Source organism: Phragmites australis, chromosome 1 (genome assembly GCF_958298935.1).
Source record: "Phragmites australis chromosome 1, lpPhrAust1.1, whole genome shotgun sequence".
NCBI classification, from domain to species: Eukaryota; Viridiplantae; Streptophyta; class Magnoliopsida; order Poales; family Poaceae; genus Phragmites; species Phragmites australis.
The window spans coordinates 45,060,060-45,179,110 of NC_084921.1; the positions used below are offsets into that span (position 1 = coordinate 45,060,060).

General features: G+C 45.1%; 5 protein-coding genes and 1 pseudogene across 9 annotated transcripts; 4 read left to right on the forward strand and 2 right to left on the reverse strand.

Moving 5' to 3' along the window:
• LOC133885263 (septin and tuftelin-interacting protein 1 homolog 1-like) overlaps window positions 1-2,562 on the forward strand; it is a 4,964-nt pseudogene extending 2,402 nt beyond the window's left edge.
• A 16,116-nt stretch (window positions 2,563-18,678) lies between these two features.
• On the forward strand, window positions 18,679-25,323 carry LOC133921954 (vacuole membrane protein KMS1-like). The gene is made up of 8 exons (XM_062367079.1): window positions 18,679-19,055; window positions 20,444-20,655; window positions 20,898-20,976; window positions 22,020-22,322; window positions 23,008-23,165; window positions 23,469-23,585; window positions 24,462-24,647; window positions 24,798-25,323. The coding sequence occupies exons 1-8, from the start codon at window positions 18,977-18,979 to the stop codon at window positions 24,966-24,968; spliced, it is 1,305 nt and encodes a 434-aa protein (XP_062223063.1). The 5' UTR covers window positions 18,679-18,976; the 3' UTR covers window positions 24,969-25,323.
• Window positions 25,324-34,678: 9,355 nt separating this feature from the next.
• LOC133921981 (insulin-degrading enzyme-like 1, peroxisomal) lies at window positions 34,679-59,859 on the forward strand. Of its 2 annotated transcripts, XM_062367120.1 has the most exons (26): window positions 34,679-35,064; window positions 35,178-35,253; window positions 48,062-48,129; window positions 48,878-48,969; window positions 49,096-49,169; window positions 49,403-49,446; window positions 49,765-49,816; window positions 50,235-50,354; window positions 50,422-50,534; window positions 50,683-50,845; window positions 50,977-51,069; window positions 51,178-51,263; window positions 51,614-51,700; window positions 51,939-52,042; window positions 55,089-55,191; window positions 55,326-55,421; window positions 55,526-55,715; window positions 55,842-55,903; window positions 56,061-56,165; window positions 56,979-57,180; window positions 57,279-57,487; window positions 58,113-58,237; window positions 58,407-58,458; window positions 58,539-58,625; window positions 59,118-59,240; window positions 59,427-59,859. In XM_062367120.1, exons 1-26 carry the CDS (start codon window positions 34,942-34,944, stop codon window positions 59,679-59,681), a joined length of 2,904 nt encoding a protein of 967 aa, XP_062223104.1. In that variant the 5' UTR covers window positions 34,679-34,941; the 3' UTR covers window positions 59,682-59,859. The 2 variants fall into 2 exon arrangements, with proteins under 2 accessions (XP_062223104.1, XP_062223110.1); XM_062367126.1 differs by lacking the exon at window positions 48,062-48,129 and having other exon boundaries at window positions 35,000-35,064.
• A 157-nt stretch (window positions 59,860-60,016) lies between these two features.
• Window positions 60,017-69,670, forward strand: LOC133921997 (L-type lectin-domain containing receptor kinase IX.1-like). Of its 2 annotated transcripts, none has more exons than XM_062367143.1 (2): window positions 60,017-60,462; window positions 67,314-69,670. In XM_062367143.1, exon 2 carries the CDS (start codon window positions 67,426-67,428, stop codon window positions 69,487-69,489), a length of 2,064 nt encoding a protein of 687 aa, XP_062223127.1. In that variant the 5' UTR covers window positions 60,017-60,462; window positions 67,314-67,425; the 3' UTR covers window positions 69,490-69,670. The 2 variants fall into 2 exon arrangements, with proteins under 2 accessions (XP_062223127.1, XP_062223120.1); XM_062367136.1 differs by lacking the exon at window positions 60,017-60,462 and adding an exon at window positions 63,997-66,502.
• A 353-nt stretch (window positions 69,671-70,023) lies between these two features.
• LOC133921960 (helicase-like transcription factor CHR28) lies at window positions 70,024-81,112 on the reverse strand. 3 transcript variants are annotated; one of them, XM_062367107.1, is made up of 14 exons: window positions 80,809-80,946; window positions 78,358-79,511; window positions 78,147-78,216; window positions 77,901-78,044; window positions 77,568-77,777; window positions 76,524-77,473; window positions 75,512-75,583; window positions 75,354-75,431; window positions 74,390-75,275; window positions 73,377-73,507; window positions 72,722-72,943; window positions 71,419-71,976; window positions 71,123-71,332; window positions 70,024-70,537 (listed from the first exon to the last, which is right to left on the reverse strand). In XM_062367107.1, exons 3-14 carry the CDS (start codon window positions 78,193-78,195, stop codon window positions 70,433-70,435), a joined length of 3,615 nt encoding a protein of 1,204 aa, XP_062223091.1. In that variant the 5' UTR covers window positions 78,196-78,216; window positions 78,358-79,511; window positions 80,809-80,946; the 3' UTR covers window positions 70,024-70,432. The 3 variants fall into 3 exon arrangements, with proteins under 3 accessions (XP_062223091.1, XP_062223083.1, XP_062223077.1); XM_062367099.1 differs by lacking the exon at window positions 78,358-79,511 and having other exon boundaries at window positions 80,809-81,112; XM_062367093.1 differs by lacking the exon at window positions 78,358-79,511 and having other exon boundaries at window positions 77,901-78,047; window positions 80,809-81,112.
• A 14,829-nt stretch (window positions 81,113-95,941) lies between these two features.
• On the reverse strand, window positions 95,942-97,407 carry LOC133889902 (uncharacterized). The gene has a single exon (XM_062330336.1). It carries the CDS (start codon window positions 97,118-97,120, stop codon window positions 96,296-96,298), a length of 825 nt encoding a protein of 274 aa, XP_062186320.1. The 5' UTR covers window positions 97,121-97,407; the 3' UTR covers window positions 95,942-96,295.
• Between the last annotated feature and the right edge of the window lie 21,644 nt (window positions 97,408-119,051).

A 119,051-nucleotide genomic window follows, 5' to 3' on the forward strand; every position in this document is an offset into this window, starting at 1 on the left:
GAAGCTTCATATTTAGTCGAGGCAAGATATCTAGAAATTCATCTCCATTCTCCAGTATGATAAAACTTTACAGTCACATAAAAGAAACAAGATGATGAGTTTGCAAGATGGCAAAATGATGCTATTGTTCCTTCAGCAGCAAGAGTTGGAGCAACAGAATACTGACTGACGAATTCTCCCATACACTGCTCGTATTGTATTGAGCTACAGACACAGTTGACCCCAAAAGTACTCCAACAGTACCACAAGCCACAATTTTAGCAATTGGCTTTGCAACACGCACACAATCACGGTTCTTATTTTCTTCTCGACTATGCCCAATAGAAACACATCTTGCGTGAGGTGTTCCCGAAGACCAGCAACAGCAAGCCCCTACAGACCCAGGAGCAAGACAGATCGGCAGCCAACGGAGCCAGAAAGACCACAATGACTACTACATTGGCCGATAATCAAATTAAAGTAATGATCCGTAGGGCTAAATAAGAAATCTGACAAGACTGGCATTCGAGAGAATGGTTCACTGGCAAGACATACGGACACATCTTGCCAATCTGGGATTTGACTGTGGACGTACACCCACATTTAAGACCTCTAATGTAGGTCTAATAAAAGATCCGACTGTAAAAAATAAAAAAATCCAATAAAAATTACAGAAAGACAACATACATTATGAAGGGGCCAGCAGCAGTTGAGATGTTCACCTATACAACTTACCCGACGTGTCGGACTGTTGGAGGCTGCGGGTCGTCGGGCGTGCGGAGGCGGCAGGCGCGTCGGGTGGCAGCTGGATAGGGTTTGGGATGGGCTGTGCTGTGCTGCACTGTGCAAAATTTGGTTTTGGATCGGGCCGCGCCGACGCGGAACGGCGGGACGCGGGACGGGGCCAAATTGAAATTTGGCCGATTTTTTTTTCCCGGTTGGGTTTTTCACCGCGGTCCTCGGTAAACATGGTAAACCGGGTTACCGCCGATAAGGACTGGCAGCGGCAGCGGTGCTCAAGAACGATAGCGCTAGGAAAGCTCCGATCTTGACAAAGAATGAGTTGCTGGCCATGCGCGCAGAGCAGGAGCAGGAGCAGGAACAGGGGGCAGCCCACTGCACGGTTCTCCAGGAGTTGATCAACATGCAATGCGAGGAAGACAGTCGAGCGTGCTGACGAACTTAGAGGGGCTCAACGATGAGCAGGAGATGGAGGCGAACTATGTGCCGATGCTGGAGCTGCAGTACAACGTCCAGCTGCTTGCTGATGAGGCGAAGGCCGACATTACGAGGTTGGACGGGCAAGTATTGTGGGAGAAGGAGAAGGTGGCTAGCTTGGTGCAGGAGAAGGAAAAATTGTCGAAGCAGGATGCATCGCGAAAATGCTAGCTGCAGGTGCTGGAGACGATTGCAGGCGCATTAGAGCAGGTCCGGGTGGATGATGCAGCCGGCGTGCTCAATCTGGATGGATTGCTTCAGACATTCCAGGACTTGACGCTGTGCTTCATGGAGGAGTTCAAGATGTGCGGCATTGCATGGATTGCTTGCCGATTCGCGCATCTGCTGCTAATCCGGGCCTTCCAAGGGTGGCAACCACTTCAGGATCCATCGTTTGGACTGGAGGTCATGTCATCATGGAAGGATTTGCTGGAGGAAGACCAGCCATATGACTTCTCGCATGGTGCTGCATCAATGGTGCCACATGGACAACTTGTTAGCGCGGTCATCCTACCGGCTGGAGGAAGACCAACCAATTCATGGGAGGCCAAGGATCCGGAACCAATGCTCAGCGTTCTTAAATCATGCGAACCGTTGCTGTCTCCTATTGTCCCTCGATCGATACTGTCCTTAAATCGAGCATGTGGTCATACCAAAGCTCTTAGCTGCAGTGGATTCTTGGAACCCACGCATGGAGAAGCTGCCTCTCCATGTATGGGTACACCCATGGTTGCAGATGCTAGAGCAAAGTAGCATAGAGACCTTGTGCCGTTCCATTCGGTACAAGCTGAGTGGTGCCCTCCAGGTTTGGCAAGTACACGATTCCATCAGCTTACGCTCTGTTGTCTCCATAGAAAATGTGTTCGATTCGGCAATTTCCGAAACTGAAGATGACACCGCAAGAGTTTCGTATCAACCAAGCAGACCAGAAACTCGTTCAGTTCAATCGGGTGATGATTTGGGCTTCTAAAATCTCGGTGCACCATATGGTCCATATGTTGGAAGTTCATTTCTTCAGCAAGTGGCATCAGGTCCTTTATCATTGGTTGTGTTCACCAAATCCTGATTTCAACGAGATCATTAACTGGTATAAGGGTTGTAAGGGCCTTTTTCCACCAGAGTTGCTTGCCAATGAGCGCATAGGACTGTATCCAGGCATTCGCAATGGACAAGGGTTTGTTGTTTATGCCTAGAGTTGGCAAGTTCTACAGTGCATGCCAGTGTATGAATTCGGCACTGCAAATATTTTACATAGACTCTGTGAAACGAGTGGACTATGCACAACTTCAAAAGGAAACTGAGAGATGGACTGCAATATCTCTTAAGCAACTGATTAAAATGAATCTGATGGGGAGGACACGCTAGATCACGTAATTTAGAGTTTCATAATATTTTTCCTTTTTTTGCCCTGTTGTCTTCAGAGAACATATTAATAAGATGTATACACCAACTGGCAGCGTGGCTTTGTGGCCGAACATTTGTTTTGTCAGGTCACATGAGATGTGGTAGTTGACACTACGGTGCTGGTGATATAATCCTCCCCCCAGAACCTTAGGCGATATGACATTTTCATATATAAATAAATATTTTCACGCCAACATGAAATCAATCTACCACATCATATTATTATTTATTACCACCAAGGCACTAACCTTTTCTAAAAAGACTGCAACAATTGTATTTTTAGAGCATCACTATCACTAATTTGTGTGTTTTATGGCTAAAGCTCCTACTTGGATAGGCAATTTTTGTTACTTGAATTATATTTAACAAGCCTTGAATGTTATGCTCGACAAAAAAGGATTATAATAATTTGTTACTCACGCACCTTGACACCTGGATGACATGTGGGCCTTCCAAACTAGATGCATGGCACAACCATATTTGCGCTCTACTAGAATAATTGGTATCACACCCCTTCTGTATCTGTATTGACCATAATGCTCGGTCATGTTGTAGAACTAGTTCCTGTTCTTAAAAAAAAATGAAATTGTTCAAGTGGGGCTTGTAAGTGGCAAAGAGTACACAATGATCCAGGCAATTCAGAAAATAAGGTATTGACAATGTTCAAATATCGAAGGTGTTTCAGCTCACCAACAGATTCAAGCAATTTGCTGCTGTTGTAAACTGACAAATATAGTACACACATCTTCAAATTCCACTGTATCTGAGAGATGAAATACATCACTTGAATCATCCATTAGTGTGCCAATATATCGATAACAGTGCGTGAATAATGTAGCTTGTGGATACTTTGCTCATGTTGTTTCATACTCTCAACATCAACATATGGATGTTGAATAGTGCATGGTATCTATGTCACCTTATCATCATCTAATCTGAAGCAGTCTTCTCTAGAGAGTGACTTCGCCAAATCACGAGGGAGATCCAGCATAACATTACCGTGCATGAGAATATCTTCCAATAATCAGTTGAAAAATATATCTAAATCTGCCTTTTCCATTATTACAAAAATTGTTGAAAAAATAATTCAGAGACTATCTAATCTATAACATATATTATGGAGCCCAGATTTCGAAAGCTCTCAAGATCTAGGTACTGTAGCTACTGTAGTCATAGGCCCCACATATGTGTATGTATAGATATACAGATACACATACATATATATACATATATATACGTATATATATATGTATATTTACACATATAATATAATTTTATTTTCGGGAAATTCCAAAAAATATCCAAAGGAATATTAGTTATATTGATAAATCGACTGAAATAATCTAAAATACAAAGAAAAATATATGAAACAAATTTTGTTAGTTTTGTATTACTGTTGTCTACATGCTAAAATTATATGCATGCATAAAAGTAATATTGTTTTCCTCATAATTAAATGAATGTGTTGAATATTGATAAATTCATAAATAAATATTGAGATATCCTAAATTGGTGAATCTAATTTTTTTAATATTCCTTTATCATATTATATGAAAAAAATAGACGTGATGTAGACGCGCCAATCAAACTAGTTAAAGTAACACTTTCCGGTATCTCCCGTTATCTTATCGTGGTTGCATATGGCCTTTGGGAAATAAGATACAATACATAAAGCACATCCGCAAATGTGGACCTAATAACTCCACAGCAAAGCTCTCATGGGTTCGCATAAGTCGCTAATCCTTAGCGCATATTTTCCATGCAGCGATATATTTTTTCTTGCTCGACTTAAAACCCAAAACTTTTGTTGCCAAAGGAAATTGTCTAAGCCTTTTAGCAATCTCTGCAGCCTCTTCTAACTTTACGCGGAACCACCGATCTTCGACTTTTGTTACAGAGAAGGCATGATGTTTGACATAGCAAGTGACACAATCCAAGTACCAAGCAATCAATAAATAATCATAATGATATATAGAGTACGAGGAAGAAGCAATTTTTGTGCTTTTTGCGCTGATTTTTTTAATAATATTATTTTCTTAAAAAATTGCAAATAATAGATAAATTCATAAAATTACAATCTGTCGGCACACAGAGCACCGACAAGAAACCTATCGGTACTCCAAATGCCGAAAGCTGACAGCCGACGTGGCACTGGGCACGAGGGCCTGTCAGCACACGGAATACGGATAAAAGGCATGTCGACATTCCACGTACCGACAGGCCCACGGGTAAACACCGATAAGGATGTCGTGGTAGCTGACAGCCGATAGACCTATCGGCACGCCGTTTGCTGACAGGCCTAACAACACACCGTTTGTCGACAGGCTCACAGACCCTGTTTTACTTGATTTTTTTAATAATTTAAAAAATATCATGTAATTATTATCAAGACACAGCCAAAGCTTAGTATATATCATATAAAAGAAGTCAAACTCCATCAAAAATATCAACTACGGCTACATGTAAGGACTCGATTTTCATCCTAATTCACAAAATAGCGAGTAGCAATGCAGGTGTCCGGGTTACTCCCCTGAATAATCTCTAGCAGTTAAGGTACATTGTTGTACGAGTCATTATATGTGTCAAATCTCTTCTTTAACACCTTCTGTTTCGCTCTTCATACTATGTTGTATGAAATCTCATACCAAAATCTATTGTCGATAGCATTCGTAACTCTAAACGGGGACATATTAATCTTCTTCATAATCTATGGGTACATCTCCTTTGCAACATAATCAACGGTCATGTTCCTGTACGCGCGTTGAGGTCGCCTCAAGTTGCAAGTATGCAACTCAACAATTGACGCTACCCATACAGTGTCACACATCGGCAAGAATCTATGGAATCGCCATGTGCAACCTTCACCTAAACATTTCACGTCGTATGTCTGAGGATTAGAAATTACCACCTTGAACTCCCTCTGCTCTGAGAAATATCATCTTTTCACTGCATGCTGCAAATAGACCTTGTAATGAAACACTAGGCCTTTAGTCACCATGATGGAATCATACTCCCATGCTGACTCGTGTCCATCGTTCATCGTTAACTTCTCCAATGTAAAATTTGATCATTCCTCCGTGATTCTTGCACCCGAGTCCATAAATATGCGGAACTCGTCATTATCTGCCTCCATCTAGTCCACAAGTGCCTCGTCCCACTCCCCGTGATTAGCACGCATCGCGACCTGATTATCTTCCCTGTCGTTACATTGTTCTCTTGCTGTCTGTATCTCGACCGGTGCACTAGTCCGCAGGGGTTCCTCCGCAACCACTCTCTCCTACACCTCCTCATGGAAAACATTTTCACCTACAACTTCTACGGTGTTAGACCCAGATTCTGTCAAATCAACATCGCTCACTTCTACAAGCATGTAGTGGGAAAACCGCCATCTCAACCCCAGTGACACAAATTGCTGCCATTGCTTCGAACATGTAAGCTCCCACTGCCAGCCAGTTTCTTGACATCTAGGAATCAGAACTTTCACCATCAAACCGCTAATGTACCGGACTAAGTTGCAGCAGATTATACAACCAATCTAACACTTAGGCCCGCCGTAACTCTCTCGAACTATTCAATTTTATATCCACATACTGTAAATTACTCAAATCCACCCTACGGTCATAATACATGACATATCCAGTGCCGAAAAAACCCTAAATCTCACTGCAGTAGATATCCCTGATTCAATATACAATATCAATATTCCGTTAGCTTTAACTCTAATTACCTTACCCATTATACTAAAATAACTATAAAATGCTAAAAAAAATATTATGTCCAGATACCTAAATATTCCAACAGACAAATCCAAATTTAAACATACTGTGTATTCCTATATACTCTCTATATTCTATATCTATAATTTTCACCAGCATCTAGTACCTACTGCAAACATTCTCCTATAGTTTATAAATTTATCTAAATATTGTAATCCTAGATTTCTACTAAATCGAAATGAAGTACTACTACATAATACATTCTAAGTAATTTCAACATTTTGAACATACTCCATTATAACTATTCTACTTTACATATTCTACATTTCTTCTACTGTAAGTCTATGTCTTTATTACTATATTTGTGTCTAGATTTCTATAATCCTAAATTTTGTATATACATTTCCTAATCTTACCGAACATAGAAATTAATAATATATCGATAAACATTGATGTCGTATTTAGAATCAATGCTACATAAAATTACCAAATCTAACTAAAACTATAAATTAATAATAAGCCACACCTAATCAATAATATGCCTTAAAAATGTTTTATCAAACACTACCAAATTTCTCCCAACTCTTTAAATAAATATACCTAATTTACATTGTATCGAATCTTACCTATCTTAAATATATCAAATATTTCTACTCTAAATATACCAAAATTTCCTAAATTATAGGCATACATTATTTCCTATTGTACATGCACCGCAAAATTCTAAATATTCTACTCTATATATATATATATATATATATATATATATATATATATATATATATATAGAAATATATATTCTACGAACAAATTCTAGTCTAAATATTCTTAACAATCAACTCTAAACATTCTATCTATATTGCAAAAATTTTACTCAAACTTTTCTATCTATACCGCGAAAATCCTACACTAAAATTTCTAACTACTTTAAATATCATACTCTAGATTTTCTATCTATTATTGTACACAACTATATCTCTAATCTAATTTTAATCTAAACGAATTTGTCTCTACCCTACCTATTTTTTTCTATTCTACCTACTACTATTCCTATTCTAATCTAAATAAAAAGGAAAAAAAGAAAAATGTACCCGCGAATATAGTCGTACGGTGCCACCGGTTCCTACCTCCGCGCGCCACTGCTCCTTCTCCCTCCGCCACAATGTAGCTCACCGTCGCGTCACCGTTGTCATTGCTACATCACCACGCGCTGTCACTATTGCCACCGAGCCGCCACTGTGCTCCGCCACCTCATCACCTAGCCACGCGCCCGCGTGTGTGTGGAAGACGGAGCGCCGAGAGGGAAATCGGCAACAACCTAATTGTTATAGGCTTGTCAGCATTCCGCGTGCCGACAGACTTGAGCTGGCACCTGTCGATACGTGGAATGCCGATAGGCCACTATGCTGCACGAAAAGCCTACGTAGCACCTTCTTTAGCTGGACCCACCACCTGTCGACTTACCGCGTGCTGATAGGTCCTTGGACCTAGTGCCATGTAGGATGTCGGCATTCGGAGTATCGACAGGTTACTTACCGGTACTTCGCGTACCGACAGGTACCTATTCTTATAATTTTATGAATTTGACTATTATTTTTACAATTTTTTAATAAAATAATTATTAAAAAATTCTTTTGCGCTTGTGTGGATTTGGTGAGCACAAGGGCACATTGAAAGTGCATCTAGCCCCTATGTGTGGTTTTAGTAATTAATGACAATACATATGGACTAACAATGTTGTTGAGATTGTTAGTAGGTTGTTCAATAGGTGAAGCCTAGGTGAAGAGACATGCATGAACTCTAGGTGAATGGGAAGATTGAAAGTACATCGAGATGAACGAGCTCAAGGTGATGCTCTGATGTGATGCATGGAGGAGAAATATGCATCTAAATAAAGGAGCTCTTGGTGATGCTCATAAGAAGAAGAAGCTCAATAAGATTAGCAATAAGCTTGAAGGCTAAGTTACTTGTGGAGATCAAGTAACTAAATATATGACTTGTCAATAGAGTTTTATAGACTAACCCGTGTGCTATGTGTTTAAGAATGAGTGGGGTTAGGTTCTATATGAAGATTGTCAATATGCATGAAGGCTAATAAGTTACTTGTGGAGATCAAGTAACTTAAGGTATAAATGTTGTCATTTAGGTTTTATGGACTAACCCATGTGCTTTGTGCTTGAGAGTGAGTTGGGGTTAGGATCTATAAGAAGGCATAAGTTGAATTGAAATCACATATGTCAAGAGTGAAGAACAAAAGTGGACTCCATATATGAAAAAGTGAATTCCTTGAAGATGTCGAATACAAAGTGGTTTTCTATGGCAAAACGGTGAAGGGCAAGCAAGACTCGGCTGCGATGGACCATCCGTGGTGAAGGGCAAGCAAATGGCTTGGCGTCGAAGGACCAAGGCGGTGGTGAAGAGCGAGTGAAGGCTTTGCGCCAATGGACCGTGCGAGGCTATGAGAAGCTATGGATGATTCACATCAATCATATGAAGAATCAAGAAGAGATGGAGTGAAGAATATATGAAAGTTGGCAACCCTCAAGGTTTGAAAGAAAAAGAAGCGGTACTTGAAAGTTTTCAAAAATGCTCAAATTGGTTCAAATGTGTTTTATCTTTGAAATTGAGTCTAGGTATGCCGCACTATTAAGAGGGATGCAACGTGAGCTAATTGTCGTGTCTCAGTGCTCAAGAGTTCCCAACCAAACCCAAAGTGAGAGTTTGTTGTTAAGAGTCCGGAGCGGAAAGTGGGGAAGTGTCCAAAATGGGTTTTGGAGTGTTCCTAATTTGATCCTATGTGTTTTAGGTCATGAATTCAGTTAGGATGTGTAGCCCTCTGAATAAGCTTTCCATAGAGTCCAAAATCGTCGAAATCGGACTCCAGGATCAAAAGTTATCGCCGTTTTTCGGAGGTCTGCTGTGCTGTGGCCGGAGACTCCGGTGTAGGTCGGATACTCCGGTACCTGGAAAGGCCGGAGACTCCGGTGTAGTCCGGATACTCCGGTGAAGTCCGGATACTCCGGTACCTAGAGTGGCCGGAGACTCTGGGAAGTCTCCGGGGCTGTTTTCTGGGTTAAGTGTCGACCGGAGACTCCGGTGTAGGCCGGATACTCCGGTAAAAGTCCAGAAAAGAGCTTAACGGCTAGTTCTGACACATTCTGTGACCGTTCTGACGCCGTATTTGGATTTAGGGCTGGATACTCCGGTGTTCACCGGATACTCCGGCCAGTTCTGTCAAAAACAGTAACGGCTAGTTGTTTGGAGTGGGCTATTTATACCCCACTCACCCCATCCTTGGGGCTGCTGGAAGGGTACGAAAAGAACACATTTCTAGAGCCAAAAGAACCTCTCCCACTCCATTTTAGTGTGTGATTTGAGAAGAAAAGTGAGTTGGGTTGAGAGATTGGAAGATTGAGTGCAAGTGAGCTAAATCCATTCTTGAGCACTTGAGTTCTTGACAAGAAGTTCGATTGCGTTTGTTACTCTTGGAGGTGAAGCCTCCTAGCCGACTAGGTGTTGCCCGGTGAGCTCCCGCGCATGTGGTGAGCCGCGGGAAAGTTTGTGAAGGTCGATCTCGCCTCCGAAAGGGAAGAGATAAAGCTAGTGGATCGAGGAAAGCGGTTGAAAGAGACCCGGCTCGTTGGAGCTTCCTCAACGGAGACGTAGGATTCACGGTGGTGAATTCGAACTTCGGGAAACAAATCTTTGTGTCTCCTCTCTTGTTTCCTTTTATTTATGTTCTTGCTCAAATCTTTGTGCATATTGTTCGATCTACTTGTTTGTGTGTATTTGAGTGTAGGTTCTACTTGAATCTACTTGTAATCATCTCCGGGAACACACGACATCACTTGGTTTGAGCTAGAACTCTCCACTCCTTAATTTTATTCAGTTTCGGGCTCTGTTCTGTACAGAAACCGGAGAATCCGGACTTTACCGGAGACTCCGGGGTGAACAGTAATTCCAGGTATATGAACAGTATTTTCAGCCTTTTTCAATTTAAGTTTTATTGCATATCTCTTGCTATAATTGAGTAATTTTTGTCACCTTAGGATTGTAATTTTCACACTTATTTAGAGTGATTGTGCACTAGTTGAGCCTAACATATTTAGATTTTTCTCTTGTGAAAAACTCGTTAGTTTATATTCCGGTGCAAGTTTAGGCCAACGGTAGAAATGGTTGAATTTTTGTAAAAATGCCTATTCACCTCCCCTCTAGGCGACATCATTGTCCTTTCACACATGCCCTCTCCCCGGGTGAGCCACATCATTATTTTTTTAGACGGGAATGAAATTCCATTAGTTAGGTAGAGAGATCATCGAGTCCACCAGGAAGATAGAATGCTCTTGTTATGCACATTAAGGGACATGCCTCAGAAATATTTCTTTTTGGTGTCAAATGATGTATATTTGAGAGGGATGCCTGATAAATCCAGTTTTGGTGTCAAAATAGGAGAAGCAAAGCTATGGTAACCTCAATGCTCAAGCATAAAAGGCACAAGACTAAACCTTGGATTTCGTAGAGATGTACTGGGCTAGCGGGCTGCACATTTGGTAATGACAAATACATATAACAGATAGTGTGGGGAAATACCTAGCCTGTAGATATTACTAAAATGTCGTCATCAGAAGCTCATCTAGAGTCTTTGGGCTCCGGATCCAAAGCAGAAAGCCTGGCTTCCTAAGGCTAGAGGGGCTACTGTCCCCCAAGACAGGAGAAGAAGCTATCCTCCGGGAGAGGTTAGATGTTGTCTCTAAGGACCCCGACATCTCCGGTCTCCCTGACCTCCCAGAGCCTTAGTCTCCTGGAGTCACAGCCTCCCATAGGCCCCGGTCGCCTGAAACCGCGGATAAAGGCCAAGCGGATCGCGGACCACCTCCTTCGGCCCGATCGTCAGCTCCACCTCAAGCAAACATCGTGGGACTTTGAATGGCCTTGCCTCTGGAGCCTCACCACGGTTAAAGACCAAGCAGGTCGCGGTCCGCCTCCCTTGGTCCGATCGTCAGCTCTACCTCTGGCAACTGCCGCGAGACTCTGGATGGCCTTACCTCCCGAGCCTCGCCGCGGCTAAAGGCCAAGCGGGTCGTGGACCGCTTCCCTCGGCCCTCTCATCGGCTTCGCCTTTGGCAATCGCCGCGGGACTCCATGTGGCCTTACCTCTAGAGCCTTGTCGTGGCTAAAGGACTAGAAGGTCGTGGACCGCCTTTCTTGGCCCGATCGTCGGCTCCACCTCCGGCAACCGCCGTAGGACTTCGGATGGCCTTGCCTTCGGAGCCTGGCCGCGGTTAAAAGCCGAGGGGGTCACGAACCACCTTCCTCGGCCCTCTCGATAGCTTCATCCCCAACAATCATCATCGGGCTCTAGATGGATTGCCTTGAATCAGAAATCTAGAATAAATTTAGAGTGAAGTTTGTACTGTCTTCGGATAGAAGAGAGGGCTCGCTGCTCCGGCTGCCAAACAACCGCAATGTGCAAAAAGGACAGGGAAGGTACCGCATTTGGGGATCAAAGGCACATAAAACACATGTCTAGCCACCTATTCAAAGGATCACCCACATTTTGATTTGAGAAAAGACATCAAACAATTTTATGGATTTATTTTCAGTACTAATAACTTGCACATCCAAAGAATGTTTACAAAGGAGGCATGGACAAACAAAAAAATAAATTATAAGAGAGCAACCTAGGGGGGAAAGAGTACAAGGTGACGATCAAGGATGCTACAAACCCTATCAGCGGTGCATATTGCGGCTGATACACTTCATATGTGGCCTACCATTATGAAAGCTAATACAGTAGTCGATCCCTGAGTTACTAGAGGATGAGGAAGAGGACGGAACAAGCTCCGTCGTGGCTCTCTTCCCCTTCTCCTCGACATTTTCCTTCTTCGCCTTGGCCGCCCTCTTCTCCGCCTCCACCTTCTCCTCCGCATCAATCTCCCTCTCCAGAGAATCACAGTTGACCTCCTCTTTGTCATCGAAGATGGCGATTGTCTCGCTTGGAGCAACCGCTTGGACCGGAAACCGAGACAGCAATGAGCGATAGCCCCCTCTGCGAGGAGGGGAGTACCATGGTCGTTGGCTATAACTCGGCAAGCACCAGCGCCAACGCTAAGGGCGACCTCGCTGTCGAGAACATCGATATTTCCAACGATGAGGAGGATCCATACTCTAAAAACCAAGGAGAAGTGCTCTCCTACACAAGCAGGGAAGGATCAACTGAGTGAACCCCAGTTTTTATAGCTAGGCCGAATGGTTGCACACCCCTAAGGAAGGAAACAAAATCACCTTGGGTGTCGTTTTGCGGCAGTTCCAATTACTCCCTCGGGGGGCCCGTGGCCACACCCCGGCTGATCCCCGTCCACGTGGCATCATCCTGTGGTGGCACCCGGATTTTTTGCACACACATCCCATTGCATTTATGAGCCAGACCCCTTTTGGCACATGTAAGGGTCGGGGGCACCATACCCTAAGCAAAAACTACGCATGACCCTGTCAGACACACCATCATTAGCTGAAAGGCTCGTGGCCATGCCCTGGCTAATCCATGCACATATGGCGGCATCTTACGGTGGCACCTTGTGTAGGACCCGCGTTGCCGGGATCTCCTGTGCCTCCTGTATCAGTCCCTGGATTACGTAGCTGATACGCACAGTACAACAGTTGTAGTATCACAGTCAAACTTCGTACAATACATTAACGTACAGTGTACTTTAAGTTACAACCCATATTGTCTTTTACAAACATGGCCTAGCGGCCTTCATGAAAAGCACAGCGGAAAAGGATCCAAACCACAAGCAGCGAGGGTGCGAACACGACACTTAGACTACTCTTCGTCTCCGGCTTCGCCCCCGGCAAAGTCGGCATTATCTTCTTCATCTGAATGACAACAAGAGTGAGTACAAAAGGTACTCAGCAAGCCCTATACTACTTTCAAGGGTTTGATAGATGCATAATGAAGTATTTCAAGGATAAGGCTTTACGGAATAGTTTTAGCGTAAAGCAATTTATGCAGGTATTCAGTTGTATCATCAATGATTAACTTTAAAACCGTTTTAATAGTTCAAAACCAGTAACAAGTTTTATCTGGGAGTTTTCGGTCCTGGGAGGGGCTATACCTCACTCCGCAGTCCCTTTTATCACAACTGGTGTACCTCTAGTACCACACAGCTTCTGGCGGATCGAGCCAGGAACATTAACATACGGACATCTAGTCCACCCACTCACTCATCAAGACACACGCACCCTGAGTCTAGTCAACGCGATTACTGCTTTCGCATGTCCATAACCGTGGACACGGCTATTCGAATAGTTTTACACTCTGCAGAGGTTGTACAACTTTACCCACGCGATATGCTCAGCCTCCCACTGTTGCATGCAGGGGAGCGAATCATACCGAGACTCTCCATAACACCTTTCCTGCCGGGCTTTTCCACGAGACACGCCCAAGTACCAGAGCTGCATGCTTCCGAAGGCCAGCATCCCTTTTTAAGCCTTGGCCGGTACTAGAAACCTCCAAGCACGCGGGACAGGATAGTACTTACCTGCTCGTTGCTCTCAGCCTCCTGGTATGATGTCCGACCCAGTCCAGTGAAAGGAAAGTCAAGTCCTGCCCATACAGGACGCATGGTTGTACGTAGTGGCTAGGCTAGACGGGCCGCAATGACTCGGTCCTTAAGCGGCCGGGGTGGGCATCTCCCAGCACGAGTATTCCCACAATACCACATGCCCCCAAGAGCATCCCTTCCCACAGAGGACTACTCTACCTGCCCCCGCCAAAACAGTTTTCACTAATTTTTACACACCACCTACCATATCCCACAGACCGACAAGGATCTCATATCCATCACGAAATTCATATCCATCAAGGATTCATGGTATATGACTTGTCATTGGATAATGATAATTTATCATCCCCGAGGAGATGCAGTTTTAAAAGCAACGCCTGTGAGGAGACGTATTCAATCCTAAGCATGCTAGATATCAAGACGTCTTCCATCGTTAATATAAATAACAATAGGTAATCCTATGGTGATATGTATTCTAATTGAAGTTAGTTATGGCATGACAAGTGTTGATAGGATTAACTACTACAACAATTGCAAAAGCGTAATACATAGCACATGCAGTAGTATTCCCAGTTTTAGTTGAGCATGTAGATTATCGGAAAACATAGGTTCAATATGATCAAGGAAAATAGGACTTGCCTTCTCCGGAGTTCTCCTCTTGATTTTGGTCAAAGTCAGGATCCTCCTCAGCCCGAATAATCCCAGCACAGATCTCGCAAAACAAATGTCCTTGTTCCTGCTCTTGCTCCTCTGTAATTCACAATTACGATCAATACGGCTAATCTAAAGAAGAATCGATTAACACCAATTGAAAAGCCAAACAAGCCCTAATAGACAACACAAGTTGGCCAATGAGTAGATCTTGATTTTTAAGGAATTTCGGCGAAAGAAACGCCGAAATCGGAGCCAGAACGGAGAAGTTACGGCTCCTGGAAGATTTAATTTAGGAAATTATGAAAAGACACTATTCATCAGTGGGGCCCACTAAACAGTGAAAGGGCCCATATGAACAGGGACCATGTGGGTTATGGGCCCACTTGGGCTTTAGGTGGGCCGGGTCCGGGCCTAAATGGGCCAGGCTGGGCTTGGGTCTACAGTAGTGGGCTACACAGTGCAGCCCACACAGTATTCGGGCTGGCTGCTGAATGGGCTACAGGAGCTGGGCCGGCCTGCTGAGGCCTGGCCCACTGGCGGTTGGCTGCTTGGGCCGAGCTAGCGGTGCACGGGCCGAGACGGCCGTTGGGCCGAGCCGAGGCCGGTCTGGCCAAGCCAGGCCACGGCCCGTTGTCGGTTCGGCGTGCGCGCGGGCGCGCGGGCGCGCCTACACGAGCGAACGGCGGAGAGGGAGGAATTCGGCCGGCGGTGAGCAATCTTGCGGCGGTGCGCACCAGAGAGCTCGCCGGAAAAGTGTTTCGGCCAAAGCTTCACGACGACGAAGGCACGCCGGCCAACCTTGAGAACTGGCGGACTCGGCAGGGGGCACCTCGACGGCAGCCGGTGGCGGAAACGATGCCAGTTCGTCGCCGGAGGGGGAACAAGGAGCGGAGAGAAATGGGCAGCACCTCCCCTACACGGGGAGGCGTTCTTCCTGCAAGAAAACGGGGCTCACGGTCCCGAAGAACTCGGCACGATGGCCGGTGAACACATACACGACACAGGCACGTGCCGGCGGCGACCAGACGCGGTGGCCGAACCACAAACGCATCGGCGTACAGCTAACAGCCAATTTGGCGCATGGGGTGGCCTACTTAGCTAGCCTAGGGATTCTAGGGAGGCTAGGGGGCTCACCAGTGAGGTCGGACGGCGGCAAGCGGCGTCTGTGGTCGGCGGTGGGGACGACGAATGACGGCGGCTCGGGCTTCGCGCGAAGGTAGCTCCCGTCGAGCTTTTCGGGCCAACGGACGGTGGCACGTGGGCAGCGTCGGCTTAAGGTCCTCCTCGGCAGCTCGTCGGTGGTGGCGTATGGTCGACGGCGAGCAATGGTGAGGCGAGAAACGGGGCGGCGGTGGCGGAAGTGGTGAAATGGGTAAGGAGGGAGTGCCGGCCTGCTATTTATAGCTGGGAGGGGAGGCGGCACTAAGACGAGGGCGACGGACACGCGAGCGGGCGCGGATGTCCACCGCGGGTCGACGGAGGCGAGGTGGAGCGCAGCGAGGCGTGCGACGCGGCGGCGGTGGCCTGTGGCCGGCCGACGCGCGGCAGGCTACCGCAAGCACGCGTACTGCGGCACCAGGGCAGGGGCTGGGGCATGGGCGGAGAGAAGGGAGAGGCATGGGCTCGGGGCGGAGCTGTCCCGCGAAGAGCGGCAGCCGGCGACGTGGCCTGCAGCGCTGGCGGGGAGAGAAGGGAGGGGGGAAGAGGGAAGAAGGGTGTGGCGCGGGTGGATGGGTGACACGCGGCATCGGTGGACGGCCCGGAGCGAACGCACGCGCGGGCGCGCCTGGCGCGCTGGCGTGCGGCCGAGTGGGCCGGGAAGGCGATGGCGGCCCACGCGGGGAAGTAAGCGGCCGAACGGGCTGGCAGTTGGGCCGGATAAAAAGAGAGGGGAAAAAAAAAGGAAATCGGCCCACCGAGAATTTGGAGGAGAAAAAGAAAGAGAGAAAAAGAGAAGGAGAATCAAACATATCTTTGGAATAATTTAATTTGGAAATTTGAATTTGGAACTTGACCTTGGATTAAGATCAACTTCAACTATTTATTTGGAGTTGATTTAATCTGGATCTCTGAGCTTGGAGATAATTTGATTTAAACTGATCAGAGTCTAAGAGTAGGTTTGAATTGAGAGACATTCAATTCAAACCTGCACACAAAGAATCAAAAAAAAAAATCCAACAATGCATGACAGTCAACCTAATGCAGTGATCATACTAAAATTTGCACTGGTAAACTTTGGAACAACTAGTCAACTCCATACCTCCAACATGTGTGAAGGTGTATGTACTGGCATACATACACATCCCTGTACATGTACTAGCTTACTTAGTTATCCTCAAAAAGTTTTAATTTGGAGCTAATTCTGTAATTATACAATATGCTAAACACAGAGTGTTACACCTTGGGTTTTGCGCACCTGTCTCGTCGTATTTATGAGCAAAGCCCCTTTCGACACATGCAAGAATCGTGGGCACAAGATCCTAAGCGAGACTGCGAATGACCCCGTCAGACGCACTGCCATTACCACACGTCATCCAGTACTTATGTTGAGAATAAAGAAAATATCTTGCCTCCACGCATGACCCATGCAATGACGGTTCAAATGACAAGAAGACTTATCATTGGAGAAGTTGAAAGGCTCACTCCGGCTTTCGCATGGACTCCAAAATATGGTGCCTCTGCCAGGATCTCAATGGCCTCTGGCCTCGACGTTATCTACACCTTCGAGCCTTGCCGCTTCCATCAGGCTCCGAGATCGTCACTCACGGTTATTACTGGGAGACTCCTCTGTGGATAGAAGCTATATCATGGGATATCCTAACTATGATGCCAGGCTGGAGCTAGTTCCTTTTACATTCGCTCACCCCTTCTCACCTCGGGCTAGCGAATGAGGGGATAATGTTATGGAAAATACCCTAACCCGTAGACATTGCTAAAATGTCACCACTAGGAGTTTCTCTGGAGCCCAAGGGCTTCGGATCCAAGCAGGAAGCCTGGCTTCCTAAGGCCGTAGACCCCTCCGACTACTATCCCCCCAAGACAGGAGAAGAAGCCATCATCCGAGGGAGATTGGAGTCATCTTGGAGTCATCTCTAAGGACCCCCGACGCCCCTGGTATCGCTGGCCTCCCGGATCCCCAGTCTCCCAGAGCCTGGGTAGGCTCGCCGAAGCCCAGAGGGAGGGGCCATCAGACCTTGAAGAAAGATCAACTAGAGGGGTCCACCAGTCGTTCTCTATCTGCAAGGAAGCGACCTACATTTAATGCGACGCAAGTGGAAGCCATTCTGACATCCCGACGCAAGTAGAGACCGTCCTGACATCCTGGCAGTGCGGCGTCGCAATAGACGACTGGCAAAATACACACCTTTAGGGTCACTTGCACCATTGTATCGCCATAGTAGATAATATATTCTAAATTATGGGCAAAAATATCCCACCCAGACCCATATTGTGTGATTCAATTAGCTTAGGCTCTTTGACATATTGCGATATTTGTATTGCTATAAGGGCATACCTGTATATCTACACTCTAAATGATTTTATAAATACAGACCCTTAGCCATTAGACTAAGAGAGCAGTCATTTTTACCATCAACATATTTGGTGTTTCTCACTCTCTATTTTTTTTTTCTAAACTTAAACCACTCCTATGAATGAGCTTTTACTATATTTGTTTATGAAAGATATCTTCTTATGTTAATAGATAGTAAATTGGAGTAACCTTACTTATCTATGGATGTTCCCTGTAACATTGATACCATTGATTGGAGCGAACCTCGCATTTTTTTTCTCACAAAGCCATCCTCGTTGGGAGGTCGAGCTACGACATAGTCTTTTTTTCTACTAGCATCTTGGAAGGCATCGCAAGCAAGGATAGGAACAAGGCATCGCCCACCCACGCACGCACCGCACCCACCTCCCGTGCACGTCTCCGGCTCACTCCCCCACTCCTGACTCCCCGCATCTCGGCGCGCAGCTTACGTGCAAGTATCCGAAACACCGCCCCCCTCATCCACCACCCTAACCGACAATCTGGACCCACCAAGCCAGACAGCTAGCGGGCCCCGCATGGCAGTTGCAGCAGCCTCTCAGACCCAGTCTAAAATCGTTTCCTTCCCCCACCCGCAACAACGGAAACAACGGCCCCATCGCTTACCCCCCAAAAGGACCAACCGGACGGAGCAAGGGAAAGAGAAAAAAGAAATTGAAACGAGCCGCGCGACGGGAGGGAACCACGACCGCCTCGGCGCCACCGCCCCGGCCGGCCGGCCTGCCCGCCTCTCCGATCTCGCGCGCGATCCGGCTCATCCCCTGCGGCCGCTCGCGAGCGCAAGGGGGAGCTTCGGATCCGATCCGGGCGGGCGCCCCATGGTGGCTCACTGGCTCTGGTGCCCTTGAGCCTCGAGATCTAGGGTTTTCGCGCGCCGCGGAAGGGGAGCGATGGGGCGCCGGAAGTTGTCCGCGGCTGCTCCGCCGTCTAGGAGCTGGTCCAACGTGGGCGGCGGCGTCGTCATCTCCGGTGAGATCCGTGGCTTGGTTTCATGCGTGCCGTGGCGCCAAGGCATTGTGAGGTGTTTTTGGATCGGAGTGAGCTAGCTTCCGTGGTGGTTTTGTGTGGGCTTGATTGAAATAGGTGTGTAATGGGAGAGAGGTCTGGAGTGGAACTGTAGTTGAGTGAGATCGGGTATAGCCGTGGACGCGGAGTGCGAGATGTCATGTTCATCTGTGCTTGTATGGTGATTCCTGTGTGTTGAGGAGGATTACGGTTTGCTCGGATTCAAACGCGGATCAGTGCATTGCACGTATCCTGCATATACCACGTCATGTCTTTTGTGCTGTTACTTTTTTTACGAGCCCAGCGTTTCAGTTCCAAGCTAGGTTATTTGAACACTTGTGCATTTATCTTAGAGAAACTTGAGTCACGAGGGAGAAATATGAGATGCATTTCCTATGTTTATGGAAGGTCATTCTTTTGCATGGGCATCATGAGCTGTGCATATCAGCGCATGTTTGTGCCTTTGTGGAATGTTTTTTGATTTGGAATGGATATTTTACAAATGCTGTTTCCTTTGATACGTGTCAATTCGGTATTAGAGGGAATGCTTTAATTTAATAGTATCTTAGAGCATATTTGAGTTCATTATGGAAAATATGCTTGCAACTAGCGCCTATTTGTTTTAGTTTGGATTGCTGAATAGCTTAGCTGGTTTTGTATCGCACACCATGAATTTGCATCAAACATGGCTCTACAAAGGAGTTGTTACATAACAGTGTGATGTGCACAACTCAAAAGTCTGAAAGCTTCGAATAACTAGTCAAGTCACCAGTTTGTCTATATTGTTTCTGTGCATTGCAAATTAGTGACGATGATGAAATATTTAGTTTCTGGTTTCTGCAATTTTGACAACCACGGGAATTAAGATATTAGTTTCTGGTTTCTGCAGTTTACCGAGTTGATTTTGGATAGCACACCAGGACACCATGAATTAGCATCAAACTTGGCTGTACAAAGCACTTTATTTGGTATATAAGAACAGTGTGATGTGCGCAACTCAAAATCTGACATCAGAGAATAGCTAATCAATTTGTCTGTGTTGTTTTGGTGCACTGTGAATTTGTGACAATAGTGTAAATGCTGTATCATGTTAAAGTGCCAGACCACCCTGGTAAGATATCAACTGTTTGCCTGCACTAAACCTTTGTTTCCCCTCCAGAGCAAGACAACTTGTAATAGCTAACAGCCTATGTTCCGATTTATGGTTTGCCAATGGCATTATGAATCGCCCATTCTTGATAACCAGACATACTCCTAGACTGATGATTGAACTAATTTAGTTTTTGGTTTAGCTGATGACTACTGCTGTTGGTCTGTTTTTCTTTTATCTCATGTATTTCTATATTTTGCAGAACTTCGGGAGAGACACAAAATGGAATTGGAGAATTTGACACTAACAAAGCAGCCACTCAGAACATTACACTTTTTCATGTTAGCCATGTTACGATACGTGAAAAGATTAGCTACATATCTACTGAATAAGAGTGGTTTGTTTGTTCTCATAATTGTTTTGGTGGTAGCTCCTGGAATCTTACTCTTTGTTTCAGATGGCCTGCATAAAAAGGTGTGTTGCATTTCCTTCTAATGTTTTTTATATGGGGTGTTTATGCTAACACAACTAGGCATTTCCATAAGAACACCTGTTAGTGTGTTTTCTAACCATTTTAGAATTCCTAGTACAGAGCTAAAATATTCAAGGAAGATGATATACAATGTCAAAATGTTGTATTCTTGAGATAATAATTTTTTGATAGCATCTTGGTAATGTATTTGAGCACTAATGTTGTTTTTCTGACATGTATGCAGCATGTGCAGGAGTTCCTTAATTATGCTGAATTTGTGTTGTGGTGGGTTTCATTGGGTGTGGCTTCGTCAATTGGACTAGGCAAGTTTTATTTACACCTTTCGACATTGTGGAGTTCAATTAAATATAAAAGAAAGCAAAAGGAAATGAATGAAGTGTTGCTGGAGTTTCCTAATTGATCCTTTTGGTCCTACGAATATTTTTGTTATTGTTTCTTGTCTGCATAATCAGTGGATATGGTTGAAGGCTTTAAGCATATATACTTAGTGTTGTAAGTTTGTTAGGCTGAAAAAAGAGGAAAATGGGTACACTTAAGTTTTGGTAATTGTTGCTAAACCTATTGCATTCAAGGAAAAATATGAACTAGCAAATTCCTGCTTATTTCGTGTTTGTGACCTTATTAGGACTTACAACAACAACAACAACAACAACAACAACCTTTGTCCCAAGCAAGTTGGGGTAGGCTAGAGATGAAACCCACAAGATCCAACTAAAAAGATGATGTGAAAACAATAATGATAATAAAGGTACTATTAATAGTAACAAATAAAAGTCAGTTTAAGGTGACAAATGACAGCAATTGCAGTGAATAGTGGTTTACCATTCACCTTGTTGATTCCCTATTTAGGTACTCCCTACGTTTCTTTTTATAGGGCATATTAGGATTTGAAAAAGGTTTTAAAAAGGTATACTTTGACCATTAATTTCTCCTACAACACTAGCTGTATGTGCAGAGCAGCCGCATCAAATAAATACGCAAAAAGCTTATGCCTTTTCCTTTCCTTTCCTTTCTTTGGAAGGTGATTTTATGGCATCTGTGCATATTCAAGTTAATCTTGAGACATTCTGTCAAGCTTCTAAAACATTATTTGGTTAACATTAGTACTCTGGAAGCATGTCTTTTTTGTTAAGCATGTTCTGTATGTTGTTTGGTGGATTTTACTGGCTGCCATGATTTTCTGTGGGCTATACCATCACCCAGTTTGTTTGCGAACTCTTGTTGCAATTAGTGCTTGCCAACTGTTAAAATTTAGAAACTAGAACATGTAAAATTTGAACATTTTATTGCTGCAACAGAAAGGAAACTCGTTTTCAAAATTGATAATCTAAGTTTTAAAGTGCAGGTTCTGGTTTGCATACATTTGTGCTGTATCTGGGCCCTCATATTGCTCTCTTCACTATTAAAGCTGTTCAATGTGGCCGAGTTGATTTGAAAATGGCTCCATATGATACCATACAGCTTAAAGTTGGGCCATCATGGCTTGACAAGAAATGTTCAGAATTTGGACCGCCTGTGTACCCATCATCAGCTCATTCAGTAAGGATCCCAGTGTTTGACTTACTTCCTCAGATACAGCTGGAAGCGATCCTTTGGGGTATTGGGACAGCGCTTGGCGAGCTCCCCCCTTATTTTATATCACGAGCAGGTAAAATTGCAAGGCCTTTTTTATTTTTTTTAAAGTACTGATATTCTATTATATGTCCTAAACCATTTCCCAATCTCTGTACACATAATGTTACTAGCCTCCGTATTGCTTCTGAATTGATTTCTTTGAACAGCAACTGATCTCTTCTGCTATTGTATGATGTAACATCCTGGCCCGTAATAACTATATTCATTTAACTTTGGACTTTCCTTTTAAGGGCACCTAAAGTTCATCAACTTAAATATTATTATTCCATAATCCTGTATGCTACATTGAATTATTGTGTCAATAAATTTGTAAAACTATTATGACCAATAAATGAAAACAGTGCCATGCCCATTTTTCTTGACATGCTAGAGTTGCTTATTTAGGGCAGTAGATTAGAGCTGCAGTGTGTTAACTTTGGGATGGATTGCACAAATGATGGATGATTACATTGAGGCCTAACGGGCACTATATGTAGACATACACGTGAGAAACTCTAGACTAGGATATTACACTAATACCCTTAACACAGTGGAGCTTCAGTTGTGTGATGAATTTTAAAAGGAAAAAAAAACATTTCTACAACTGTTGATTGTGAGTTTTTGTTAAGAGTAGGAAGGCTATTTTTGACATTCCAGTTTCTGTTCTTTTAATCGTTTTTAAGCTGCCTATCCTAAAGGGATGTTGTGTCATGTTGCAGCTCGTTTGTCAGGAAGTAAGTCAAAAGCTGTCAAGGAGCTGGATGCTGCTACTTCCAAAGAAGATGGCCCAGTAGCATCCACTCTTAATCGAACCAAGCGTTGGCTTCTTTCTCATTCTCAGCATCTCAACTTCTTCACTATCTTGATACTTGCTTCGGTTAGTCTCCTGTCTGCCATCCTGTCTTGTCATTTTCTTTGTGGTAGTATTGATGCCTTATAAACATATTTGTTTTATGTCATTTGACTTTGTACCTTCAGAATTAGATAGTTCATGCACCGTTGGTCTATGTGCAAGCTTTAACTCCACATTATAAAGATGTCTATTTGATAAAAATGACACCAACAAAATGCTAAGGGAACATTCTCTATACAATAGCTACCATAAGTTTCCTCTTAGAGGAATCTTTTATTCTGGTCCCCCAATACGTAACAAATGGCCTTATTTTCTTGCCCTTATTAGGTTCCGAATCCGCTCTTTGACCTTGCTGGTATCATGTGTGGGCAATTTGGGGTCCCCTTCTGGGAGTTCTTTTTTGCAACTTTGATTGGGAAGGCCATCATCAAGACTCATATTCAGGTGAGGCATCCACCTTACATTCTTTACTTTTATAATAATTGCTAATGGTGTTTATTGTGATGTGCGTTGTGACTTTGTTTTACTTCTTACCACACACCTCATTGTTACCTTTGGCCTTGTGTTTTCTTTAGAGATTTCCATTAATATGAATGTCTGGCTAGTAGTCTTTTTAAGCCTCGATAAGACTTGTATTAACTTCATTAGATCGAACTATTCTTCTATGCGATGTATGGTTGTATGTGATCATTCTTATCCACTTGGATTCGAATTTTGAAATCTTACAAGCTATCTCAGCAAAAAAACAAGTAGAAATAGACTGCAAACAGCCAATTTTCTTTGGTTTCAAGGATGTACACATGCTAGGCCTTTGAACCTGACCCCTTGGATATAATTTCAGCGCAAAAGTTGCTTTGATCTGTTAGTAGGGTGAGCGCCCAATAAGTCGCGTGCTCCTATTCAATCCCTCGACCCCTTGTTATTTCTTTTTCTTCTGGAATTCCGTTTTTTTTAATAAGAAAAGTTGAACCTGAAAAATGAAATAAACCTAATGATAATTCGGTAACTGAGTTTAATACGATGAACTGGATTGGCTTGATTCTGTAAGTTTATTTGATCTCCGTATTTAGAGAAGATTAAAAACTACCAAAATTAAATATTAAATTCAATAAAGCTTGTATAAAATGAATGTTATGTACTTCGAATCTTCTTATTCCTGAAATGCCTGGTGAACTTAGTTTGGAGACCTATCAACTAAGCTTATTATGGTACCTTATTTAATTGAATTATTCAAGTCATTTTGGTTTGTCCATACCTGGTTTGACACCAATAATTGCAGCACCCCTTTGCTCTGACATGTATTTTTGTCTTCTTCCGCAGACACTATTTATTGTCTCCTTGTGCAACAATCAACTCTTGTATCTTATGGAAAAGGAATTAATCTGGATTTTTGGCCACATTCCTGGGTTTTCTGCCACCCTGCCATCTGTGATTGCCAAACTCCACGCTGCCAAGGAGAAGTATCTATCACCATCAGCACCAGTCTCACCGTCCTCGCAAATGGAGGTTGGTATCTTCAGTTCAAACCCGTGGTCATTTGAGCTTGGATGACCTCTGTCTTAGCTGCCCCTTAATATATATTTTTTATCTTAGTTTGGTCCATCTCTCCTTTTTTCCTTATTGGTTCATAATGTTCTATAATTTTACCATGTACAGGACAAACAGTGGAATTTCTCTTTTACGTTGGTCTGGAACACTGTAGTGTGGCTTGTGCTTGTGAACTTCTTCATTAAGATAATCACATCAACAGCACAGGATTATCTAAAAAAGCAGCAGGATATAGAGATGGAACTTATTACTGATACCTCGTCCCCAGACAATTCTTAAACTAACTAGTGGTGTTTATTCAGCTGCTAGCAGCGAAGGTTCTCCATAGCCTTAACTCCTGCCTAAGCCCTTGCAGATGATAACAAGTTCCAACATTCAATTGGTATTAGTAATTATTATTCATCTGTACAGTGAACAAAAACACGGGCTTGGCTAGCTCGCCCAAGTGATGGCTGCGACCTTCTGTCTGTACTGGTTGTTCCTGGAGGAGAATCATGCTGTTGTTTTTTCGGACATCTACACGGATAAACAGTAGGCATTGTTTATGAAGCACGATTGCTTTACCGAGATGTATCACTGGTACCTGTTTCTTTTTATGTTGGAAATGCAAAGGAAACTTGGGAGGATTCAACAATGATATGTTCCATTATTGTTAAGCTTACTATGTACATGCGGATTTGCAATTGGTGCTAGCAAGAGCTGACAATAGTTCTTCAGCTATTACCGTTGCCAAATGAAACCGCCCGTAAGAGTAAATACTGTGCTGGTCTGCTGGAATTGTGTGTCAGTAGATCTTCACAACAACAGGGTGTCACTGGAACTGCGAGCTACCTGTTGCCTTCTTATTTCACTAAGCGCGCCGGACACTGTTTCTTGCCAGTCACGCATGGTGTCTAACAATGACGTCTAGAGCTCCGTGGCTCCGGGGCAGGCCACGCCCCAGGGCCGAGGCTTACGGCTGGCTGTCATCATCAAGAAGCCAAGAAAGGTCGCCATCATTTCAGACTTGCAAAACTGTTCCAAGAAAAAAATTGAGACTTGCAAAGAGCTCCCATACGAAATCAGGAGAAAAAAGAAGCTCAGGCTAAATACGCAAGTGGGTATCTAATTGTTAGATCTATGTCATTAATCTAGTCTATTCGCATTCCTATTTGTATGGTGGGAGTGCATCTTTTATTCAACTGAGTGAGATCTGAGTCGACCAAATGACCCAAAAAAGAATACCCAATTAGCAGTTCTAGGTTACTACTTTAGTTCATTTGTATCTTTATTTGGCATGATAAGAGTGTATCTTTAGTTCAATGAGTGATTTCTGGATTCGACCTAACGGCCCAAAAAGAACAAAACTTGTATCTCTACCTTGGGCAGGCAGGCATGACCACTCAGTTTGGCTCAACGGCTTGTTAGGTTTCATCCACCCTCACAACAAGTCGAGTTAGGCTCGCCTAGGGGTGCATTGCAATCCTGCTTGGCTCCTTGAGGCTCTCGTTTGTTCAAAAGCCCGAGTCGGCTTGTTTGGCTAGCGGACCGAGCATAGCACATTTTCAAGTTAAGAGTATGTGTGAGGTCAAGCACTTTAACGATATTTGAATGCCTGCCTCCAATACTCGAGAGAAAATAGAGCCTCCCCGGGGGTCTGGGTCCCCGCTTTATATAAGAGTGATGTATCGTCTTCTATCCAGCTATAGCCGATAGAGAGTTCTTTTCTTTATCGTTCAAGTAGATAGATCTGTCCTGGATACTAGTCTTCTCGAGTTGGTTAAGTAACTGAGATATTCCTAGTATACACCTTCTGGATTTTGGACATATCAGGTACTACGGATTCGATTTCATAATATCCAGAGTTGTTAAGTATGCATATGGTATACCCCGTCCATATATGGTATACTCCTTATGTGTATATCCTATAGTTAGATATTCAATAATAGCCCAATAACTCTACTCAGAAAGGAGGATTTCTACAAGCACATACTCGATTACCGCCAAGTCTAAGCCTGGTCGAGTAAGATAGATCGAACTTACAGTCGAAAGGATCGAATAAGAAGAGGCTCTGTTCCGAGTATCGAGTGGAAACACCTTTGGATCGAGCGTCCTGTTGTTATCCGTACTCGAGACTCAATAAGGGCCATTAATATCAACTTCCCGACATCCGTCTTTGAATAGAGTTAAAAAAAACCTTTCAAAATTTTAAATGACGGGTATAGGAGCATTTAATGCTTACAGGATGCATATGGGCGTGGAGAGATTTGCGCGGTGCCATCATCCCGTTTTTCACGCCGATCGAAGCTTCATAATGACAAGAGTGGTTACCAAAGAAACGTTAAACCTGAGCTATTTAACTATATGAACATGAACTATAGCAATCATTCTTTGCCCTTGCCGCTAGTCCTCTTATACAAACTTTCATCTCTCTCACCCCAAACACATGCTTCCACCGAAAAACTTAGGTTCACGGATTCCAGTTCCCCTGCAAAGACCTATGCTTCCTCCTCGTTAGAGAGAGACTCCGACGCGAAGGCCACCGACATCGCACCTGAGTATCTGGATGAGATGAAGCTCATGACCGAATCTTGGGCGATCTCAATGATGCAAGAGTCAAGGTTGAAGAAACTCGAAGCAGAAGGAATAGTGCCTCGTCAAGATCTGGTCAACTGGAGGCCTGCAGCGGGTGAGGAATTCCCTTCCTACCAATTTGATCATGAGATTATGGCTTTTGAATCGTTTTTCAACGTTCCCCCTTCTAAGTTTCTCCTCAACATACTTGATTGGTACCAAATTGAGCTCCACCACTTGAATCCAAACTCAATCACAATGCTTAGCATTTTCATTCACTTATGTGAAGCCTTCCTTGGTATCGAGCCCAGCTTGAATTTGTTCTAGTACTTCTATCATTTGAAGAGGCATAAAGAGAATAACTGTGTTGGAGGTTGTGGTTTCCAGTTACGGCTGAGAATGACGAACTCCTATATTCCAGTTGCGTTAACCTCTTCTTGGCAGAAGGATTGGAAATACTATGGTTTTACATCTCCAACCCTGACTCAATCCATTCTCCCCTAATATATAAGAATCTTCTACCCCGCTAAAATCCATCTTGGTCAAAAAAACACCGTAAGTCAGACCACACTGCCTACTATGTCACGAAGATTGGTGAACATAAGTAGAGTGGTGTAGCGAAAATGACCCTATTAGGCCATGATTGTGATTTTGGTGATTAATGATAATATAGTGATTAGGACTAACATGTTTGTCAAGAATATATGTTAGTAGGTCTCATGTATGCAATACATGAAGAAGCCACCAAAGATGAGACGAAGTTTGGTTGAACTGAAAAAAGTTCCAGGAGAAATGACTCCACCAGATGGTCTAGTGTTCTAGGTATTTGCACTCACCGGAGCATCTCTGTCAAAGGGGGACAGAGGCATGAAAGCCTCTACGGATAGTCCGGTGACGAAGCAAGGCAACACCGGACAATGAACAGTGCAAATATGAAAAAGAAGTAGAAAACCCCACCGGATAGTCCGGTGATTGATTTGAACACACTAGAGGGATACATCATAGCATTGTTGATAAAGGGGAGAATGCAGTGACCTCACCGGAAAGTCTGATGCTCTGAAGATTTGTACACCTGAGCATATTTTCCAGAGAGAGTTGCATTGGCTTAGCTGGCTGAGTATAATGCATCGGATGGTCCAGTGATGAAGTGATGTGCACCGGAGAATACACCTGGGCAATTTACATAGAGAAGATGTTGGATTGGATGGCTAAGGTATACTCACCGAAAAGTCCGGTGATGAAGATGGAGTATACACCGGAGTATCCGGTATTTACAGAGGCTTGAGTGGGGTTCCAACGGCTAGTTTGTGAGAGTGTACTCACCGGATGATCCGGTGTTAGTACTATTATTCTCACCGGATCATCCGGTGTTAACAACTTTTCAAAGCCGTTGGGTTAACGGCTAGTTGGCGGGTTTGAGGCTATAAATACCGCTTCACTCAGTCATTTGAGTGTGATGGAGTCCTGAGAAGTTCATGTATACCTGAGAAGACATCCAAACCATTAAAGTGCTTAAAGTGATCATCTAAAGGGATTAAGCACAATATTAGTGAGTGATTAGTACTTATATGCCTAGAGAGTGAGTTGCTAGGTGATTACTGTCTAGAGAGTGGATCAATGAGTGATCCAACAACGTACCTCTTGGTACGCTAGCATCTTGGAGTCTTGGTGACTCATCTGCAAGCTTGTTGACCCTCCGACTTGGTGTGGAGCAGTGACAAGACGATTGTGTGGGGACACGGAGACCCTTGCCTTTGTGGCTTAAGCTCTAAAGTGATCATGGCGGTAAGGAACTAGAAGAGAGGCTAGTGGTGAGACCTTACCTTGGTGGCTTGGTGGTTCATCCGGGTGGAGGCCTTGTCTTTGTGACTTGGTAGCTTAAAGGCCGTGATCGAGTGCCGACCGAGAGCATATCCTTTATGGAGCTCCAACGTGGACTAGAGGTGGCATTCATACCATCAATACCACGTGAAAAAAATCCTTGTGTTGAGTTTGTTTTCTCTACCTTATTTACGTTTTCACATTTACTTACTTGCAATTTACCTTCTTAGATATGTTGCAAGCACTTTGATCAGTAGAGTAGACACACTAGATAAACCTAGAGCATATTTAGATAAAAATTGATATAGGTTTATCTTGTATTGTTTTTGGAGCTAAAATAGTTCTAAGTGTCCTAATTCACCCCCTCTTAGGATGTCACTGATCCCTAAAAGTGGTTTAACTGAGTGTCATATAGCCAAGGATTTCATTAGTCGAAGGTCGAGTCCTTTGAAAGCGCGAACTCGCTTTACCGGGGAGTATTATGGAGATCAAGACAGCTCCAGGGATGCGGCCAGAAGTAAGAGCACATGGCACTTTGCTGCATCTATTGTCATAGTCGAATTCTTTCGAGTAACTTTACCTTGTCTTTTTCAGCTTTGTCTCTTCAGGATACTACGGCTCGATTGAACAAGCTCTTCTCCGACGAAGCCCAAGAGTGCTCTATTTAACCTTACTCCCGTTTGAATCCTCAACCGGAGGTGGGGATTCTTGAGTAAGAAAGTAGTGCTAATTGCTGCTTAAACATCCTGACTCGTTTTTCTGATAAGAGGCTTCAGTTCTCCATCAAGAACACATCTTTACAACTAAGTCTATGAGCATGATGGCTCTTCCTCCTCTAGAGCTGGCGACAAGGGGAAAATACCAGTCAATGAAGGGGCCAAGGGCTCTCTTCGATCAAAGAGATCGTCTCCGTCATTTGTTCTGCTACATGATCCGGAGCCCCTCAAGCCCTCTCGGAGAAGAAGCCAACTGGTACCGATACCAAGTTATTAAATAATTATGTATTTTCTGTTCTAGTTATTGAGTACTCACTTGCTGATGCCTGATTGGTATGGGTGGTCCTTTGACATGGAACATCTAGAACTCCCTCTCGATCACCTCTTAACGCAACTGACGCGCCGGATGACTCGGTAAATGAGGTAACTCTTAGTGAGTTGTCTCCTTTACACTGGCCATTCTTCTGAGCATTGGTTATAAGTACAGAATGGTGATGAATCATTATGAGCTGGTTTCTTGCAGACACTAATGACTTTGGCTTCATTCAATCCCCTGATCATCCCTCTTGTGCAACTAAACCCTATCACCGGTACGACGAGGAAGATAGTAATCAAGAGACAGAAATCAAAAGTCAAGGCACTCATCCTAGTTGCTAAAAGGTTTGATTCGAGTATTTGTATTAATATGCATCCTTCTATCGCGTTCCTAATCCCATTTCTTGTAGCTTGCCGATTCTAGAGAAGTCCAAAGAACAGATTGAAAGTGGTTTTGTCATCCAACCGAACCTATCTTCCACCGTTGCTCTACCACCATCTTCTCGAGTAGAACAACCTCTTGCAGATGTTCCTGCACCAAACTCGAATCTTAATGAACCTGAAGCTCCTGCAAGCCTTCCTATTGTCGAACTCTGGGCAACAATGAAGTCTCATATCAAGGCTATCTATGATCAGATAGCATCAGTCGAGTCCCATCTTCTACCCCATGAGCTATCAGAAGGCTCCCAAAGAGAAAGATAGTGAGCTAGCTACTCGACAAAGGACAATTCAAGGTTAGTTTACTCCTTGATCACTAATATGTGATTCGTACATTGGGCAACTGATGATAAATTTTATCATTTGTTCTTCTAGATCTCGAGTCCTCCATGGAGAGAAAAGTAACCCTTCTCAATGACACAATGAAAGTCCTCAAAGAGAAGGACAAGTATTAGAAGAGGCTCAAAGATGCTTCAGATAAGGCAAAAGCTGATCGAGACGCGATGTTCGATGCTTTAAAGAAGGAAGAGGCTAGTCAAGATGCCGTGATCGCTAGTCAGGATACTGCAGTTGCAGCACTCCAAAAATTGAGGGAGCAGACCTTCAACCACATGACCTAGTCGGCCTCCATCAGCGCCAAAACGATGCTTGGTCTCCTTAAGAGTTACGACCCAAATCGGAACACCTTAGTGGTGACGGTGGGTTTTGGATGCTCTGCAGAGGAGACAGTGCAAATTATGGAAATCATCGAACCTCTGATCCCTGCCTCCGTCGAGTCTTTAGGGCTCAACCTGTCTGACTATGAAAGCGAGGGTAGCCTTTCTATCTAATGGTCTACAGTCCCCGACTCGAAACATTTAGAACTAGATCTGTAATTTGGGGATGTTTGTGAACACTGCTATTATTTTGCTTGTCCAATATGCTATTGCTTGCTATTTCCTTATCGATGAAATAGAGTTAGCATTAGTAGATGCAAAATCAACTAGCAAATGTTATGATCAGCCTCGTAATCGACTAATTTATTGAATATATGTCGATATCTGAAAACTCTACTAGACAAATTGTTAGATGTATGGCTCTCGAGTAATCACTTGAGACAATCACAAGAGTAAGGAAAAGACTTAGTGTAAAACTAAACATAGAAAATAATGATGACCTTTTGCAAACTTTCACTAAATTGCGTGCTTGACTTGCGTATGAATATGAACTCGATAGAGAACACACATGTGATCGATTAGAACTTCATAACCTTTTTTAGCCGTTAGGCGTGAGGTGTCTGAAAATCTCTTATGCTGTTATGCTTTATTTGGTGTAGTTGTCCATCATCAATCCAACATATGTCTCTACTGGCTCTTATCCAAAGCAGTCGATGTAAAGCCAGATAAATTTTTGCAGAAGACATATACAAAATTTACGAAAAGTATGGTATTATTATATAGCCCTTGACTCTATGGTCGAGGAGAAGATTACTCGATCTAAGAGTAGAAAGGAACATACCTTTGTTATTGAAAATGTATGGTATTGTAGCCCTCGACTATCTACTCGATTACCAGATTGAGTAAAGAGTAAAGCCGTAGTATCGAAAGTATGTGATGTAGCCCCTGACTCTCTGTTTGATGTGATAAGTAGCACCAATATTTTTTAAGTTGAAAGACATCGTTACATAGTGGAATACACCAACAGAAATGGTAAAAGTAGTTTTCTCCTCATCCTGAGTGCTGAAAACATCGCTCCCCAGATTTGGTTGTGGTCGAGACGATGCTGCTTCGTGATTGCTATCCCGAGGGAGCTTGTTCCTCATTTCTTGAGCCGCTGGTGGTAGAGGTGTATCCACCGGAAGTAAATGTTGAAGACCAGGAGGTACCTGACCTCCCGCGGTCTATCGATGGAGAGTTATGTCAGGGACACGTAAAGCTCCAGCTGCAGATGTCTCTGGTGGTATTTCGTCGGCAACGCCGGTACCGTGAGTAGCGGTCACCGCCGCTAGATCCTCGGGGATTTCCATGCCATTGTTCACCATGACGTTTGGATCTACCACCATTGGGTCAACAGGTGGGATATCAGCTCCTTTGGACAGTGACGGACACAAAACAAAAATGACCAGGTGTCCCACTTGTTAGGTTAGATGTCCGGTTTCCTCTTTGTTAGACTAAAGGGTGTCATATATCTCTGATAAATATGATGTATAACTGGAAAATAAAAAACTACCCAGTGTCCTGTGCACCACTAGCCTTAACGTGGGTCGGCCCTTGCCTCCGACCATGAACACAAATCTATCTGTTCGGCTGCTCTGGCTACTTGCGGAGTCGTCGTCGCCACCCTCGTCGCTATCGGTGTCCATGCACTAGAGAACATTAGGTTCCTTAGGATCCCACTCGAGATATCCCAACTCATGGTATGCGTCCAATTGCCTGGACTTGATAATATCGGTGCAGATCAATTCACCTTAATGGTCACAACAGAAGATCATAGTTCCGAATGCGATCTTCGATTCGGCTAGGGGCGATTCGAAGGTAATCGCTGTTGACTCAAAGTGGTCCTAAAAGCCGACATCAGAGAATCCGGTGCCGATGTGCACTCGGGACATAGTCGATCCTGAAAAGTAGAAGACCCCTATCTGGCACGCCAACTATCGATGATTTGTTCATGACAATGTGTTCAGAAATAACAGGGTTACCTTCGTGGATTAAAGATCAAGCATGAAGTGAGGCACACATGATGTATACAAGTTCGGGTGTCCGGTTGGAGTAATACCATATGTCCAGTGTGAATGATTTTATGTATGTATTCACTCGAGTACAGACAATGTGATTAAACTATTACAAGGAGTAGATCGGATTTAGTTTAACCTAAAGCTAAAGTCGCCGAGTTATTTCTGTGCCAAGATCTGGATGCCTGCCTCCAATACTCGAGAGAAAAAAGAGCCTCCCTGAGGGGTTTGGGTCCCTGCCTTATATAAGGGTGATGTACCGACTCATATCCAATTTTTTGTCATTTGAGTAGATAAATCTGTTCTTAGATACTAGTCTTCTCGAGTTGGTTAAGTAATTGAGATATTCCTAATATACATATTCTGGATTCTAAACATATCAGGTATTGCGGATTCGGTTACATAATATCCAAAGTTGTTAAATATGCACAAGGTATACCTATCTGTATATGATATACTTCTTGGACATATATATTCTATAGTTAAATATTTAACAGTCACCAGAGCAGATGCAAAGTTCAATGGCCCAGGGCGGCTTAGGATTGCCATCACCGTATCAAGAAGCTCGTCATCATTCTAGACTTGCGAAGAACTACAAATGTGATATGTCATGTTCATAAGTTTTTTTCATGCTCGTTAATGAACTTATGAACCAGCGGAGGTATACCGCTGAAAGCAAAATTTGGGTGTTCGGCTCGTAGCTCACTGTCATCTTCTGATTTGTCACCGAAGCATATGTGCGCCTCTGGAGTCTGGCCGGATCTCGTTTCAGGTGCAGTGCGATTACACCTCAGCAAGCCACGATAAGCAAATGGTACCGTAACATTTGTGTTGTACTGCCGCTGGAACTTGTTGGAAGAAGGCGAACACCTTTACTTGTGCGAAACCAAACAATTTTACTGCAACTGCAAGTATAATGCTCGTGGCATGTTACTGGAGCTAGTAGTGCGGCACGCCGCCGAAAGGCGCATACGAGACCAGATAAATCTTGTTCGAGATAGCTTGGCGTCGTCACAGAGAGGAGCAAAGATACCACGTTCCCTTGTTTAACTAGCATTTCAAGCGCGGCTTCGAGCCGGGTCATCGCGTGGGCTTCCAAACGCGATACAATCCAAACTCACATGAGATCACTTCCAAAACACCAACGATTTCCTCGAAGATTCAGTATGCACGCACGAGCTGGAAAGAACGGAAGGGAAGAAGCGCTCCCACGGCACGGCAGCAGGACAAGCTGATGCTAGCACTGATGACCCGAACACTGATGGCACCGTGATTTCGTAGGAAACCACGGTGATTTCCCTTTCCCGGTGGACCGAGACCGAGCCGTGGTTGGCGGCCAGGGCCAGGCCAGGTTAGCGACGGTCCATGTCGCGGCTGGCCCCGGTCTCCGCCGCTGCAAAGCCGGTCTCGGTCGCAGGCACGCCATTCGCGAGCGGAAAAAAGCCTTTTGCCGTGACGCGCACGCGCTCACAGAACAGTCGCAGCGAGCGCCCATTGCAGAGCATAGAGCACTTCGATTCGTGCCGCAAGCGACCCATACCCGCAAGGCTGTCGGCCGCACCGGGCTGCCCCCTGCCTACATGTAGGGGTAGCAACGAGATAGAATAATCAAACCCTCCCAAGTAATAGCTTAAGTCTTAGCCTCCAATCCACTCCACCATTTGGAGGTTGGTGGAGGATCGCGTCCAAGCGAGTAGAGATGGCGGCGGCGGGGAGCAATGTGGAGTTCATCCGCGCGCGCAGCGACAAGCGGGAGTACCGCCGCGTGGTGCTCCCCAACGCGCTCGAGTGCCTCCTCATCAGCGACGCCGACACTGACAAGGTCTGTGCGTCCCCCCGCCGCTCGCATGCTAGAGCCGGGGATGCTCGTGGGCTGAATCAGTTTCGCGTGATTTATTTGGCTGCTGATATCTCCATGTTTCTCGCTGTGCTCAGGCGGCGGCGTGCGTGGAAGTCGAGGTAGGCTCGTTCAGCGACCCGGAGGGGCTCGAGGGACTCGCGCACTTCCTCGGTGAGTTCATCTCCTCTCCGCTCCGCCATTCTCGTCGCTCATCTCGCTGGCTGGTTGCCGACACCTCGACTCCTTCGGTTCGTTGCGTGCGCGTGGTGATCGAATCGCCCGCCGGATTCGCGCTCATTCGTGGAGTGAGGATCTGGGTGGGCTAGGCAGCGGTCGGGTTGGGTGGCGATTGTTGATTCGCTACGGTGCCTGGCCTCAGGGCGGCGCTTTCGCCCGGCGATTCGCCCGAGCCGAGCGCCGGCATGGATCCCCTTTTGGCGTCTCGAATTGTCCCGTCGAATCGAGGAGAAGCTTATTTTGGCCACTCGTACATACTTTTCTTCCTAGTTCTTTCCTGGGTCAAATCATTTGCCGTCAAATCAATGGATATTTCCTGTCTCTGCGGGTAGTTGTGTCGCTGGGCGTGTTCTGACCGTCGGATCCACGGTTGACGTTTTGGATGGTATCTCACTAGGAGAGCATGATTATTATTTTTGTCAGCATGATTAATCAAGAGCGTCCATGATTGATGGTATGGCTTGTGTCGGGTGGTCCATCGGACGATGTGTATTGATCCGTGTTTTCTATACGCGTGTATCAATTTGAACTCAAGAACACTGAGATTTATCCAGATTTAGATCTCCTGTCGGATAATAGCTTTACGTTCTATGTGTTATCTTATGAACTGAGTGAACTTGTTACAGAATATCCTTCTTTCCAACAAACACGATCTCAACCCTTTTATATACCAGAGGGAAAGATGCACAAACAACCGATCATGCCAAACCCTACGACAGACCTGCTTATAACGGAGCCAACTACTCCTAGCACATCATGACTGTTGATAGGGATGTTTGCCATGCTCTGATCGCCCTGCGCATCTCGTACCATCACCGAATGTCGTCACGCTCACCCGTCAAACCATCTTGTGGCATTAAATGCTACGGAATGGGTCACTGCAATTCCACACCGCCCTACGATCATGCTACGCCGAAAGCAGATGCCTGTGAAAGAAAAAAACACTTGAGTAGGCGGCATTAAATGAGACTTGACAAGGTTGGTGGGTACCTGCTTTGCGACCAGCGAGGGCTGGTCGCAGGATCTCGCTGCACGACCAGGGGGTTGGTCGCGCGAGCTTCGCCCTGGTCGCACAGTGTAGTCGTGGTCTTGACAATACCTGCTGCACGTTGACATTTCACAGCGCGGGACTCGCCATGTGGGGCACCCACTTGCTTATTACACCGACAGTAGCCCCTAAGCTTTCTTGTGGATATGGTGGACTAAGTGGTTCTCTGTGGGAGTCTGTGGCCGCTGCACGCCACGTGATCGTGGATGAGTCCGGTCCCACCACTTGGGCCCTAGGTGACCGTAAATTTGCCCGGGGAGTGGTTGTCAACGCAGCCCACATTAATGACCCACTCAAGAAATCGTATCCCGGGCGAGGTTAAACGTCCGGAGAGGGAGAAAATTGTGGGAGAAAGAAACATTAATTGTCGCCAGGCCTGAGGAAATTTTGGTTCCCCACACATGTCCTTTTGAATTTGGCGCAAACCTGACCCGCGACGGTTGAGACACTGCGGCAACCCTTTAAACTGGCGCACCCATAGCTCCCCACAAATCTTTTCACCGTCATCCATCGCCCCTAAGCCTTTCTGTGCTCAGAGCTCTTCATCTCCCCCGCCATCTCTATCTTTGTCCTTGCCCTCGTAGCATCCTTCACCGTAATCCGTTGGCGCGCACCGACAGCGATTATGCCTTTCTCAAATCCAAGTGCGACACGACGAGGCTGAAAGTGCTGCACGAGACCAGCTTGCTCACTCGTCGCCTTTCCACAGGGTACCGCGGTGGGGAGAGCGTGCCAGCCCCCCACCAAGGGGAGATCGTATTGTCGTCTCGTTCTTCTTGGTGGGTCTCATGCTGCCCTTCTTCGAGTTTTTCACTATTGTCTTTTACTTCTACGACATCTGCCACCTTCATCTCAACCCTCACGCCATTCTCATGTTGAGCATTTTAGCTCACCTGTGTGAGAACTTTGTTCGGGTTGAGCTGTGTCTCGACCTCTTTCGGTTCTTCTACACAACCCGGTCGATGACCGGACCGGCCACCGGGAGCTGCAGGTTCCACCTCCGCGATGGCGCCGCGGACTCCTACATCGAGGTGGACCTCAAGTCGTTGTGGTCGGATTGGAGGGAGGATTGGTTCTACCTTGCAACCAACGATTCCTTGGACAACCTCCGCATGTCGAGCACGCAGGCGTAGGTCACGGAGAACAGGGGGAATTCGCCCACGACCACCCTTGAGCGACTGACCTGGTCAAACGAGTTGGCCAGCTTCAAAAAGCCGGTCTGACGAGGTTGCACGTCGCTCGCGACTACATCAAGAGTAGGTTGTGTCCCCTGCGGAGGTGAACACACCCAACGTTCATGTACCCTGGGCTGAACGACAATACCTGATCGAGCTTCATAGGTTACCTTATCGTCGAATCCCCGATACCACCCTTTCTTACGGGTTATGCTATACGCTCGTCCAGAAGATCCTGCAAAACAGAAAAATGACTTGTTTTCGAGTAGCCTTACACATCGAACTTACGCAATTGGGCTATGTTCCATGAGTTGTGTAATACAAAAGTCCATTCTTCCTTACTTGGAGCACAATCATATAGTTTCTCAACACGTGTTGCACGGTTAAAAACCGCCACATAAGGTAAAGCAATACTAAGCATCTTGTATGTAGAATTCCACCGAGTTTTGCAGTCAAGACCTAACTTGTGTTCAATTGGGACTTTGACATACTTAGCAATTTCTTCAAATTTTTCTACTCTTTTAGGTGTGGCTGTCCAAAAGGCTACACTTTCACGAACTTTTGCAATTGCAGGTTGTATCACCTCTAAACCATCCTTCACAATCAAGTTGAGAATGTGGGCAGCACAACGCATATGTAATAGTTTCCCCTCCAACATGAGTTTTGTTTTACCAATCTTCTTGATAAGTTCAGGAATTACCGCATCATTTGTGGTGCAATTATCAAGAATCACCGTCGAGATCTTCTCATCAATATTCCATTCAACCAAAGCTTCATACAACTCCTCACAAATAACTTCAGTTGTATGTGGAGCAGGAACATATATGAACCTACATGATGGCAGCAAGAAATGCAATCAAATTTATGAATTAAAGTTGATGGTAGCAAGGAATTCAATCAAGAATCTAAATTACAATTCAATCAAGTTAATGGCAACAAGAAATTACCTCATGATAATGTTTCTAAGCGTCCAAGAGTCATCAATAAAATGAGCTATAATAGCCATGTACCCTCTTCTTTGGTTTTCAGAGGTCCACATGTCTGTAGTAATAGACACTCTTGACTTAGCTCCTGCCATGTGCTGTAGGGCCTTTTTCTTTTCTTCGTTATATGCATCGATAATGTCCTTCTTAAAATTACATCATAGAAACTTAGACAATATCCTTATATGTTGTCATAGATACATAAAAGTACTACTCTTACCTAATAGTGTTCCTAGTCACAATCTTGAATAATGGCTAAAGTGCACTCACAAACCTCCGAAAGTCAGTATGGTCAACAATACATAAAGGATACTCATGTAGTATAATCATGGCAGCAAGCTCTTTTCTAGCTACTTCTGGATTAAATGTGTAATTTTCCACAGATATTTTCCCTCCCTCTTGAGAATTAAACCTCAAAGCTGATTGTGCTAGTGTCTTGTTCTCTCCCTTCAGTTTGATTCTTCTCAATGTACATATCTTCAAATGATCATGAAGATGCTTCGTTCCATCCTGCTTTTTCCTCCAAGCTACTTGTGGCAATGAAGGCATTGAGCTTTAATTTCACCCAAGACTTTCACCTTCTTGAACTCCTTCCAAACAACAGTAGTAAGCTTTCCCTTTGTGCCAAAGTTCACATCTTCAGCCACATTCTCATTATCATCATCATCAATTTGTATTGGCTCTAAGTCGTTAACAAAATGTGATTCTTGTTGGCTGCTACTCTCAGTACATGGACTTGACATGCTGAATCTGACAAACAAAAGAAATAAGCATCAGGAATTAAATTGCAATACAGATCGACATAGCATCCATACAGATTGACCATACATCAATACAGAAATAAGCTACAAGATTGACAATAGCATCCATACAGATTAACCATACATACATATTGCAATACAGAAATAAGCTACAAAACATACATCAATACAAATTGCAATACAGATCGACCATAGAATCCAAGAATCAATAACAACCATATGCTAATTTGTTACTGAAAAGAGGGTTAGCGAGCTTCGAAATCGAACCCCATGGATTTCAACAAATGCACGCTGGAGGAGGTAGCTTCTGGGGAACTTGGGGCTCCTGCAATCGCAAGGCGGCTTTTCTTCCTCACGGCGGCACCTTTCCCAGCCGGATTTCGAAGCACCTTGCGCATGATGACAGGTGCAGGTGCAGCACCTTGCGCATTGAGGGGTACAACAGCAGTCGCTGCGTCGAGTGCTGTGTCGGTTGGAGCAGGTGGTGGCCGGTCCTTGCTAGCGTTCCTTCGCGTGGACCGCCTGACGTTGGTTAGTTACACAACGGCGCAGCGACACGACTCGAACTCGAATACAAAGGTACGAGGAGGACTGGGAAGGGGGAGCTCGCTTCTCACCTTGCGTCGTCGCCGTCGGAGCTCACGGCGAGGAGGGCGAAGCCATGACGGAGTCGATCTGATCCATCTGCAGCGGAACGGGTCGGACAACGGCCAGGTGTGCCTCGATCTGCTTGCTGTCGTGCGTGCGCTGTGCACGAGCTTGACGACGGGACGGCGAGCAGCGAGCGCGACGCTGGGGGCTGGGGCCGTGGGGCGCAGGCCGCGCGCTGCCTGCTCGTGGCTCGTCCAGCGACTGGTGCGTGGCATGCCGCTGCCCGCTGGGGCGCAGGGGCGCAACCGCGCATGGCCGGGCGCTGGCGCGCTGCCTCCGCGCTGGTGCCGCTGCCCGCTGGGGCGCTCGAGCGCAGGTGTGCCGCTGGGGGCCTGGCGGCGGCTGGGAGAGTGGGAGTGGGTGAGGAACTGAGGATGAGGATTGAGGATCTGTGCAGAACTGCAGACTGTGCAGCTGTGCTGGTGAGCCGTGAGCGGCGTGAGCCGGGGCCCGGTGAGTGGCCAGAAGCCCAGAACTGTCCAGTCGTCCAGAGGCCAGAGGCTTGGTCGCGGTAGCTTGAACGTGCGGCCCGAGTGGAGACTAGAGTGGGCCGACTGACAGGAGGAGTGGAGGATCAGTAGGCCTAAAGATCAGCTACATCCCACAGCTCACAGAACTTTTTTTTGGGCTGAATCGATTAGGGTTACATAAGCCCAGATCAATACGGGGGCCCGCGGGGAAACGGGGACGGAGGCTGGGTAACCATCCCTGCCCCGCCATACCCGACGAAGGGGATTTTTTCCCCGTTACACTCCCCGTGGGGAAAAAAATGCTCCCATCCCCGTCCCCTAATAGGGGAATTCCCCGTCGGGGAACGGGGATTGGGGCCCCGTTGACATCCTTATACACAACCGTCCTCCATGGCTAACTTGACTGCACCAGGTCGGGTAACATCGGCCACTTGTAGGACTCCTCCCACTTAGGGGGAGAGCTTGTTTCGGCATGTCTTATTCTGAACTAGCCTAAGGACAAGGTCACCTACTACCAGTATCTGTCCCTGCACCTTATGATTGCGGTAGCATCTGAGGCTCTGTTGGTATCGAGCTGCTCGAATTAGAGCGCGGTCGCAAAACTCTTCGATCAGGTTTATGTCATCCTCTCGTCGCGCCACCTGTCGTCGTCCGAGTAACACTTGGTCACTCGAGAGGACTGGAGGGCGATCTCGGAGGGGAGCATTGCCTTAGCGCTAAAGACCAAGAAAAAGAGTTTCGACCGTAACCTTGCTGGGGGTCGTTCGCAGCAACCAGAGTATCGTGGGGAGTTCGTCCACCCAGCATCTTGAATAACTCTTAAGCCGATCAAAGACTCGAGTTTTGATCCCTTGCAGTATCATCTAATTTGCCCTTTTGACATGTTCATTGCTTTGGGGGTGTGCAACCGACGCGTAGCAAACTTTAGTCCTAATCTCTTCGCAGTAGTCTCTGAAAGTGCTACTGGTGAACTGTGCCTCGTTGTCTGTAATTATGCAGTTTAGACTGCCAAACCGCACTACCAACTCTCGTATGAACTTTATCGCCGTTGCGGCGATGATTTTCCTGAAAGGCTCGGCTTCGATTCACTTAGTGAACTTGTCGACTGCCACAAACAAGAATTCAAAACTACAAGGGGCCTTAGGGAACGGTCTCATGATATCGAACCCTTACACAACTAAATACTAAGAGAGTTGTATGGTTGGCAGTGCTTGGGCTGGTAGGTTGGTTTGTCAGCCATGGTACTGACATAGCTCGCATCGTTTCACCAGCTTGTAAGTATCCTGTAGGGCCATGGGCCAATAGAATTCTTGCCGGAACGTTTTTCCGATCAGAGTGCGGTATGAAGTGTGGCTACTACATATGTCTCCATGGATATCAGAGAGCACCGTGCTCCCCTCTTCTTGAGTGACCTATTTCAGTAAAAGGTTGTTGCTCCCCTTGCAGTAAAGGTGTCCCTCTACCAGGGAGTATCTACGGGCTTGCTGCATGACCCTTTCTGCTAACGCATCATCATCAGTGATTGCTCGATTCTATAGGTATGTCAAGGTCTGATCCATTCAGATCATACCTGAATCAAGCTGGACGAACACATGATGGCCGCTCGAGGACTGCACCAAGGAAGGCGTTGCCTCCAAAGGTGTTGTCTCGGGTGTGCCGTTTCCAAGCAGAGTATCCCCTTCATGTTGGCTCGAGACCACGGTGAATGGTCATGTGAGTCTTTCTTCAAAGACTTCGACCAGGGCAGGTGCGCGAGAAGAAACTAGACGGGTCAGCTCGTCGGCAAGAAAGTTGTCTCTGTGCAAGACATGCTTGATCTCGAAACCGATAAAGCATCGCTCCAACCTTCTCGCTTCAACGAGGTATGCCGTTATTGTTGGATTATAGCACTGAAACTCCTTTTCCACTTAGTTTACGACCAATAACGAGTCCCCTATCGTCAACAAGCGTTTTATTCCAAGTGCGGAGACTGCTCTCATTCCGGACAAGAGACTCATATTTTGCAATATTGTTAGTAGCAGGAAAACATAATTGAACTACGTACTTGAAAATGTCGCCGACAGGTGATGTCAAAACCACTCCAGCCCCCGCTCCCTTCATCATGAACAACCCATCAAAGTGCATGGTCCAATGCTTGTCCGTTTCTGGTCGCTGTTCCTGCTTGGGTTCAACGGACGACCACTCGGCCACAAAATCGACCAATGTCGGGGACTTGATAGCCTTTTGGGAGACAAACTAAATATTGAATTCCTCGAGCTCTACTGCTCACTTCTCTGTTCTCCCTGCTGCATCCCTGTTGTGTAGGATTCCCCTAATTAGGAGCGAGGAGATTGCCACGATTTTGTGGGCCTGGAAGTAGTGCTTGAGTTTGCGAGAGGTCATCAGCATGGCGTACAACATCTTCTGTGCCTATGTGTATCAAGCCTTCACATCATGTAGGACTTCACTGATGTAGTACATTGGTCGCTGAAACCTCTCACATTCGACGACCAAGACCGTGCTCAGGACCTGTGGAGTGGTCGTAACATAGAGCAAGAGCTCATCGTCTGGTCGAGGAGCGGTCAGTACCATTTGAAATCTTGGAAGGACGCCTCTGTTTCTGGTGTCCACAGGAAGTGATCGCTTTTCTTTAGGAGCTTGAAGACTGGTAGCCCCCTCTCCCTTGTCCTCGAGATGAACCTGCTCAAAGCTGTCACACACTCCATTAGTTTCTGGACCTTCTTTAACCTAGTCGGGGATTTCATCTGGTCGATTGCTCTGATCTTATCTGGGTTTGCCTCTCTATTCCCCGACTCGAGACGAGGAAACCGAGCAATCTTCCTGACGGGACTTCGAACATGCACTTTTTCGGGTTCAGTTTCATGCGGCATTTTCGAAGGTTGTCGAACGTTTCTCGGAGGTCTACGACCAGGTTGTCCTTGGTCCTGCTCTTTACAACCACATCATCAACATATGCCTCGATATTTTTACCGAGCTATGGTCGAAGGATAAACTGAATACATCATTGGTAAGTGGTATCGGCGCTTTTCAGACTAAAAGACATTTTTTCATAACAAAAGACCTCGAAGGATGTTACAAAAGCGGTTTTCTCCTCATCTATCATTTTCATACTAATCTGGTGGTACATCGAACGGACATCTTGATAGCACAACAGATCGCTACAGGCAGTTGAGTAAACAAGCTGGTCGATTCGGGGTAGAAGGAAGAGATCCTTCGGGCATGCCTTATTGAGTTCGGTGAAGTCAACTCACTCCACTTATCGTTAGGCTTTCGGACCATGACAGGGTTAGCCAGCCATTCCGGGTATTGTATCTCTCGGATGAAGCTTACTTCTAGGAGTTTGTCGATTTCCTCACGAAGTGCTTCATTTCAATCGAGTGCGAATCTACGCGTTCTTTGTTTTACTGGTCGCCCGTCATGTCGCACTGACAACTTGTGCTCGATGACCACCTCCCTAGGGACTTCGGGCATGTTAGATGAACTCCAGGAAAAGACGTTCGCGTTTGCCTAGAGAAAAATGATGAGCGTGAGTTCCTATTTTGGGTCTAGAGCGACCCCTACTTGGATCGTCTTGGATGGGTCGGTATCGTCTAGGCATACTGCTTTGAGCCTATCAGCGGGGTTGGTGACGACGCATACCTTCTCCGGGTTATCACTTGGCCCTATGTCTCTGGGTTGTGACTCGGGAGTTAGCTCGACCATAACAAGGCTTCTTTTGTTGCAGTGCAGGGCTGTCTTCCGGTTGCCCACTATGGTGATGGCTCCCTTAGGGCTCGAGATCTTGATTGCCTGGTACGCATAGTGGGCAATAGCTATAAACTGGGCCATCGCTGGTCGACTCAAGATTGCGTTATACGCGGTCCTGAAGTCAGCCACATCTAACAGGACCATTTCGGTCCTGAAGTTGCTCGATGAACTGAACGTGACGAATAGCTCGATCCGCCCCAATGGCTTGGCTGAAGAACCAGGGGTAGTCCTGAAGAAGGGAGGAGATGACTTCAACGCGCTCCTCGGGATCTACAGGGCGTCTAGCGCGTCAGCGAAGAGGAGTTGATGGAACTCCCTCTATCGACTAGTACGCAGCCCACTTGCACATTGTGCATCGTGGGCTCTACCATGATGGGGTATCGTCCGGGGCGTTTGACGTATGCAGGGTGGTCGGACTGGCTGAAGGTGAGGGGGACCTTCGACCACCTCAGTCGCGAACTTGGACCTGACATGGTCACGTATACTTCACGGACCACCGACTTGTACTCTCTATTTTAGGAGTACGTCGTGGCTCCCCCAAAGATATGGTGAACCATGTGCTTGGCCTGCTGGAATCCTGGAGCCGATTGGTCGGGGTTGGCCCCGTCCTCACCATCGTTGTTGCATTTGGGCTTACGCTCCCTGAGCTCCTGGTCGATAATGCCTCACATGACCTTACATTCGGTCAAGTTGTGAGCGTCGATGCGGTGGATCGGACAGTAGCCTTTGCCCTTCTTCCCGTCATTCTTCTCGAAGCGTTGGCACGGTTTGCTCGACAACCATGACGTTGGGCGGTCCGACCTTGCACTTGCTTTCTTTTTCTCCTTTCGGCCGATTCATTTGGAAGAGGCGGACTGGTCGAAGGGTGGTTGAGGCTTCCCGCCGATCTGGCGCTCTCGAGCCTCAGCGGCTTGCACACATTTGTCTGCGAGCTCAAAGAGCTCGGCGGTGCTCCGGACCTCCTTAGTGGCCAGCATTTCGACCATCTTCTGGTCTCTGACCCCTCTTCAAAACGCTATGACCACAAACTTACCCGTTATCTTTGGAATGATGTTCTAGCATTCAGTAAAACATCGGATGTAGTCTCGCAGTGGCTCGCCATGCCGCTGCATGACCTGATACAGGTCATCCTCGACCTCTGGTCAGGCGTAGGTCTCTTGAAAGTTGGTGACGAACTGGTCGCACAAGTCTTCCCAGGACCGGACCAACCCGCGAGGGAGATTCATCAGCTAGGACCGTGTTGAACTGGTCAGGGCGGTTGGAAGTAGTTTGCTATGATCTTCCCGTCGCCTCCTGCGTCCTGCACCATGGTGGTGTAGATCTGCAGGAACTTCTCTAGGTTGGTTGAGCCGTCATATTTTTCGGCTAGGACTGGTCGGAACTTGTCCGACTAGCACATCTGTCACAGCCAAATTGATGGAGCGTTGTACCCCGTTCTGTAACGAGGAGCCGCTCGCTGATGGATGGTCGAACACGATCGGGGAGAGCCGACAGTCTCGCGGCCCAGGCGACAGGATGAAGGAGACCGATGCTTCCCTGCGTAGGGAAGGCGGGTTGCAGGACCGCTTGCCCTTCTCCCGCTCTCAGCGGGCACGCTCCTCCTGTTCTCGGGTGCCCTTATGGCCCCGGATTACATCATGGAGGTCACAGTGGCTGAGCGAGTCGCGCAGGTCAGCAGACGAGCTACTCCGGCGTGGTGGGGGTCGCCTCGTACTCCCAGCCACCGAGGGAACGTGGGTTTCCTCCTGCAGTGGAGCCCATCGTGACCTCGGTCGGCCACAATCCGATCCTTCCTTACGAAGGACGAGGTAGCGGTTGCCACGGTCTGGCGCCGGGTGGTCTCTACTAAGAGGGCAAAATCGCGTAGCCATGGTGTCACCGGAGAACCTTTCGGTATTGCCATCGGTGGATGGCTGAGAAGTACCGCAGTCTGTAGGTTCTGCACGAGGGTCATGGCCTCGTAGTTGAGCTATTGACCATCGAGCGGCGAAACATCGCGAGGGGAGGAGCCGCCGGCGTTCGCGTTCCTCATGCAGTGCGATGGCCTTGACAAGGATGCCGCCACGATCTCCTCTTCTTGCGGGTGCTCCGGGTGGCGTTGTTATTGCTGGGGCAAGGTATGACCTCCCCATGCCTGGCGCTGGCTTGCTTTCCCTCTTGGCCTACGGTCTGAGGCTCGCCTCTGGTTCCTGCGACACGTGTTGCTGTTGCCCCCTACTGCATGGGCCGTCATGCAAACCTCCCGCCTGGGCTCGGAGTCCTCGGACTCTGATTCGATATCCCATGCTTGGAGCACACTGAGCTCGTTTGGGTCGTATCCCGTGACGAAGACCTCGCGACGGCCGAGGTCCTCCAAATGGGACTCTAGAGCAGTCGAGGATTTGGTCACAGGTAGCCCAACCATAGTATCAATGCTTGTAAAAACGCGAAAAAACATACCCCTACCTGGCATGCCAACTATCGGAGGTGATCCCTGACAATAATCCGGGGTATACCAGACGACGTGCGCGTTGATCCGCGTTTCCTATACGTGTGTATCAACCTGGAGTCAAGAACACCGAGGTTTATTCAGGTTCAAGCCTCTTGGAGGATAATAGCACTACATCCTGTATATTGTCTTATAAACTGAGTGAACTTGTTATAGAATGTCTTTCTTTCCTACAAACATGATCTTGACCCCTTTATATATTAGGGGGAAAGATGCACAAACGACCGGACCGTGCCAAACCCTGCGGTGGATCTGCTCATGATGGAGTTAACTACCCCTAGCACATCATGACGTTGGATAGGCATGGCTGCCCTGCTCTAGTTGTCCTGTGCGTCCCGTACCATCACCGAACGCCGTCATGCTCATCCGTCAGACCATCTTGCGACATTAAATGCTACGAGACGGGTCACTGCAATTCCACACCGCCTCACGACTATGCCACGTTGAAAGCAGATGCCTGGAGAAAGAAAAAACACTTGTGTAGGTAGTATTAAATGAGACTTGATCTGGTACGTGGATATCTGCTCTGCGACCAATGAGGGCTGGTTGCAGGACCTTGCTGCACGACCAGGGGTACTGCACGCTGACACTTCGCAGCGTAGGACCCGCCACGTGGGGCACCTCTTACTCATTACACCGACAGCCTACACATGCACGCCTTTATGTTTTGCCTACGTGACAATAGTTCTTATTTTCTCAGGGGTGATAGGCTGATAGCTCTTGCATTTCCAGTAGCCACCGTCCTGCACGTTACTTTTCTTAATGCTTTTAACATTGTTGGGCCATGTCTGTAGTCCTGATATTTGGACAAAATAATGCAAGTCGTACACAGCATTGAATCATATCTTTGGAGCCATCCAAGGATTGTATGCCCAGGAGTCTTGTCCTCCAAATAAATCTAAATTGCTCCTACACGTTGCTGCTTAGTAGGATTCTTGGCAGCTTGTTCGATGGTCTTTTATATGAGCGCTGGAACGGTCACGCCAGGTCTCTATGTTTAGTCTATGTGCAGAACCAATACGCTGGATTTTTTGACTGGCCGGTGAGTTTCACTGGGATGCTAACAGCACAAGATATACTAACACTGTGTCACACAAGTGAGACCGTACCGATTTATTGCAAGCACTGCTCTGCACATGCGGGGCTGTACTGATTCTTTGCATATGCATGTGAAGGCATGTTGCGGATGAGACCATGTCAGGTCAAATTGATAGTCTACTCTAGAGGGTGGCACCGGTTTTAGTTACTCTTATAAAGGCAAAATGTTTGATAAACAAAAGGTGACCTACCATTAGGATTAGGATGGGGTTGTGATTTGCATGAGATTGATGAATCAGTATTGAATCAAAAATTATTTTCATTTAACCATTTCTCTGTTTTCTTTTTTGTCTTGATTTATGACCATGATCTTGCTTACAGAGCATATGCTATTTTATGCCAGCGAGAAATACCCTGGAGAACATGAGTATACGAAATATATCACAGAGGTACATTCTATTAATCAAAATAAGTATTAAGAAAATATTCAACCTCATTTCATTTAATGGAAGTCTTTTGGCAAGTATCGGTCGCTCTTACAACATAATCACAGAATCATATTATGAGTTCAGCCCAGTTGTAGGGTTCTGTATCATTTAGATGCTGAGCCTGTCAGAAGGTAACACGTGAAATAGAGAAAGGACGAGAGAAATTGCTTTTGTTAGGCACGCTATGACTTGTTGCATTTTATGTCTGATCTACACTTTAACAGACGGAATCTCATTGCCTGTACCATAGCGACATAGCCCATTCAACCCTCTCGACACTATTGCGGTTGCAGAGTGCAGAACAAATGGATCAATGTACCATACACTGAGCTCACGACTAAAGTCCATTTGTACTTTTGTAGTTTGTTGTGCTCTTAAACCAAATACACCTAGCTCTGCATCTGGATGTTCTGTGGTGTCGTGGTGCCCTTACATGGCAAGGCGAATTCTGTAAAGAAAGGCAGCACTAATTTTCTGATTAGAAACAATCAAACAAATTTGTCATCCCAACCCTATCGTAAGTCAGTATGAGGCTAAGAGCTCCACACCTTGCACGATTTCCTGCCTGGAAGCCTGTTATTATTGTTCTTTTGGAAGTCTTTATATATCATGCTTAATGCCTGGTTACACTCAGTTTACTTGGATTATATTTTGACTATTTGCTTGTTTCAATTTTTTTAACTAATTGGTATGATGTGAAAAATATCAGCATGGTGGCTCCTACAATGCCTATACATGCTCAGAGACAACGAATTTCTATTTTGATATCAACGTGGACAATTTTGAAGAAGCCTTAGATAGGCAAGTGTCTTCAACAGTATTTTATGTTCAATTAATGCATCTTTATTGAAGAAGGTGGTGATTTTCTGTTCTAAATATCTGCATGGTTCTTTGTTGAATAATAATGAGGTGATTTCTGATGCGCAGATTTGCACAGTTCTTTATTAAGCCACTGATGTCGCAGGATGCTGTTCTTAGAGAGATAAAAGCTGTTGATTCTGGTGAGCAGTTGTTTTATGCACGGTGATGCTATTCGCATCTAACAAGGCATATGCTTCTATGGTCGTCCAGATGAAATCAAGAGTGTCTCAAAGCAACTAGCTTAGATGGGTGGTTAAAATTAAACCAGTCTGACCTAATAGCCACAATCACTTTGCAATTTACTCATGTTTTTTTTGTTTTTTTGAGAAATGAGAAGCACACTCTAGCTAATTTTACTTTATTGCCCTTACAGAACACAAGAAAAATTTGTTGTCTGATTACTGGAGAATACAACAGGTACTTGGAAGTTTCAGCTTTGTGTATTAAGAACTTGGTGTTTTGTGCACTCCATAACTATCAGAAACTGCAGTCAGTAAAGCATATATATTTTGAATAGAAATTCTCTTTATTTATGATGTGTGCTTCCATATTATACAAACAACAGTGTCAATATTTAAGGCAATCATAATTATGTTAGGACAAGAATCAACCATGTCTGCGTTATCTAAGTCTTTTTTATCCTCATATCCTCTCGTTGTCATCTCTTCACTTTTAAAATTTTAATACCATAGCCATTCTGCACTGTTACCTCGGTTTCTTTTTTTTTCTCCACAGCTTGAAAAACATCTGGCTTCAAAGGATCACCCTTACCATAAATTCAGTACTGGTAACCGATTCTTTATCTTCAGAATACTCATCTTGTCAGCTCATTATGACTGTTAGTTTGTATTCAGTTCTGATAAAACACTGCCCTGATTCAAAACATCAAGCGGTTTCAGTTTTCTTGTGTTCCAATTTCCACTTCCACCATTAAATATGTCTATAACCCTTGTAATCACAATTAATTTTCAAATAAATTCAAAAGGAAGTTATATTTGTTCGTGCAAATTGAAATAACTGCATTTGAAATCTAAATTAATGTCCCTAACAGTTCGTGTGCATCCTAAATAGCAACTGTCTTGAGGAAATGTTATCTTACAGAATTATGTCTCATAACTCATGTGAAATTTGTTATCTCAAATCTATGTATTAAGTTACAGATTTTATTATTTTTCTTACTTCTAATTTGCCATTTAATATATCAGGAAGCTGGGAAACACTCGAAACTAAACCAAAAGAGAGGGGCTTGGACATCAGACTTGAACTTCTGAAGTTTTACGAGAATTATTCAGCAAACCTTATGCACCTTGTTGTTTATGGAAAGGGTAAATATTACGGAGTAGTCCATTGGAGTACATAAACCTATTTGTTACTGATAGTATGATTTTGTAGAGAGCCTCGATTGCATTCAGAGCTTGGTTGAGCGTTTGTTTAGTGACATAAACAATACTGACCAGAGAAGCTTCAAATGCCCGAGTCATCCTCTTTCAGAGGAACATTTGCAGGTAGAAATATGAAGTAACACCAAACATAGTAAATGGAGAGGATGGAATGCTTGACATGGAATCCATTCTCGATATTTTTTTATTTGTCAGAAAAATATAAATACAAGTGATGGCAAATGGAATGAAGTTTGTCATGATTGTTATGCAGCTTCTTGTGAAAGCACTGCCAATAGAAGAAGGTGACTATCTAAGAATGATATGGCCAGTTACACCTAGCATCCACTTTCACAAAGAAGGCCCTTGCCGTTATCTCAGTCATCTCATTGGGCATGAAGGCGAGGGGTCCATCTTCCATATTATAAAGGAACTAGGCAAGCTTACTTCAACAGTTTATTGTTGTATTAATTCTTTTAACAACATTATCTACTCAAAAGATAGTAATTCTTTACTTTCTTATGTCAATTTGTGCAACCTGTGACATTTGTAATTTTGGCTACTGTAGGATGGGCCATGAACTTAATGGCTGGAGAGGGCACTGACAGTACACAATATTCCTTCTTCTCAGTAAGCATGAGGCTCACTGATGCTGGTCACGGTAATTTTCCATCTACAGTTTGTTCTTCTGGAACTAGCATAAATATTTTAGTTTCAAGAACATTTCGATTTCATTTAAGCCTCTTATGCCCATATGCTATCATCTCAGAACACATGGAGGATATTGTTGGGTTGATCTTCAAATATCTACTTCTATTAAAAGAAGATGGGGTCCATAAATGGATATTTAATGAGGTAATCAGAAAGCGCATGTTTTATGTATTATGTAAAATTATTTGGTAGGTTATGATATTGTATCCATTTACTTCTCTAAGGAACCAAAACACTCAAACACATGAAAACGCCCCTCCGGATGATAGACTTTATCTGCTAATGAGTAATGGTGGAGTATGAACATTTGGATATGAATGTTGCACTCTTGGAGTCTGTTACATTTTCCTTTCACAAAATATTCGGATGTTCTTTGTTTCCAATACTAATTCATAATTCAATTATTCTGCATATCCTTAGGATTTTGTGGAGCAAATATTTTATTTACATTTAGTTTTGCAAAATATAAATGCTAAGTTGTTTCAACTTTCTAGCTTGTGGCGGTAAATGAAACGGAGTTCCACTATCAAGACAAAGTTCATCCAATCAGCTATGTGATGGATACTGTCTCAAGTATGCGGGTATATTTCTCTAGAGCCCATTACATGTTTCAGCTTTTACAGTTGTATCTGATCATTGATCTTCGTTGCTGATATATTCTTTTGTAGAGGTATTCTATAAATTATAACACTAAACAATGAATACTCTGTTATCTAGGATTTCATCAGTGGGTCCAAAATTTGTTGAACTTCGACTTTTCTCTGTAGTCCTTTATTATCTTCTGTCTTCAGTTTCCAATACTCGTAAACTTGCTTGCAGTTGTTCCCACCAGAAGAATGGCTGGTTGGAGCATCATTGCCTTCAAAGTATGCACCAAAAAGAATAAATATGATACTTGATCAATTGTCACCCGAAGGAGTAAGGTACGCCTGTGCAGTTCACATGGCAGCTTTGTTTGTGCCTACTATCTATATCATATGTGAACATATAAACAAACATAAAATGGTTCATTTCTGAGGTGTCAAACAGGGAAGAGTATGCAAATCAAGCATGGTATGAAAATCATTTGCACATTTGCCACTTCATTTACAGATGGGTGTGCAGATCGCAGATCAAAAGAAAAGGAGCTCCAAAGTTGGAATGAACCTTGTCAATCTCACGATCCAGGTAGTAGTAGGCAAGGGACATTAGTAATGTAGGCACTCATCATTGGAATATCCTTATCCTATCAACATCAACAGCCTTTGTCCCAAGAAAGTTAGGGTAAGCTAGAGATGAAATCCACAAGATCCAACTAAAAAGATGATGAGAAAACAATAATGATAATAAAAGTATTAGTAATAGTAAAAAATAATAAATAATAAAAGTACAAGTAGAATGATACATGAGTTATGGTTCTGACACGTGGATTGTTAACTTCCACGCGCTTCTATCCGTAGATAGTTCTTTGGGGATATTTTATTCCTTCAAGTCTCTTTACAGACTCCTCAGCTCCTCCTATGTTAGATTTGGTCGACCTCTGCCTCTCTTCACATTATCAGCGCGTCTCGGTATCCCGCTATGCATAGGTGACTCTGAAAACTTCTTTCGGATATGTCCAAGCCATCTCAACCGATGTTGGACAATTTTTTCTTCAATTGGCGCTACTCTACCCTATCATATATATCATTATTTCGGATCCGATCGTTTCTTGTATGGTTACAAATCCATCGCAACATACGCATCTCAGCTACATTTAATTGTTGGATATGTCGCTTTTTAGTTGACCAACATTCGACGCCATACAACATTACAGGTCGAATCGCTGTTCTATTGAACTTACCTTTCCGTTCTTGTGGCACCCTCTTGTTACAGAGGATGCCAGAAGCTTGACGCCATTTCATCCATCCAACTTTGATTCTATGACTAACATTTTCATCGATATCACTATCCCTCTGTAGCATCGATCTTAAATATCGAAAGGTATTCGTCTTGGGAACCACCTCTCCACCGAGACTAACATCTTTTCCCTCTTGCCTAGTAGCACCGAAAACACACTTCATAGACTTGGTTTTGGTCATACTAAGTCTAAAACCTTTCGATTCTAAAGTATATCTCAACAACTCCAATTTTCTATTAACCCCTATCCTACTCTCGTCAACTAACACCATAGTTGTTATGGCGTCGGGATATCGTCGCCATAACGACGATATGTCGTCGTGGCGGAAATCCGCTTGTCGCCGCAGGGACGCCACGGCTCCGCCGTGTATGGCGTCCGCCATATCGCCGTGGCGTCCCCGTGGCATCCCCGTGGCGCCTGTATGGCGTCCTGTGGCACATGGCAGCTCACCGTGGCGTCCCCGTGGCGCCTGTATGGCGTCCTGTGGCACATGACGGCTCTGTGGCTGGCGCAATAGAAGGTTAGGTTGGTAGTGACTTACCTGGTAATCCAGTTAAGGATTGAGGAATCCGCCCGCACCATTCTATCCGCATCCATCGAGAGCCCGCAAGGACTGAGGAACCCTAGCCTGAGCCGCCAGCGGCGGAGGCGGGACAGTCGATCTCCGCCCGCCCCTGCACCCGCTGTGTTCGCCGCCCCCGCCTCGGATCTTCGGCCGCCCTCGCCCTCCGTCGGCCTTGCCCTTGGTGTCTCCCTCGTCGGCCGCCCTCACCCTCGAGTTGACATCTCCCGAGCCGGCCACCCCCAGCCGCCCTCCATCGAGTAGCTCCTCGGCTCCTCTTCTATTGTGTTTTTTTTTTGTTTCAACTCTCACGCACACTAGCAGCCAGCAGGCCAGTATCACACTCTGAACGCACGCACACTAGCAGAGTAGCAGTATGCCAGTAGCACACACACACTAGCAGTAGCAGTGTAGCACACTTGAGCACTTAGCACGCACACAGCTCAAGCACACATTGACACGTAGCAGTAGGCCCGTAACAGTGTAGCACACAGCTCAAGCACTGCTGCACAGCTGCACTAGGCACACATAATAGTAGGGAGTAGGCAGTAGCTATACTCTAAGCTATAGCACACATAGCAAAGTACCACACTAAGCAATTAGCACACATAACAGTAGCTTAAGCACACTAGCACACAATGACACAACAGTACAACTTTGAGACATGAGAGAGTTATATGTCTTTTGTGCTATATTTACATTGTTATTTGCCTTTTGTGCTACATTTACATTTTCTAATATCGTAGATTATAACTGTTAAGCTACATTTACATTGTTATTTGTTAATATCCTAGACTATAATGTGTGTATTCGCCACGTGTGTATGGCTTCGCCACGCCACGCGCCATGACGCTGTAAAGTTGTGAAGGTGGTGGGTCGCCGCGCCTCGCCATACCGCCGTAACAACCATGACTAACACCACATTGTCAGTAAAGAGCATACACCAAGGGATATCTCCCTAAATGTCCCTTGTGACCTCATCCATCACCAAAGCAAATAAATAAGGGCTCAAAGTTGGAGGCACAAATTTAATGTATCATTGGGCACAAATTTGTAGATTACTGAAAGTTGGAGGCTTATCCCCTTTTTCTGAAATATGGCTGTTATTTTGACCTCATATCTTATGGTTGTGTTCAAATGCTTTCGTTCATTTTTGTGCGCACGTGCGCATAGGTATGGGGGGGTTGGGGGTTGACAAGACTGTGCCTGGATTCAGTTTTTAATTTTGGAAAGTTCATGAGCTGGAAAGCCCTACAACCTTAGTACCTGCAGTGGTGTGTTTGGCCAAGGTAGCTTATAATCTATACAAACTCCTCGGGTAGCTAATCTTGTACTTCAACAAACTTATAACGCCGTAAAGTTATCATACTGTCCCTAGCTTCTTTCAGTGGTGGGATTAAAAAAGTTAAACCCAAAAATTAGCTGAGGCTTTACCTTCGTATCTTAAGCTTATTTTGCTGATGCTTTGTCTATGGCACCATACGCATATGCTCTTTCTTTGATGCTATACATCTTTCTCTCTATTTAGAATATTCTGGGAGTCAAAAAAATTTGAAGGATCTACTAATTCTGTTGAACCCTGGTATAGTACGTCATATTCTGCTGAAAATGTCACTCCGTCTATGATACAGGTTTGCCTTTTTAATAATCTCATTTTCTTTATTGTCTTTCCCCCATCTTATTCCACCTGACATACTGATATGCTAGATAATCTGCAAAGTGGGTGAAATAAGATTCCATAACATCAATTTTCTCTACTTGACAGCAATGGATTCAAAAAGCTCCTATTGAGAAACTCCATCTCCCAAAGCCTAATATCTTCATTCCAAAGGATTTCTCTCTTAAAGAAGTGCATGAAAAGGTCAATTTTGGAGTACTTCAATGTTTGCACCAGCATACTCCATATGAATTGTTGAGACCTTACATAGTGAATAGCTCTAACGAAAAGAAAAAATGTTTTACCAGATTACTTTTCCAATGGTATTAAGGAAGACACCGCTTTCGCGGTTGTGGTATAAGCCCGACATGCTGTTTTCCACTCCAAAGGTGAACATTATAATTGATTTCCACTGTCCATTATCAAGCCACTCCCCCGAAGCGGTCATTTCTACTGGTCTCTTTGTTGATTTGTTAGTAGATTATTTGAATGCTTATGGTAAGCACTAATCTGCAAATTGGGTGAACAATTGCATATTTGTCCATACATGACAGTCAATTTGGGAGTATTCCTGCCAACTTTAAGTCCAAGTGTATTCTGACCAAATATCTGTGCTTTTTGCAGCTTATGATGCTCAAATTGCTGGTTTATTCTATTCAATATATCCTACTTTTGCCGGATTCCAGGTTTATTCAATTACTATGATTGCTTTTGTTTTCAATGAGTCTGACAGCTACGCTGCTTAGTCATTGTATAATCTCCGTTCTGTCTGTAGCAATTCTGATGCATTATGAAGTTGCTGGTATTAAGCTAACTCAAACATTTAATTGTCTATGTTTAAAGGTCTTTGTAGGTGGTTACAATGATAAGATGAGAGTTCTGCTAAATTCCATACTGAAGCAAATTGCTAGCTTTGAAGTTAAGCCAAACAGGTTTTCTGCCCTGAAGGTAAGATGTGGATTTTACTATTTTGGAGTATGCTTTACTTTCATAATTGGCTCAGGCACATTTAAATTCATAATTATTCTCTTTGTCATGAACTTTGTCCAGATTAATTTGTTTGACAGATGAACTTTACTTTCCTTAATCGCTGGTTTTCTATTGACTTGCAACTGATAGATGATCAGAGCTGACTTGTGTCAAATTTAAGTTGTGGACATGATATTGTGAGTCCTGAAAGCCTGAAGGTTCCTTGGACCATGGTGTTCTGCATGCAGAATTACGATTTGTTTGTTTCCTTGTTGCTGGATATTTGTTGGCTTACCAGCTTGATATGAAAGTTTATGGCAAACTTCATCAAATGTCTAGCTGAATGGCAAATGCAGTAATTTAGAGTTCTAGACACACATGACAAGTCAAATGTTCACTAAAGATCCATAATTTTCCATATCCTAAGCTAGAAATCTTAGTACTTATCTCAATTCCCAATACAGTGCTTTATTTCTCACATGCCAAAAGATTCTCTAAATTAACTCAATCCTATTTAGTTGCATGGTCTAACTGCTTTGCAATGGCGCAGTTTTTTATGCATTCATTCATAAGGAGTGACACATTTCATAAGTGCAGCTCGCATCATATCGTGATTACAATAAATTAGGGCAACATACACATTACAATACTATGCTTGGCCTGTGGTTTCTCAAAATCATAGCTAGGATAACCTTTTGCTTCATTAGGCATTTTCAAACTCTTGAACATAATTGTCTTTCTTGTGATGATTTCTTTCATGAGTAATTGCTAACCAACATCTTACAATCTCAGGAAACTTCTGTCAAGGACTATCAAAATTTTAATTTCAGCCAACCATATTCTCAAGCTTCATACTATGTCTCCTTAATATTGGAGGACAAAAAATGGCCTGTAGTTGAGAAATGTGAAGCGCTTTCTAAGATCAAATCAGATTCTCTTGTGAAGTTTGTACCACACATGCTATCGAAGACATTTTTGGAATGTTATGTTCAAGGTTTGGCAGACTTTTGTGTTAATCCTGGTGTAAATATATTTCCATGAAACTTTAATAGGAAGAATTTCTAATCGTACTATTGAAAATTCCCCTTGTAGGGAACATTGAACCAAGTGAGGCAAAATCTATTGCCCAGGAGATCGAAGACACTATATTTAATACTCCAAATTCTTTGTTCAAAGCCATGTCTCCATCCCTATATCTGACTAAAAGGGTTCTCATGCTTGAAAATGAGTTAAAGTGCTACTACCAAATTGAGGGCCTGAATCCAAAAAATGAGAATTCATCAGTTGTCCAATATATTCAGGTGAAGGGTCCTTATGACTTTTGGTGCAAGAGGTGCAACATTGATCAAAACTTATTGCTGATTGGTGGTCGGCACCTTCAAATCTTTGGTGCAAAACTAATGTTCACCGAACGGATTACTAATTGGCTTCCTTGCTCCCATCCATTTACTGTTTATGATCAGTCCAATTAGAATTGGAACACTGTGGAGAGGGTTGTTGGCAGTCTGCCAACACTGGGCCCGTATTACTCAGTGAAGCTCAGTAGAATAGGAGAGCTTTTTCCACTTTTTTTTTCAAGTTTTAAAGCCCTGTGATGCAATATTGTGCTTACATGCAAAAATAATATCAAATACTCAAACTCGAAAATAATATTTTTACTTCATACAGATTTTATTGGAAAGCTAATGTATTCTTCAATCACCAAGTGATGCTCTAGCTACTTAGTAACATATCTAATTAGCAAAATATAGCAGTGCAATTGAGTTTGAGATGTATCAAAAATGACACTGGCCCTTTTTTACTTCCTTTGAGGTATTATCACTTTATAAGAAGTAGCATAATATCTCAAGAAAGATTCCAAGTTGAATGCATAACGTTCTGCAACAGTAAGCATGCCAGGATACTAAATATCTTTAATATATCCAGGTACATCAGGACGATGCCATTTCGAATATCAAACTTCAGTTGTTCTCTCTAATTGCTAGCCAGCCTGCCTTCAACCAGCTGCGAACCGTTGAACAACTTGGGTACATAACAAGTCTTTCTCTAAGGTATATGCCAGATGTTTTTGTCTTCATGTATTGCTTGTTACCTGCTCTTTTAACAATAACATGAAGGTATAGTTCACATTTATTTATTATTTTTAAAAAGGAAAAGATTATACTTTTGAATTTGACTGCTTAAAAATCCTAGCTTACGATAAATGTTATCATTCTTCAGATCCGACTATGGAATTTGGGCACTCCAGGTTGTTATTCAATCCACAGTAAAGGTACAAGTTCAAAGCTAGAGTAATTCATATGACAAACTTTCATTGCTTTTCTCCTGCTGATGTTATAGTTGGACACCTAGGATCCTTCGTACCTTGATGCTAGAATTGACGAATTCTTCAAGATGTTTGAAAGCAAAATCCATGAACTGTCCGACAAGGACTTTAAGGTTAGTGGCTCCGATTTGCATTTCAGAGCTAATGGAGCTTTCAGGTTTTCCAACCCTATGTGATGTTCAATGTCAATTTTTTCTCTCTTTCATAAGTACTCCATAAAACGCTCTCTAAAATCTTCTTGTTGAGTGGTAAGCAGCAACATCCACTACAAGATTCAGTACAGATGGAAAATCTTGACTTAGAGAATGGATTAGAAACCGGTACAAGATGTACAACATCATTACATCATAGAAGGGATTTAACAGTTTTAATACCATGGTTTGAAATAATGAAGAACTATGGATTAGGAAAAAGAATGCAGAAATATGATCTCATAGTTGAATTTATCCATATGCGGCATGTATGATCTCATAGTTGAATTTATCCATATGTGGCATGTTAGTGAAATACTGGATTATTTGTATGTCCATAATCAGAGGGCGTTACTTGATATTATTGGACTAGATATTTGCACTGCAAGCATTGATACAGAATTCTTATTTCAGAGAAATGTGAAATCGCTGATTGATTCCAAACTGGAGAAATTCAAAAACTTGTGGGAGGAATCGCATTTTTACTGGGGAGAGATTGATGCAGGAACTCTCAAGTTTGATAGGGTCGAGTCCGAGGTAAGTCTTCTCCTTTCGGCAATAATGCATCAAGTACAAAGAAAACAGGTCGTGAGTAAACAAGATGCTGTTAGAGAAGAGCATTTGTCACAAAATTGTTGTCGTTCTTACTAAATTAAACAGAAAATATATTCTTTATAAAAGAAAGTCCATGTCCTTTAGCCGACCTCAAATAACATTTGCCAGGTTGCTCTCCTAAGAGAGCTCAAGAAAGAAGAATTCATTGAATTCTTCGATCGGTACATAAAAGTGGACGCGCCTCAAAGGAGGACAATAAGCGTGCAAGTCTTCGGCTGCAACCATTCGGCAGAGTTCAAGAAGGCGATCGCCGAAGCTGATCCACCCAAAACGTACAGGATCACGGACATATTCGGCTTCAAACGATCTAGGCCGTTGTACAGCTCACTGAAGGGCGGTCTGGGCCGGATCACAATGGACTGACAGCGATCAGGCTGCTATTCTAATTGGCTCTCAGAATTCCAAGTGTCAGATTCGATTGCACGATTGATGCCATTCTTCACTCATTATTAATCATTGCACGACATTATGCTACTTTCTGGACAAATCTAAGAGCTGTATATAGTCATGTGCACATGTTCGTTTGTGTTTCTTCTGGCAAGTATGCAGTTTGTACAATTACAGCTTTACAGTGCAAGAAGGCAAGGCAGCCGAGAGATCCACACATGTACAGCTTGAGCTCGGCTGCCCGACGCCGCCCGAGGACCGTCACGGCGTAGCCATCCGCGCGTGCATCTCCGGCTCGCCTACGGCAGGGCCCGGGGTGCCGGCGCTCTCCCCGGCGAACGGCCGCTGGCGACCCCACTCGTAGCCGACGCGGTGCCACCGGCACCGGAAGGACCCCCGGTGCGCCGTGGGCGAGCACACGCAGTAGTAGTGCGGCTGGGCCTGGTGCACCGGCGTCGGCCGCGGCACAGCCGCCGAGGGAGACGACCGCACGCCCGCGTGGCGCTCCCGCCGCCAGAAGCATGTGCCATCCGGGGCTCCCGCACGCCCGAGAAGCTAGGCACGCACGAGATCGAGACCCCTGCGGAACTTTTCGCACTGGCCAGGTTGGCAACGGAGGAGGGGCAGCCACTCCCGAATCCGTGGAACATCGAGCATCTCCGACGCTTCTACCCGTAGATGGTCAAGCTCGCGGTTCAGGTTGATAAGGCCGGGGGCTTCTCCTCGCCCGAGCAATCTGGAGGCTTCGCCCCGTATGGTAAATCGCTGTCGCCCAACCTTGTAAATATCGTACATTCAGTATTTTAATAAAGCAATCACTATGGCAAATTATTTCTCTGGATTCCCTATGTTTAACCTGTCTGGTGAGGTGCTCGGTTGTGCGAGAAAAAGTTCGCTCTCTCGTTTTTTCCCATTGATAAAAGAATCCCAATCGGTATACATGCGGGCAGTCGCCACTGACTTACGTCCGACATGGTAGGCAGTGGTATTCGGTGTCGTAACGGGCTCCCGGGTACTAACCGAGTTTCGGGGCGCTCTGGGTAATCCCATCACTCGAGCTGCTCGAGTAGGCCGGAGCTCAGGCCCCCGGAGCGAGCTGTCGGTGCTCGGTCTGGCCTGTCATACCCGGGCGCCACCGAACCATAGGACCTCTAGGTTATGCCTCTGACCGCCCTTGTCTTCCGGTTCGGGTATTCGAGAGGTCTCGGGTCGAAAAAACAAGAGCAGTCTAAGGCAAGTACCGCACTAACAGAGCGCACCAGACAAAGAAATTCTACTTTTTCTCTATCAAGTCACAGGACAGCAATCACAAGCAGCTCGGTCGCGAGGGCTTCAATGCCCCGGTCTCTGGTCGGCCCCCAGGGTTCTTCGGGTGGTCCTACCGCCTAGGCTTGGGTGGTCGAGATCACCCGACCCTAGGAGCCTCGTATGCCCATGGGCGGTCGGGCGCTCCGTTGAAAGGATCAAGTTCCCGGGCCCCCGGGCTTGGAATCAACCCCTTCTGGGTCGGCTGGCCGGAAGGCCGACGGCTGCCCGGTGAGTGGTTATATTCAAACAAATCTGCTTTCAGTAACTTTATGTTCCCGAGTCATTCTCGGGGGCTCTCGCACTTTAATCTGCTCGGTGAGGTGGTCTCCTGGCCCGTGAACAAACCCTGCCGCGTGTCGGCCTTTTTCTAGAACGACAGAGCGGTTCGTAGAAAGGAGTACCGTGCGTGCGATAACGTTCGACCGAAGCCCTTCGTGGTGGTCGTGGTGGTCGGTCCGCTCTTAAGGACCCCGAGCGCTACCGGGTCCTCAGGTGCCCTGGGTAATCCTATCACTCGAGCTGCTCGAGTAGTCCGGAGCTCAGGCCTTGGGGGCAGGCTGTCAGTACTCGGTCCGGCCCTTTCTTGAGCCCGGGCACCACCGGACCGCGAGGACTCTTGGTCACATTCTCGCTCGCACGCGTCTCCCATCTACCGGCTGAGTGGTCGCAAGGTGAAAAGGTGTTCACAGGGCACGGCGTGTTCCGGACAGGGCTGTTCTATCTCCCGAGCAAGGAGTCTATGTCTTTGTTTCTTAAGCTAGGCAGTGCGGACTCACGAGAGCTTAAAAGCTGGCTGCGCCAACACACACCAGCGACTACAACTACTTCGTTTTTCGGGGATGGAAAGGTCGGGAGCGGCCCGACTGAGTACTCCTCGGGACTTCCAGACAGAGCGCCGGAAAGAAACCTCAAGCATACAAAAGAAATTGGAGTTTCGAGCCCAAGGAAAAGCTGCCATTATATTCGCAAGACCTGGACAAAGCTTTTTCTAAAGGTTCGCTCCTACATCTGCAACAAAAAAGATAAGGGCGCCGACGGCCTAGTCTGCGGCAGAGGCGTCGGCTGAGTCTTCTGAGTCGTCCCCGGGGGCTGGCGATGGTGGCACCTCCCGCCTGAAGCCGGCCGCCACCGCAGAGGCGGTACTGCTAACCGCTGCCCGGGCGGCCTCCTCCTCAGCCTCGACCACTCCCTCCCGCGCCGGCTCCAGCGGGAAGTTCGGGTCCCTGCTTCGATAGCAGGCCAAGACATGCTCGGCCACGGCATGAGCCAGGCCGCGTCCCTCCCGGGCGGCGAGCTCCTGGACTGCCCAAGGCAGGGTCTCAAGGCGCTCGCAGACTTGCTGCAGCTCCAGCACTTGCCGCGCGGGGCCGTCACCCTTCGTATCGCCGACGTGCCGCCCAAGGCCGCCTTTCTCCATGGCCCGTCGCATCCGCCGGAGTATATCCTCCAGCATCTGCACCAGGTTAACCCGCGAGACGAAGGCCGCCTCGAGCTTCTCCTTGGCGACCCGCAGCTGTGCCTCAAGTCCCTGGTCCCCGGCCGGACCAGAAGAACCGCCAGCTGCGGCAGGGGCAGCATCCTGCTTCGCCTTGGCCACCACCTCGGACAGGGCTTGTTCACGGGCGGTCAGTTCCGCCTCGTGTTTCGCATTCTCTTCCGCCCTGGTAGCCGCGGCGGCCGCCGCGGCAGCTGCCTCGCCTTCCCGGCGACTCAGCTCACTCTCCCGCCGGGCCAGCGCCTCCTCCTGCTGGACCACCGAGTCCTCCCGGGCTCCAAGGTCAGACGCAGACAGCGCGTTGTCCACTTCCCGGATGGAGACGTCTTCTTCCCAGCGCTTGATTTCTCCTCTGATCCTCTGGAGGTCGTCTTCCCAGCGCTGGAGGTCGGCGCGCGTCTTCTCGACCGCGCCCTCTCGGCGGGCCAGCTCGGCCTGCCGCTCCTCTGCAAGCCGCTCCCGGGACGTGACCGCCGCCTCCCTCACCTGCGCCTGCCCCATCCTGGCAAGGGCATCGGCAGCCTGCCGCCTCGACGCCTCGGCCAGGCGGGCGGCGTCTTCAAGTTCCCGCGCGGCTCCCGCGCGGATGTCATCAAGGAGTTTTTGCTCCCGCACGGTTGCCGCACGGGCCGCCCGTATGATTATCACACCCCTCGGAAGTTGTATGGACACGCGTCCACTCATTTGCCCGTTGGGGTCTGCTTGATGTCTAGAAACCGCAGGGGCCACCTCCGGAAAGCTTGCCGCGTGGCATTCGGCCCGCCTTGACCTCGGTCGCGACGAAGGGCCCATTCGCAGTCTCTGTCCCATCGGCTGCCAAACGGGCCCGGGGGCTACTGTCGGTGTATTTAGAACCAGGGGTCCCTAAGTCCCGAGGCCAAACCGGCCGCCCACCACATATCACCACCCTGCAAGGTAAAAGCAGAGACTCGGGAGAGGGTGCTCGGGGCTGCGCGTGGCAGCCCCCGAGGACTCGGTGCCCCGAAGGTCCCTCTAAAGTGCTCGGGAGAGGGTGCTCGGGGCTGCGCGTGGCAGCCCCCGAGGACTCGGTGCCCCGAAGGTCCCTCTAAAGTGCTCGGGAGAGGGTGCTCGGGGCTGCACGTGGCAGCCCGCGAGGACTCGGTGCCCCGAAGGTCTCACTCAAGTACTCGGGAGAGGGTGCTCGGGGCTGCACGTGGCAGCCCGCGAGGACTCGGTGCCCCGAAGGTCTCACTCAAGTACTCGGGAGAGGGTGCTCGGGGCTGCACGTGGCAGCCCGCGAGGACTCGGTGCCCCGAAGGTCTCACTCAAGTACTCGGGAGAGGGTGCTCGGGGCTGCACGTGGCAGCCCGCGAGGACTCGGCGCCCCGAAGGTCTCACTCAAGTACTCGGGAGAGGGTGCTCGGGGCTGCGCGTGGCAGCCCCCGAGGACTCGGTGCCCCGAAGGTCCCTCTAAAGTGCTCGGGAGAGGGTGCTCGGGGCTGCACGTGGCAGCCCGCGAGGACTCGGTGCCCCGAAGGTCCCCCCAAGATGCTCGGGAAATAGTGCTCGGGGCTGCACGTGGCAGCCCCCGGGGACTCGGTCCCCAGAAGGTTCGCGCAAGATCGTTCAAAGACTCAAAGGGCCCCGTCGCCAGAGTATCATCCAGTCAAGGGCCCGATGCCGCATTTAATAGGCGCGCGTGGCCTGGCATTCTGACATCCTGACATTCTCGGCTGCCCACGCCCCAGTGTCAGACCCGGCCATGCCCTGGCTGGGGGGCGTGGGTTCATTAAATGCACGGGTCCCGTCCCGTTTCCACTTGCGCACCTCGGGATAACGTTACCAGAATCGAAGCACTCGGCCTGCCACCCTGCCCTGGCAGGAGAACAAGACAGAGTGGACGCACCGGGCACCTCTGAGGCTGTCCGGTGGGCTTTTTTTTATGGCACCCCGAAGCTTCCGCAGCGGCTAGTGGTCGAATGCGCGCCGCCTTCCTCCACCGCCCCTGTCACTTCGCCAAAGTGAAATGATTAGACCTTTCTCCGTGGCACCTGGGCACTCGCGTCCCCTCTTTCCCATTCAGGATATGTCGAGGTCGGCGCATCTATAAAAGAAAAAGAAGGGGGGCACCAAGAAGGGGACGGAGAGACGAACAACGAAAAAGAGGAGGACAAGAGAAAAACAAGAGGTCAGTCGAAGAACAAGAAATCACCACCCCCGATCACAAGACAATCAAGAAACCAGCTAGCTAGAACATAAGAGCCTCCTGCTCTTTGTAAACAGCTCTCCCTCGAGAACCAGATATACCCTTGAAGGATCTCCTTCAAGGATAGATATAACACTCATACAGGAGTAGGGTGTTACGCCTCCGCGCGGCCCGAACCTGTCCAAAAACCCGGTGTCCCCGCAAGCCATCGCATTTTATTTCCTTTTCCGCTCATTTCCCGTGCAAGCTTTTCTAGGATCATCCCCCCGGCCGAATCTCTAAAAAGGGGTCTCTCGGGATCCCTGCGACAGGAGTTCGCTCTCCGACAAACACCTATATATACATTTAACTAGAAACTCATAGATTTTCAAGCACTTCAAGAAGGTGGCCAACGACACCTTTCATTCCCTTCATCCGATCTGGATCTATGTTTCCATTTACGCGCAGCATATTATAGCAAAATTTCTGTTCATCCCTCTCTTTAGTCTATGAAATTTATAAACATTTTCCCCCATTTTAGCTATTAAAATGCTCCATTTCGTCCAGACTCAATGGATCTGGAAGAAGTCCTTGATCGGTTTGGGTTTGATCTTGCAGAGCCTGTGCAGCCACCTGGGCTTAGCAACATGCTCATGCTCATGCTCCATCGCCTCTACCTCCACAACTACCAACAGAACCCTCCCCCCCCCCCCCCACCGGCGGAGCCGCCCGCTGCCACACCCATACACTCGATAGGCGATTCTACCATAATATTCACATACCCGAAATGATTTGGAGGAGACTGTTCCGTACCTCCTGTAGCCACTCCTGGTCACCGGCGCGCCGCCTCCGGTGATGTTGCTGCTTCCCTCCACACGTGCACCTGGGGGCAGCCTCCAGGATACTCTTACCGTCTCTATCAACCTTCCTCCGCCCTCGCGTGTGCCACCGTCGCTGCTCCTCGCTTTCGCCTCTTCGGCCCGAACGCGCGCCCGTAACCGCCTGCTCCTACCCCGCATGGGAACCTCTCTCTTATCCCATCCAACGCTGACCCGCGACGGGAAGCCTTTGGAGCTCGCGTTTCATTCTCATCATGGTCCTTTTCCATTGTGAGGGGAATGAGAACCGCGATGAGAACCTGTTGGAGATGGCCTTACCCTCTCGTGTCTCATCCGAGCAAGGTGGTGACTTTGATCATAATATTTTTATAATGCATTTTTCATGATAATAAGATTATGATCATTGTAAACTACTTTCAAATACTAATAGAAGGGTACCAATTTTATATCGCAAAATCTTTGTAGGGTTAGACTAATTGTTAATTAAAAATTAAAAAAAATGAATCTTGCAACGCGTGTCGGCGTGTGCACCTTATAAAAAGAAATAGAGTAGCTTCTTTTAACGGCTTTGCAAGTTATACAAATGTTGGTTATTTGATTCAATTTGTCAAGAAAAATATGACTTCTGCTTTAATAAGACAAGTGGTAAACTCCACGGTTTGCCGCCCAAAAACTTTGATGCTCTTGAGCTCTTCTCCTGTGCTGCCGTACAAAGCACACACCGACACACGTGTTCGCTCGGCACGGTGGATGTGGTCTGGCCGGCCGCCGTGAAACGCAGGCGGTTCTCTAATCAGTCTGCGCGAAAGCTGCGAGCTCGTTTCGCTGTGTGTGGATTAACCCAGACGCCGTGAAATCCTCGTGCAACTGGGATGGGAATCAATAGGTGGTTATCCATCCAGATACTCTTGAGGTTTGGACGCGCACGTGCAGCTCCTGCGCATGAGTGACAGGACGCGGAATTGTATCGCCACCTCTGGGCTCACGAGTTGAATTCGCCGTTTCCAAGGTATTGTAAAATTTGTGGTGTGTCTGTTGACACCATCTCCTCCGTTTGAAGGGAAAAATGCAAAATCCTCTCAAAAATCACTTAGATTTTGATCTTCTCCTTAAAAATTGTTTTTTCGCAAAAGAACCCCAAATATTTGATTTTATTACAAAAACACCCAAAATTTCAAAAAAAAAAAATCTAAAAAAACTAGAGACAATTCTAAGACTTTTTGTGAAATTTATTTTTAAAAATAATATCATTTGCATCATATTTCATGGAGATGAAGTTTGAAAAAAAAAAGGAAAAACATGCAGCTCATTTATTAATTTGAGTTAAATGCATAGTTAATTATTTACTAATCCAAAAATTATGAACCAATTTTTTTGTCTTCTTACATGAGCCTCTATCTTTAAAAATACATAAAATCTTGAAATATTTATTGTAACGTGCAGGATTAGTAAATGTGTTGCAGATAGATTAATTCATAACTAATCCATAACACTCCCAAAATTAGTGAAACTATTTTTATTAGTTTACTTTTATCACTTGCATATTTTCCTTTTTTTCTAAATTTCCTCTCCATGAAATATAGTGCAAATAATATTATTTTTGAAAACAAATTTCACATAAGGTTTTAGAATCAAGTAATTTTTGGAAGGTTTTTGCATTTTTTTCCCCCGTTTGAAGCACAATCCGTGTGAATGTTCTCTGGACATGAATTTGCTGAACAGTTATTCCTGCAAAAAAAAAAAATACTGAACAGTTCGTGTTGACTTTTGATCCTAGCTCCACATCTTGTTTGCTGACCAACAAAGTTCTCCTTCTCCAGCCGTCGGCTGGAAATGCAACTCTCTATGGACGTGCAGAGAGGAACGACGCAGACTATCCGTTTCCTCCCTCCGCCTACGCGGCTGAACTGAAGCCGTCGCGTTTCCTTCCTCATGGCCATGGGGATCTCCTCCTCCGCCGCCGCCGGAGCCGCCCTCCTCGTCGCCGCCCTGCTGCTGGTGCTGCCGCCCACGGCGGCGCCCTTCTCCTTCACGTATAACTTCACCTCCCCCTCGGACACCCCGCCCCCTGGGATCGCCTTCCAGGGGGACGCCTTCTACAACAAGGCCGTCCGCCTCACCCGCGACGAGCGCCTCGGCCCCATCACCAGCAGCGCCGGCCGCGCCTTCTTCTCCCGCGCCGTCCCGCTCGCCGACCCCGTCTCCCGCCGCCCGGTCTCCTTCGCCACCGCCTTCGCTTTCTCCATCGCCGCGCCCGACCCGGCCTCCGCCTCGGGCGATGGGCTCGCCTTCTTCCTCTCCCCGTTCCCCTCCGTCCTCCTCGACAGCTCTGCCGGGGGACTTCTCGGCCTCTTCAACTCCTCCTCCGCCCGCGGGGGCGGGGGACGGCTCGTCGCCGTCGAGTTCGACACCTACAGGAACGAGTGGGACCCCAGCGACGACCACATCGGCGTCGATCTCGGCGGGATCGTCTCCTCCGCCACCGCCGACTGGCCCACCAGCATGAAGGACGGCCGCACGGCGCACGCGCGCGTAGCGTACGACGGCGACGCCAAGAACCTCACCGTCGCGCTCTCCTACGGAGACGCGCGCCCCGCCGCCACGGACGTCCTGCTTTGGTACGCCGTCGATCTGAGGGACTACCTGCCGGACTCCGTGGCCGTCGGATTTTCCGCCGCCACGGGCGAGGCCGCGGAGCTGCACCAGGTGCTGTACTGGGAGTTCACCTCCACCGTCGACCCCAAGGAGGAGACGGTGATCTTGTGGGTGGTGCTAGGATTGTGCGCGTTGCTTCTTGTGCTTGTCGGCGCAGGGGTCGTTTGGTTCGTGAGGCAGTGGAGGAAGGCCGGAGAACTCATCGACGGTGACATCGACATCGACGACGTGATGGGAGGCGATTACGATGAGCTTGCCGATGAGTTTGTAGTCGAGAGCGGCCCGAGAAGGTTCCGGTACGGCGAATTGGCGACGGCGACGAAGAATTTCGCCGAGGACAGGAAGCTCGGGCAGGGCGGGTTCGGCGCCGTGTACCGGGGCTTCTTGAAGGAGCTCGGCTTGGAGGTGGCCATCAAGAGGGTGTCCAAGGGCTCGACGCAGGGGCGCAAGGAGTACGCGGCCGAGGTGCGCATCATCAGCCAGCTGCGCCACCGCCACCTCGTCCGCCTGGTCGGCTGGTGCCACGAGCACCGCGGCGACTTCCTGCTCGTGTACGAGCTCATGCCCAACGGGAGCGTCGACCACCACCTCTACGGCAAGAGCGTGCTCCTCACCTGGCCGATGCGGTACGACATCGCACTAGGCCTCGCGTCGGCTATGCTCTACCTCCACGAGGAGTGTATGCAGTGCATTGTCCACCGCGACATTAAGCCGAGCAATGTCATGCTGGACGCTACCTTCAGCGCTAAGCTCGGGGACTTTGGCCTTGCCAAGCTTGTTGAGCATGGCAGCCAGCCATACACCACTGCCCTGGCCGGCACATTGGGCTACTTAGCGCCAGAATGCGTGATGACAGGCAAGGCAAGCCGGGAATCGGACGTGTACAGCTTCGGTGTCGTGGCACTGGAGATCGTGTGCGGACGACGGCCGGCGGAGCTCACTGAGGAGCCAAGCAAGGCAAGGCTGGTGCCATGGGTGTGGGAGCTGTATGGGAAGAACGCCCTTCTTGAAGCAGCAGACTGTAGGCTAATGGGGCAGTTTGAGGAGAAGCAGATGGAGCGTGTGGTGGTTGTAGGATTGTGGTGTGCTCATCCTGACTATGCGCACAGGCCAAGCATCAGGCAGGCCCTGAACGTGCTTAAGTTCGAGGCGCCATTGCCTGTGCTGCCACCGAAGATGCCGGTGCCGACATACTTCCCGCTGCCTCCTCATTTAGTTGCTCCGATCTCTGTTGAAGGCACGTCCAGCACCGATGACCCAGGTGTCAGTGATTATGGATCCTCAGGGTCTCATAATGCCGGGAAAGGTTCGTCAGTCACGCATAGGCTACTGGAGCCATGACTTTCTTGCACTTGGGTGCATTTTTTGCCAAGATTTTTTGATGTTTCAGTTTGTTATGTTGCTTGGTGTTTTGGCTGCATACGTGATGGACTGATTATACGAATTGAGATTCGTTTGTACAGCATCAAAATATGCTGAATTGTTGATTCGAAGGAGCGGATAACGTGAAATTGCTTGTACTTATCAGAGTGCTAAATTCATTTATGATGTGCTGATGGCAAGCTGCTAAAATGCTTGAGATCACGAACGTGACGATTGGGCAAAAATTGCTTCGACGTCAGGACAGGATACTGAAATAAGCAGGTGCGGTAGTTTTATACGCTAGAAGGACAAGGACCTTGACTGCTACAGACCAAATGGGATCACCAACACAGGATGTAACAAGCAGTACGTGTAGGCGACTTGGGCCAGATGCGGATCAGAATCTCCCATCCTAAACCCAACAGCAGCATATAACCAGGACTTGAGAATTGAAATATCTTACCATTCAAAATTTGACGAATCAAAAATCATGCAAGCGCTGGCAACATGTCGTTCACCCATAAACTATCACATAGAATTAATTGGTAACAAGTCAAAGTGACAAGCTCAGCTCAATCTTTTACATGGTTCGTCACATAAAACCAAACTGCGCAGGTACTAAGGCCCATATATCGGATATGGTGTCGAAAAATATGTACAAATATCATGTTAGCTAATGACATTTTCATTGTTGTCTTCATGATATTCAGTCAACGGACACTACTGCACATAACTGCATAATTAACCTGGTTGAGTACCTCTGCTTGCAGTGTGAAAAGAATTGGATGATCTAAACCTGTACATACTACAAACACTAATAACCCCTAAAGAAATGCTATTTGTTATTTGTTTTCAGAAATATTTTATCTACCACTGTCTACACCATCCAATAGGCAAAACTGTCTTCACTCTCAGGAGCATGCTAAACCATAAACAGATAATTCAGGTCTTCCACGGTCAGTCGAGTCTGGCGGGAACCAGATCTATCTTCCCCAAATGCAGAAGCAACCATCTCCCGTTTTTTCTCCTGAGACATGTACAGCTTAGTTGAGCATCAAGAGACAGTAGATTGTAGAAGTTATTGCTAAACCAAATTATGAACGAACTGACAGTTTAAATTTTGTATGGCCAAGGAATAAAGTAGTTACTTTGGATTTGCCAATCTCAGGACCTCACCAACAGGAAGTCCAGGAAGTGGTACTCATGACAAAATTAGCATACTGATTGAAAGTTTAGAAGGATTTTGTAGCTGTATTTTGATTATTTCAGGTGAATTCTTGTGGCTACGCTTTTTTCTATACTCTGAATTATTGTTTCCAGGGAAAAAGACACATGTCAGTGAAACGAATCTGCTTGTTCCCTAAGGTCACCAGGGAAAACTAAACTTAAGTGATAATGATGTAGACTTGATGTCTAAAAGGACTTATTAGAATTTTCACACTGCTCTATCACTAGACAAGGAGGACCTGGACACAAGGTTGGCCTCCTATGCCCAGTTTCAGGAGGAATCTGGATGAGATTCTTGCCAGAATCCAAACGGAATCTCAGTACCTGATCCAGATTATGAATATAAATGCAGATGATTCGCAGTCCAGAAAAAATTCAAACATACCTGAAGAGCCAGAATACGATCTTCAACGGTGTCTTTTACAGTTAACCGTGATACCGTGACAGGCCGTGTTTGGCCAATACGGTGTGCTCTATCCACGGCTTGGTCTTCTGTAGTTGGGTTCCACCAAAGATCAAGCATAAGTACGTGGCAGGCAGAAACCATGTTCAAACCAAGACTTGCAGCTTTGAGTGACATGATCATAACAGAAACCTGCCAACAGTAGAAGTCAAAAACAGAACTCCATATACTTGACAAGGTTACATAGGTGGATATGCTGGATGCCATTGAATGCAAACCTCTGGAACCGTATTGAAGTCTCTCACAGCTTTATCCCGTGCAGCAACAGACATTGTTCCATCAAGCCTTCGATATGTCAGGTGAGAAGCTTTCAAATGAACCTCTAGCAAATCCAGCATTCTAGTCCACTGAGAGAAAACAATGGCCTTCTCTGTCATCTTGGTGTCGACATGTTCTGAAGAACTATTTCCGTTGAAGTCTTCAGAAGTCAGCCCGATTGATTTTTTGCTATCGCTCATTTGGGTGGGATCTATTTCGGGCAATGAGAGAAGAATATCTAGTGCAGCTCTCACTTTGGAAGATGCGTAGGATGAATCGATCCCAGGCCGCTTTTCAGCATGTACCATTTCCATACACGAATTGTTAGGCTTGAATTCACAGGTTAATCCTCTCAGAGAGCATTCAAGAGTGCCTCTCGAGAATAGCGAGGTTGTATTTAGTCGAACTCTGCAATTAGACACTGGGCATATGCTGTCATCACCAGTGAGTTGCTCCAGTATGCACTGGTTGCAAAAAACATGACTGCATATGGTGACAACAGCATCTTCTGGTGCATCCTGCACAATTCATGTTTGTTAAGAATCAGAAGTGCTTCTGCAGCAGAATAGTAAGCACAACAATAGGTACATGGCCCAGCATCAAGCTGCGATCAAGAAAACTGAACATGTGAAATTTATGTTATTCCCTGAGATTAACTTTATCTAGCACAGTTCAAGCTAGTTGGAAATTAGAAACCACACTTGCACTGGTAGAAATGCAAAGTTAATACTAAGATGAATGCTAACTGCAAGATATCTCTCTCAACCAAACCATCAGCACAGCAACACATTTTAATAATTCTTGTTGTTATATACCACTAGCTAGACTCTGGAATTTAACATTCCCATGGTGATAATAGTGCTCAGAGTTCACAACTGTTCTTCTTCGTTCCTACTCTTGTGGATAGTTTCATTCTCAGATAGGCCTTTTCTAGCTCTTTGTACAGTTCTTTTCCTTCGTTGTATGATTTCTGATCATACTTCCTTTATTTAATATATATTACCACAGTAGGGGGAACCCCTACTGTATTCCCTCAAAAAGAGTTCATCTGCTAGTAAGAAAAACTCAAAAACTAAATTATGCAAACTTACTAGTTCCAGGCGTTACTCAAGTAAAGACCAACAGTCAAGAGTATGAAAGCAAATAGCAACATCAAATACAATACAATACATATTACAGAACAAGGTTGCACATGGAAAGAGTGCATAGTGCATACATGGATAGAAATTAAGGTGCAGATAGGAAAGAGAGGAATTCACTTACATTGCAGAGAGCACATATTGCAGAACAAGATTGCAAGCAATTAAGCAATTCTTGCTGCCTTTCCATAGGAAGTTTCTTCGCCATCTCCAGCGAAGACATCCAGCTAGAAGTAAACTCATGGCCTCTTACTAGGTGAGGGTGATCGCATGCCTGTCTGAGCCGTAAAAGCAACAGTAGTATGTTGACATAATTTTGCCTAACAGTACCAGCAGCTGCATATTCCTGTAAAGGAGTTGTAGTAAGCACAGTCTTCCAATAAATTTGCAAATGAAACGTGTAAGCACGCATCGATATCAACCATAGGTTACTAAACATGAAATGGGATGAGTGATGAATCATGTCACATCCCATAAGTGTCACAGCCCACTAATATTCACTTCTAATCAGGGATGACAGTAGCCTGATATATAACTACAACTGGTGCTCAGTAACTGGTTAGTAAGAAAACATTTGTATAATTTAACCATAATTCAAAATGATAAGAGAACAAAAACTACAAGTGCGAACATAGCCATTATGGATTTATACATCTTTCATCATGTAAAAGCATCACTATATATAATTAAAATTTACAAGATCCAAAGATCAAGCTGACAGACGAAACAGAAGAATATATCAGAAAAACAAAGGCTGTTAATAAACATTGTGAACTAACCTTGAACTGTTCTCGTGATTCAGCTTCTAAAGTATTATAAAAAGCACGCTCCTCACCAGTGAAGCCCACTGTCTTAAGAGAAACAGTCTTCGGTGGTAAGGAAATGATTGGTTCCCCATCAAGCATTGTTGCTACAAGACAATAAGTCACAAACAATAACTGAGAGATAAACAAATCGTAATGCAAAAATAAATAAATATAACTTTCAATGCCAATTGGAAAGATAATAAGAGGATAAGGCAAATGACAGCAAGTCAACTAAGTTGCAATGGAACATAATTTTCAGAAATATCGCCTCTAAATTATGATCTATAACACTGGTGAAGAGCACTAGCACATAAACATGTCTGTGTAACTATGACTTAGCTTAATCGATTTCCCCAAACAAGTGCATTCTTCAACCAGCAGTTGAAATATCACTCTCAAGGTTACACAAACTGGCCAACAAACTAAAAGCTAAATATAAGGGAATGTACAATCAGGAAGTTTTCCATAGGATCGGAAAAACAGTGACTGAGGATGTATTAACATGTTATGCCATCAATCAACTTATGCTATGTAGGCAAAACTTCACGGTAAGCCCACAAACTATTTGACTTTTGCTAAAGAACAGGATCCCGCTGGCAGCACAAACACATACTGGTTGACAGGAAATGAGATGCCTATCAATAAGACAACCACGATGGGGTGAAGATGTGAATTACAACTCATACTTATCCCACTAATCAATGATTAATTGTTATTCTGATGAACAGAATCACCCGAGAGATTTGAAGCATTCACTCAACAAAAATATGATACGACAATATTGAATCAGATTTGATGCGACTAGTCCAAAAAATTTAGACAACAAAAAATCACCTTCCACTAAGAGGTCGCATATAGTTAAGCACAATCATCAGGACACAGGACACCTATTTTTTGGGACACATCTAAAATTCACTTGGATTCTAGATATGTACAAGGAAGAAAGAAATGGAAGACAATGATTCAATGAAAACTTATTTACTGACCTTTAGTACGGCGAAGCATTACCGTCTTTAAAACAACTTGAAGCTTCTTATAACCATTAGTTGGGTTCCTACTGATTGGCAATTTTATCATGGCGCAAAATTGCTTGTATACAGCATACGGGTCATATCTGAGAAATCTAAAATAGCTATAGAGGTCCTCCACAGCATTCTGTATAGGTGTTCCAGACAAACACCATCTTCTTTTGGCTCGCAAACCCCAGCAAGCCCTGGCAACCTGAGTTCGGTAATTTTTAATACTTTGTGCTTCATCAAGAATAACCCTAAACCAAGCAACTTTTGCAAGAGGTCTCTCAGGCAAGCTACTCTCCGCTGCACTTCCATTTTTTGTTTTCTTAGAAGAGGATGACTTCCTCTTTTTGCTGCCTGAAGAGGCAACAGGAGCACCATATCTGTCAGGCTTCCCTTTTTCTTCATCGTCGCTATCAGGATTTGATTGTTTTGGTACTTCCATGCTTACTATAGAATATGTAGTTAGCACAACATCATATTTGGTGAGCCCGTTGGGATCCTTCGTACGATTGTTACCATGATATACTAAAAAAGACAAATTAGCTTTACTAGTAACTTTGTTCTTCAGTTCTCCAGCCCATTGTCTTAGAACACTTGTGGGGCAAACAACCAAAGTTCCAGCAGCTGGCCTTGTCTTAACTGCTACAATAGGATTTTCTTTCTTAACTGTGTTACTTGTCACTTCAGGGCTACATGTCTGTATCGGCTTTTTCAAATGAGGTCCAGCACTATCATCTTCATCATCGTCGTCTAGAGTTACAGCTTCACATGGCTCTTTCTTAATAGTAGATGATTGTGGCACTGGTGGCCGTTCAGTCAAAATCAGTGATATGGCTGATACAGTTTTACCCAGGCCCTGAAAAGTACCAGATGACCTCTTAAGACCCAATTGACCATTTTCGCTGAGCAAAAAGGGAGGGATCAACTAGCATACCTGATCATCCGCAAGAATTCCTCCAGAGCAATGCAAACCACTTGTCTCCTTTTGCACCATCCATGACAAGGCAATTTTCTGTCCGAAGTAACAATAATTACTCAAGAGCTGGTAATAGTACTTTTAGGAAATAACACAACATTAGCTGCAGGGCGAACCTGATGCCTCAATAAAGGAACTGTTAAAACCCCATCAGGTGGATTAGCCTCAAACTTTGGCTGTGAAATATCCTGCCAATCACCAAATATGTCAAGTGTACTGACGCACAAGAAAGATAGCACACAGTTGAATCCAAAGATAAGTTACTTTTTTGTGGCGATAAAGAACCCGATGTTTCATAGAGTAAAATAATAGAAAATCAGAAAAGATTGGCACATAAGTACCTGTGATTAGCAATAGAAAACAAGTGTTATGCATGCCTATTGCTACATGGATAGAAGACGGAAATCCTACCCAAAAAATGCTGCATTACCAGCTAAACTTGAGACAGCAACAAACCAACAGTCTGGTTGCTTTCTATCATCTCAGGAAACAATGGATTAGAAAGCTCAAGAACCCAGCTTGTTGGTTTATGAGAGTTCAAGGGAAGATCAAGCTATCGAGCACTACCCAAACTTGAAAAGATAAGGCTAATATTGATTGTTAACTGTTTTGAAAAGACTTCAGTTAATCTAAATCCTCTCCCAGTTAAAAGACTTATTGACCAGTAACAACAATACCTCGAAAACCAATGTAGAAACAGCCATTCTAAACATCAACAAACTCAACAATATCAAGTCAAGTTACACTGAAATATGATGCTTCTAGGGGGGAAACAAGACATTACCTCTCCTACAATGGGTATTTACAAAAGGAAACACTCGAACAATACATCAGAAGACCATAATCAGATATAAATTGATTCTAGGAACAAAAACAATAGCATGTGACACCATAGTAAGAATTGAAAAGGTAAAACATCAGCAACAAAAACAAAGTGAAGTTACTCAACCGCAATTTTGCATTTCATTCTTTTACATACTATTTGGATAAAACCAATCATATTATATCACCACCCAACAAAAGGGAGTGGGACTGAAAAAAAAATTGGCAGAAGCCTGATTATTAGGAGAATGCTAAAGAAAGTAAATAAGGAAAATAAGCAAGCAATGGTACAGAGGGCTAGATGACCTGCAACGCAAGCCGTAGAGTCATTCTTTCATCATGTGGCTTGTATCCCATCCCACCAAATGTAGGAAGAATGGGATTAGCATACATAGATTGTGGAAAGTTATGATGCAGCCTTCCCTGGAGTGACAATAGATGATCAGGAGCAGGATTCCTATTACCCTCAAGAACACATAAATCAGAAGCCACATTGCCATCCATACTGAAGCAACCTCTTGATGAATTGCCCTGAATAGAAGAGTTGTCACTTCTATAATCATACTGTTTATGTAATACTGGTGGTTTTTGATATCCCATGTTCTTAAATTGGTGTTGGTTGCTGATAGGAATAAAGTCCAGCAACTGTTTTGATGAGTGACCTAAGTATTTATCAGCATCCTCTGTGGTGGAGTTTCTGCTTGAGGGTACTGGAGACGAGTCGGTGCTGGACTCGCTCTTGAAACAAATATCTTCAGACTGGTTCTGCTCACAGGAAATCGACTCTGGCGAGGATACATACATGTCGAAATCTGATAAAGATGTATCATCACAATATTGATCGGGAGAGCCCATCTGCATCGAATCGCTTTCACATATATTCTGTGGGAACTGTTCCATCTCATATTGCTCATTGTTTTGTGAAAAATCACGTGGCAAATCATGGAGTGGCCTTTCACCAACCATATCAGCAGAAACATAATCTGGATGAGGATATTCTCCACATTCCCCATGTAGATGTTCTTCCTGCACAGTTAGGCAACTGCCGTTGGCATTGCGAATGCTTTCAGTTGCCTCACCCATGTTCAACTCAGTGCAAGAAATATCAGGTATAGCTTCAGTATGAGTAAGAGAAAACATGTCCATTGAAGTGAAATGGTTATCATCCTGACCAGTATTACCAAGCATTGCATCTGTACCCTCCCGTTTAATTTCACTCAAACCTGATTGCTCGGTGGATATATCACCTGAAAAATCTGCAATAGGCATTAAATAATTAATTAATGGTTCCTTTATATTATGATAATGTAATTACGTAAAAATACATTTATAAAGAGGAAACCAACATACAGGTATTCATTTGTGTCCCCATGCCTTCCATGTTGTTCTCTACTTGGAGTTGTGTTTGGTCAGAGTACATAGTTTGCCATCCAAGGTATGAACCATTTGAGAAATCTTTGTATGGAGGGCCAGTAGCTTTTTCAAAATTAGCATGGTTTGATGCATCCATTGCAAAATGTTGACTATCCATGTTGTAAGGTCTTAATCGATCATATAGATCTGCAAAGTCATAACCAAAAAAGGTTTTACACCACAGGAAAAATATTAGGTGAGCGATGAAAAGAAGTTAATAAGGAGTAATAACAGTTCAACTTCATCTAAAGCCACATTTGTATTTATCACCATTGCTAAACAATCCATAAGGGCTAGCCTCTGAGTGATCAATCGTTCCTTCTCCTTTGTTGAGTTCCATGTTAACTTCCATATGGCACTGTGAAGAGTCCACATGCGAGTAGTTTGACCAAGAATCTACATTCTCAAGCATTTCTGCTGATTCACAAAGTGATAAAATTAACAACAGATCAACAATTATGGAGAAAATTTGTGTATCCTGTAAAATCATATGATAAAATGGCCAGCTCAGTATACCTTCATTGCTTTGGAATGCATTTTCAGAACCGTTGGTGTTGGCAGGCATTTCCAAACAACCTTGATTGACCTGTATTCATTAACACAAGAAATAAAAGAGAATAAAGTCAGACAAGAAATTAAATAAATGAAACATAACAGAAAATGTTACAGGTTATGTAAGTAATCTTTCTAACAACATTCACTAAGAAAATGTTTTGAAATGGCATACCCTGGATACAATTCGCTGGTTACTGACAACAAACCATAAAAACAATGGACCAATTTGGATAAAAATGACAAAGAAATATGTGAAATGCTAGATAAAAAATTGCAGAAACCACTTGTTAATGTTGATCCTTTCTGTACTGATATCAACAGCAAAACAAGAGTGCTGGATCCAACAATACAATTATTACAATCTCAAGTTGAATCAAGCATCCAACAAGTTGATAGTTTCAAACAAAAATCACGCAATTTATGATACAGGCTAATTATGTAAAGACCACCTGCTAAACTTAAAACACCAGAAATACGAGGATCCACCAAACCAACTGTAGCATTATCTGCCACAAACAAGAGCTTTGTATTTCCCATGACATTCACACCAAGCACCCAGAGGTTCAACCATCAGTCACACCCAGAGCTTCCTTTTTAAGCAAAACAACTATAAGTAGCTCAGAATAATCTGTGTAGTCACCTAGCTCCAAATATAAGCAGATACCACAGAGGTACAAAGATAATTGTCATCATCGAGCATCATAGCTACTGCTGCTGAGTCAGACAAGTAGCTGCAACAAAAATTCAACCTTTTTTTCACTATAGTCTGTACTGTGAGAAAGTAAAGGCAGATACATCCATGTGCGGCAAATAACATAGCCAAGACAGGGTACGATATTTGAATGAAAGAAACCAACTAAAACCCACCACCATAGCCCACATCTCTTTGTAATCCTTGACGTTTTGACCACCTGTGAGTCTGACCAACAAGGCTGTTGCTGACCAACTAACTAGACACCATAACTTGTTCTTGATAGCAGGCCTAACTACCTTGATAGTGGCCGCTATCAAAACAGTAGCATGTGAAAACTGATGCTATATGCATACAAAGAAAAAGAAGAAAAGACTGTACAAAGAGCCCCCGGACAGTTCCAAAGGAACAGAGGCAAGCTAAAAAAGGAGATGAAGGCAGCTTAAGAAAACTAATTTATTGTCTTCCTTGAATCTATGAGATTGCAGATGGGATTCATCCAAGAAGACCAGCTTCCAAGAAGAAACACTTGGCCTTTTATATTCTCAAAGATGAGACCATTTCGTTGCTTTCAGATTAGCCAAGCAGCAATGATGAAGATTTCCATGACGAAAGACTGAAAATTCATGCTTGGCCTGTATCATTGTATCGAAGAAAGGAAGATTGTAGCTCCAGTCAATATTAATAGATTTCCAACAGCTTCTACTAAATTGAAACATCCAAAGAAGAGATGGAAAGCAGTCTCCTCTGACTGTTGTTCCTCAAGAAAATTTCTTCTGTCTTCTGGAAGTCCAAATTAGTAGTGAGTAGTGACTCACTTCTAGCAGTGTCCTCGTGTGAAACAATATAGGATAAATGACGTATTTCAAACTCAATTGTTTAGTTGTATGATTTTCTTTATGATTCACATTACACATACGAATATTCGTATTTTAGAATTATCATACCTCTTTTTAAGCCTGATTTCAAGACCACATACATTTTCTTTATGAAGGTGAAAGTGTTGCAACTTGCAAGGTGGGGTGTCCGCTCACTAAACCCATTCCACTATCTAGAACAATCCACCACCTCAATCACAGCACAACTCATCGTCACATACATTCGCCAATTGTAGTACAATCACATTCTTCTCCCACCTTGGCTCCCTTATCAGTCTGCATGGCTCACTGCTGTCGCCATGGCACTACTGCTAACAACACATGCCTCTGCAACCAAGAACATCCCATAGCCAATGGCATCACCACAGCCACAGCCTGACCGCAATGTTAACTCAGCTGCGAACCGCCGCTGCCACCACAAGTCCACAACCTTCTCTATAGTCTAACCCTGAGCCCCTCACAGGCCACCACCATCAGCAATGGCTGACAGTGCCACCACATGTCAGCCACCAGTGAATCCAGCAATGGACCAAACGAACCAGGGAGGGAACCACATGAACTTCCTCATATCGGGGCGTCCAGAGACAACAGCAGTGTCCAATAATTGCCGAAGTAACTGTATTCAGATGGTTACCGCTTCCCAAACAATATAGTCTTCATATGATTAGCATTTCCCAAACAACAATAACCAGACGCATATAATAGTATGAACAAGCACGCAACATTCCAGTAGATTGTAAACAACAAAAAACACTAGTTAAACTAAACGAGGCGCACTCATCCCTTAGCTCGATCACACTTGGTTCATCATCGACACCTCGACACGACACAAGCACCATACGGCACGGCATCTAAAGCCCCAAATCATCCAAAATCGCCAAACCGAATGCTAAAATTCTCCCAAAAAAAATTCGACGTATACTGTCCCAGCGCAACCCAAAACCCTGGCCTAAACACAGCACCGGCACCGAACAGCCCCGCCCATCGAATCCGATCCGACTAACGCAAAAATCCGACGAAAAGCGAATTAGGGCAAGCGGTGACAGGCACTCACCCCAGACTCCTCCTCCTCCTCCCCGTCCTCTGGCAGCGAGGGATCGGTCTCCAAAAAGGCGAAAAAGTCGCCAAGGGGCATGGACAGGTTGTCCTCCACGCCGCCGGCGCAGCCAGCGCCTTCGAAGCCATCGTAACCGACCGCCGGTTCCTCCGCCATCATCCGCGTCGCGATTCGACCATACGATTCGCGGGGGCAGGCGGACGCCTTGCCTTGCCTTCTCCGGACGAGCGCCGCGAGCGAAACCCAAAATCCAATCTGCTGCGGTGGCGGGCAGGGGGGGGGGGGGCGGTGCTAAGAAGAAGATGCCATCCGCGTCGAAGTGGTCGAAGGGGAAAATTTCTCTTTGGGAGGGGGGGTGGGGGCGGGGGGCGACCGGGACGCGTCGTCGCTGACGCGTGGGGCCGGGCCCACACGACGTCGGGGGTGGGTATTTTAAAAGGCACGGGTCGGCGTTCGGAATGGCCGAACTGGAAATTGGAATCGTCATTTCTGGAGGCGGGCCGGTGCGGGTGGGTTTCGTGGTGATGATCGCCATGTGCTCACGCGGTGCAGTCTGGACGGTTGGCTCGTCTCCCTTGCGACTCGATTGGCTGCGGGGCGGGGAGGGTGGACCTGGCCGCCCGGCTGGTGGTGACTGGAGCGGACCCGTCCAAATTCTGAGCCGTGGAACGGGCGCGTGTGCCACACGTACCCGTGCGGGAATTTTCGCACGGGAGTCCCAGGAGTCTATGGATTTCGCACTTCTTGTCGGTCATGTCGATGTCCTATGTCCGCGACGCAGTTATTTTGCGCTAATCTTATCGTACGATGCCGCGTGACCATTTTAGTCTAGACCATGGACAGAATTTGCTTGTACCTGAGTGATCTCAAGTTCGCGGTCTGACCAATATGTATCCAGATATCACAATCATATACTTGTCACAATAAGAATGTATTTCAGCAGCAATGCACACAATATCCATTTTGTTTCATGGTCTTGGGCCCATGATGTAAAATATTCTGCCTTATCTAAAATAATAGTCATCTTAGCTTCCTCATAAACCAAAAAAACAAAAGAATTACTATCATAGTTTTCGCCTTTTAAGGGTGCTTGCATCCTTAAAGAACATTTTGTGCGTTTCAGTTATTGGAACTATAGCCATCACCAATGGCGTATTCGATTGAGACAAGTGGATAAAAATAATGATAAACAATATTATGAGATGACTTTTATAGTATACCTAAATGAGTGCATGTCGTCCATTTTCTTCATCCGGTGGTTTAGATTAGCCCAATAATACTCTATCGCCCATCAGTATCATGGGTATCATTAAAGAGTATCATGGGTATCATAAGGGTAGGATTGGAAAAAAAATCATGATAAACTTGTAAATTATATGTTTAATTAGGGAAGATCAAAATATTAGTTTATTCTTCGGAAGCTTTTACTTATTCTGTTCATTTCATTTATTAGGGTTTTCACCCTCCGTCGGTCGGTCGATGATGGATGGCGAAGGTCCAAAGTCCGGTCAGTCAATGACGTAATTACCCCTAAAAGTATCAAGATAATTACAATAATACCTACTAAAATGGACGGTTGAATCACAACAATGATACTCTCTATCATCTAGTATTATGGTATACTGTAAAGGTCCTCTATTATGAAAAGTGGTAATTTCTTGGAGAACCATTTCCTATGTTGTGATTGGTGCATGATCTAGAGGAAAACGAAAGACATTAGCAAATTAGGCCCTGCTCAATGTAAGCTCCGCTCTATAGGCTTGATAACTTTTTCTCGTGGTGCACGGGAGCAAGATATTGGCGAAAACTGACCAGGGCATGTTCCAAGCACGGGTCAAAATATTTTTGTTTTAAACATCATAAAGATAACGATTTGGCAAACTTGTCTTTGACATCATTATGTGGTATAGGCATAGGCAATGACGGAAAAAAAATGGGCTCCTCGCAAAGAAAAAAAAAGAAGAAAATGGCCCTTTCCTTGCCCCAACCAAAGAAATAACTACATCCATCCACCCTTGTACAACTACCAACACAAGGGTGATAGGAAGGTTGATCGAAAAAATTGCGTAAAAAACAAAATTGCAAGCATCTGCAATGCCAAACTAGCTCGAATATACATTAAAAAACTAGCTATAGCTCGAATAGTGAAGGCCAACATGGGTCATGGCCCCCTTCAATTTTGTAAGTCATTAGATAAAGTATTGGAAATTTGGTCTATGTAGTGTTTGAGCATGATAAACACAAACTGCATCTTCCCATGAAATTCGTTGCTTTCAAGCGCTGACCCTGCTTGTTTTGTGACCAAGCACCGTCACTGGGCTCTACCACCCAACATCACATTGCTGACAATGCAACATTGTTACAAGCTTGGCTAGAAGTAGATATGATGAAATCTAATTCAATCATAGCGCTTGAGTTCCACACAATGTCAATCGGTTGTGACCGAGGATATTAGTGCACATGCTCACCCATACCTTACAGGTAGAAAACTCTGTCATTAAAAATAGTAGATATGTGCATGAACTGATCATAAGACTGTGCCAGTGGCGGACTCAGGATTTTTTTCGTAAGGTAGGCATCTAAATTTTTAAGACCATAATTTGGTAAAAGAGTAAAAAAAATTGGCAAAAGACAATATAAATATGGTAATTCGGTATAATATCGTAAATTCAACAATAAATCCCAAATTTGTAAAACCACAATATAAATAGTCCAAGTCTGTAAAAGTGTTTTCTTTTTCAGAAAAAAAAAAGATGAAAAGAAAACTAAAGTAAGTTTCATCCTAGAACATGATAGAAATTGGTGACTGAAATACTGAATATGATCTATAGAAATGTGAGGGAATGGCAAGGTGTGGAAAAATGTATGAAGGGTTTTTAGGAGGAAAAAAGGGCATGAACAAATTTTCATCACAGAAATTCCCTAGCTAATACAATAGGAAGTTTGGTTGGATGAACTAATTTATACAGTTGCCAACAGAACCAGGTACTAGCACATTGTTCAAGCAGGAACTTACAGCGGATGCATACTCAACAAGAATATGGGCAAGAGTATGATTGTAAGAATAACCACCCTCAGAATGCCTCATCCTGAGTACTGCATTGGAAAATAAAAGCGTAAACAATCTGTTAGCATTCTACACTTGATTTAGTGGCATAATAGCATTATCACAGTAAATGAAATCAACATGTCAGAGACCATACTTCAGTGCTGCGATTTCCAATGGCACTACCAATCTAAGGAAGCATATAAGTGTAGTGCACTACTCATTTCAAGATTGCATGATTCTCGTCTCACTGCAGTATCTGCATCTCCAAGCACAAAGATGGGATTCTACTTTTCTAATTCCGATGTCACGGTGCTGCACTACTGCTTGCGAGTTGCAAGCAAGACAATAATTACATCACAGCTCTCCATCAACTGTACATAGCAGTTGACCCTCATAACAAACTAAGCACCATTGCTCTAAACTCTAAAGGTAGCAACTTTACTGTTTTTCAATCAAAATTGCCCCACACTTTCCATCAAACCCCAAGAAATTTGCAGCTGCAGCAGCCACTATACTAAAAAGTACACCTTCCCTGAGCTTCCCCCCTCACTAGCCCCCATCTAATTCACATCCTCCTGGTACCCCAACACAACCACCACAATCAATCAACTCCCTTAACCGGTCATCTCGTCTCTACAGGTTCCTCCGAATCATTCCTTCCCAAACAAGAAGGAACCGTCCGGAACTAACACCGATGACGCAAGGAGAATAAGGGACGCATAGCAACAATACGACGCGTCCATGGTTGGAAGAACCAAGAAACTGGTGGTTGAAAGACGGTGAAAGAAAAGATCATCACCTCTTCCATCCGTTGTTGCTACCATGGGAGAAACGGAGAGCAGAAGCCCCGCGACAACCAGCAGAATCACGACCGCACTCTGCACCATCCGTCGCAACGACGCCATCGCCGTTGTCTCTCTCCCTCCCCCTTGCTGCCCCGAATGGAGACTAGTAAGACCATAAAGAGGAAGATGAGGACAATGCGAAAAAAAGAAAAGAGAAATAACAGAATGATGGGCTTTTTCAATTTTGTTGGACAACCGGGCTGGTGAGCTAAACTTTGGGCTCAACCAAGGTAGTCCTACCAGGACTATCCTGTGGGTCCACTCCTAGACTGTGCAAAGAGGTGAAACAGCAGCTTCCCCACAAGGACATGGCCAGGCTACTATCTAGCAGTTCTCATGCCCAGGGACGGACCCAGGCCCATGGCAAGCTGCACTTTAGCCCGGGCCATGGGCCCAAATTTTTATTGAAATTATTGTAGAAACAGTAGAAATTTTTATATCCAAGCCAAATTTGAATGGACCAGCCTGGGTCTTGGCCTAAGGCTGGTTTCGCCCCTGCTCATGCCCACAACCCTTTCAGTTTCTTTTCGATGTCACTAACCTAAAAGTGCCCCAAATTGTCCACGACAAACCATTACAAAAACAATAATAGGGGTTGGTCTATCATGTCACTAGACAAAAACCAATAATAATATATGTATCACTATCCATTCGTAACGACCTACTCTCAAATGATAATTTCTTATCACTACCATTTCATTTCGTTAATCGATAATGATACTATCGATGTTGGTTCATAATATGACCCAACAGTTGTTGATAATTGGTAAGATAGATTATGCAAATACTTATTTAAAGTATGAATATATGATCATCAACCATGTGTATTAAAGAGAAAGACATAACATTTTATATAGGTTATGACTCTGTTAAAATAACAAGTATATTATGTTTTTCTTTAATTAATTAAAAAACAATTATAATAAGATGTATCTAGATCTAATCTTAAAAATCTCAATAAATTCTTAGTATCCTAAATCCTAAAGCTATCGTCGAATGAATATAGCCATGATATCACTAATTAGTTATTTCTACACATATCTAACTAGTCTTCTCCACATTATCAATATAATCAATCCTGTAGCGCCAGGAAACGTCGGTTCTTCGATAGTAAGCATTCAGTGTGGTTTGCATCGCCAGTTCGGTGATTCCCATGTGATCGCGCAGTGACAGGGCCCTGGGATCGTCCGTACGCACGGTCGCTGATAGTAATTCTGAGAACAGGCAGGGAGCTGTCCGGAAGAACAGAAAGGAACTCCACGTCCCCCTCCCCCGCCAGGCAGGCCCGCGCGGCGCAGTGCGGTCTGACGAGGAGGAGCGCTGTTCTCATCCCAGTCCCTGATTCTGATTCGAGGGCAGTTGGGAGTGGTTCGGGTTTGGTGGATGTTTGTTGCCTTAATTGCTCGCGCGGGTTTCGCTCGGACTGTACTATTTTACGGCGCATGCAAATACAGTAACTTCTAACTTTTTTTAAAAAATTCTTCCATAACTTTTCTTTTTTGAAAAGTTTTTCAAAAAATTATTAAGACAAGTTATAAGATAAATTTTCTAATAAGTTTTTCAAAATATTTAACGAGAAAATTTTGAGAAAAAATTAACGAGAATAATTTATTTAATTTTTTAAGAAAAAACTAAAAATGAAAAGTGGGTGGCCTATAGGGGGCACGAGCATTGCGCGTGGGAATGAGACTTTTTGTCACCGCCGGCGGGGTCCGGAAAGTTCCACGGAAATTTGGGGAGCAAAGTCCACCCAGGGCACGCCACTTTCACACTTGGTGCTGCCAAATAGACGTACTCCTCTTTTTCTCAGATATTGCATCACACACGACCGAAACAACAAGGCATGTGTCAAACGAACAGCGAGTTCCAGCAGTGGACGTAGTAGTACCACTATCGTGCTCCTGCTTTGCAGCGAACATAACGTGTACCGTGTACCCTCGATAGTTGAGAAACTTCCAGGGAAGAGTCATTTTACTTCGAACGTTTAAACACAACAGTTTTACAAGCGTGGTACAACGTGACCGCGCCACTTTGCTACATCATCTTGTCGGTCGGTTCGCTTGGTAAATCGATCGGCCAAATGGCTAGAGAGTCGTATAGTTTCACAAGAAAATAAACAGGGAAATTGCCCCGTCTGTTGTTTTCGCACGTACCGCGATTCTGCTTCTTCGAAACTTGAAGGGCAGCATATCCCTGCCAGTTTAAGCTTAACCAAATCTTGGTGCATCTATCCATTTGCATCGGTGTCGTGCAAATCCCTTTCCCGTCAGGTTCTGGGGCTTGAGCTGACTGCGGCAAATCCTTTTCCCTCGGGAAGAGGGATCGAACAACGAGGAGCCGAAGTGGACACGACACAAATCCTCAAATATTTCCATTTATTTAGTTTCCTTCATGATTTTTTTCTCTATTTTATTTTTTTATTTATTCTTATCTTCAACAACTTTTCTTCTAAAAGATTTGTAAAAGTAAATAAGAATTTTATTTTGAAAAGAATATTCTTAGAATTTTTTTAAAAAGAAACTATGAAGAAAAATCATTAAAACACTAAAAGAAACGTCTTTAAAAATAATTTAGATCACAAAGAGAATTCATTAGACATGGTGTAAAAAACATATAACGTCGCGCAAGCGATCCGACCGGCCGGATCGAATTGCCACCCAATTTCCCGATGAGTTGGAGACGTTTATGCCCGTAAGACGCAAACCAAGCCGCGTCAACGCAAGTCTGCACCCGACAGCACGTACCCTCAGCAGGAAAAACGAACGCAAGCCAGCAGGTATCTAGAAAGACCAAGTCAAGTCAAGCATCTCCCGCGTGCTCAGCGTGGAGTCTTGGGTTCAGTTCTGTATTCGCAGCCTAGTAAAAAGATCTTTTGATACACTACCAAGAAGGAACACAAACGGAGAAAATAGTACTATGAGTTTCTGGCCAAGAAATGTGCTAGCATGAACATAGTTGTATGATATATTCCCCATCCATTGTAGTAGTATTTCCTGGTAAGTTTTTGCTTACCTCTGCGAAGTTTCCAACCCATTCGCAGTTCTTGTTTTCATAAGCATTGACTTGGGCGTCCTTGTTTACCTGTTGGAGAAAATCACGCGTATATATAGCCTAGGGTAAGATCGTCCTGTCGGGCCAGGGTCTAACTGTGCTTGAGGTTTGTGAGCTAAAGGCTCAAAGCCCAGTCCTGTCCAACTAAAAAGGATCAACACTAAGCCCAAACTAAGCCCACCGCCAACCACATGTCGATTTCCCATTGCTGTCCCGGAGACTTGGACGACACAGACTCGGAGCCACCTCGGCCGCCCCGCCCGGTGCATGGATTCCGCCGTATTTTACCGTACCCGGCGGCCAAGGAAGACGACGCTGCATTTCTTTTGAGAAAAGAATTGGGACGGAACGTGGACAATACCTCGATCTCCCGCCGCCGCAAAGCAGGGGACGCCGATTTGTGCGGTTGGCTAGTCCTTTCGATTTTCCAGCTGCGAGCCTGCGGTCACAAGGCAAGTCCGGAACCGCACCTGAGATTCCAGTCCACCGGCCGCCGGCAACGGAGTCAGTTTACCGGCGAAAAACAAGCCCCATATGGGCCGTGTGAACCAGCTGCTCCGTGCCGGGCCTGTTCCGTATTTACAGGACCAATCGGCAATCAACACGATCCACCCTGTTTATTGTCACCACTGATCACTCGGCCATCTTTCCGGTCTCATGATAACAGCAAACGGAAGTGCCAAAATCTGCCCACAGCATGGCCAGGGAACTGTATGGAGTTTGAGTGGTGGTCCTGGTGGGCTACCGCCATGTGCCATCAGATATCACATATCAGCAAGGCTGCAAGACATCTACTGCAACTGATGTTGCGCTTGTGGAGCAAACAGACCCAGGAAGGCAGGAACGGGTGAGTAGACGAGAGCAGCACGAGCATGGCAAAAGACGGCGGAAATAAAATAGCCGAGAGGAAGGGGTCTGACCGACCGACACGTCTGGTTTGGTGCCTTTCACCAGGTAAGTCTGTTTGTTAGAGCTCTATTTTGCGAGAAGTGATTCTTTGATACAAGTGATTTTATGGTTAAAAATTATTATCTAAATGATTATTTAAAATAAACTATATGAAAAAATGATTTTGTACGAGAAGTGAATTAGAGTAAGCTGTTTTTTTCTCCGTAATTTCTAGTCTATTTCAGATAATCACTTCCATGATTCGACTCAGATAGCTAAAAACTGAAAGCTGCTATTTAGTAGAGCTCCCCTAATTCCAGTCAGGAAGCTGCTCTGGGAGCTCTGTCAAAAAAACCCTAAATAGCATCCGCAATAACGGTATGGGCTATAAACGCTGCTAATATAGGATATCGGTAAAAAAATAATAGATTATAATTTAGCGGCCACTACAGTACTTATGAGACTGCTTTAACGATTGTTCTTTACTAATGTTAGTAGTTTATTCCTAATATATTATTTCTTTCAAATTTAAACTTCTATTGTTTTATTACCTTATTGTGTATACATGTTATGCTTCGAAACTCTAAGTTGTCATTGACTAATCTATTTTTATATGATGTTTACGAAGAGAGAAAGTTATAGTACATGCACTATTATACAAACTTTAAGTATCTTCTAAATACGCTATTGAAACTTAACGCCCATTATCTGCTATCGGCTATCTCAATGACAATCCGTCACAACCCTACTATCCGGTATTTGTTAGCTTTTTCACTCCTATGGGAACGGACAATGCAAACGAGATAAAAAAAAAACAAATCGCGGTCTAGTGAACCAAGCCTGCAGACGAGGCTTCTTCTCCTCGTGGTCGTGCCACTCGGTGCCCGATAGCTCATGTTGCGCATGCTACGCTACTGAGTTCAAGCAGCATCGCCAATTGTCCGAGTATTGAGTAAGAGATTGTTCTGGCTAAGGTTCTATAAGGGATATGACGATGGGTGTAGATATTTTTTGAACTCTGGTTTATCGTACGATTAGGTCAAAGCTCGCTCAACTAGCGTGAGTCTTGCGCAACCAGTCTCCTTATGATATATTATGATCTCGCGAACAACCCTTGCTGGTCGCGCGACATCCATACCTAACATGTATAATCACATTTATTGATTTTTATTCAAGTGTTTTCCTTCCCAAGATACCTCCTTCAGCGAACAAAGTTGTGATCGGCGCAAATGGACAGTGCCTCGTTCCGTAGCATTAAATGCTATGGAGTGGGATTTTACGGACCGACTTGACGCTGTGTGACAGATGGGACAGGTCTAAAAAAAAACCAGGTAAGTTGATGAGTTCGCAGGTGGGCTCACGAAAGTCTAGGACGGAACAAACGTGTGACGATCAGGAACCACGGTGAGAGGACAATACAAACCCGAGCGAAGAGTCCAATAAACGTGCTCAAAATTTGAGCAGTCTGATACCAACAGGGCCTCAAGTGCTACCTCGACCACATGGTGCGAGAGCGGACATTGGTCACAGATGACCTCAACCTCAGACGAGTCCAGGAATATGACAGGTCGTAACAGGCTCTTCCCCAAGGGGGAGGGGTTTTACAAAGTGGTGTGTATTTTCTGACCAGACACAGTTGATTTAGCCATAGAGGACAGCCGCAAAATACACAAACTCATGAAACACAAGTTCTATGTGTAGGATTGTTCGAAGATGAGGCTATTTTTCTATTTTGCAGGATATTCCGAACGAGCGTGGAACATGGCTTGTAACTTTTTTCAAATTCAAAAACCAGACTCTGTGTTGCAAGATAACTCGGGCATGAACGGTCTCACCAAATTGTAAGTTTTTCCGATTTATATGCTTGACCGCCTGGTCGGTAGTTTTTCGGCTGACCAGACGGTCGAGAGCTAGTGCTTTTAGAATCTATAGTTTGTTTTTATGCAACGTACATGTTTTTTTCTACCCGATCGATCATATTGATTGAGTGGGAGTCAAAATTGTTTTTCGCACAGTATCAAAGGTATGAGCGTCCGAGGGATGACGACCACAAGGCCATAAGTTCTAGATCGGGTCGAGCAATGGTCGCCCCCAAAGGGCTTGTCATGCTAAGGGTCATCTTAAGCGCCAGGAACCTTACTAGCGAGCACCCCGAACCTATTCGCCACTCGAATGCAGGAGAAATTTACATAAAGACAGATCCTTTCATTACAAAGTGACTACCCGGGCAGCTCCCTGGGCTGTTTCTAAACAGTCTATTAAATACACACGGGGCCCAAAAACATAGGGAAGTGGTTCGAATCGAACAGACAAAATAAGGGAGCACACTGTGGGTAGATACAAATTGGCGAGTTCGTGGAGCTCCTCCGTGGTCTTCATGGATCCACCAAAACCCTCAGAACTGTTGGGATAAGGTGAATATCTGGAAAGTACTCATGGATGCAAGCTAAGGCAAGACATGCACAAGTGGTTTCGACATCCAACAAGTGGTCACCCACTGTCACACGTAACCTATCCTCAAGGTCACTCGTCTCCTCGGAGGCTATCAAAAACCAGTCGATGTGATCAGTCACGGTGTCTTCAGGAGTGGGGCAAACCTGAACGTCGGCACTCGCAACAACGAGTTGAATGATGCAAAAGCATGGATGAGGCGACCGTAGAAATATACCCATTGTTGGTCGCTATCTCAGGTTACCGCTCCAAGTCTCTCAGTGCCGCAAATAGCTCCTCCTAACAAGCTGGTCAAGGAAACAAGTCTCAAGCCATGCAAGAGTCAGCTAATCGAGCCTCACTTGGCCAACTGAGGACTACACATGACTAAAGAGTGGTAGGACCCGCGCATCTCTAAGATCACTTTGCAAGATCTCTTGCTCGATTGCAAACCCAAGCTCGCACTCAGCCATAGCTTCCAGGCTACACTAGTCAACAAGGTCATTGGTCGACGTGGTTTGGAGCTCCGTGCGGGCAGGTGGGTTGGTCGATCCTGGCCACACTCCATCTATAGGCGTGGTCGGGGGCTCGGAGCGAGGAGGAGGCTTGTTCAACTCAAGGAATCTACGACCACAACACTGGTGCAATCTCATCAGAGAAGTTAAAAGCATCATTCATATATATTACAAAACCTAAGTTATAGTCTAGTCTTTACTCCTCGGTGTCCTCCACCCGAAAGACAAACTCCACGTAATTCACCGCCCCTCGGCACTCCTCCTGCAATCTCTCCTCCGCTTCTGGTCCGGTGATCGTGCCCCCCTTCCAAATGAGGTCAAGGTTGAAGTTGGGATCGCGACTGCGATAGCATCAGAGAAAGTACCCTGCCATGTCTCTCACTGCCTGCGCCACATCCTTCGCGCCCCTCACCGCTAGAATACCCAGGAGCTCGGAAAACTTCTCCGAGAGAACCTTAATAGCATAGGCTCATGCCTATGCCTTGGTCCTTCGGCTTGATGGCCCCCAACCCGAGGCTCTCCAAGGGATCATTCAAAGCCTTAAAGCCTCTTAGAGAATGTCGTGGTTGGTGCGCTCATCCTCCTTAATCCGGGACTGCTCAGCGGTAAGCACGGCTTTTTCCCGCTGGAGCTCACCACACTTCTACTCAAACAGGAGCCACATCTCTTTTTCTTTGGCCAGCTGCCTCTCCAGTTTGGTGTATCAGCTGGCTGCATTCCTTGTCCTCGATCAACATGCGAACAGAGGTCGGGAAGCATGTGATCAGGGAGAGCAGGTCAGAGGCTAGAAAGGGCTCCACGGCTGGCTCCACAGGCACGGGAATCACGACCAGTGCTCCCGATGTTGATGCTATTGCGAGTAGGGGAACCAAAATATCATGTTGAGGCGCCAATGGGGGAGTTATGACCGGGGTCGTAGGTGTGGTCGAGGAACTGCATCAACAACAGAATTATGGAATCAGGAAGGAAAAGAAAACTCAAAGCGCTTGCGCGTAACCAGAGAACTTACCGCAACGATGGAGACCTGAGCACGAGTTTGTTCCTCGCAAAGCCGCTGGACCGGTTGGTAGAGGAGGACAGTCCTGCCGATGAGCCGCCGGTGCTCAGTGTTCCACGAGCACGTTTGGACGTGTCTACAGTTGACGAGTCCTCCATCGGTCTCTTCCCCATGGACACTTAACTAGTGGTAGCATGACTGCTCCGAGTCTGGTCGGGACACGCCTGGTCAAAGCGCGCTTGATCGGAGCTAGTCTGTTCAAGACAATTCTGGTCAGGGCGCGCCTGGTAAAAAAGAGTCTAGTTGGGATGGTTATCAGGGCGCGCCTGGTCAGAAGGAGTCTGGCTAGGACGATGCTGGCCAACCCTCTGCTGACCGGCGCCGCTCGCGATCGCTACCCTACTCTGTGCAGTCTGGTCACGTATGCGGCTAGCCGGGCTGATGTCGTGATACAGTGGTGGCTCGCTAAGGCGGCATTGGGCGATGGAGAGGGCATGCAAGCAGCAAGATCAATCTCCCGGGTAACTTCTGTAACCTCGTCGATTACCAGACTCAATACATCAACATTAGAAAGATTTTGCGATCACACAAACTGTAAAACCTTGACCCAGGAGAAGATTTGGAGATAGAAATCTAGAGAAAATGTGAAGCATACTAGTTTGATTCAAGCCTTCTCTGACGGAAGGAGATCGCACAACGGAGGAGCGTCGTGCGGAGGGCCACCTTTCCTTGCAGCCGTCGCCATTAATAATTTGACCCACAAGTCAATGATGTTATCAAGAAGATCTGGATGAGGGGAATATTAACACACTGCATGACCATCAATGAGCGCCATGAGGATGGCTGCGATGTTACCTGTGGGGCTCTCCCCGGTAGCTTCATCATTCCCGGTGTAATGATAGGTTAGATGTGCTCTTCTGTGCAAGGGGCACAGTCGATGTTTAATGAAGTCGCGGACGACGTCTGGTATCGACAACCAGATGTTCACAGGCTGTTTGACCCGAGTGGTGAAGGTTAGCTATTCTAGAGACAACGTAGGGGAGTTCCCCCCGTTTTCGTTGAGGCGCGCCGATGCATCCAGCACGCAGAAGTTGTCCAAAGAATCTTTGGTCGAGAGGTTGAACCATTCTTCCCTCCAGCCCGACCACAACATTAGGTTGGTCGTGTAAAAGTACCTAAAAAGGTCGAGGCATGGCTTGACCTGATGAAATTCTCACATAAATGAGCGAAGACGCTCAGCATGATGATAGAATTGGGGTTGAGGTAGAGATGAGAGATGTCATAGAACAAGATGACGGTGGTGAAGAATTCGGAGAAGAAAGGAATGAGGCTAGCCAAACGAGGAGAACATTATGATCTCCCCCTAACGGGGAGCAGTGACATCCCCCCAGGGCAGTACCCGAAAGACAAGCGGCACGAGAGCAAGCGACTCTCGGGCATCAGCTTCAGTTTCATAGCGAAGCCCAACCGTCATGATATCCCAACCGTCGTGCGAAGCCTAGCCATCTCGTGATTCGGAAGACCGCGTTTGGGGAACTGAAATTTCCTTAGGTCCGACGAAAATCAATGTATCTCTCTCCCATGATGTTTCTCTCTCTCTCTCTGGAAGTTTAAAACCTCCCATCCTGATGCGGTTTTATGGGTCCACCACGAAAGTGGACTGCGTTGATAGTCACTCTCAGGGTGAACTCGTGTTCACCTGGTGCGAAGGTGGTACGACCAGCTCCACCTGCGATCACGCGGCAAACCACTCAGACCACCATATCCACGAGGGAGTTTGGGGGCTATTGTTGGAGTATTGAGTAAGGGAGCATCCTGACTAACGGGTCCCACGAGAGATATGGCGATTGGATGGGGATATTTTTTGAACCCTAGCCCATCGTGTGACCAGGTCAAGGCTCGCTCGACTAGCGCCAGGCTTGCGCAACCAGCCTCCTTGCGATATATTGTGATCTCGCGACAAACCCTTGCAGGTCACTGGACATCCATATCTAACATGTATAATCGTATTTATTGATTTCTACTCAAGTATTTTCCTATCCGATATACCTCCTTCAGCGAACAAAGCCGTGACAAGCACAGATGGGTAGTGCCTCGTCCCATAGCATTAAATCCTACGGAGTGGGATTTTACGGACCGACTTGGCACCGCGTAACAGATGGGATATGGTCTGCAGAACAACTAGGCAAGTGGATGAGTTCGCATGCAGGCTCACGAAAGGTTGGGACGGAACAACTTGGAAGATAAGCTTGCAACTCACGACAACGGGACATGCAGGACTACCGAGGTAAAGTAAAAGTGGAAGCGTCCAAGAGGATGGGATGGCCCGTAGTACCACCGGCGCAAGGTGCAGTGTGCACGCTCCGCGTGATGATGGCCTGAGAAAAGAATATCTAGCTATGTATAAATCTACTAAAAATGACCCACTTATAAATTCTCATTCTCTGGTATATAAAGGGGATGAACGGGTCTAGAGGGAAAGATGAACTTATCTATAACTAGTTCATAAACACCTATAACAAAATACACATAATATAGTGTTGTTATCTTTCAGGAGGCCTGAACCTGGATAACCTCTGGTGTTCTTGAGTTCATCACATCGTAAACGTCGTTCACGCGCCTATCGACCGATACACTCTGAAATCATTATCTGGTATTAACCCAGGACACCAATTTTTTTTTATCGGACCACATCACCCTCGAATGCGGGACCAAGACGGGAATGCGTGGATCCAGTCGATGAGCTCGTTGCTGACGCATATCTTATTCTCGCTGAATTTGCTGATGGCCTATTTGTCCGAGCTCCCCGAGTGGAATTAACTATGTTAAATAAGTAGTTTTTAGTTTTTAGTTCTCCGAGTGAAATATATGAGAACGATTCTCTGAAATGAACTAGATATTGAGAGCTGAAAAAAGTAATTTCTACTAATTCACTTTCCCACAAAATTATTTCTTCTATAAAATTTACCTAAAGAATTATTTTTAACCACAAAATCCACTTCCTTAAATAATCACTCTTTTCAAAGATTTAGAATAGTAGAGTTATAACAAACAGATCAAAACACGATCGGAAAGGTAGCCGCTTGTATGTGCTGAAACACTCATTGGTCGGTCGCGACGTGGGAGGGATCGTGGATGAGCAGCAGAGCAGAGGGGAATCATCTCATGTCGGACTGGCCTGTGCAGTCCGAAGCGCGCGAAACAAGCGAAGCGAGGTGATCACTGATCAGACGCATTGCCCGTGGCACTTCACGGACAAAGTATGGCTTGTGAAAAATGGCTGGTCAGGCGACGTGAGAAAGAGTAGCGTCATAAACACGCGGGTAGCGGATTTCCAAAGAAATATATTCTTCTATATATGACCCACAAGAATTTGCATCTTTTCTTTCAGCGCTTGCAAAGGATCTTTTAGGTGAAATGGAGTGCGATAATAGAGTGGCATCAAGAGCAAGACATGCCGATTAGTGAAACAACTTACGAAATACCTTAAGCACATACATTGTAGCTCCGACCAATTCCAATCACCAGACAGCTCCCAAAGTCAAAAACTACTAGCACTTCGCCTGACAAAAAGTTAACGGAAGGTGGCAGTGGCAGTAGCATTGAACCACCATACCCTACAACCAATTACGACACCGAACTTGGCATCTAAACCGGATTAGCCCAAGGCTTTCAAAGGGAAACAGCGCGAGATCACATCAGCACGGCGCTAGAGGAAGATGAAACACTCCAATGACACTAGCGGGTTCTCCAACGACTCTTTCACGTCGCCGTCACAGCCACCTTGGCCATCGCCACCGGCGCTGGCGTCCGGGATGCTGAGCTCACCCTCGGCGGTGACGGCTTCGTCCTCCGGCTGTGGGGGCGACGGCGGCGGGGAGATGGGAGGAGGCGCCTCCTGCGCCCGCCGAGGGGAGGCGCGGCCGCTCGGCCTAGCCGGGAGAGGCGGCTTGCGCTGCACGGATGCAACTGGGCTGGCGGCGCGGCGCTGCTCCGACGGCCGTTTCGCCGCCGGTGACGGCGACCTTCGCACGGAGCGGTCCCGAGGCACGTGCCGCAGCGGCGGGGACGGCGAGGCCCGTGCGCTGCGGGAGCGGACGCCGTAGGAGGCCGCGACGCGGTCGCGCCGGACTGGCCCCAGATCGGCGGAGACCGGGCGCCTCCTGGTCGGCTTCCCCGGCGACCGCTCCGGCCCGGCCACCGAGCTTGTCGCGATGGACGACTCGGACGCCGCCTCGGACCTCTCGTCGGTGGCGACCGAGAGCGACACGCAACTCCCGAGATCGCTCACCGCGGCGTCGGCACTGTCCTGCTTCTTCGCCTTCTCCACCTCTCGCTCCTCCACGGCCACGACATTGGCGACGGGCTTTGGCTCGGCCCTCGGCTTAGCGCTCGGCGTCACCGAGAACACCTCCTTGACCATCTCCTCTTCCGGCGACGGCGGATCGCGGTCCTCCGGCTCGCAACGGCGTGCAAAGGCAGCAGCCCCGGGCGCCGGACGGTTCCTGCGCTTCTTGCTGAAGCAGCAGCCCATGCCTCGAGCTGGACCGGGAGACAATCGAGGTGGCCGTGGTGACCAGCGAGAGAGACGGGGGTGGTGTTGGTAGCTGGACCGGGAGGAAGGGTCCTTGAGGTCCTCCTCGAGGAGGTGCTTCGGTTTGGGCGAGGAGGTGATGGGGATGGGAGCGTGGCGTGGCCGCTTGGGGGACTGGTGGTCAAGTAGGTTCAGCGGGAAGCTGGTGAAGTGGCCAGCTAGCTAGTCCACGACGACTGGTTGGTGTATTGTTGTTGCCTTGAAACAGTGGAAACAGGGTACCGTACCAGCCCCTGTTCATGTAGACTCTTGGTCCGTGTGGCTCTTAGCTATTTATTTTCACACTTTATCACACCTAAAGTTATACGGCTAGCTTAGGTAGCATTTGATTTCTGAATATAGTTGTGGTAAAATTCTTTTTCTGCTATAATAGCTCCAAATATTATTGTTTTAGAAAAGTGTGGCAATATTCTCTTAGCAGTGTGTGTCACGCTTAAAAAATCCTAACCTAATCATAAAAGCATACATATATACCATGGTATCATAATTCATGTTTTTAGTTTTTGATTTATATGTTCCAAAAACTTTTTAAAAAGGTTACATCGTTAAATGCTTTATTTTTTCCATAATATTATGAGCGGGAATTGTTTGAAGGTGGTTAGATAGCCAAAAATATTTAGGAAGAAAAGGGAGAAGAATTGGTAGGACAAGGAACAAAACCTTTCAGCACGTAGGTCAACTCATAGTCTGACCGAGCCTTCCTGCGGTCTAATCGTTAGGACTTAGAATGGTCACTTAAGATCCCATTGACCACCTCTCACTCACTCATTCGTTCATTCTACTCCGCTCGAGAGAGACGGGAGGGATCCCTCACCGTTCCTCCATCTCCAGCTCCATGAAAACCGAAGATCCAAGGAGAAGGTCACCCACGAGTCCCCCACGTCATCCCCAGGCTCATCCCCAAGCATCCCCTCATCAGAACAAGCCCCAAGCTTTTCTTCCACCTCTAGGTTAGATGGAGCACTCCAGAGTCGATCTCCACATCGGATGTTAGAACCCTGATCTCAGGTTTTCTTGTGCCTCTTGTATTAGTCCCTAAATCAAGTAGTTGATACACATATAATTCAACAGAACAATATCAAATACATACTTCGAATAAAATTATTACTTAAAAGGGGAAGCATCTTGAATTGATTGAGAGCAGTCATAAAGCACATAATATCTCCTCACGAATTTTTCTAGACCTCTCATGAATTTCATAAAGAGCAGTTTAAATCTCATTAGCAAATTCCTTGCTACTAATTATAGAGAAAATCTCTTCACTAATTACCTAAAAAATAGCATTCTTAACTTTAACATTCCATCTAACTTGTTGGTCGGTAAAAGGGTGATCAAACCCAATGTAAGCGGCTAGCCAAACTTCGGAGGAAATAGCCTCAAGATAGCTCGCCATGCTAACTTTCCAATAGGCAAAGTTTTCAATAGGCGAAGTTCTTTTCATCGAACCTTGGCTTGCTACTTCCATTCCCTAGGAGCCATTGTTCTAGGATTTAAAGCCTATCAAGAATACGAGACTCTGATACCAATTGAAATGATCTAAAAGACACAGAGGAGGGTGAATAGAGCACTAATCAAAAACTAAACTAACTACCAATTCTTAGAACAATGAGCAACTTAGCCTAGAAAGTATAAAAGCAACTAAACGACCTAGCAACCTAGAAAAATAAGCATAAATATGCAAGCATATAGAACATAAGTAAAGTGTGGAATTGAAACTTGCATGAAGAAAATGCTAGAAGAAAAATACGGAATGTAACAAGAGTAGGGAAAGAGAACACCGAGTTTTTCTCGAGGTATCAAAGAGTTGGCACTCTCCACTAATCCTCGTTGAAGCATCCACACAAGGATGTTGTTCCCCTTTGAGTCACCAAGACTAAGTGCTCACTAGTGATTGTCACTTCTCGATCTCTAGATTGGCGAGCGTCAAACCAAGTACACGAGCTTCCTGGGGCTCCCATAAGACATCCAAAAGCTCACCAAGAACACCTCCAATCTCCGCGACCGGCTAGGTGTTACCACCCACCAAGAGTAACAAGCTAACTGGTTCACTTAATCCCAATCAAGCCTAAAACAATAGTTAGATGCACACTCACTACTCTTGAAGGACTAATAGAGTCCTTAATCTTCAATTAAGAACTTGCAAATTATTTCAAGTGCTCTCCCTTGCCTCTAGATGATACACAATATGTATGAATGCTTCTGAGTTGCAAGAGAGACAAATGAAACCAAGTGAGGGTATATATAGGCTAGAGGTCCAAATCTAGCCGTTGCCCAACCACTCACTTTTTCTATGAACATTGGATGGTCCGGTGCACATGCCTCTGTTAACATCGGACAATCCGATGAGTTAACTTTTTCCACACACTAATTTGCCAGTTGTCAGTAGTCGTTGCAAAATGCTCCGATGTTCTTCCATATAGCATTACCAGATAGTCCGGTGAGTTATACTCTATTTCCTCCAAAAATACCAAGCTTCTGTTAAATATTCCGGTGATAACTCCTTTAAGTCACCGGATAATCCGGTCAGTCCAACTCTGATTTTCTTTAGAAAAACGATCCTTTTGTTAAATGGTCCAATGCATGAGTCATTCAGATTATCGGACAATCCGGTGCATATAACTTCAAATTTCTTTGAAAAATGACTCTTCTGTTAAATGCTCTGGTGCAAAATTCCTTCCATGACCGGACAATCCGGTGAGTTCATTTTGAATCTTCACAAAGAAGAAAAACAGTCTGGTGACTAAAATCCTTCTCACACCAGACAATCCGGTGAGAACAATCTTTCTGGAACTCGTCCAATTAAATCGACTTTGAGTTCTAACTTCTTAACTTCTCACCCAAAGATTTCTTTGAGCTACATAATGCTAGATTTTTGTAAGTATGCATCCAACTATATCTAGACTCAACTAGATCAACCTACAACACTTAGTCCCCTTTATAGATGGTCAAAAGACAAAAAGGATACCTATAACTACTCTAAGTGTCCTTCATCACCTTGTGACACTTAGAACTAGAAGATCCTTAATTTTGACACAGAAGTCCTTTGATTGACCAATAAAATTCCATGAGGGACCAAGAAAACGTCATTCAATCATTGTGAATTAAAGAATTTGATTTCCTTCAAAACATACGCATTAGTCACAATGATATAGTTGTCATTAATCACCAAAACACTTACAACTTACCTAGGGGCCTAGATGCTACAATCTGCTTGTCACACTTGACTGCTGCTCGTTGATCTCCCTTGACAGTTATGACCCCTTCAGGACTCAGGATCTTTAATTGCCTGGTACGTGTAGTGCGCGACAACCATGAACTTACCTAGCATTGGGCGGCCTAGGATCACATTGTTCGTCGCCTCAAAATCCGTGATATCGAAGGTAAGATTCTTTGTGCGAAAGTTGTCGGATGTGCCAAACATGACTGGCAACTCGATCTAGCCAAGGGGCATCATCCATGAATTGGGAGTTATGTCATGTAAAGGCTCGACTCTTTTCTTGAGATTCGACCTCTCGATCCCCATCTTATCTGAAGTCTTAGCGAAGATGAGGTTAAGCGAACTACCTCCATCAACCAGTATTCAAAAAACTTTGATGTTGAGAATAGTCGATTGTATCATAACCGGATATCGATCGGGATGTGGGACCACGGGAGGATGGTCGACTTGTTTGAAGGTAATCGGAACTTTTGACCACTAGAGGTACCGAGTTGGCCTAGTGAGAGCCAGGTTGACCTCTAGTTTGATCGTCTTATATTGTCTTTTTGACTCGTACGTGGCAGATCCTCCAAAGATGTTTACCAAACTTTGGTCAGGATCGCTGAACTTGGGCTCATCGCCTTTAGTGTCTGGCTTAGTCTGTTTGTCAGGGTCTTTGACCTTCTTTTTGAGGACGTAGCATTCATCAAAGTCATGTTGATTGGTCTGATGAACGGGGCACCATTTCTTGCCACCTCAACTCAGGCCTTTACTGTCCTCGGTGTTGCGCGACTTACTCCTATCGATCGCGGCTATGGTCGTATCTGGACCCTTGCGCTTATCACCAAGCTTGCCCTTCTTACACTCATTCTTCGAGGACTCGGGATTGTCCTTACCAGGTTGAGGGTTTTTGGCATGTGCCTGAGCTTCGGCTTTCTTTGCAGATTTATCGGCCAACTCAAAGGTCCTTGATCGTTTGGATCTTTCGGGTAGCAAGCTTCGCAACGAGATCAATGTTCTTGATGCCTCTCTTGAAGGCAATGATAACTAATTCATCAGAAATATCAGGATCGTGTTTTGTTGGTCATTGAATCATTAGATAAAGTCTCAGAGGGACATGTCCTTTCCTTGGTTTAGTTGATGTAGATCATTCTTCGTTCTTGGGTGCTCAAAAGTACCCTGGAAGTTGGCTATGAACTGAGCCTTCAACTTGGCCCATGATCGGATAGAGTTGGGATGCAGGTTCAACAACCAGGACCTTACCGATCCATCAAGCTCGGTTAGCAGGTAATTGGCCATTACCTTGTTATTTCTACCCGTTGCTCGAATAACTGTGGTATAGATCTGTAATCACTCATTGGGGTTTATCATCCCGTCGTATTTCTGAATCGAGCCCGTCTTGAATTTATCGGGCCACCGCATTGAGCGGAGATCTAGGACGAAGGCTTCACAACCTCCATCGAATTCCTCAGGAGGTGGAGGAGAAGGACTGTCACGTCTATCCCTTTGATCAGGGGAGTCACGTCGATCGTTCTGTCCTGGAGATCTGCGATCATTGTAGAATAGATCATCCTCATGGCGCTCCTCACGGTTGTTGTTGATAACCTCCCAAAATTCACGTCTGTTGTGAGGGATGAGGTTCCTTAGGTATCCCTGATTCCGTAGCTCCTGAACCAACAGGACTGTACTCGAGGTCGACCTCCCGAGCTGCCTACTTACGATCCTTCTACTCGAGAGTGCCCGCGTATGTGGCTCCTCAAACCAGCACCTTGCTGGCTGGGGGCTTAGAGGCGCTAGGATTATTTGCTCGAGCAACTTGGATCTGAGCCGCATCGAGTAGGGTCCAGACCTGATTAATCATAGGGGTTAAAGGATTCATCGAATCCAATTTCGGAAGGGATCTCAGAATCAAATGGGCTCCCTGAACATTAGCATATAGAGTGCTAAAAACACCACTATCGAGGCTCAGCTGCAATCAAACCGATGAAGCCTCGTGATGGCCGCTCTGATGGAGTCCGTCCCTCGATCTCGGGACTGGTGCTGGTGGAGGTGTGCCCACAGGAAGCCATCGTTGAAGACTAGGAGGTGTTGATCCTCCTATGGTTCGTCAATGGTCGATGGTATTAGGAGCGTATAGAGCTCTGGCTGCAGATGTCTCTGACGGTATATCTCCAGCATTGCCAGCCGCTACCGCTGGATCCTCGAGGATTTCCATGCCATTATTCACCATGGCGTTTGGATCTACAACCATCGGATTGGCAGGTGGAACCATGGTTCCTCTAGCCATAAACACGAATTGATCTGTTCGACTACTCTGGTTGTCGACGAAGCCATCGTCACCACTCGCGTCGCTGTCAGTGTCCATGAACTGTAAAACATTGGGCTCCTTGGGATCCCATTCAAGGTGTCCCACCTCATGGTATGTGTCCAATGAGTTGCACTCGAGAATACCGGTGTGGATCAGTCCACCTTGATCGTCCCATTGGAAAACCCTAGTTCTGAACGTGATCTTTGATCTAGCCGTGGGCAATTCGAAAGTGATTGTTGATGACTCAAAGTGGTCATAGAAGTCAGCATCGAAGAATCCAGTGCAAATGTGCACTCGATGCATAGTCGATCCAGAAAAGCAGAAGACTACTACCTAGCGCGTCAACTGTCGAGGGGTTTTCTTTGATAATATGTCCATAAGAATAACGGGGTTGTCTTCGCGATTCAGGAATCGAACAGAAGACGAGGCCCACACGATGTATATAGGTTCGGGCCTCCAATTGGAGTAATACACCACGTCATGTGTGGTTGATGATGTATCTGTATTCACTCGAGTATAAGTAATGTGTTTAGATCTATTTTAAGGAGTAGATGAGATCTAAACTAAACTAATGAGGAAGTCGTCGAGTATCTCCTGTGGCCCTAGTGCTTGCGTCGAGTTGCAAATGAGTTGTGCTTCTCCGGGGAAAAAAGAGCCCCTCTTTAAGGGTCTAGGTCCCCACCTTATATAAGAGTCTTGTGTCACCTCCTATTTCACCATAGTCGATATGGGGTCCTTCATCTTGTCCACCAAGACAAATCAAATAAATCCAACTAGCATGCTAGCTGTTATCAAGTTGGGTAATCAATCGAGACCTTCCTAGTATGCGCCTACTGGATCTCTGAGAGTATCAAGTACCGTAGATTCGGTTTCATAACATCCGGAGTTGTTAAGCATGCACACATCATACCTTATCCGTATATGGTATACCCTTTATGCGTATATACCCTATAGTTAAATATTCGATATTACTTAATTCTCATTCTAATTAAGTTATATATTATTTCTATGTTAAAATCATGCATGTAATTAATCAACTAAAATAATTTACTTCATTAATCAATAATTAATTATAAAAAGTGTATTAATTAATTACTAACATTTAAATTATTTTATTATATTTTAATGATAGGTATTTATTTATCTTAGTAGCTATATTGGTTAATTTATTACATTAACTATACTTACGTTTAAATCTTATAGAGTAAGCATGAATATCTACTTCTAAACATTTAATTAGAAGATTAATTCTTTTATTATTAAAAATTATACTCTGATTAACATAAAGATTAAACCTACACTTAATATAGATTTAACATGTGACTAAATTATGTTTATAACCTAAACATAATTATTGAATTATCTAAACTCCACATTATTTAATAAAGACAAAACTAATTCTAGTTAAACGATACGATACGAAAATAAATACCGGACGAGAAATTTAAACGAACTTGAAAAATTACAAGACTTGACATAGAGATAGATTATGATTTTAAAGGAATATCAACGAAAGAATCGTCAAAATAAGAGTTGAAACAGAGGAATTATGGCCGTAGGAAGATTTGGCAGAAAGGATCATCTTTAGAAAAAAGAGAGATTACTATTCCACGGACTTGGTCCATGAATCTATGGACCGGAGGGAGTTTGAGAGTGTGGTGCACTATGGACCAAGTTCTGTGGGACGGAGCCATGCTGTGTGTCAGACTCGGCTCGTGGACCGTGGACCCTGGCCGGCGGCAGAGGCCGGTCTATGGTGGACCGGGCCCGTGGACAAGTGGGGCCCACATGTAGGATAAGGGAGGGGCGACTTTGTGCGTGCAGCTCGAAGGGTGAGAGAGGGAGAGAGAAGTTGGCGACGAAGAGAAGGGCGGGGTGACGGGGCTTCTCGGCCGAGCAGAGGAGGAAGGCGGGCCGGGGCGAGGAGCTCGTCGTCGATGCCTCACCTATCACGCTGCGTGTAGGGAGCGGCGGAGCTTCCGCGACGGGACGGCATGGTGCGAGTGGCGCGGGCTGAGCGGTGGTGCCGGCCAGTGGGCTGGATGGAGCGCAAGGCGCGGGCCAAGTAGTGGCAACGTCGGTTGGGACGACGCGCGCCAGCGACACGCGGAACTGTGCGGTGCTGTGGCGAGCGAGCGGCGGTGCGGCCGAACGGTGCGGCAGCGTGCATGATGGTGGCATGGAGGATGGCCCGCCCGCGGCAGTATGTCTCGCGAACCTAACGCAGTCGAGCGGAGAGCAGAACGCGGCGGCGCGAACCATCGGCGCGAGGGGACAGAGGAGGGAGATGAGCTCACCATGGTGGATGGTGTCAGCAAAGCTCCTGGGCAGCGGGACGGCTCGGCGCTGCGCGCACGAGAGGGAGAGCGGCCGGGAGAGAGGAATCTCATTTGTGATGCACAGGTTGAAAAGCGGCGGTGACTCCGCAGCGGGACGGCGACACAGATGGGGACGGCGCGCGGGCGAGCGGTGGAGACCGGCTGAACGACGCACAGGAGCTATGGGACGGCACGGCCGGGACGGCGCGCACACGGGCAGCTGCATGTGCTCGCGGCTGCTGGCCGGGGTGTCGTGCTGGAGAGATGGCCGGGTGATGGCACGTATAGTGATGGCAAGCACAACGGCGGTGAGGGATGGGGAGTAGTGGAGCTCGTCGGTGGCGCGGTCACGCTGCTGCATGCGCGTGGTTGTGATGTGCGCAGCTGGTTGGGTGCGTGGGCGGGTGAAGCAAATTATATACAACTCAGTCTAAAAAAATTATTATGAGATTCATCCATGTTATACACCTTATGATTCAATGGTTAGGTTGAAAAGAAAAGAGTAGACACGTGTCATTACAGTAAATAGTGTCTTTTTAGACAACATTTTATAGATTTCGTATCTGAGAAAAACAACAGTGGATGAACAGTAACCAACATGAGTAGGAACATTGAGTAGAGAAAGATATGAGGAGATAGGATAATTGGGATGACAATTGATGTATTTGAAAATGTAATTGGATGTATAATAATTGAATTGAATTGGGTAATTCAAATTGTATTAGAATTTGACATTATTTTGGAACGAGAATTTGAATTATGAGAATTGAACTTAGAATTTGATTCGAATCAATTTGAAATGAACTGAATTGAACTTGCAAAGTGAATAAACTGGAAAGCATTTGAATACATATCGAACAATTCAATTTGCATTCGAATACAAAATCAGTGAAGATTTTGAACGAATCTAGAATTGAGAGATTTGGGACTCAATATGAATTCAAATAGTAATATTTGAATTTGAGACTAATTTTAAAAGAGCCCGAATATCGAACTAAGATTTGAATTTGTCGGATATCGAAATTGATTGTACGAAAAAGAGAATTGGTCCAGATTAATTCAATTATTGATCAAAGTCAAATTTAGGGATAATTTAAATTGGATTTGAATTATGGATTTGAGCTGGTTTCGAAGATCAATTTGGAGTTGATTCAAAAGAATATTTGAAATTGAGTTTGGCATTAATCAAATAAGGGTATTTGATTTAGAAAAAAGATTTGAACTTGAAAACCCCGGGATTTGCGAGAGGTTTGAATTCAGAAGATTTGAATTTGATGGAATTTTAGATGAAATGAATCTAAGAATTTAGAGTTGAATTTGATAGAGGATCATCTCAAATTTCCACACAAAGAACCATAAAAGCAATAAACCAAAATGTGTATGATCATTTTATTGCAATGATTAATTCAGAAATTAATTTGGTGCTTTTTAGAGTACTTAGCCAAAATGTATATTTGGATATATACATACGTGTGTGTATGTATATATATATATATATATATCCTTGATTTTATATTGGTTTAATAAGTAGAACAATTTTATACATGAGTGAATTTTGTTGTATTCTAAATGTAAAATAAAGGGTGTTACATTGGAGCTTCTTCGAAGACGACCAACCCTCAAGGAAGCTTTTTTACACCAAGGTGAAGCTCTCTAAACCCTTTCCCCTCATTTCCCCTGAGTTCCTCCACTCTCCATAGTCATATGACTGAGCTCCACTTAGCCATGGACGTCAATACATAGGGCCAAAGCTTTTGGCCTCATGTATATCGCTCAAACCACCTAACGGATCCTCTAGTTACATAGAACATTTAGGTTCTAGCCTTTGTCAAAGGCATTGCCAGATTAGTCGCTGGCGAGCTTGTCAAGTGCCACCAGCCGAGCACAGTGGTCTGACCGTGTCTCATAGCGGTTTGACCGCTGTTTCAGAAGTTGTACTGCCCCTTAGACCGGTCTGACCACCAAGTATCAAACCAAAACACTTCCCAGGAATCTAACTGCTCTTCCTCACGGTCCGACCGCCACTCCCAGCAGTCTGACCGCTAATCAACTTAGACCTGGTTTAGTGCAATTTACTATTTAGCTAACTTGTAAAATTCATAATAAATTCTTTATAGCTCCAAAAATTATGAAACTATTTTTTAATTTCATAATATTGTTTTATACCTATTAAAAATATCTACAGTCACAAAATAATTAATGAATTTTCTAAGATAAATTAATCATGTTAAAGCTTTATTAATTCACCATTCTTTACAAGTTCAAAATTGGTGAGCTAATCTTCTTATACTATATTCTAACTAAGAAAAATATTTTCATGCATCATAAAACATTTTTTTTTGGCATTTCATCATGCTCATGGTGATGCATTTTCTTCTTTTAGTGATTGACGAATTAGAGAGTGATGGGTTTTCTTGAGAAGATTTTGTGTTTGATCTTGATTGTGAAGCAGAGCAACAAGTCAAGCATCAATCATATTTCTCTCATATTTTGATGAATTGTTTGTCAATCTAATAGATATTGCTATGTGTCGTATATACGTATTTAGCTAGTTGATATCGGGAATCGGGTAGAATATATCTTGTTGTATGTATCCCTATCTTATTATTGTTGATCACAATCCATATAACATAGGGATAACCATCTTAATGTATAACTTAAAATTTATCCAAAATTCTTAGTAATGCATATGTTACCGATATAAGTCAAGCGGTGGAACATCCCATCATTCGTGAGCTATAGGCTTAATTATAATTCACGATGATAATGATGTTGGAATGAAGAGTTGTAAGAATGGGACGAGATGTGTGCGGTGCTAGGGATAGGTCAGGAGAAAAACCTGGATGTTATAGACCGCTTGTATCGTTTAAGCACCGATTGTTGGTACTGTTGGCTTAACCACCTTTTTGTACCACCACATATTCGAATAGGGTAAGGATGAGCCAAGTATCATAAATCGTCGTGTTCATTTTACTCATGTGCCCATGATGCGAGAGAGAGGGCTTGTAGAGGCACATGAGGTTGCTCCAGAGTATACCTAGGTGGCCTCTGCATACTCGGGCATAAAAACAAAGGTTCAGGATGGGTGCGTGAACGGTTGTGACGTGAATCATCACTTGCAACTGACAGGTTGTATGGAGAGTGGTCTCGTATTATGTGGGTAAAGTTTGTACTTCACTGCAGAGTGTAAGATCAATTTAAATTGTTGCGCACTCAGTTATGAGGATACTTATGTGCATCCACACCAGTCATAGAGTTTTGATGGTGGTTATATGTGGTCTGTTGGGAAGTGTCCAGTGAAGGTTTATATCGAGAAGAATATGTTCATATGTATGTTATGGTTATGATCTTATGATTATGCTAAGATAGTTCAAAAGTTCGGATGTATAGGTGCTCACATATTTAAGCTGTAAGTTCAATTGCATTTTGAATAATCAATTTAGCCTTGTAGCCTATTTCTTGCTAATTCATCTGAATGCATTATCATTGGAGTCGGGGATATATATATATATATATATATATATATATACACACACATATGTGTGTAAGTCTTTCGAGTACTTTCGTACTCACTATATTTTGTTGTTTGTTTTGCACATGAAGTTAGGTGCTAGCTACTTATATCCCATTGAGAGCGATGCGGTGGCGAGTAGTCACTATATTACTACTAACCTTTGTTGGTTGTTTTGTGGGCAAATGACACCATCGATCTTTATTTTATTTTAGATGTTTTTTATTGTGATTTATGTATATTTACTGTAGATAATACCTTGTCATTTGTTTAATTTATCAACTTGTAATCCGCAAACCCTTGTTTAATCATGATGATGCGATGTACATGTTGGTAGAGATATACGTGGATAATAGCTTCTATAGGAATTATCAAAACACACATATTAGGACTATCAGGATTGGATTCAGTTTAATCATTGATAGTTACGATTGGTAGGATGAGATATGGCTTAACACGTGGTGTGTTGAGAGACGTGCGTGTGCTAACTCTTCTCTTATTAAATGATCGTCCTAATAATTAATTCGAATACAATTTGAACGGGTCATTCATTGTGCCACTAATTTTATTCGTCACAAATATAGCAACTTTTGCAAAAACATTTGTCAAACTTAGATATTATTAGGCTGTGATCCAAACCGGCTCACAAAATAATCCTACGAGACCTGGCTCATGCATTTGGAACCTGTACCTAATTCATAGCATGATATGTTGTAATTTATTTTCTTTCTTATTTATCCCACATGATTTCTTGTCTCCATCGTAAGTTTTAAGATAATATTTACAATGTGTCGAATTGGATCTAGTGCTCAAATACATGAGATAATTGGAACTAGTCCTCAAATACATGAGACAGGCCTTGTAGTATTATTTTCCCTCTAATCGTTGGTCCAAATAGTCTCCAATCTTTTTATCTGCTAAATAAATTCAATTCAAAACAAGCCTTTTACTCCTGCAAGCATGCATATGGCTTCATGATGCATCAAAAACTTTCTTTTTCGGTGTAGGCTCCTTCCAAAGAGCTAATGATCAATAAATATACGCCCCTTGATGTCCAAAACCTGCTCAAGAGGGTCATTACTGTTCGTGATTTTGCACCATTGCTCCGTCAGTACGTCAGTTCGTGACACACGGCACCGCTCGTCAACAGCACCTAGTCCAGGAAAAGGCTCAGCACTTCAGCAGTACCGGTCAACCGGATCGTACGCTACCAGTTCAGCCTGACGGTCGGTAGCCGGTGCAGCGTTCACGCCCATGTATCCTTCTCTGTCTTCCGATCACTGGTGTACGTACTAGGATGCTACTGCAAGAGGATATGACGGGGCTGCCCTATTCTTAGGGGAATCGTACCTCAAAATCAGAGGATGAACAGTATTATAATACTAGATTTTTTATACTGTCAAATTTGGAAGGACCCACCAGCCTATCTGTTATAGTAACTTCATAAACAGCAGAATCACTGTAATATTTTATTACAGTAAATAATAGTAAAGTACTGTTTACTAGACTCATATTACTGTGTATTTCGATAATATCGTTTCAGAAAATCAGAGGATACCTATCCATTCCTAGGATGCTACTATCCTATGCATCTACTCGAGTGGGGTTATACGTGAGTGGTATAGTGTGGTTGGACTTTTAAATTAGTAAATTTTATAGGATTCAATTTTACGAAAGATCTTTTCTTTTGTAAAGATATGTATCTACTATTTTTTTCTTTTTAATTTAACCATTAAATTATAAAATAAATAATATAGATAAGATTTTACAAGAATCTTTCTAAAAGAGTCCTATAGTTCCTTTCTCTCCGACGTCTCCGTCGTCCCATGCACCGCGATGAACTGTCTGTGTGGCGTGCGGTGCAGGCTGAAGCTTCTATTTCAACTTTGTTTTGTTTCAAGAGCGTTGCAGCCGACAGAGGAGAGGAGGAAGCCACGCGAGCCAGGAGGCCGGCCTGAGCAGTGGCCACGGCCACGTACCGTCAGTGGCTGGTCACCGACCCCAAATGCCCGCAGCACGGCAGCATTCCTCCCTTGGTGCACTGAGGCAGTGGCCGGACCAGCGTGTAATCTGATCCTGCACGCGTGCCCTCCACGCCCGATGGTTCGATTAGAACGAGAACACGGCCAATTCAGCAACTCTACTTCGTTTGTTCTGTCCGGATCGGAAACTTTAAAGTAAGTATGTTCGGAACACATGAATTTTGCAGAAGCAAAGAGAGAAGCAAATTCCTCAAAGTTTCTTTTGATGTTCCTCCGATGCACATGTGTTGTTTGACCCACCACCCAGTTTGTTATAGCTGATATCGGTAGGATTTACGGGTGGAATATAGTTCTTTTTTTCGAGGTGACGGTGGAATATAGTTGCTCAGAGCAGCCCAGTTCCTAACAAAGACCACATAGAAACAGGCTCTCCTGGCACTGACGGCCGTACGATCGGCTCAGCCTAGTGCGGCCGGGAAATATATTGACGTCGGCTATCCGGCCCAAACTTAGTTTTTAGTCCTGTTTGGATTTGTGGATAGTATTAGTTGACCTGGTCCGAGTCAAGTCTGGTCCGTGAACATTCTCCGATACGGGCTGGGCCCAGGACTGGCTTGGTTATGACTTCTTGGATCCTTGTAGGACGAACAAGAAACACGCTTCTCCGGCGTGGCGCTACAGAAGGGATTACGACGTGCTCGTCGTCTACAGGATTCTCGTTGGATCCTGGTGATCTTTGGATGGACATTTTCTTCAAGCTGTGTGTAGTTGTAGGGCTAGCATGTGCGTGTGTTAGGTGTGTGTGGAGTGAGTGCGCGCGTTCATGTTCAGATACTACAGCTATATTCAGTGGTGAAGAGTCAAAAAAAAACAAGAAACACGCTTATACGCGAATTTCAAGAATACACTTCTGTTTCTAAAAACTCATTTCTAATTTACCATTGCCTGTTTAATGGGTGAGAACAAGATCTCGTCCGTTAAACGAGTGAGATATTGTGGGTCCAGACGTCTGCGGCTTTTATACTATTTAATTAATCGGAGAGAGGTAGATCTCATCCGTTCACTGGGCGAGATAAAATTCTCGATCTCGCCCATTTAGTGAGCGATATCTTGTACTCGCCCACTGAATGAGCGATATGTGCATATATAGGAATTTTTATTTGTAATCTCTGTATATGTGCATATAAATTTGTTTAGACGAAAATTTGAAAAATAGTGCATATTTAGCATAGAACTCGGCACGGAGGTAACATACGTTGACAAATATTTTATGGGATATGGAGTTTATCGCGACAACAAACATTGACATGTACGGTACGCCTGAAGACTAACCTAATAGCGTACCGCTACTATACCTAACATGCCTTAGGGCATGAAAATAGGCTGGTTACAGTAGATGCTCTCTACTGAGTGCACCTAGGATATTTTCTCTTTCTTAGGGCATCGGGGCCCTGCTCCTTAGCCCGACGAGCTCTCTCCCGCTTCCTTTCCCTCTCTGCTTCGCGTGCTTCAGCCTTGGCGCGCTCCGCCGCTGCCTGTCTCATGCGCTCCTCCTTCTGATGTTTTAGCCGGAGTTCCTCCTGCTGTTGCTTGTTCTCTCGGCATTCGTACGCTTCCCCCCTTCAGCGTATGCTCATATCGACTCACCGCTTCTGTTGCTTATCTTGCTCCATATCTAACCATTCCATGAAGTCACAGATAGGTGGAGACAACTTGACAAACAAAAGAAGATGAGAGATTAGTAAGATATTACATGAAATCAAATGGAAAGTGTCACATGAGTGATCTATGCCGCTCTACCGTGGGTACTCATACGGTCTATGTCGAGACTTATCGTACTGTTAGTTGGCACACATAAAGAAGCGTAGACCATATGTGTAGGAGATGTCCTGAGACTCACGAAGCCTTCAAGTGTCGCCACAGAAGAACATCAGCGGTTGGACTCCCTGGGGGATGGAAATCCCCCAGTGTTTCTTTGGTGGGCTTGGTGGAGCTGAGGAAAACATTGCTGTTGCGAGAACTGAGGAAGGAGTGATGTACACATGGATGAGGGTGGGGTTATTTACAGTGGCTGGGGGCTGGTGCACAGAATGGGTGCATGGGTTTGGCAGGGAGCTGGAGCATAGGATTCCCAGTGAAAGCTGGAAAAGTTGTAGCGTTGATGCTTGATAGAGATTCCCTGTGAAAGATGATTTTTGGTGTAGTCATTTTATTATGTGGCTACAATACGTAAGGCAATATACACCGACATGGATCGTACCAATTTATTGCATGTCTGTGGCTACAGTACGTAAGGCAAGATGCACCGACTCGTACCCTACTTACACACGATCTATGACACATTACAACGACATATAGTACTTTATCGCTAAGCGAAGCATGCATTATGGAAAGACAGACTGCCGGGTGCAAGCAATCCTTGTGTGTTGAACTGTTTGTACAATCGCATGGTTGTTGCTAGAGCTGCAATTAATTTTAGTCCCTGAGGTACTTGTCATACAACCTCAGTCTATGTCAGTCCCCAAGGTGCTCGTGCTACAACATGAGTCTAAGGGATTCTTTTCGCGCGTATGTCAAAATTGTGCGCCGACAGAGAGAGAAAGAGTATTGGTACTACAGAAGAAGGGATAATGTCGTGGTGGAGACTGTGCAAGCATTGGATGCCTTCCTGCAGCAAGCGGTCACTTCGGTCTAAAAAGGTGAAAGCAAGTGGTGGCGTCCCTGTGAGGGGTTGTCAATTCATGCTTAAAGCGAACGATCTATTGCAGTGTCAGGGTGGGTCCCAGGGATTAATGTCACGCATCGAGGGGCGGGTGGACACTGAGTCGTGGGCAGCGTGCGGTCACATTGCTCGTGCAAGGTGCCTGTGTTCTAGCGGTAGGCAGAGCTGTTGATGTCGTATTTGTCGTGTTCTTGTTCTTGAATTGGCGGAAGAAGTTTGCACCTAAATGCCTCATACACCACCTACTCTGGAGATCTGGCCACACAGGTCCAATTAAGCCATTATCGGATCCATTTTGCAGATCCATAATTGCTGCGAGCAGCCCAACATGCCGGTTGTATAAGGCACATGTTCGGCTGAGCATCAACAATTATCATCCTCACATGGTACAGGAACCAGTACCAACTGTTGGTGTTCTCACTCTCCACAAATGCAAAGGCCAAAGGCAGAACTTGATTATTCCCATCAACCCCAATAGCAGTCAGGATCTGTCCTGTGAACTTGTCGGTAAGGAAAGTGCCATCGATGCACAGGATAGGCCGACAATGCTTGAAATCTTCGATACATGCCCCTAATGCGAAGAAACATCGCTTCAGGGCGTACTTGCCAGGTTTGGACAGTAATGAGTACTTATAAATGTCGTAATACGTCCCCGGGTTCCTTCGAGAAATGGTCTGCAGCAAATATGGCAGATTGTCATATGACGCTTCGTAGGTCCCAAACCTCATCTCAATTGCCTTCCTCTTCGCCCTCCATGCCTTTTTGTAGCTGATAGTATACTTATAATCCTCCTCGATTTGCCTGATTATTGACCCGGGTTCGTAGTTTAAGTTGTTCACAATCTGGGCATATATCACATTGGTGACAAAGGCTGAGTTGATGTTCCTGTGGCTAGGCTCAAGTTCATCCATCATGCAAGTGTGCTCGATAACAATCGACACCTCCCAATAGTCAACCCACTTTCCCTTGAAGTCGTGCACCCTCCACTGGCAACCCTCATTAGCGCACTTCACATCATATTTATTCTTGCTTGACTTCACAACATAAAACTGATGTTGTAGCGATGTCGACCATTGAATCACAGCATCCTTCATGACTTGACTGTTAGGATACCTAGTACCTTGGGTGACCTCATTCTACGTATACTTCCAGGCCACTTGATTCCTCTCATTCACCATAAGGTTGTTGAAGTTTGGATTGTTCTAATCTGCCAGAACTGGAGCATTGTCCTCATCATCCGAGATGTCATACTCAGGAGACTCATCAGGCTGAAGATCATACCGCTGCATGTTCAATTAGAGAAGGAATTCGCTCCACCTCATCTGCCTCACCGGTCGGTTCAATCGGATAATCCGATAAACGTGCACCATCCGGATCGACATCCTCCTCATTATCTTCCTCATCACCCTCCTCCTCCACGTACTCCACACACTGTATTTCCCCAGTCGTCTCCTTATTTCATTGCACAAGCAACATCGGAGGCCAACCTCTGTGCACAACATCCTACAGATATCTCTTCCACACATGATCTTCCCAGAGCGGGAACACCTTTCAGTACACACATTCTCTGATACGGTTTCTTACAATGCTAATGGTCATCTCTTGAACCTCAGGGTCTATTTTGAAACCACACATCAACCACACATAAAAGTGTCCGACACTTTTGTGCATAGGTTTTGAGATACCCTTGTTCATTGACTGAAATACGGACAGTACTGTCCCTTCTAGACTATATAATATTTCACTGCCTCCATAAGAAATCCTAAACTGCCACATATCCGACATACCTGGTAACCATCGATAAAAACTCTAACATTATTGCAACTGAACAAAAATAAGTATGTAAAACTACATCTACAATGAAAAATTCAGTTACGACTACAATATATCTAAAACCTACATCTAATACCTAACATATGTCTAAATACTACATCTAATTACTAAGATATACGTTTAAACAATATCTAATTACTAAACTATATCTAACCCTAATTAAAAACTAGATCTACATTCTAACATAAATTTAGTGACTATCCTACCAAGTTTATAAAAAAATTCTAGATCTCGTATCATATTTATGTCAACATCTAACACTATCGGCTATCCTACCAGTTTTATAAAATAATCTAAGAAAAAAAATATATACCTCTTCTCTCCGGCAGGGCTTCGTCGCAATTTTCCTCTCTCCCCTCCCCTCTCCTCTCTTCTCCTCTTCTCTTGGCTCGGGTGTGGGAGGAAATGAGTGTTGACGTCGGCAGGGCGGCGTGGCCGGGCTAAATAGCTAGAAAATCTCGCCCACTCAACGAGCGATACCTTTTGGGTGGGACCGCGCAGCGCCGCATCCACGAAGGTCTCACCCGTTCAACGGGCGAGAACTTCATCTCGTCCACTGAACGGGCGAGATATACCTCTCTCTGATTAATTAAATCGCATAAAAGTTGTAGACACTTGGGCCCACAACTTCTCACCCGTTCAACATGCAAGACTTTATTCTTGCCTGTTGAACAAGCGACAGTAGGTTAGATATGGGTTTTTTTAAACAAACGTGTATTCTTGAAATTATTAATATATATATATATATATATATATATATATATATATATATATATATATATATAGGACACCTATTCTATACTCCTAGGTGTATGTACTCCCACATGCAATATACCACCTAAACAAACACTTTATACTCTTTTATCATTTTTAGTATACTCTAATACTAATTCTAAGATACTCCAATATGAGTTGTATGAAAAAAAAATTCAATGTTAGCCTTTCATTTTTGCTATATACTCTTTTTTATACATAAAAGAAGTATATACGCAAATTAAGATAAAAATCATGGAATTTCATAAAAATTTTCGTGGGATTTGTATTGTAGTATCTTATAATTACTAATGAAGTATATTTAAAGTGATAAAGAAGTATAACTCATGTGTAAAAGTGGTATATAAGAGGTGAGAGTACATACACCCAGGAGTACATACTAGTTTATATATATTCATTATACGCATGCTTGGTTTAGATCCAGCACCCAATCTCCCATAGGAGACGAACTGGATTCGTTGTGCGCACATCCCGCGACCCGTCTCCTATGTCGGCCCAATTTCGGCAAATCGTAGCCCACAACGACAAAGCTGAGGATCGGCTCCTTTCATCGCCGCCGCCTCCCCGACCAACTATGTGGACTAGCTGCGAACCAGCTGGATAGTTCGTGGTATGCTCACCGCGAGCGACCTGATCGGAAGTTCGACTCCTGACATAGTACTCACGTTCGGATTAATCCGGATTAAACTAGTGTGTATATGCGCGTGCACGTTCACGTGTATTGGAGGCATCAGTCTTCTAATCCCTTCTAGAATGTCTGTTATACCTTTAAAAAACTATGTTGACTTGTTTTTCCTCTCCTTTCCTTGCTCCCATATGCTAAATGTTCCAGCTATTAAAACAAATTATTCCAACCAGCAAAATCAATTATTCCAACCAGCAAAATCAATTGTTCTAGACAGCACAATTGTTTCGTTGGCCCAGATCCACTTCTTTTATCTCTATCTTCGTCTCCGGTTCCAGTTATGCTACTTCCCTCAGCGTGGTCACCCAACCATCACTTGTGCCACCCCCTAAACCCTAGGTCACTGGTTGAGGATGGGTGGTGTCGGGTGTGGTGCATGCGCATGGGACAGGATGGGACTAGCTGTCGCGGTCCGATGAGGACACTGCCTGAAGGGGAGGGCGAGGCTACATGGAGTGCTCCGGTGCTTCGTGCGGGGAGAGAAAGGGTATGCGACGAGCATGTTCTATCCACATGTGTGGTCTACAGTATGTGTTTAATTTTTTATGTGTGGTCTACAGCGTGTGTTTAATTTTTCAGATAAGGTTTTATAGAGTTATATTATATAAACAGGTTAAGTGAGTTATATTTGTTAAAAAATATTGTTAGTTAGTTATATTTGTTTGAATAGTTTGAGTTGAGTTTTTGTTTGGTTGATTGAATCTGATATCGTATGAACAAATACAAGATGTAAGAGTGTGATTGTTTTCTTGTATAAAGTTAGTTTTGTGTTATTAATTAGTAAACCTATCTACATGAGCAAATGCATAACTGTATCTGCTAGGGCAAACTGCAGAGTGAAGCTCAATTTTCGGATCAGGATGAAACCATATATTTACACCTAATAAGTTAGACTCCAACAATAGTTACAGATAAACAAACATACTTCTTTTTTATTCTATTTATCCACTTTGTTAGGATGAGAAAAATCCGAGGAACCAAATAAATCCGTAGTCTTTTGGGATAATTCCTTGTATGCTAGTGAATGTAAATGAAAATTTAAATTTAAATTTGCCACTAAAAAATTATGATCCCTTCTATGACACAAATTTATTTATTTTTTCATTCCTCTAAGTGACATTGATGTCGTAACATATGTTATCTATTATGGTAGTGGTACATAAGGATAGAAAAATTAAGACGGCGATGACACATAGAGAAAGAAACAAATTAAGTAATGGTATGAAAAGGAATATGATTTTTTAGTGACAATCGAAAATTTCATTAATATTTCATGACAGATATAGAATTATCTTAGTTTTTTCCGGTGGACAGACAACAGCCAATTTTTTAAGGCGGGCGTTGTTAGGCACCTGTCGTTAAGAAAGCTCTAAGAACAAGCATTGCCGTTCGTGCTGACCACGGGCATGTTTGGATCCTCCTCCGATGTTTGCCTTGCCTTGCTCGGCAAGGAGAGATAAAATAAGAAAAGACTTGCTGTTTGGTTCCTAAGCTTACCATCTTTTTTCTTCACCTCTTCTCAAACCGAGCACAACACTCACTTAGCCAAATCCGTGACAAGGAATCTAATTTAGGCAGGGAGGAGCTCAAATACGTGGACTAGGAAGTCAATTTGGTTAGGGGCGAGCTCAATCCAAGGATCAGGAATTCGATTTGGGTGGACAGGAACTCAATCTGGCGACGATGAACTTGATTTGTGCGGAGGCAAGTTCAATCCGGCATCAAGGAACTCGATTTGGGCATGTGCGAGCTCAATTTGAGTAAGAGAACTCGATTTATGTCAGGAAGAGCTCAATATAGTAATGTAGAACTCAACTGGGTCAGGAGCCAGCATAATTAGACATCGAGGAACTCGATTTGGACACTTACCGTTAAGAGGTCGCTGGTCTCGAAGCTCAAGAGCAACAGCGAACACAGGAGAACCTTGCCAATGCAGGAGAGCCAATTCGGCTCACCTGCATGAACAAGAAAATTCTTGCTTGAGCATGCATGAGTGAAATAAGTTTTTTCGCTGCTACCAAACACCTAGCCTTGTCTGGCAAGATGAGTTTTTTTTCCATTGTGGTGTCGGTGCCGATTCGAGGGCTAAAAGGCGAGCGGTGATATATGGAGTCTATTTAGATCCTTGTCACGAATCATCTTGCTAGACTGAGCGAAATAAGTTTTTCGTTGCTACCAAACACCTAGCCTTACTTGATAAGATGAGACGAGCTATGATCAGGATCCAAACAGACCCCACGTATCATCGCTCGCCTTTCAACCCTTGAACCGACATCGGCGCCACGTGCCGCGGTGGACCCCCCCCCTCCACCGCACGCTCGGGCCCCCGTGCCCGCGCCTCGATTCCCATCGTGCGCCGCGCGCGGATGCCCACGACCACTCACGTTAACTTCCTCGCGACGCCGCGCACGTTTTCTTCCGCGGCCGCGTCGTGTCCCGCGATTGCTTTGCTTCTGCTGCGGGCATGGCGTGTTTTCCCTGCTCGGTTGCTTTCGAATCGTTTGTGCACGGAAGGGGGAAGTGACCGGAAAGTGGATTCTGT

Coding starts and splice junctions, on each gene's coding strand:
- LOC133921954 (XM_062367079.1), top strand. CDS start 18,977: ATGGGGCGCCGGAAGTTGTCCGCGGCTGCTCCGCCGTCTAGGAGCTGG. Junction 20,656..20,897: donor CAGATGGCCTGCATAAAAAG/GTGTGTTGCATT, acceptor ACATGTATGCAG/CATGTGCAGGAGTTCCTTAA. Junction 23,586..24,461: donor TCATCAAGACTCATATTCAG/GTGAGGCATCCA, acceptor CTTCTTCCGCAG/ACACTATTTATTGTCTCCTT.
- LOC133921981 (XM_062367120.1), top strand. CDS start 34,942: ATGGCGGCGGCGGGGAGCAATGTGGAGTTCATCCGCGCGCGCAGCGAC. Junction 49,170..49,402: donor GATAAAAGCTGTTGATTCTG/GTGAGCAGTTGT, acceptor TTGCCCTTACAG/AACACAAGAAAAATTTGTTG. Junction 57,181..57,278: donor TTTGGAATGTTATGTTCAAG/GTTTGGCAGACT, acceptor TTCCCCTTGTAG/GGAACATTGAACCAAGTGAG.
- LOC133921997 (XM_062367143.1), top strand. CDS start 67,426: ATGGCCATGGGGATCTCCTCCTCCGCCGCCGCCGGAGCCGCCCTCCTC.
- LOC133921960 (XM_062367093.1), bottom strand. CDS start 80,970: ATGATGGCGGAGGAACCGGCGGTCGGTTACGATGGCTTCGAAGGCGCT. Junction 78,048..78,146: donor TGCATTCCAAAGCAATGAAG/GTATACTGAGCT, acceptor TTTGTGAATCAG/CAGAAATGCTTGAGAATGTA. Junction 71,977..72,721: donor CAATATGTGCTCTCTGCAAT/GTAAGTGAATTC, acceptor TGAATTGTGCAG/GATGCACCAGAAGATGCTGT.
- LOC133889902 (XM_062330336.1), bottom strand. CDS start 97,120: ATGGGCTGCTGCTTCAGCAAGAAGCGCAGGAACCGTCCGGCGCCCGGG.